This window comes from Haemaphysalis longicornis, unplaced genomic scaffold (assembly GCF_048455015.1).
Source record: "Haemaphysalis longicornis isolate Haplotype H1 unplaced genomic scaffold, Haemaphysalis longicornis Haplotype H1 scaffold_6, whole genome shotgun sequence".
NCBI lineage: Eukaryota > Metazoa > Arthropoda > Arachnida > Ixodida > Ixodidae > Haemaphysalis > Haemaphysalis longicornis.
The window spans coordinates 172,366,665-172,510,843 of record NW_027526407.1 but is presented as its reverse complement, the minus strand read 5'-3'; the positions used below and the strand labels follow the sequence as shown (position 1 = coordinate 172,510,843).

The 144,179-nt window shown below is 46.9% G+C and overlaps 3 protein-coding genes and 1 pseudogene across 3 annotated transcripts; 2 read left to right on the top strand and 2 right to left on the bottom strand.

Annotated features, from left to right (window-relative positions):
- Positions 1-1,710: 1,710 nt before the first annotated feature.
- Positions 1,711-9,556, top strand: LOC144143370 (lipase member K-like). Its single transcript, XM_077675137.1, has 4 exons — positions 1,711-1,815; positions 2,083-2,154; positions 6,792-6,860; positions 9,302-9,556. The coding sequence occupies exons 1-4, from the start codon at positions 1,711-1,713 to the stop codon at positions 9,554-9,556; spliced, it is 501 nt and encodes a 166-aa protein (XP_077531263.1).
- Positions 9,557-79,026: 69,470 nt separating this feature from the next.
- On the top strand, positions 79,027-140,906 carry LOC144141271 (lysosomal acid lipase/cholesteryl ester hydrolase-like). Its single transcript, XM_077672848.1, has 9 exons — positions 79,027-79,335; positions 81,464-81,662; positions 92,812-92,926; positions 98,670-98,820; positions 106,404-106,496; positions 108,035-108,187; positions 123,962-124,033; positions 138,071-138,139; positions 140,591-140,906. Exons 1-9 carry the CDS (start codon positions 79,222-79,224, stop codon positions 140,843-140,845), a joined length of 1,221 nt encoding a protein of 406 aa, XP_077528974.1. The 5' UTR covers positions 79,027-79,221; the 3' UTR covers positions 140,846-140,906.
- Positions 132,482-133,427, bottom strand: LOC144141694 (uncharacterized; annotated as a pseudogene).
- LOC144141692 (uncharacterized) lies at positions 134,478-136,435 on the bottom strand. Its single transcript, XM_077673211.1, has 2 exons — positions 135,794-136,435; positions 134,478-134,765 (listed from the first exon to the last, which is right to left on the bottom strand). The coding sequence occupies exons 1-2, from the start codon at positions 136,433-136,435 to the stop codon at positions 134,478-134,480; spliced, it is 930 nt and encodes a 309-aa protein (XP_077529337.1).
- Positions 140,907-144,179: the final 3,273 nt, after the last annotated feature.

Sequence of the window (144,179 nt, the reverse complement as noted above, 5' to 3'; positions counted from 1 at the left end):
GAAACGTCGATTCACATCGAGAACATAGTAGATCCAAGAAAATTATTCTGGGCTGTTCACGTTAGATCGGAATGCTCTCCCTATCACGACAGATAACACATGCGGCACAGAAAGAAAGAATGGAACACCCGCTTCCCTTGGCGCAGAGATAACACAGACCGGCGCAGCCGGGCGGTAAAAGCAAAACACAAATAAACAAACCCAATGTATGGTTCGCGGCAATATATATATATGTATATATATATATATATATATATATATATATATATATATATATATATATATATATATATATACATACATGCAGTGCAACCCCGCTTGATACGTCCCCCGGACGTACGACGACCGGCTTCGTACGATGGAACTTTCCACCGATGAATAGGCATTTTTCTCGCATTTTACACCACTTCGCCGCCTGACCCCGGCCTTTCTTTATTCGTTATCCCGGTTTGATGCGCTTGATGTGCAAAGGTCCGCATGCAGGCCACAGCACTTGCTCAACAGACGCAAGCAAGCAGGCGGGTACTCGCGAGCGGGAGTTAATCGCGACGGGCCCACGAGGCAGCAGTACACCAACACGCCAACCGCGAGAAGTCGAATTTCAGTTGGCAGGTGGACCGTGAAGTTGAAGCTCCTGTCGAGGCGCCGACGAACACGAAAACAAATACTACGCAAACCGACGGCCATGACCGAACACCCACTTCCCACGCCTGCTGGATTCAACTTTCTTCCTTTCACGGTGCTCTCTCTCCCTATATCTATGCTGTCTGCTTATCAGGGTCTTTCAACGCCGCTTTGTCACTGCGCTCCTCTCTTTGTTAAAGGGACACTGAGGTGAATTTGTCAAGCTCCCGTTTTTGCTCGCACTGCACAAGCTGGCTCAAATTAGCACACTTTTCATCGTTTATCCGGTTAATAAGTCAGCAGTTATTTCATAAAGCCTGAAAGAAGAAAAACTACGATGCGTGGTCTGCGGCGGCCGCACCAACTAAAGGCTGTGACGTCGGGAGGAGGTGCGCCGTGATTGGACGATGCCTAAGATTAGCATTGAAGCAAGCTTCGGTTTGGGTTCTGTAAAACAAAATGCTTGACATCCGACGTTCTCGTTGGACGGCCAATCTTTTATACTTGAATAATCGCCATACCGCACTTCTGCCATGTTTTCGGCTGTAAAATGCTAAAGATACGTCTTTCAGGACAGTTGGAATAGTAGCAATCACTACCCGGGGCCTACGCAGTGTATGGACGCCCTCCGCGTCACCACAGACGCTCAAATGCCATGCGCTTTTCCCCCATTATTTGAGCTTGCCAAACGCATGCCTGTACCGTAAAAAGCGTGTTGGCACCAGGCCAAGGGTCTGCTGATTCTGGCCTGTGCCCACTGGCCGCAAGCAGTCGGTACTCATGGCAACAGCACGCCAGCGAGAACTCACTAGCATGTCAGTGTCAGTCTGCGCGCGTTCAGTGAACTCGCTCGTGGAGCCGTGAACGTTACGTCCCGAAAATGGTGAACTCAGTGTAGAAAACAGACCGAAAACGAAAAAAATCAACTTACAAAAAAAAGAGTGCACCCTCGGGGATTCAAACTTGCTACCTGCAAAATAACACACCTCCGCTCTGCTGATCGACAGCCGACCAAAGCCGCAGCCTCGCACGCATGCGCTGCTGGGGCGTATCGGGCGATGTGACTCATCTTGTTGCCCGTTCGCCATGAAAGAGGAACGCCGCGTTCGCCTAGAAAGAAAGCGAGGCCGGGACTCCTTCTGTGAGTGCTGCACGGGACCGAACGGCTTTGAGCCATGGTCGGCAAAACAGGTACATTAGAGGTTAACCAATTGAAGCCAAGACTCAACCGTGACTAAGCCAAGCGTTTGCTTTGCATATGCGAGGTTAGCTGAGCTAATCCGCAACCATTTTACACCGCTTAGGGTGAGAGTTCATCAAGTACTACATGCGTGAAATCAAACTTGCAGGAGAGAACACCTTTCTTTTGCAATGATGACATTTAAAGCAATACGGCCAATAATCTTCAGATTTTATTCGAATACAAATACTTGAAGTACGCATCTTCTTTCAACACAGACTCGAATTCCGGTATATGTCGCCAACGCTCCCGTGGGCACATCAAGCCAGAACGCCCTTCATTTCGCCCAGGTGAGAACCAGTGACTTTTTACAACCGTGCAGGGTTATTAGCTTTATTACTCGAAACGATTGTATCGCTTGAAAAAAAAAATATTGACGTCAACAGCAAAATAAAGGCCTCGTGGTCGTCAACACTACTTAGGTCGGTCAATTTTATTTGGTATCGTAAAGTGCTTTTACGTTCGAGGCTATCGATGGCTTAACTGGCTAAACAAATACTATTCTACAAATGAAACTAACCAGTGCCGAAAACTTTTGTTGAACGAAGCATCATAAGTTTTCGAAAAAAAAAACAACTAAGAGGCATCCTTTGGAAATGAATTATGCGGAATGCAGGTGATCAACTATTTAAATTTTAAAGATCATTGTCTTGGTTGTGGAGCAACATTCAACTTGTTCAGCTTGTAGAGCTGTAAAAATCTGTACATGGGAAGAAATGTAGAGAAACACCTCTTAAAGATGGTTTGATCTCAGGAAAATATAATTAGGAATTTACGATACCATACGTTGGAGCGGGCAAATCAGCCTTTCATTCCACCTTAGGGCACAAGTACTCGTTTATATTGGTGCTGAGAATAGACGAATTACTCGTTCCGAAGCCAATGCTTTCCAGCATCTTACACCCGAACTTTATCGCGAAGCAAACAACATACATCGAGATCTGTATTATTAAAATGCTTTATGATGTATGTGCAACACCGTAATATTTTGGTGGTGAACCAGAGAATTTTCAAAAAATTGGCGCAGCGAGCACTAGTGGTGCTAGGATAGAGAAAAAGGAAAATTTGGGGCCTTCCTAGCTTCTCCACAAACTAACAGCGGTTCTAGGAGCGGTTCCACCAGTGCAACTGACAGCGGTTCCACCAGTGCAAAGCCGTTTTAGACGGCCGCGTAAAGCAAAGACCATTAAAATATGTACAGTCCTGACGGATTGAAACGGGACACTGCGAGCGCGTGGCCTGCGGTACATGCAGCGCCGCCCGTGGACGCCCGTGGAAGCTAGGTGTTGCATTGTGGTATACCACGAGGATGAGAGCGTTTTGACCGTAGGCTTGCTGCTTCCGGTTGCCAATAAGCGGGGCTGTGGTTTCCCGCAGCGACAGCAGTGCGCTACCAGCCTGGAGCGCAGGAGCGCGTTTGTGCGCCGGTGGTAGCCGACCGGCGGTCCACGCAGCCAATTTCGCGACATCGTCCGCTCGCACGCTCTGGTTACGCGTGTCCCTTCGATGTGACACAGATAATGTCCTAATAAGGCACGGTCACGCTTATCTGAATAAAACGAGCATCTGCACGAACGAACAGCAAATTTATTCCATGATATAAACTAACAAAATAGGAGAGCCAACGAAGTACTAATGCACCGCACCACACGCGAACGTGCCTGCAAAGGCGTCTTCCCTTTTTTTAGTTTACATCCTAGAATAATGTTTGCTGCTTCTTCGTGCAGACGCTCGTTTTATTCAGATGAGGGTCACCGTGCATTACATGAACATTACTGTGTCGCATCGGAAGGGCACGAGTAACAAGAGCGCGTGCACACGATGTCGCGAAATCGGCCGGGCTAGTACCGTCGGCGCACAAAAGGCGTTCCAGTGCTCCAGGCTCGCAGCGCCCCGTTGTCGCTGCGGGGAACCACAGCCCCGCTTATTGGCAACCGGAAGCGGTAAGCACACGCTCTCATCCTCGCGGTATACCACAATGCAACACCTAGCTTCCACGCGCGCCCATGGGTGGCGCTGCATGTACGGGCGGCCAGGCGCTCGCAGTGTCGCGTTTCAATCCGTGAGCACTGTACAATGTTTGATTCAGCAGAAATCGTCGTAATCCCTTTTGTCGTCGTCTGTGTACGGCACAGCCACGTAGGGCAAATTCTTTTGTAGAGCATCCTCGCGCCGGTGGACCTCCACTTCATCAGCTGATCCGGTAGCCGTCTGCACGTGTGGATTGTGATGATGATGACGATGCCTTCAGAGGTTTTGGCGTCGTAACCGCCAGGGGGATTGGCCAGGGCTGACTCGGTTGTTGAAATACGTGAGGACATCAAAATGCTTATTTATTTCCGAAGAGTAGCCTTAAAAGGAAACTTCGTCATGAAAAACACCCGAATTACCCATTATTAACTCCCGGTAGCAATTAAGGGGATGGCTTGACAGATTCATCGCCGTTGTCTTCATCACGGCGGACCCTTGGCGCGCCGACGATGACGACGACGAAGGCGGGAGCACTTCAGCACAGTTTCTTTCTCACAGTTAGCGCCCATTTCCTGGCCAGTTCCCCTGAGTGGCTGAGTAGATATGAACCATCCTTCTGGCACCAACCAACCTTGTGGCCTAAGCCCCCGCGAAAGCCTGGACGACGCCGGGTGGTCTCCGCGAGGCACGCGCTCACGTGCGGTCGGTGTTTTCTCTCCGATGGACGGATTTGTGTCGGCGTAAACAGCTGTGCTGTTAAAAGTGCTGCACTGGAGCAATGGGGCAACATAGGTTATCGGGTAGATCATAGGCCAATGATAAAGGCTAACATTATTTGTAGCAGGACGACCCAAAAAGACAACATGACAAAATACTTTTGACCTGTTTACCAAAGATATGGTAGCCGACGTTTTAAGGATCATTCAAAGCAGTTTACTTCACACTAGAGGGCCAACACTAATTGGGAAGGGTATACGTTAAGGAGCAGCAATATACTGTCGCATTGTGCTACCCTCGTTTTTTTTCCACACGCGCCTGTACTTGGTTGTTGATTCTAGCAGAGTATGCGGCTTTCTAAACGGGAGATTTATAGGAACCTCTTGGAAGCGACAGACAGGAACATTACTGAGCAACTGGCATTTAGGAGTAGGCAAGAAAACGAGCTGCTGAGCATCAACCGCAGCCGTAAGTCAACCGCAAGTTGCTTAGAACGTTGGCTCACACTTTTTGCGACAATCACCGGCCACTAGATGTCAAGTAGAAGCGGCAACGTATGCAAAGTTATTATTCAGACATAAAGGCGTGTGTTTTCAATCAAATTCATCCGGCATCCTAATTGTTGGGCACTGGATGGCAGTAAAGCGGCAGCCATTTTAGAGCTCCGCGAAGCAGGTCCATAGACGTGTGCTCCCGGTAGACAGCGCTGGTGTCAGCAAACCGTCTACAGCAAACCTCTCTGCTTAAACCATAGTTAAGAAATACACAGGCCATGAGAGAAACCGAACGTTGGGTATGGTAAGCTTTGTTCCAATCTATGAATCGCAACTATGCAGCACCCGCCGCGGTGGCTCAGTGGCGAAGGCGTTGCGCTGCTGAGCACGAGGTCGCGGGTTCGATTCCCGGCCGCGGCGGCTGCTTTTCTGATGGAGGCGAAAAGCAAAAACGCCCGTGTGTACGAGATTTCGGCGCACGTTAAAGATCCCCAGGTGGTCAAAATTAATCCGGCGCCCTCCACTACGGCGCGCCTCATCGCCTGCGCTGCGTCGGTGCGTTAAACCCTACAATAAATCAATCAAAGCAACTATGCGGCGAAAATACGCGCCCTCTGCCGCTGACACTGTCATATTTTAACTACCGAAGCAATGGACCGGAATTTTCACTTACTGTTTCAGATAATTTAGCATACGATGCTGCTAGTTACATAATGTTTACGAACATCAAACCTTACGATTTAAAATAGTGGTTGTATCTTACGGAAGTTGTCATCTTCAGCGGAATTTATTCAAGTAAAAGAAATTCTTGCAGAAGTGAGTCATCTTTCATGGTAGGAAAGGAATACCCGAAATTCGCCCAGAGTACGCTGAAGAAACCGGAAAAGTCTCTAATTGCCTACGAAATGGTTTACTATACGGCTTTGGCTACTTTAAGAAAGCTAGGTGCTTGTTTTTGGTAAATGGTACAAAATAAAACTGAGTAAAGAAAACGTATTGCTCAAGGATACAGTAAAAATAGCCAAGAAAAAATGCGAATGCGGCAGAACTGCGCTAGAACAGGAGCACAACACCAATAAAGGGAGCGAGGAAAGACGATAAGGGCACAACACAGCGAGACAAAAAACACACCTTAGGTATGTGAAACGTCGTAACAACGAGCAAGATATGAAAACAGTGATGAAACAGCCCGCGATAAAGCAGGATGGGAAAATAGCGGAGCAGGGGAACAGCGTAGTGGATAACGCCGGTTACGTCACAGATTTTATTGGCTAGCGTACAATAATATACATGAAGAATCTTCAAGCCACTCTTTAAATTACATGATATAGAGCCACCGGCACAATCAATGTGCTCGTACTTTCCAGTTTTCATATCTACGAAAACTGTAGATAATGGCTGCCTTAGAGAGTTTCAGATAAGCGCGGTGCCTTTTTGCTGTGATGTTTCGTTCTTCGCTCGTTTTTTGCTGTTGTGTACGGACCTGCGCTTTTTTGATATCTCCGATTTTTTTCGCTATGCTTTCTAGACACGTGATGTTATCACGGTGCTATTTTGTCGCCTGGGGTTTTCTATTTCGCGGTTTTTCTGCAGCCCCACTAAATTTGTGTACACGAAGTGAACTATACGTGAAATTCCATAATTTTTGAGAGTGTTTCTTTTGTGTTACTATCAGTAAAACACTGCATTCTTAGTGATACTGACAATGATTTCTGCGGAACGTTAAGTTTTTGTTTTTGTTTTAGCTGGTCAGAGCAAAAAATTTCGTCAGATATGACTTCGGCGTAGTCAAGAACCTCCGAGTCTACTCCCAGGTATGTCTAAGAGCTAAATCTTGTTAAAACTAGATTTAAGACTGTCGTTTATTTGAAGTGCTGCTATTATTGAAATGCATGTAACCCTTTTAGTGGTTTTTTTTTCGGAACTTTGTCACCCGCGTGAATCAACCAAGACATTTGCACGCGGTATTTTCGATTAAGAGAGCGTGCATGCGTACGTCCTGGACTTTCGGCATTCAGGAAACCCACCTTAAAATACATGGTCTGTGTTCTTAGCACCTTATTTGAATGATCACATTGCAAAAATACGACTTATCGTTGAGCTGGCTGAGTGAGAAAAAATGTTTATTTCAACTGCGGCATCTATTACTGCCCAAGATCGACCCCCGAAGTCAGTAGCCAGGGAGTTGTGGTACCCTGCACAAAAATGTGTGTTTGGCCCTGGCCCAGGGGGCCGTCTTTTTGATGAATGCGAAAAGCAGAAACCACCCGTGTGTTCAGATATCAGAGCACGTGGAAAATGTCCACGCAGATAAGAAAGGTATTTATTCTTTAACTTGGGCCGCCTAATAGCCCATTTTTAGCCTTTATTGCGTAAAACTTTAAAATATATATTTCAGGCGACGAAATGTGCTTAGAAGAGCATTACAAATAATCTCCTCTGCAATTGAGTGCAATTTAACCGACTTTCCGCGACTAAAAAACTACTGTAGAAATTGGCGCGCCGAACTACAGTGTGACGGCAGGAGATACCTGGAGCGTATTGGTCTCCTAATGTGCTCGTGTCCCCAAATGGCATATTCGGGGAGAGGGTTAATAACCATACTTCAGGAGCAGTAAAAAATTGAAAAAAACTTCGTATCACCGCAGCACACGGGGGTTAGAGCAAACAATATTTTTGAACTGATGAATAAAAAACTGGAGGAAAGTGGGGTTGGTGTAGAGGTCCATTCTGTTGGCACGTCCACAGAACAGAGCAGGTATGCTACCATGCTCCTTTCTTTTTTTTTCTTCTGAAATATACTATGTACCTCCAGACAGGTCGTCCCTCACAGCCTAAAAAATGTATCTGAAATTCTTCTTCATGCCTTATGAAACAGTTTTAAAGAGGCTGGTGAGAAGAAACCATTCTATAGCAAGAGTTTCTGAAACAATTTTGTTGCTTCTCTGCTGATAAGAAACTGTTATTAAGGCTAATGACACCACTGTCCCAAGATATGCGTAACGTTAGCAGTATTGGCGCGGGTTAAAAGTTGTACTGTGATAGGCAACTCTGATTGACTAAGAGGACAAGAAGAAGTGTTGCTTTTGCGCAGCTACTGTTCTTGTCAAACAATAAACAGTAGATTAGGCAATAGATGTCGTACAAAGTCTCAATGCCTATCTGTACGCGCATCGTTAGGTCACCTAAAGTACTATAAGAACTTGCTCCGTTAGGGAGGTTCCAAAAGTATCTGATCGGAAAGACGTTTCTAACTTAAAAGCAAATAGCGAAAATACCCCTTCTTTATTCTACTTTCAAATATTACGCGAGGATGAGCGCCTAGCAAATTATTGAAAGGAGAAAAATCCACACGAGGCAAAAAAATAACATCTGATGAATACAGCGAAGAAACGTGTATTGGGCTAGGAAATATACGCAAATAATGCTCAGTGTAACTTAACGCCTCCATGATTTTCCCCCCAAAAAAGTTGCAGGTAATGACAGGCAAACCTGGCTCACTTCGCAAAATTTGATGTTGTAAGAGAAAATTTTGCTATTATGTTTTTACAATGGCAAAGTGGTTACAGGGTGCCCTTACTCTCTAAAAACGGCCACATAATTTCCATAAAAACGACACTAATCCACAAGAGCATGACGATTACACTCACCAGCCTGCTCTGCTTTTGTACACGTAAAATAAGGTAATAGTGAACCGCTATAGCGACACCATAGATTGACATCCGTAGAATTGCGTGGTGTTTAGAAGTAACTGCATTACCGTGGGTCGCATCCATGAAATTTCTTGAGTCATACAAACCCTATTACACGACATGTACGGAGAATGATGATGAAAGTCTGTTTTTTTGGCACAGCAACCGTTCGGTTATAATGCCCCAAACATAGACATTTATGTATTGCGAAAGAAAGTGTTTCGATAGACATCGTGGCGATAGTCTCTCGGAAGACAGCTGCCAAGGACGCATGGCAACGATATTCTCATAAAAAGAGAGGAAAGCCCTATATCCAGATGGGTACCATAGAAGGGGACACAACCTCCTAGAAACTGCAGCCAAATCACCTGTGCATATATTTTTTGTTGGAAACCAGAAGCAACTTTTCGGAAAATCTCTTTAGTGCTACGAAGTACGTAAAACAGACCAACATATTTCCTTAAAAACGTTTCCAAGAAAGGTTATCTGTGGAGACGTTAACTCGTTAGCTTCTCCTAACGTGGACTGAACAGAAAGTACCTGTGATTTTTTTGTCTGCTTAGATAACGCCACCTGCGTACCCGCTGGAGAAGATTCGAGCACCAGTGGCACTGTTTAGAGGCCTGGCCGATGTTACCACAGAAATTAGAGACTACGACGATCTCAAGCGGCGGCTGCAACATGTACTCGTGTCTGACTACACCATCTCTGACCCCGGCTTTGTACATCTGGACTTCGCCTTCGGATTCAATGCGACAGACATACTGCACATTCCTATGATTAACCTCATGCGGAACTACACATCCATGAATCCGTGAAGTGGACTGGGATACAGTTTTAATAAAACGAGATTATCACGAAAATATGCAGTGCGACAATAAACTTGAAATATAAGAAGAATTAGCAACCCGAGCGCTATTTTCAGCTTGTATTATCCGGCACTGGCACGGAATTCAAGAGTAACACGGAGCATTTGCAGAGGCACTGCTCTCACAGTCAAAAAACAGTTGCCGAAAAATAAAACTAAATACGTGATGCACTTTTATATGCAGTGCAGCAAAAGTGCGGTTGACTCGTGATTTGTTTATCGTAGAACGGTTCTACTATTTCATGAGTCCTTTTTGGATACAGTGTCTTTGCCTGTCTGAAACAAGACGCAGTGGTGGAATGCATGGAGGTTGATAACGATCACTAGCCCTAAGGAAACGAAAAAAAATCAGTCTAGAAAGGAAATGCCAGAAATAGGTAATTGCGTAACTGTGTGTATAGATGGTATTCACATAAAAATATAGCTGGGAATTAATTTTCTTAGGATCATTGAAAACCACCATGACAATCCCCTCATGTCTGGGCATGGTTCCGCATCTCACAGAAGAAGAAAAAACACACCCTGGCGTCCATCGTCTGCATCATTAGCACATAAGTTTCGGCCGTGGCGTAAGCATGGTGATGCTGTATTTGCCCTCGAGAACTCCACGTCAGCCCTGGAGAATGGAGGCGCGGTTGCGAAAGAAAGCGGCACGACGCAGGACAGGAGATGACTACTCAGCAGAGCAGTTGCCTGCGAACACAGATATCGACACAGATGCACCCGCGCATTGCCCACGGCATAGTCGTTCAGTAGAAAAGCCAAATATAGCCCGCGACCAATTGCACCCGTTCACGCAAATGGCCATTGAGATACAACGGTAAGGTAGCAGTGATTGCAATATTAGCTGGGACACTAGCGGCATCTATGGCCAAGTGGCCCAACATACGACGAGGCGTTAGCAATTGGAACGAGCAGGCACCAGCATGGCGGCGAAAACACATTACCAGGAGGACAACGGCATACGGGGTGAACAACTCCACAGCACTAACTACTACTGATGTGCATGTGCCGTCATCAGTAATTGGAATAAGCATTTGTGAAGAACACAAAACATTTGTCTTACTGGCATTATGACAGCCATTACACGTTTACAGGAAGCTTTTTCATTAAAGAGGACTCTTTTAAACACACACCAGTTCATTTAGACAGTGTTCGGAAGTAGAAATTTCAGTATATTTACAACACCCCGTCCCCAATTATTGTGACGGCCGCTGTACATAAGGAATGTAAAGAAAAAGTATAGGTTCCAAAATGGCAAGTCCCATAATAAGAGAAAAATTTAGTGACGATTCGATAGGCAACCAGTAGAAACAATTCGCGAAATTTTTCCCTGCAGTCGCTTGTGACTGGCTAAGAAGGCTACCTAGACCATCCTCGCGACAAACTCTTTGCGACAACTCGCGCCGCTGGCTGCTTCCGTTGAGGTGTACTATTGTAGAAATTTTAAAGCGGAAACTCTACAGTTCGAATTCCGAAAAGTGTAACATTTTTGCCTCTTTTTGAAAGTGTGACAAGTTTTCGTTCTTCCATCTTTTGGTGGTACATTGTTCCACCGTATGTTTATTTCTACAAATATCACAATATTATTTTGGGTTAGGCTAGATTAGGTTGGGTTGAGAGAGGTTGTATTCGGTGTAGTGTGACTGGATTTAGGTTATTTATTTATTTATTTATTTCATATTACCCCTAAAGGCCCTCAATGAGGGTATTACATAGGGGGGGGGGGCATACACGCACTGAAACAACATGTTCAAGCAGTATTAGACAAAATAGAAAAAAGTAGAAAAGAACAAGAAAACCTGGGTTCAAAAAAAGAAGATAGAAATGAACGAGAAGAAAAAAAGAAAAAAAAGAAATGGAAAAGCAAATTTATTTCTACAAAATATGGCAGGAATACAATGTGTTAAAAATAATTTGAACGAATAAACGGATTGCGCTTGCGCAAGACGGTGACAAGGAAATTGCTCTACGGAATTAGTTAAGTACAGTTGAATACAGAAAAACGATGAAGGGCAAAAAAGAGAACAGCGGTGGGGGCACAATAATGCATATAAAAAACAGTACAATTCAAATCATCAAGGTTGGCGAAGCAGTTCTTAAAATTTAGTAATGTCAGTTTGAGTTGCTATATGTGAGGGTAAATCGTTCCAGTCAGATATGGTGTGGGGTAGGAATGAGTGTGCATACAAGGACGAGTGACACAGTGGGTGCTTAACTTTGTTGGGATGATCCCTGCGTGGAAAAATGGCTGATGGAGGCTGAAAGAAATCGCTGTGAAGTGTTGGGTGGAAGTAGATTTTATGGAAAAGGGACAGACGAGCACGAGTGCGACGAACGCATAACTTCTCAAGTTCAGCTCGCTGTTTTAATGTTGTGACGCTTGAAAATGTAGAATAATCAGAAAAGATGAAGCGAGCAGCACGGTTCTGTAATGACTCGAGGTTATTTGTAAGATATGATTGATGAGGATCCCAGATTGCAAAGGCATATTCTATTTTTGGACGAATAAGGGTGACAAATGCAAGTCTTTTTACATGAGATGGGGCTTGTTTTAGATTACGCCTGAGTAGTCCTAAAGAGCGGTTTGCTGAGGCAAGGATAACGTTAATATGGTGGTGCCATGTTAAACCATTGCTGAAGTGAAGACCAAGATATTTATACGTGTTCGTTACTTCTATTGCATTTTGACTTATAGTATAAGAAGTTGCAAAATGGGGGGTTCCACCTGAAAACGACATTTGCTTTGTTTTGGATAAATTAAGGGGCATCAACCATCTTAAGCACCAAGAGTTAATAGTATCTAGGTCAGATTGGAGACTGCAACGGTCGGAATCAGAAGAAATGGTACGGTAAATTACAAGGTCATCAGCAAATAGGCGAACACGGGATGATAAACACGAGGGAAGGTCGTTAATGTAAACTAGAAAAAGTAATGGGCCTAATACGCTACCTTGAGGGACCCCTGATGTTACATGAGCGAGAGCAGATGAGTGATTGTTGACAAATGTAAACTGAAGTCTAGAAGTGAGGAAATCTTTAATCCAAGCCAGAACTCGGGATGTAGGTTAAATTTAGATAGCTTGAGGAGTAGTCTATGGTGAGGAACGCGATCAAAGGCTTTAGAAAAATCTAAGAAGACTGCATCGACTTGCAACCCGGAGTCTGCTGAAGTATATAAATCGTTAGTAAATCCGGCCAATTGTGTCTCGCACGAGTAACCTTTGCGGAAACCGTGTTGGAATTTAAAAATGGTATTCTGATCCTCCAGGTACTTAATAACTTGAGAATGTATGATATGCTCGATAATTTTACAAATGGTGCTAGTCAGAGAGATGGGTCGGTAGTTTAGTGGTGAAGAACGATCTCCGGATTTGAAGAAGGGTGCAATTTTCCCTATATGCCAGTCATACGGGACTGAACCCTCGGATAATAGAGAGTTTTAGCAGAGCGGGCCAGCGGGCAGCGGAACGGAGCGGACGAGCGGAGGCGCCACTGCGCATGCGTCAGTACGCTGATGCGGCCAGCGGCTTTAAGACGCTGCGAGCTCGCCCGCTCGTTCGGTCATCCCAGCGCAGCGCGCCAGCGGCCCGGCGAGCGAGCGTCGGCATCCAAAATGGCTGCCTGTAGCGCGAGCGGCGGTGCGTCGTCATCGCGCACGGACGCAACCGAAATGCGGCAAGTCAAGAAGCCCCGCAATGCTTCACGGCGTACGAAGACCTGTGCATTTTGCGGGAGGCGGCCGCGACGAGGCCTTTTGGCGACGACCACAAATGGGTTCGCGTGGTCGCCACGGTGAATCGGGCGGTGGGCCGAGAATTGACACTCCGCGGAGTTCAATATTCCTATGAGATTAGTTCAATTTTTAACGGACAGATGGCGCAGTACAACGCTTCGCTGGAGGCGGCAGCCGATCGCTCAGCTAAAACTCTTTTTTTTCGCCCGTCGTTCCGCTGGTGCTGCGCTCGTCCGCTCCGTTCCGCTGGCCGCTGGCCCGCTCTGCTAAAACTCTCTAATGACTGAGTGAAAAGTGCTGCTAGTACTGGAGCAATGCTTAAGGAAGTATTTTTTAGTACTGTATTGTTAATGCCCATATGATCACATGTTGATGAAAGTTTAAGTTTATTGAGTAAAGCTAAGATTCCCCCCTCAGTAATGACGATTTCAGACATCGTGACCTCCATGAAAGCAGTTGTGATCGGTAATGAAGTAACGTCTTCGCAAGTAAAAACCGACGAAAAAAGAGTTGTTGAGTATCTGCGCGCATTCAGATTCCGGAACAGTTTGGCCGTTATGATCTACAATTATTATGTCAGGGTAGCTTTTAGGATTAATTACGCGCCAGAATTTCCGAGGGTTGTTAGTTATCATAGATGTTAGGTCGTGAGAGTAGAAATTGCGACGAGTAGATTTAAGAAGTGATTGGTACTGCTTGTCACACTCTTTATAGCGCAGCCAAGAACCCGAGTGTCTGTTTTTATCTGCTTGCCTGAAAGGCGCTTTTTCTTATTGCTTAAGCGGCGCAGTGCGCGGGTGAACCAAGGCACTGCGCAACTGTTTTTAATGGTTAAGAACGGAATGCAGGACTCAGTCACATTGATAAAGGTTTTGTTAAAAATGAGCCAGTTTTCTTCAGTGGAGCGCGAGTGGTAAGTGTTCAAGAACTGGTCGGAGAAATTAGACAGTTGAGTATTCATGGCATCAAAATCGGCTCTGGCGTAGCACCTGATTTTTTTGCTGGTGGTTTTTCTGGAATTCAAGGGACGAGTAATGCTACCAGTTATAATGGAATGACCCGAGAGGCCGTCTAAGATAGCAATATTGGAACAAAGATCGGGATGGTTGGTAAGTATTAAGTCAAGGATATTTGCAGACGTTGCTGTACAACGAGTTGGGGAGTTAATTAATTGAGTTAACGAGAAGTCAAGGCAGGTCTGAAGAAAAGCGTTTGCCTCGATTTCATTGGATGCTACGGATAGTGAAGGCCAGTTAATGCTCGGGAAATTGAAATCGCCAAAAATTAATAACACTGAATTAGGAAAACGCATGGTAGTTTCATCGAGGATTTTACGAAATTCAGCTGTGAATGAGGGTGACATATCAGGAGGGCGGTAAAAAACTGCAATTATTACACGAAACGCCTCACAATTCATGGAAACAAAAACACATTCAAGAAACGAATTGAATATTGCCACGAACCATACATTGGGTTTGTTTATTTGTGTTTTGCTTTTACCGCCCGGCTGCGCCGGTCTGTGTTATCTCTGCGCCAAGGGAAGCGCGTGTTCCATTCTTTCTTTCTGTGCCGCATGTGTTATCTGTCGTGATAGGGAGAGCATTCCGATCTAACGTGAACAGCCCAGAATAATCTTCTTGGATCTACTATGTTCTCGATGCGAATCGACGTTTCGAGAACCACGCGCGCCGAAAGATAAAAAGCCTGCAGTGCGGACGCCGGGGCATTCGATTCGACGACACTCGCCTGTGCAAGTCACTTTGTTGACCGCCGCCTCTGTATTATTTTGAGTTGTTAGGGGAGCACAAGTTCGCTCCAATAAAAGTGTTTCTCATTCAAGACAACTGCATCGTCCTTGTCTTCGCGACATCTGGTGGAGGTGCGGGGTACTAAGCCTTTATGCCCTCTACAACATCTCGAAGCCGCCAAGCCAGTCCAACCAGAGAAAGCCCCCGACTGCAAGGATTGCTACCCGAGTTCGGTCTTCTGCCAGAAGGGCCCAAGAGAAGGAACGCTGCAACCAACACCATGGTGCAAGAAACAACGTCGCCAATCATCCTGCAGCAGCCCCGAGAACCGCCATCGTTCCGGGGAGCCCCCGCTGAAGACCCCGAAGAATGGTTGGAGAAGCTGGAGCGCGTCCGCATCTTCAACAGGTGGGACGACGAAGAAACTTTCCGGCATGTCTTCTTTTACTTAGAAGATGCTGCTCGAACTTGGTTCGAGAACCATGAGAGCTCTTTGACCGACTGGACTCAATTCAAGAGGGAGTTCCTTAAGACCTTCACTACCGTGGTGAGAAAAGAGCGAGCTGCGCTTTTGCTTGAAACTCGAACGCAGCACCCCAACGAAGGAGTCGTGATTTTCGTTGAGGAGATGAAGCGACTTTTTCGTCGTGCGGACCCTGAAATGACCGAGGAAAAGAAGCTCAGGTTTCTAATGCGAGGAGTGAAGCAAGAGCTTTTTGCTTGTCTAGTCCGTAACCCTCCGAAGACAGTGGCGGAATTCGCGTCTGAGGCGGCCGCGATGGAGAAGACGCTAGAAATTCGAACGAGGCAGTACGACCGCCCTGTCAACGCGCTGTTCTCGGAGACCATCGGTGCCGCAAATGGAAGCTCCGATACATTGCGAGAGACCATCCGAGCAGTGGTCAGGGAGGAGCTTCGGAAGCTTTTTCCAATGACGCCGCAACCTCAAGTGGCTTCCCTGACCGACGTAATCCGAGAAGAAGTCCAAAACACACTGGGAACTTCTACGCCGTCGGAAGCACCCCGCGAACCACAAGCCATGACATACTCCTCGGCTGTTCGTCAACCCCGCCCTGCTCCAACCCGTCGTCAAGAGGCCGAGCCATACCGCCGTCCTACGCCGCCCGCCCGACGCCCTGTAGACCAATACCAGACGCCAAGGAAGACCGACGTGTGGCGAACGCCCGATAATCGCCCGCTGTGCTACCACTGCGGAGAGGCCGACCACATCTACCGTCGCTGTCCCTACAAGAGGCTCGGTTTGCGAGGGTTCTCCGTCGACGCCCCACGCCCCCGATACGGCCAGCGCCCTGCTGAGATCGAAGAATACCTCTCCAACACCAACCGAGGACCAGCCCGCTTCAACCGTTCACCGTCGCCCTACCCGTCTCAGTCACCGAACCGCCGCAGCACTGCTGACTTCTCACGTGGAAGGTCCCCCAGCCCACGCGGGGGAAACTAAAAGCAGCAACTTCGGGAGGTAAAGTTGCACAACGGCGGAAAAATGAAAACCCTCCAACGACGCAGCGACTCGCTGAAGACCATCATTCACGAAATGCCCTAATCCCGACGACCCGACCTAGCCCTAACGAGACTCCTGAACACGACGACAGCTACACGGCGCGACGCGTACCTTACCTGACCGAGGCGTCCGTTGAGAAGACGACGACAACGGCGATGCACACTGCCCGACCGTCAACACGTACAAGCAGAGATACGACGCCCCGACGAACCCGGAACTCGAGGAAGACTGCATCTGACGTCAAGGTGTCCATCGACGGCTTTGACGTAGTCGCCCTCGTAGACACGGGAGCTGACTATTCGGTAATGAGCGGACCATTTGCGTCTAAACTGAAGAAAGTTATGACCAGATGGAATGGTCCGCACATACGCACAGCAGGAGGCCACCTCGTGACGCCAAGTGGAACGTGCACATCGCGCGTCACCATAGACGGCACAACGTACCCTGCGGCGTTCGTCATTCTGCCTAACTGCTCCCGCGACGTAATTCTTGGAATGGACTTTTTGATGGACAACGGTGCAATAATCGATCTGCAGACCAAGTCAATAAATTTTTCCCCCAATCACTCCATGACGCCGGAACCGAACCCCGAACGACGGGCTGCTGTAAGGATTGCCGATGATCATGTCACCCTGCCACCCCGCGCAAGCTTGATGGTCGCAGTCTACTGTGAAGATGCTGCTCCTGACGTCGACGCTATCGTAGACACTGATCAAAGGGTGCTTCTCGACCGTGGTGTGTCCGTCGCAAGAGGCATTGCGCGCTTCAAGGAACACCAATCCCACATTCTGGTCACTAATTTCACCGAGGAGTACCAGCATTTAAACAAGGGCGCGGCAATTGCATTCCTCGAAGAAGCGCAAGAAGCAAGTGACGTGATCGCGGTCGCCGACTTTGAACGCACACCCGTAGAAACCTTCAAGCTCCCGCAGCCCTTCGACGTGAATCCGGCGCTACCGCAAGAACAACGGAACAAATTATTCGCTTTGCTGCGTCGCTATAGCGAATGTTTTTCGTCGAGCGCAAAACTACGTCAGACCCCTCTAGCGAAGCACCGAATAATAACCGAAGATGGAGCCCGACCTACCCGGCAGTCACCGTACCGCGTCTCTTCACACGAACGGGAAGCCATCCGGACTCAAGTCAACGACATGCTCAGCGACGACATTATACAGCCATCGAAAAGCCCCTGGGCTGCGCCCGTCGTACTCGTAAAGAAAAAAGACGGCACATTAAGGTTTTGTGTTGACTACCGGCGACTGAACAAAATCACGAAAAAGGACGTGTACCCCCTCCCCCGAATCGACGACGCCCTCGACCACCTCTGCCACGCGAAGTACTTCTCATCGATGGACCTGAAGACCGGCTACTGGCAAATTGAAGTGGACGAGAGAGACCGAGAGAAGACTGCATTTATAACCCCAGACGGCCTATACGAGTTCAAGGTGATGCCGTTTGGGCTGTGCACAGCACCAGCGACGTTTCAAAGAGTCATGGACACTGTGCTAGCTGGCCTTAAGTGGCACACCTGCCTCGTATACCTCGACGACGTAGTGGTATTCGCCCGGACTTTCCACGAACACCTTGCAAGGTTGGAGTCTGTACTCGAGGCCATTCGTACGTCGGGGTTGACGCTGAAGCCTGAAAAGTGCCGTTTCGCATACGGGGAACTCAAGTTCTTGGGCCACGTCGTCAACGCCGCGGGAGTCCTACCTGACCCGGCAAAAACTTCAGCCATTGCGAACTTCCCAAGGCCGAAAGACAAGAAGGGCGTGCGAAGATTTCTCGGGCTGTGCGCATACTACCGGCGCTTCGTCGCAAACTTCGCACGCATTGCAGAGCCACTCACGCGCTTGACGAAAGATAGCACCCCTTTCAGCTGGGAAAATGACCAAGAAAAAGCATTCTGCGAGCTGCAAAAACGCCTGCAAAGCCCGCCCGTGCTCGCTCATTTCGACGAAAATGCCGAAACGGAAATGCACACGGACGCCAGTGATATAGGCTTGGGTGCCGTCCTTGTCCAAAAGCAAAGCGGCTGCGAAAGGGTAATCGCCTATGCCAGCCGTGGTCTGTCGAAGGAGGAGAAAAACTATTCTGCCTCTGAGAAAGAGTGCCTGGCTATTATATGGGCGATTTCAAAATTTCGCCCATACGTGTATGGAAGGCCATTCAAGGTTGTAACAGACCACCATGCGCTGTGTTGGCTCGCCAATTTGAAGGACCCCTCTGGCCGTCTTGGGCGGTGGAGCTTGCACCTGCAGGAGTTCGACGTTACAGTCGTTTATAAATCCGGCAGGAAACACTCCGACGCCGACTGCCTGTCCCGCGCACCCGTCGACCCACCACCACAAGACGCTGATGAAGACAGCGCGTTCTTCGGGATCGTGACGGAGAGCGACCTAGCCGCCCAGCAGCGTGCCGACCCCGAATTACGCGTCATAATCGAGTACCTCGAGGGATGCAACGTTACCGTTCCTAGGGCCTTCAAACGCAGCTTACCAGCATTCAGCCTCAGAAACTCCGTCCTCGTGAAGAAGAATTTCAGCCCCGGAACAAGAGCGAATTACCTTCTCGTCATCCCCGCGGACCTTCGTGACGAAATTTTGGAAGCGTGCCACGACGACCCGTCTTCCGGACATCTCGGCACAGCCCGCACTATTGGAAAAATCAAGGCGAGGTACTACTGGCCAGGCCTTACCTCTGACGTCACCCACTACGTCCGGAGCTGCCGTGACTGCCAGCGACGAAAAACGCCGCCGACAAGACCCGCCGGACTTCTGCAACCGATCGCCGTCCCTTCGAGACCATTTCAACAGATTGGAATGGACCTTTTAGGCCCGTTCCCTACGTCACGATCACAGAACAAGTGGATTGTCGTAGCGACAGACTACATGACGCGCTACGCAGAGACCGCCGCTCTTCCGAGGGGGACTGCACAAGAAGTGGCAAAGTTCTTTATAAGCCAAGTTGTGCTGCGACATGGAGCCCCGGAAGTCCTAATCACCGACCGCGGAACGGCATTTACTGCGGAGCTGATGCAAGGAGTATTACGCTACAGCAACACGGATCACCGAAGAACGACGGCGTACCACCCCCAAACGAACGGACTAACAGAACGTCTGAACAAGACAATCGCAGATATGCTGTCAATGTACGTTGACGTTGAACATAAGACTTGGGACGAAGTGCTCCCGTATGTCACGTTTGCGTACAACACGGCTATCCAGGAGACGACGCAGCTGACGCCGTTCGAGCTTGTCTACGGTAGAAGGCCGACTACGATGCTCGACGCCATGCTTCCGCATGTAGAAGACGACGACCTCAACGCCGACGTCCACGGATATCTTCAACGTGCGGAAGAGGCCCGCCAGCTCGCTCGAGTTCGTATAACGGACCAGCAGCTGGTGGATGCGGGCCGCTACAACCTCCGACGCCGAGACGCCGAGTGCCAACCAGGGGATCGTGTGTGGGTTTGGACTCCCATCCGACGACGCGGACTCAGTGAGAAGCTCCTGCGACGGTATTTTGGACCCTACCAGATTCTACGACGTGTCGGCCAACTTACCTACGAGGTGATCCCCGACGGTGATTCCGGAACATCACGACGACGCACGCGGCCCGAAGTCGTCCACGTGGTTCGCTTAAAACCTTTCTACGGTCGATAACGAATTTTATATTTATTTTCGGACTGTCGCTTATGTTAGCATCGGGTCGATGCACTCTTAGAGGGGGGGTAATGCCACGAACCATACATTGGGTTTGTTTATTTGTGTTTTGCTTTTACCGCCCGGCTGCGCCGGTCTGTGTTATCTCTGCGCCAAGGGAAGCGCGTGTTCCATTCTTTCTTTCTGTGCCGCATGTGTTATCTGTCGTGATAGGGAGAGCATTCCGATCTAACGTGAACAGCCCAGAATAATCTTCTTGGATCTACTATGTTCTCGATGCGAATCGACGTTTCGAGAACCACGCGCGCCGAAAGATAAAAAGCCTGCAGTGCGGACGCCGGGGCATTCGATTCGACGACACTCGCCTGTGCAAGTCACTTTGTTGACCGCCGCCTCTGTATTATTTTGAGTTGTTAGGGGAGCACAAGTTCGCTCCAATAAAAGTGTTTCTCATTCAAGACAACTGCATCGTCCTTGTCTTCGCGACAATATGATAGGAGCGGCAAAGAATTCTCTTTTAACCGCTATAAGAACACCCGCTCCCCTTCGGTTTAGTCTGTCGCAGCGAAAAAAGCTGAAGTCCGATCCACTGACCAGAATGCTGCTATCAGGAATCGTGTCGTTCAACCAAGTTTCTGTTAATACCAGTATAGCTGCGCAACATGAATCAAGAAGAGAAGAAAGGGCGACATTTTTTGATGAGACACTCCTAATGTTAGTGTACAGAAAACAAACACCGGTACTAAAAGACAGGCGATTTTGTGTTGATAACTGCTGTGAACGATTCGGAATGGGACTACACAAACTGTCACGTCATTCGCTCGTGGGGGGAGATGCTTCAGAGTTAACTTCGCGCCTTTCGTTGTGGTTTAAACGAACAGCCTGGCCTTTACCAGCATCCCAAACATAGGCGTCGTCGTTAATCAAGAGTTTGGTGAATACGAGCCGAACACGGTCACCGTGCTTTTTAACTGTTTTTGAAAATTGAAGAAGCTTACGGCAAACGTCACGAACGGTTGCAGAATAGTCACGCGAGATTCCAAAAGTTGTGTCCTTTAACTTAATGCCACGGCTTAAAACAGTTTCTACGTCTTTCTCGTTGAAAAATTTTGCTATAATCGGACGCTTTTTGTCCGCAGAAAACTTGCCCAACCTGTGCGCTCTGACGATCGATGTTACGGTGACCTCCAGTTTGTCGGCACAAACATTTTTAACGAGTTCTTCAGACACATCCCAAGATTCAGCTTTGTCAGTGTCGTCGATGCCGAAGAATAACACATTAGAGCACCGTGACCGGTTCTCCAGATCGTCAATTTTACACGGCATAAAAGAAAGGTTTTGGTCATAGTTTTGAGTTTGATGGGGGGACGCATCTGAACCAGTTCTTGACTCGAGCACTAGAACCCGTTTGCTTAGTAATTCTATGTCATTCCTCATAGTGATATGATTCTGCAAGATCTGATTAAGAGATTCAAGGAGGGCTGTATGGTGTGATTCGAGTCGTGTAACTACATCAGACACGAAGTTTAACTTGTCTTCTTGGGCCTTGGTCATAGGTCCCGGGTTCTCTTCTATGTCGCCGCTAAGGAGCGGGATACCACAAAGGTACAACGCGAGACCACAAGCGCGCTTCAAACGGTCAATACAACCAGAACAACCAGTGGGCCACGACATTGCCACAAGGCAAACATTATCGCTACGGTAACAATGACACTTGTAATAACTAACCTAGAAATACATCGCTTGTGAGCGCACTGAAGCGGCAGCAGTGCCGTGGCCCGAAGCGTCGATGAAGTGGGCGTGCTTTTCAACAGTTGGCTGGGTAGATAGCGCTGATGTCACACCAGGTTGCCAGATGCCGAATTTGGAAGGGTCCAGCTTTGACGGGAAATCATCCGGTGCATCCGAAAATTCCGAAGACCAGCGGGAAGAACCCGCGAACTCGAAGTGGATGGCGCTCCATTCCGTGAGAAGAGGCAGCACCACCGGCACCGACGTAGTTGAAGAAGGTCGAACAAGAAGGGTAAGCAACAGCACCTGGAAATACATCGCTTGTGAGCGCACTGAAGCGGCAGCAGTGCCGTGGCCCCTTGAATGCTTGAATGGGTTTCGTAAGGTTAGGTTGCCTAAGGTATTTTTTTTCTCAGGTAAGGTTACGTTACATTAGACCACGTTCGGTTACTTTGGCCGTCAATTTTGTTACGGCTGGAGCTGCGTCGTGAGAACAAAACACTTATTTTCAAAGGAAATATCCTGTGGCTTTATTAGCCAATTAGAGGTGAGTGTCCGCAGAGATTTGGATAGACGATTCTTCAGGCGGCCGGCAGAATGCACACTACCGAGAAATATAGCAGGTAAAAGAAGAACCATTACCGAAAAAACTAGAGTCTGAAAGTAAATGTCAAATAACTCAAACGACAAATTTCGCTATTTGAAGTGTCGTACGACGACGTGCAGGCCGGATGAGTTCATGAAGGTTCTTTGGGCAATAAAGAGTCAGCTCTAAGGGGCGTGAGAGATTTACAGTCAGGGCGTCTTCCTCACAGCACATGCAGAGACAGCAACCTGGCAGGGCATGCATGGAGTCGGGCTCGCGTGATGGTTCCCCTAGCTGTCCTGGTGACCATTGCTCGAGAACCACGTCTGCGCACCAGATGTAGCAACTTCCTCACAAATGCAAATTGCAGATGTTGGTGCGCAGTGGGGATCGCAGGATCGGGTGGGCGACCTTACTCCTCCTGCTGTTCGTGCAGACGGCCACCGCAGAGGAACCGATTGCGTGATACCGTTATCCAGAAGACCACATCCGACCACCACAGGGCGGAAATGTTTTGGTAAAATGTTCTGTTGTGCTAGTCGAGCTATTTTATGGCCGGAAATCCTAATGTCTGCCTTTTTAATGCGTGTATGACATACCCATCTGGAGGGGATAGGCAGTCGTCTTTGTTAAGGCTTCTCAATTGTAAACTTCGTCAAAGTCTCTCCCGTATAATCACGTTCCCTGGTATCTCTTCTTGGACTCACATTTGCATCCCCTGCCATGATAAGCCGATAAACGGCAGAGGTTTTGTAGGCAAATAATAGGCCCATAAACGCACGTTAACAGCGCGCCCCATTTGCAGGTGGAATGCATTTTCGCATGCAAGCAGCATTTTGCACACCACACTAATCGCGGAAGTAACATACAGCTGGGCATAAATCTCCTGCTACTTGTACTCTTAACGAATGATCCCCTTTCGAATTCACCATAGGAAGAAATTTGGCCCCTTGTGAATTGTACAACAGAGCACCTTCCCACTGTTGCCTCCAAACACAGCATTCAATTAATTCCGATTTAATATAAATAACTTTTCTGGGAATAATGTTCCTAAGGAATACACCAGGGAGTCGACGCGAGCCGTAGTAAACTCCGGATTCTATGTGAGCACCAGGCGATACTTACCATGAACGGAAATCTTGGTACACGAGCGTTTTTCCTTTCCCAATCCACCTGGAACTCATTTGCTAGTTTTAAAGCAAAGCTTTGTGTGGCAACGCGAAAACATCCAGTGGTCCCATGTACGCAGAAGACTCCTTCGGCGCAACCCCACGCGCATGCCCGAAAACTAAACAGGTTGTAGAGGTAAATTTAAGGGTATTGGTCTTGGCTGGGTTTATAGGTGACGTAGGTAGTCTCGCACCTCACCGACATTGTTATGTAGGAGCGGCTCCTCTAAGGCTGCGGAAAAGAGTCTCTCTCGCAACAGAGTGCGTGCGGAGTGTGGCACTGCGTGAAGCACAGTTCAAATGACAACCGCGGGAATGGAAGGGCGCGGTGCGGGCGTAGCAGCGTCAAACGTGGCAAACGTGGGGCGCACATTAGTTCGAAATGCGTACGCCACGCGTTCAACGTAAAGCACCAGGCACACGTTACAGCCTCGCTGGTCAACTTTTTGTACATAGTGCATGACCACAATTTTGCACCTATAACAAATCGCAGTGCATATTTAGTACATTTTTTCTGCAAGTTTGAGTTGTCACTCTTCATCTGTAGGTCTTCTAAAAGACCTTAGACAGTCCAGAAATAAATGAAGCTGACAAGCCCACATCCAAGTCGTAGTAGACTAAGGTGAAATGCGCAATATGAAGATAGAAAAGGAGAGCATGAAAAGAGGTGGGGATAAATTTTGTTGTTCGTCGACATACATACACAATTGCGCATACCTTCTAGGACGCGTGGGTAGGATATGTGACGGTGTATTCTTTTCTGCACGGACAAAAGTGGGAAAATTGGGCCTTCTATCGAAGTTTTGAGGCTATAAAGGAAGGTAAAAAATTGGCCGCGTATCTGCTCCTTTCTTTGTAATGTCGACGAAAGACGACAGTCGACCGGCGCCCATGGAAAGTACATGCCCATTTTCCTTTCCCGCTCATCTCTCATGTTGTTCCTTTCCCGTCTCGTTCCTCCCAAGATAACAAACTAGAGGTTTGCCCAAGTTCACTAAAATTTACCGCGTTCCACGGTTCCAAGTTGGGTGCTTCGATGCAAGCGCTGGCGTACGGAGGGGACGCGCGTAAATCGAGGCATCCTACTACAATATTTATAGAACCACGTTGCCCTACTCCACCAGCGTTCCCAGGGGAACGCGGGACCTATCGAGCGGAACCTTTTGTTGCTGCTGCCGTTTGACTTTTTTAAATGCCGCCAGACAGCGCGGGCAACAGCAGGCGACGGTTTCTGCAGTTGATATAGAATTTCACTTGCTATCTCAAAAACCAGGCATCCGTGCATTTTTTAATAAAGGAACACTGCAAATATCAGTTACGTATTGATTTTCAGCCTTATATTTGCGTAATGCCTTGTTCTTGTTAAACAATGTTGACAAGTTTAAACATTATCACCGAAATTAAACGCTTAATTATGGCTGTGAGCATAAATGAGTATTGCGCAGTTCCTGCTTCACTTTGGCCGGGTGGCTGAATCGAGTCACAGACAGAATTTTCTTTCTTAAACTTGTGTGATGTTCACTTCGTTTCCTCTGTAGCACATTGCGTATATCCTTTGCCGTTTCGACCCGTGTAGCAGCTAACTAGAGCGGGTCCTAGCTGTAACTACTTTAATTAATTCTCTTTTTGGCAGACAGACAGACAGACTAAACTTTTTGCGTTTAAGAAACCCAAAGACTGTCGGTTTTAAAAGTGCGGGATGAAATATTCCTAGGTGTACTTTCCTGGGCTAAATAGCCCACTGCGCATAGTAGTCTCGTCATGCGAAACTGTTAGCGTGAAAAAAATAGGGAGCTGTCTTAACGTACGTTGAAAAAAAACTCCCCATCTTAAAGAGCCCTGCCGGTTTCAATCAGTCTGCCCAAAGCAGACGTGCAGACAATGCGTCTTTATTCACCATGGACACAGTGTTGGGACATAAGGACCAGGCGATTTATGAACCAGAAGAAGCATTTTACAATTCGAAAGAAAACGGACGTTGCATGCCCAAAATATGCGCCGTGCTTTTGGAAAAGAAATGTCACTTTCGGAAGCAGTAAAGTGCTGAAACATAAAAATCAATAACTATTCTTCCGATGAGTGTTCCTCACCACATTGAGCAGGGCAGACTGTGACAACGCTGCCAGTATATTTAGAGATGCAAGAAAAAATACCAAATTGGTGGTTTCAACCCGCCAGAACTGTATCAGCGTTGTAAGCCACGCCGAAGTGAAATGCTACAAAACAATGTTGGCCCCTAAGCGGTAATTTAACGCACAGTAGAAGTCTGCACACGAGCCGCTTTCACTCTTGCCTTTCATGAAGAAAACGACCGCCGCCGCTTTAGGCTCAGCAGCACAAAGTTGGTTCTCTGTTTTATTGCGATAGTGCATAAATGTATCGTTGCGTTGCAATGAGCATTCACACGAGAGCTGTAATCGAGTAATCGTTTCTACCTTTTACTCTACTCTGTATGTACGCTGTAGTTTTTATGCACAACTGCCTCCCTAGTTCCTGATATGCTTCAAACTGTTCTGTCTGCCAGGGTTGAAGTGTAAAAAGGTAAAATGAAATAATATATAAAATAGCCGGGTGTTGCTTTTTACGCTTTCTTTTTGTTTATCTGCAAAAACGAATTGAATTACAAGTCTCGAGAACGCGAAGAATGCATGTCATTTAGCAAGTGTGTACTCGCTGAGTTATTAAAGCCTAACCGCAACGAAATGTTAAGCCCCTCAACGCAGTTGTTTCTTGTAGTATTAATTTAAAAGGTGCTACGTTGAATATCTAGAGGCCCTATTTTGCGTCACTGCATTGAAAAAGATCATAAATTGCTGTTTTAAAACAGAAACTGAAACTAAACCACGATTTCCGAGTGTTCTCCCCGAATACAGGAAAATAAACGGGTATCATGTAAATTGGAATTCGTGCGGCTCATTGGAATTCGTGCGGCTCATTGGAATTCTTAAGGCACATTGACTGGTCTGATCAAATTACCCTGCCTTTATTAGAGAAGAAAAAGCAAAAAAGCTACCGTGACAAAAAGCGCCAAAAAGTCCGTCCGGGGTATACAAATTCAGTTCAGCGTACATTATTAAAGTTCAAATTCCTGAGTTATTTTGTTATTTGTATACACCAGCTGTTATGTTCTTCTAAGAAGATTAGCCGGGCCAAATTATTACATGAATATTGGGGCCGGCTTATATAAAAAGACATGCAGTGACGAAAGCTCTGTAGTGTCGATTTGATTGATTGTAGGGTTTAACGCGCCGGCGCAACGCAGGCGATGAGGCGCGCCGTAGTGGAGGGCTCCGGATTAATTTTGACCACTTGGGGATCTTTAACGTGCGCCGAAATCTCGAACACACGGGTGTTTTTGCTTTTCGCCTCCATCAGAAAAGCGGCCGCCGCGGCCGGGAATCGAACCCGCGACCTCGTGCTCAGCAGCGCAACGCCTTAGCCACTGAGCCACCGCGGCGGGTCAGCTCTGTAGTGTCAGGGTGGGGTCGTGAATTAGGTAAAATAGCCGCCCTGCACGAGGCTTGATGTTTCCAATCTTCTTTCTACCTATTCGGCCAAATTTAACCTACCCCATTCTTTTTCGTGTTTTTTTACCGGTGAGCGAAATGTTGCCAACAACTGCTAGTTTTTGTTTATTTTGTGACTAAGTGACTGAAACTGTATGATTACGTGCAGTGCGCCGTGTGGCTGCCGTAGTCGTTCGCGCCGTGGCTGACCACGACAACAATAGCGTATCATTTCGCGTCACTCGAACACCCGTATCGCCTACTCGTAGAGTCGACCGGCCGCGAGCACGCACAGGTGTCGTACTCGTTCGTGCGGTGACCGGCCGCGCCAACAACACCGTATCGTCTCGCGGGGCTGTACTTACGTCTCGCGTACTCTAATAGTGGGCCAAAATCTTACTGCCGCAGTCACGACCACAAAATCAGCCGTTTTGCTGCTGCCGTACTCGCTTGCCGATGGTGTATCGCCTCGTGTCGAACGTCCCGGCTCTCTTCGAATTTGCTCTCTTCGTCTCACCCAGAGCTTGTTGAGCTTACCGCAAGACAGAAATACGCTAAGCTAATTATTCATTAAAAAGGTCCGAATTACTCTGACCCCTCACGTGTGGCCGCAAGTAAAAGGGCTACGAGGAGAAACGATGGCAGCACAGGAGTCCTGACTTTAACGTCTCATCCGGATATTCGCCGCAGTGGCGCGCAGTTGTCGCGACACTCGGCTAGGTGCTGCGTCGGGTGTTGCGGCACTTTTTTAAAAGGTTTTAACAAAAATACTACGCACACATGAAGTTTAAAATTAGTTCACAAGAGAATTTAGTGGTGTATACCGCGATTTTAAAGATAATTTGGGGCAGGTAAATTTTGTTGCAGTTATCCTGCACGTAAAGAAAGTGGTTGCTGCCCATGCAGAGAAGGGTGACACCCCTTGTGGTGTTCAAAATCCAAGAAAACAATGTGACCACGCAGTTCGCAATACTTGACTAAGGAATTGAATTTAGTATTCGTACTACTAACCCACTACCTTTATTTAGGCATCTCATTTCTCTGAAAACCTTCCGAGATAGCGTTTCGACACGTGACCCTTAACCCTTTCACGGCTTACTGTGAATGTGCGTGCCACAAAGGGACGCATTTCATAAGCGGTTTCAAGAATGCAAGGTAGTGTGTGCGCTAGAACAAGCCTCAAGTCATGGTTAAATCGTCCCTTGGCGGAAGCTATAATAAAGCTGCCGTCCCACTCCAGTAGTTTTGGACAATCTTTGTGTGGCCGCTGTAAGGTGGCAGTTTGAAACTCTCAAACGTCTCAGGACAATCACTAAGCTGATCAATAGTTTGCATGATACTACACGAAGTGTTTGTCAGTTTGTCAGCTGTTATTAGAGCGAACCGTACTTTTAGTATCACTGATTAAAGCGTAAAAACGCAGTGCAGGAAAGCCCACTCTGTAGAATGGGCACGGGTGTTACGATGATGATGACACAACAACAACAATAACAGCAACAAAAATATATGGTCTGAACCGCACTTCCGTCGCGCGCGATATGTAGCCGGCGTCTATTCGATTTCCCCTTTACTACACGGTCGACAATCGGTGGGTGGTCAGGCTGGTTGCTGTTGAGAGATTCGTTTGCTGCTCTCTGAGTTTCGACTCCAAGCCGCTTTGCACATTGATCGTTAACGTTTCCGCCTTGGCAATTCGCCATTTGATTTTCTTACGCAAGAAAGCGTCACAGTTAGACGGAGAGATTTTGATTTTTTTTCGGAAGAGATGGCAATATTTTTTTTTTCACGGCCGTCTACAGTCGAGATGTTAAGAAACTACGTGGTGTCATTAGATGCAGTGTGTTATGTGTCATAATATATGTGAATATAGGTGCGAAAGGCACTAATTTGTTTTTCATGCGAATTGATTTCATTATGTGCCAGGCAAAGATTATCAAAAAGGATTAATTCATTTGCAGAAAACCTTTACATGACCGAATTGAAGGCAATAAATCTTGGCATACGCTGCCTAGAATACTTGTTTTTGCAATAAGAATTTATTACTGTGTTTGTTTGAACAGGTTTTCGAGGTATTGAGCTTTTAATATACCAATTCACACAAACACATCGGCTCGTAGCTCTAGATTGGTTCATTCGTGTAGGTGACGCCACGTCAACATTTAGATGAATTAACTGGAGGAACTCTTTCAGTTGATTTCGTCAAGATTATTGTGCTGGGTTAGGGGAACTCCCCTGATGATATTGCTACGAGTCTTACTGATTCATGATACATGGTCTTGAAAAGCATCGTGTACCAAAATGAAAAATCTTACAAATTCAAGGAAATGTTTCTAACAGCCTAGTTTGCTTCTTTGATAAATATATTATGGCTTGACTGAGGTAAAAAATAAACAACAGACGCATGTTGGGTTACCCTGTTTTAGTTTTATCCATTTTATGCAGTTTCAGTACTATCCAGTTTTATCCAGCTTTAACAAGCAAGAGTTTGATATTTTTATTTCCGTACTTAAGTGAGATATCTCTAAAAAAAGTTAACCAAGTCAAATAAGTCAAGTTACACGCCCGTTTTGACCTTAAAAAGTGTTTGATGGCGAGACAAGGACAGAAAATTGATCGCTTCCAGCTGCATTGTACCCCACATTCACGCGTCGCCAGATTATTGTCAAATATCATTGGCTATTCGCTGAATTTTTTCTCTTTGCATTCAAAGCCCCCGTGCCCCTCCCACCTGATTTGACATCCAGCCTTCCACCGTGTCGACTGCATGCAACTCGGCACTACAACTGAATACGTTGGTGACCCTTATTCTCGTCTGTTAAGTGGGCACTGGGGGTATATGATACAAGAACGTAATTGAATAAATGGAGAGCACACACCGAACGAGAATGGCCACTCAGTTCACCCGACCACATTGTTTTACGGCCACTAATTTTGGAATCGCAAAACAGTTTTCACGCTTCTGACGCTCGCTGCATTTTGTGACTGAGCCACGGAAAAGACGGCAAGCTAACGCTGCAATATGTATTCGTAACAATGACGCAAACCAGCCTGCGTCCGCGAGACTCGCTTGCTTTTACGCACGATAATCGCCGATTGCGCTACTTTTTTTTGATAGCCCGCTGTTGAAACGTCGTTGTCACCAAGTGTATTTGGAGGCTCACTAAGAGAGTTCAACTTAAATTGAGAACGACTCAGAGGGCAACGGTGCGTAAAATGATAGGTGTAACATTAAGGGACAAGAAGAGAGCGGAGTGGGTCAGGGAACAAACACGTGTTAAGGACATATTAGTAGAGATTAAGAAGAAGAAATGGACGTGGGCAGGGCATGTGATGCGAAGGCAAGATAGCCGCTGGTCATTAAGGGTAACAGAGTGGATCCCTAGAGAAGGCAAGCGTTACAGGGGGCGGCAGAAAGTTAGATGGGCAGATGAGATTAAGAAGTTTGCGGGGATAAATTGGTCACAGTTTGCACAGGACCGAGGTAATTGGAGAATAATGGGAGAGGCCTTTGCCCTGCAGTGGCGTAGATAGGCTGGTGATGAGGATGATGATGATGATGAATGTTTGCGGAAGCCATGTTGTGGTCTGTGAATTAAGGAATGACCGCTCAAGTGTGGGGCAATTTGAGATAATATAGTGTATTGGAGGATTTTACATGAGATGCAAGTTAGAGAAATAGGTCGATAGCTATTGATGTGTTGCTTAGAACCGGATATATGAACCGCAATCACGTTTTCGATTTTCCAATCTCTTCGAAGAATGCCACATTCGAGTGATTGTTGAAAACTTTTAGACAAGATAATTGATGAACACATCTTGGTGTTTTCCAGGAACTTTGAATTGATATTATAGACACCGGAAGCGGAAGACAGCTTTAGGGTATCAATCACTCTAGAAACACCAACTGGGTCAATAACAATAGAGAGTCACTGAACCAAACTCAGAATCACTAACATTTGCATCAGCAACAAAATCGCTCACGGAGGAGGACTTCGAAAAAAATTCCTTAAAAGCTGAACAAAATTGTAAAGCAGGCAAGGTTTCGCAATTGATAGGACTGATACTGATATCGTCCTCCTTTCCGCCTCCGATAACTAGCCAAAATTGGCGCGGATTAGAGCGAGTATCAACGGTAATGTTCGTTTAAAGAAGAAATATTTAGCTTCTCGCACATCACGAATGTAACTGGAGTTGGCGCGGCGATATGCTCGTCATCGTTCCGGCTCGTGTGTACGCTTGGAAGGGCGAAACATTCGTTTTCTCGTGTTGGCGAGTTTAGATAGTGTCCTATTTTACCAAGGTGCTAAATTATTTTTTAACGCACGCATGTGAACAGGCTTATCTGCTAATTCAAGTAGTTTTGTTTTCAAATGATTCTAATTTTCCTCTACAGAGCGATTTGTGAAGTGTTCCAAGAATCCGTCAAAAAGTAGAATAATTCCGCATTAATCGAGGCGTAGTTTCCTTTAGCGCAATCGCGGATGTACTTATACGCTTTTGTAAACGTGACACTGGGAAAGTTAAACTAAACTGGATCAGTGAGTGATCACTGATTCCTGTTAAACTCACATAGAGGTGACCGCGTCAGGAGAACGATGGCACAACGAGATCGAGAGTGTTAACGCAATGTGTAGTACACCTGTTGGGTAGTGTGACAATTTGGGTGAAGTAGGCATCATAACAAAAATCAACAAATAGCTGTGGTTCGGAAGCTCTAACACCGGAAATGGGGCCATCATCCGTCAAAGTTGTGCTGGGATAATTAAAGTCGCCTAAGAGCAAAATCAGGGACTCAGGGAAGCGGACGGAAATGACGTTTACATTATTCAGGTTGTTAACAAAGAAATGGTCACTGGATGGGGGTCTATAGCATGCTCCGATAACGATTTCACGATCGTGGTTTTAATATTGCTGGGTATCTGAATCGATGATGACGTTATGCTGGAGTCGGCTGCTATTAAAACACCGCCTCCCGATCAAACGTCGCGGTCATAGCGGTAAATCACATATTTCTTCTTGCATTCAAGGATCTCGCTGTCCCGTGTTTTATTAGACAACCATGTTTCTGTTAATACAATAACATCAGCTGAGCACGAATCAATTACTGCGCTTAGGGATTCGCGATTTTTAGCATACTGCAAATGTTTGTAAACACAACCGATAGTTGGACGTCTGCACCACTACCACCCTGTCTTGCCTATGCTGAAGATTGAGGCGTGCTGGAACGATGAAAAGATGGTTCTTCAGCACCGGTTCCGGACTCGATTTCACAGACATTGTTAGATGCTGGGTGGTGCATACAAGATTTATTTTTGATTAGTAGTTTGTTACAACGCACAAAAAAATGTTCACCGCTAGCTTTCCCGAACTCGATAAGTTTCCTGCGTGCAGTGCGAGTAGAAATGCACAAGTCTTCACTTACAGCGATACCTGCTGTTTTCAGTTGAGATTTTGAGACAAAAACTTCGCTGTTTGCTTTAAAACTGTTAAACTTCGCTATTATTGTACGGCCTTTATTTGGAAAAAACTTTCGTTGCCTGTGGGCACGAGATATGGCTTCGTCCGACCGTTCCATTTTGAGCCCAGGGTAAATTATGGCGCGAGCTTTTTTTTCAAAACCATCCCACGTTTCCGTCTGCTGGTCCACAAACCCGTAAAATATCAAGTTATCGCGTCTTGATCGATCTTCAAATTCCGCCTTCGAAGACTAGAATGACTTTCCCTTTTTTTCCTGTCGTCGGGTAGTTGGCCTATTGCGAGTGACTGCGAAAACAATATATCTAAATACTCGGCACAGTCATCTCCAGTGTTTTTTAGAAACTTGAAGTTATATTAGTACACCGGCGGAGGACGACAGCCCTAAGTTGTTTACCGATAGTGTTCAAGATACGCAAAATGCGACTGATGGCACAAAACAAACCGGCCATCTCATCTAACGTGAAACATGGGGGGGGGGGGGGGAGAGGAGGACAGGGGGGGGGGATGCGAGCATGTAGGGTATAAATCCTTCGCGCCTTGCCGCTTTTGCCCTAGGAGATGAAACTGTTAGTGGATAGAGGTATACAGCTTTGCTGTAAAAGTCTGGTGCCTTTGAAGCTGGAAACGCTCTAGTGCGAGATGTTGGAAATCTAGTGTCTCTTTGTGTTCGTTTGGTCCGCATTTTCGCCCACGGAAATGAAACACTCTAGCGTGAGGCCTTGGAGTGTCCTGGTACGTTGGTATACCGAGACTACATGAAACGACGGTGACGACAGGATACGCCGACGGCCCGAGCCTCTCAGAGGCTTTGCCCCTAAAACTTCGATTGTTGAAGTCTGGTAAAAAATGAAGGGTCCGTTTATTTTTTGACCACTGATCCGAATGACTTAACACAGGTATTTGTACCGTCAACCTCGCCGACTGGTTTGCCAGTATCATCGGTGAAGTTGCTAGACCTCATGTCATGAGGGTTGATTATTAAAAAGAAATGCGTGGATTCCTTTTTAGAATGTTCAGCAAGTTAGAATTATAGAAAGAGTGGCTTGGGTAGCGTAATGTTTTAGCATTTGTATTCACCTACATAGTGTTTTTCCTATGCGCACGGGCTTTAATTGGTTTGGCTGTAAGAAAGAGGCCTTTCTTTTCTGTTTTTAGGGCGCTTTAAAGTCTTCATGAACCACGGATTTCGAATGTCGGCATGGAAAATAAATTGAGGTATATTGTCACCAAGCCAATGACGACGCAGTTGTCTTCAAGGAAAACAAGTTTATTGGAGCGAACTTGTACTCCCCTAACAACTCGAAGAGTACGTATGCGGCGAAACAACAGTCAACAATGTGACGTGCGGAGAATGGTGTCGGCGAATCGAATACAGCGGCGTCTGCTCTGCAGGCTTTTATCCTTCGCCGCTAGTGTTTCTCGAACGGTCGATTTACATACAGAGCATCGTAGATCGAAGAAGATTATTATAGGCTGTTGACGTTAGTTCAAAACGCTCTCCTTATCAGAGTGAGATAACCAGTGTGGCATAAAAAAAAATGAAACACGCGCTTCGCTTGGGACACAGATAAGGCAGCCAGGTGCGGCCGGGCAGTAAAAACAAAACATAAACAAACCCCATGCATGGTTCGCGGCATTACCACTGGTCGGCGACTTTGGCTAGTTTCGGTTACCGAAATTGTGGCGATCCTAGCGGCACGGTGCTGCGGCGTGGCCCTTCCCTTCCTCTCAGCGTTTTTTTCTTTCCACACCGTCAACGCTTCAGCGCCTCCTCACGCAAGCGCAACAGCTCACCGGCGCCAATACTTTTTTCTTTCTCTCGGCGCGCATGGCGGGACAGTTCGGTACGTGCTTGAGCGAGCCGGCGTGCGAAGGGTTGCACGGGTTGCCTAGACGCCTCCACGGGCTCAAAGTTTCGCTGCAATATAAAATACATTCGAATGTATTCTAAATATGGGGCCGCAGAGGAAGAAGCGTCAACAGTCCTGCGGAGCTCTGTGGTGCAGCAACACAGGGCGGTACAATTAGCTTTGTAAAGGTTATAGTGAATTCCTTTAAAGCCGACCGATTGCACTCATCTATTTTCAAAATAATTCGCGCATGTAACGTGAAGTTAATGAGACATATCACTCGTCTTAGAGTGGACCAGGTGGCTGTGCCACAATAGCGTCCACTAACCCGCTGACCTTTGCAATGCAGGTTAGTAAACCATGCAAACTTTTTGCTAAAAGATCTAGAAAATATTCTCTGGTACAGCTTCCTAGCCTGCATTGTTGCAGTGTTATTGTTGTTGATTGCTTCCATGTCTGTCTCTCCGTTTTACTGCTGCTCTCTGGTGATATCGAGACAAATCCCGGCCCCGACCTAGATGAAAGTTTCGCCGAATTAGTGAAGATCTCCGCAGGTCAATCCAAACTTATAACAGATGTCCAAGAAATTAAGAAAGAACTGTTTTCTACGAACAACATCTCCCAGTTAAGCGATTGAGTAAGCGATCTCGAAAAACTTTATGAGAACCTTCTGCCACTAACAGCCGAACTAGAAGCGTTAAAAAGTGAGAATACTAGGTCTGCACATTTATTCATTTATTTATTTATTAACATACCTACATTGCCAAAGCGCATTGTTGTAGGGGGGTGTGATACAGGAAAATGAACCACAAAGAATCACACGCACGGCATAATGGTAACAAGGGAAAAAAATTCAAAGAAAAACCAGCGCAAACAACAGACGACACTGACACACAAAAAAAAACACGTTTTGGATTATTTGACCATGCTAAAGTGCTGCCAGGGCCTCGCATACAGAGTTCATACCGGACACAATGGATAAATGCAGATAACAGCAGTGCGCTACAAAAGAGCAAAAAACAAAATACCCATTCAAATCATGTTGTGCTCGTGCGCAAGTGCTGCCAGAGTGCAGCGGAAAACAGTTCAGTGGGGGCGGCAACAACAGTGTCGGGTAGGGCGTTCCACTCTTTAATCGACCGGGGGAAAAATAACGCTTGGATTGTAGATGTACGGCAATAATATTCGGCAATTTTTTTACTGTTGCCCCTTCGCCTAGACACATACGTGGGCGGATCAAGGTACAGATGTCGATCTATTGCCACCTCCTCACAGACAATCGGTTTCAAAAATAAACACCTAGAAAAGGTTCGTCGCAGTTGTAGAGTGTCCCATGAAATAGATCGTTTGAGGTCTGTAACGCTAATTCTGTAACTGTAAGAGTTAGTAACAAATCGTGCTCAACATGTGATCAACAAACTTGAACTACGTTTGAACGATGCAGAAAATCGATCGCGCCGGAATAGCCTAATCTTTTATGGCCTTGCAGACCCATCTGCGAAAGAAACGTACGAGTAATCGGAAAAACTTGTTACCGGTCACTGTCGTGATAACCTTGAGATGGCCGTTGACCCAAAAGAAATAGAACGTGCGCACTGACTCGGCCGCCACAATCCCAACCACCCCCGCCCCATAATAGTAAAGGTTTCAAGCTTCAAAACCAAAGACGCAGTTCTTTCACAAGGTCCTAAACTTAAAGGAACCGATTATAGCGCAGGCGAAGATTTCTCCCGCCGCGTTCAATACGCCCGCAAACAACTTGTAGCTTTCGCCAAAGCTAAAGATGTGCCGCTCTTTTTACGCTATAAAACATTGTTCATAGATTCAAAGCGATATCTTTTGATGAAGTTTCTCAGGAAGTGAAAGCACTGTCGTAGCAACCACATCCCAATAAAAAAAGATGCCGCCCCCAAACTTCCCAGAACTTCCCGCTCCAGCAAAACTCAGTTATCCCTTTCCGCAGTCTTCACCAATATACGGCGTTTTCTCCCCAAGCGGGAACTCGTATCTCACCTTGTCTTGTCATCACAGAGCAACCTATTGATCCTTACGGAAACCTGGCTCTCTAATGACATATCAGATGAAGAACTACTGAATGACTTGCCAAACTTCCATGTGTACCGGAAGGATCGCTCTGGGTCACGCGGTGGCGGTGTCTTAATCGCTATAAGTGATCAGCTAATTTGTTCTGTCGTGAATATTACCCCCAGTCTCGAGATACTATGGCTACTTGTGCATGCCTCACCTCAGTCCGTCCTTCTAGGAGTTTGCTATAGACCACCGCATAGCAACCCAAACTTCTCCCAGGAACTTAATAACATGCTAAATCTGCTTACTTCCGAACACCCTAATGCTCATGTTCTGATATTCGGTGATTTTAATTTCCCTAGTATCGATTGGACCAGCGAAAATCTTTCAGTTGTTTCTCCCACGGATGCAAAGGAATTTGTAGAATTATGTCTGAATTATAATCTCACCCAACTAGTCTCTGAACCAACACGCATTGAACGCAATTCCGCCAATATCTTAGATTTGATCATAACTAACCAGCCTCAGAGCTTGCCATCAATTACTTACCTGCGCTAAATAAGCGACCATAAAGTCATACATGCAGATTTTGCCTCTACGCTACCCTCCCGCGCTATCCGCAAGAAAACCATCACGTTATACGATAAGGGTAACTATCAGGCTATTAATGACGGACTTGCTGCTTCTTTTCCGGACTTTGAATTGAATCCGATCAGCTAGCCCTACAACAAGAGCTTCTTCATATTCAAGAATGGTGCGATGTGTGGCTGATGACACTCAATCCTTCCAAATGTAAAGTTATATCGTTTACCCGCCGGCATAATCCTTTAACTATTCCGTACAGCATTGTTAACGTTCCAATAAACCTAGTACCTTCGTTCAAATACCTCGGTGTTATCCTGTCCAATGATCTTTCATGGAAGGCTCACGTAACCAACATTATCGCCTCAGCCAATAGAACGCTTAGTTTTCTCAAACGTCATCTGCGCCATGCTCCGCCACATGTCAAGCAACTCGCATACAAATCTCTTTTTCTTTCCAAACTTCAATACGCATGCGCCATCTGGAAGCCACACCAAATATATCTCATCAACGCACTTGAATCTGTTCAAAACCGTGCTACCAGGTTCATTCATTCCGCATACTCCAAAGATATCAGCATTTCATCTTTAAAATCACAAATGGGACTGGAGGCTCTTTCTTTTCCACGTCGCATCGCCACCCTTTCTCGGTTTCATAGATTCTTTTATTCTTTGCTCAACTGTACACCTTACATCACCCCACCGGCGTATACATCTCATCGCACCGGTCATACACTTCAAGTTTCAGGCCACCGTACCCGTACCACCACCTTCGCTGCATCCTTCCCCCCCCCCCGCGCGGCTAAGGACTGCAACGGCCTTCCCCACCATATCGCCGCCATCACCAGCCCGTCTTCTTTCAGTGCCGAAGTAACGGCTCACCTGTCCTGCTAAATTTTTTTGTGGCTACAAATTACTATTTCTGTGCTTACACCACCCCTTATGTATTATGCCCACTTGGGGGTCTTTAAGGAAAATAAAATGAAATGAAATTAAACTAATGTGCAAATATATCCAGCTGTGCAGGTACGCAAAGTTTTAGTAGGAGTAAACGCTTCTTTGGCACGCACACTCTTGCTCACAGGATCAATTTGCGGTGGCATTGCCGTTTTTTGATGGCCTTAGTAACTGCTGGAACGTCGATTCAGTATGCTTATCAAGGTATTTCTTGTTGTTTCGTGCAGCAGGTATGAGTCTATGTTTGGGCCCCAAGTCGAGGACGGTATGCGACTTTTTGGACGTTTCCTCCGGTGACTCTCCTCAATCCATTCAGTGTCACCACGACGCACCTGTTCACAAAGAAGGCAAGCTCAACTGTACGCGCTTCTTGCCTTTCACTGCGTACCTACTACCGCAGCGATTGGTGGCGTAGAGGTGCTGCGCCCTAAGCATTTTTTCCTCCGCCGTCTTGCTCCAAAACGTATATTTACGGCAAAACTACTGCCAAGCGTTGCTTCAGCGCTCCGAAAAATCTGACGTAACACCACAGTGTTCAATGCAAGTCGATTTTCACATGAAGCAGTGGAAGGCCAAACCCAAATACATGCGTTGTCTGCAGCCGCAATTGCAAGCGTTTCGCTCATTAAAAATAAACAAATAAAACCATGTGGCATTGCCGGCTTTGCAGTTCAATCTAAACTGCGCGCGCGCACCTTGTCATCTTATCGCGAGTGGGTTTGATGTTCTATAGTTCTGAAGTTAGAATGGTCATGCCTTATCGGACAGGATGAGATAAGAGGCGCTGGGGCTTACAATACCGGAAAGCCTTTTTTTTTTGAAGGGGGGGGGGGGTGTCTTCTCCCACCCCTCCACCCCGCCTTCCCTCCCACCCCCGGTAAGCACACTCTTAATTCAAGCGCCATTAAAAGAAAAGACGGGTGCGTTCGATTTGTGTTCTGTGTTCTACGAAGTGCACATGGTTGCGCATTGTTTTTGTACGTAAATATAATCCAGCAATGAGTGTCTACAGTGCGGTAATTGTGTTGCAATAGTTTTTTGTGGCTGCATTTTTTGGTGTGAACATGATTTCTTGGAAGTGTATGCAGGTTGATTGATTGATTGATTGTAGGGTTTGAGGCGCGCCGTTGTGAGGCGCGCCGTAGTGGAGGGCTCCGGATTAATTTTGACCACCTGGAGATCTTTAACGTGCGCCGAAATCTCGTACACACGGGCTTTTTCGCTTTTCGCCTCCATCAGAAAAGCGGCCGCCGCGGCCGGGAATCGAACCCGCGACTTGTGCTCAGCAGCGCAACGGCTTAGCCACTGAGCCACCGCGGCGGGTGTGTATGCAGGTTAATGGGCGGGTCAACGCTTTCTTTCAGAGTTTGCGTTAACTTGTCCGAAAGGCAGGGCTTGAATCATACGTCTGCCTGCTTTCATTTAACGTATAGGTTCCCACTTATTGTGTCTCTGAACTGAAACGAGTTTTTTTAATGTATAAGGAACATTCCTATCTCGAGGTGAGCCAAAGAAATAGGTATACATTGAGTGGAACTTTCAAGTTCTTTTCTACTCCCGCCCAGGTGTGCGCGAAAAAAAACCTGTAATGACCAGAACTTTTGAGGTTCTTCTTTCGTAATCAAGCATTGTGTACCTAAATGTGTATTCATGGCTGTAACTTTTGCGAAACTTTAGACGGAGACAGATACAAAAAGGGACACGAAAACCTGTAGCTGTCTCCATCTAAAGTTGCGCAAAGATTACAGCCATGAATTCAGAATACCAACTAGCCCGCCTAACCATGTTATTGTAAATGTGTATGTAGCACGTTTTTTTCCTATTGTGCAATATTGTATGCCTAAATTTGCATATGTCATATTTTTGCTTTGTCCAATACCGTGTACATAAAATGTATGTGCAATATATGAGTGTAGTACATGTGGTTTCATGACTTCGAATCACAGACGTCGTCATATGAATTTTGAATAAACGAAAAGCAAAAACAATGTTTGTGTAACACTCCAATTATTATCGCCACAAAGACAACACTTCGACCCACAAAACATACTATTACCTACATGTTTTCTTCGTTCTGGTATTAAACACGTTACTGCACACATAACAAACGACGGGCGGCGGCCATTTGGAGTCATCGCTGCGGCTCGTCCAACTTTCGCGCCAGGTGCCATTGCCGAGCGGCCCATGAGGCAGCGACCGGCGGCAGGCGAGAAAGTTGGGCGAGCTTCGGTTTCAGGGGCCGCCGCGGAAAAAATGACGTCAGCAGCGTCCGCGACGTCACCAACCTCCTTTGTCCCCTCGCCACTCGTTGCCATGACGACACGTGCAACGTTTTCAGACGCCACGTACCACTAGGGGAGGATTTGGCGCTGTTGCGAATTACGCGGGACCACAGTGGATGCTACAGAGGCCGCCCCGTGGCATTACTCCCCCTCTCAGTGTGCATTCACCGGTGCTAAACTAGAGTCACAAAAAACTACAAAAAAAAGTCTGTCATCTTTCCCAGTAACGTTTCAGGTGAACCACGTCGGCTACTTCGGGTCACCTGCTTCGTCGTGATGTGCCGGAATCATCATCGGGGATCACCTCGTAGCTAAGTTGGCCAACATATTGTAGAATCCGATAGGATCCGAAATACCGTCGCAGAAGCTTCTCACTGAGTCCGCATCGTCGGATGGGACTCCAAACCCACACACGATCCCCTGGGCGCTACTCGGCGTCTCGGCGTCGGAGGTTGTAGCGGCCGGCACCCACCAGCTGCTGGTCCGTTGTACAACTCGAGCGAGCTGGCGGGCCTCCTCCGCACGCTGAAGGTATCCTTGGACGTCGGCATTTAGGTCGACGTCTCCAACGTGCGAAACATGGCGTCAAGCATCGTAGAAGGCCGTCTTCATTAGACAAGATCGAACGGGGTCATCTGCGTATTTTACTGGATTGCCGTGCTGTACCCAAACGTGAAATACGGGAGGACTACGTCCCAAATCTTATGTTCAACGTCGACGTACATAGACAGCATATCCGCCATCGTTTTGTTCAGACGTTCTATTATTTCGTTCGTTTGGAGGTGGTACGCCGTCGTCCTTCGCTGATCTTTCTTGCTGTAGCGTAAGATTCCTTGCATAATCTCCGTAGTGAAGGCCGTTCCGCGCTCCGGGATTAGGAATGCAGGGGCTGCATGTCGCAGCACAACTTGGTTTATGAAGAACTTCGCGGCTTCTTGTGCAGTCCCCCTCGGAAGAGCGGCCGTCTCTGCATAGCGCGTCATGATGTTGTCTGTCGCTACGACAATCCACTTGTTTCGGATTGTGACGTCTGCAACGGTCTCAGAAGATACATTCAAACCTGTTGAAAGGGCCTTGATCGGACGGCGATTGGCTGAATAAGTCCGGCGAGTCTCGTCGGCGGCGTTTTTCGTCGCTGGCAGTCACGGCAGCTCCGGACGTAGTGGGTGACGTGGGATGTAAGACGGGGCCAGTAGTACACGGCTATCTGTCCGCAACGCGGGATGATAGAGGATTGTATTAGGTAAAACAATTTACAGCAGTTTGACCTCTGTGTGATCGCCAGAAGTGCCAAGTCATGCTCCGTACGAATTCCGTATATACGGAAAACACGAAACACATGGTGTCGCATTTCGCGCTTTATTTAAGGCAGACACACGAAAACTGTGTCAAACGTTTTTATTGTTACAAATCATTCGATTATTTTTGTTTTTGGAATGTTATCTGTGTCAGTTACACCTTGCGTATTGCGCATTCTCATAATTGCGTAGATGCAAAATCTTTCACTAAGGTACAGTAAAATCTTTTCCAGACGATCCAAATTATGATTATGTTTCACCTACCAATCTTCGCACTATTGTCGTATGACACCAAACACAGCTATCTTAGAGGGAAAGAGTGGTGCTGTAACACCTTTCTACGTCACGTTAAGAAGGCAAGGCGAATAAGTGTCACTGTCTTGTATCAGAATCTAACCCGTCATTCCAATGTTTGGCATCCCGACCGGAAAAACAAGTCCGCACTTCACTCGATAGGTTAAAAGGGGACATGGAATGATGGACCGACAGAAGGAACACAAACAAGCGCTTACTCTTAACTGCAAGATTTATTGCCGCACACAAAATTCATGTACAAAAACAAACCAAAGGTTACGTTCTTTTCATAACATGACACAACATAACCTAACCTAACATAACCTTTCATGACATAACTTAACATAACATAACAAAACATAACATAACCTTTCATAGCATAACATAACATACAACAACATAACATAACATTTCATAACATGACATAACCTTTCATAACATAACATAACATTACCTTTCATAACATAACACAACATAACATAACATTACCTTTCATTTACATAACATAACCTCAGCGCTATCTTCCTCGAACGAATGGTTTGAGGAACATAGCGCTGAGTAGCGCAAGTTCTTTCTTATGCAAAGTGTAATTGTCGCCGATCCTATTTTCACGCCTTCTTCTTTGCCTACTACACTTGTTGGTGCGCCTGATGTCAGCTTCGAGCGAGTGCTCGCTTCTGGTCATAGTCAAGCCTCTTTAATATGGACCCCGTTATAATGGACACCCTGCGATATGAACGAACATTTTGGCCACCGGTCTTTGGCCATGCATTTCTGCCCGATTAATATACAACCCTGCAGTCCGCGCTACGGTGGGCTATTTTGGGGATGAGACGGTTAAGTACCGGCATTTTTGTCTTACTATGATCAACACGTACGGGTCCACAAAGGGGAAAAAAATGGACTGGTGACACGCTGAGGCCAAAGCACGCGCCGAGAATTCTCTGTTGGCCAATGCACGCTGTTCCTTCCAGTACAATCGAATTAGATCGAGAACATTCGTGATCAGCGAACAACACTCAATTGTAGAGACGGCAGGGCGACACCCTTTCCCTATCAAACGAGATTGCCCGGCGCGGCATACGCCGGATAAAGAAAGTACTGAGCTTCACGACGAGACAAGAGGACGATAATAGTTCGTGCCAATATTCACCACGCATAAAAGCAGGACTGTGCGCTTTTCTGGCCAGTTCGGCTGAAGTCATAGCTGGTGTTAAAGGGGCCCTGAAAGGCGTTTTGAGCACACTAAATTGACTAGCGCAATCGTTAGATTGGGTCGTCAACATCATCTGTGCCAAGTATTACTCTTTTACGCGCAGCGGAAAGCTCACACTTTTGTTGCAAAGTTTGTCGCTTTTTTCTCACCCTTCCCTTCGTGTTTTTGGATGCCGCCATCTTCACATGTCTACGTCAGCGATTCCCAGATGTTCGTCATGAGCTAGACATCCTGCTATTGGGCGGCTTTTTCACGCACTTCCGGCAAAGAGATGAGTCGTCTGCTCAGCGTCGGCTCGCCGGCTGATCTGCCAGCGGAGTGCAGGAGTGCTTGGACATTTTACGAAAAACGAAACAAGTATAAACAAACGCTTAACCGTTTGTATTGAATGCAACAGGGCCATAACACGACATGGATATTCTCTTACCTAAATACGTTCCATAAAGAAAACGTTGAAGCCCCGTGGCACCTCTTTCTTGCAATCTTAGAGAACGCCCTGAGCCGAATGCCCGGGTTTGACGCATACATTTTATTCAACTTCCAAACAATCCAGAGATGCGTTTCGAACGAACACAACGTCACAACATGCGTTGCAAGTCCGAACCACGATTGACAGACGATGGAGTGCCTCCTCCTGCCCCTCGTAAATTCGCCACTCACCTCGCGCGCGGTTTGCGGGGACGAACAGCAAGTCACTTAACTCTGGCGCACAAACCGAGATGGCTTTTAGCCACGCACACTGCACATACCCCATGCGAGGTTGAGTCGTACGCCGCTCGAGAAAGATAATCCAGACCATGGGAAGCACTATCCACCCGCAGAAGCACAACGTCGCATTTCATCGCGAAACAAAGGCGTCCACAACACACACACCATCGCCTCCTGTAATGCCAAACGCATCCCGCACTTCCAAATGAGAGTGAGTAGTATGCCTGCAGTGCCCATATGCCGCGAGGTGGGGCCCTAAGCTGAACCGGGATCACGCAACCGTAACTGACTTCTAGAGCGGTTTTTGCTTTGTTGCCAGGGCAACCAATGTTTGATATTGTCAAAGAAATGGTGCTCACTCCAGCGCTAGAAAGCTCATAGCCGCGGCAGAGCATGTTTTGCCAACGTTGCCGCTCTCCACCACGCGTCGCCCCAAGCTGAACTGGCGTTTTGTGCACGGATTCTGTATCGGTTTAAAATGTCTTTTTGAAATGCCGCCGGCAGGAATTGCCGCCGGCAGGAATTACCACCGCGACAAAATAAGACCCGGCACCAGCGGGGCCACATCTGATACGGCGCTTTTTGGATAAACAGTGCGCTGTGCATTCAAGGGAGCGAGCGCACAATCCTCCTCGTGCGGCTGCGAGTTCGCCGCCGATAAAAAGTCACGTGCCGCCTATAGCAAAGTTCTGCAGCAACGTACACCGCGAAAGGGCAAAGCCAGGCCGCCGCTCCCATGCGGCCAGATTTTTCGTTCGCTTTTCCAGCCTTGAGCGGAGTGCGTCATGGTGTCAACAAAGCTTGCCCGTAGCAGACGGCAGTGTGAGCATCGCAATAGCGGAAGTACGTCACCGCCGAGGAGCGCAGCATCATGGGAGGGAAGGCCCGCTCGCCGTCAACAGCGGAGAGTAAGTTGAAAGAAGGAGGAAACACGGCGCGACGATAATGCGCTGTTTTTGATTTACGATTTCTCAGCTAATACTCATCGCTTTAACAAAATTCTTGCGGGAGGAGATTGCTAATACATTGCTTTATTTGCTTACATGTACATCCACGCATTGGCGGAAGGTATTTCAGGACCCCTTTAAGCGTAAACGATCCGATATTTCCCCGTAGCTACAAAAGGAAATGCACCAATACAAAAGTGAGACATCTTCAGTATCTGTTCAAGCTCTGCTAAGGAAGAAGGCGATCCTAGGGATACCATTCCACTCGCGGCACTCGTACCTCTTCGAGGAAAAGGTACAAAAAACCCAGATTAACAAGCATTGGCTTTCAACGATTATAACTTGATATTCAGATTTTCTGCATTGTTTCGTTATTTTGGACGACTCACAGTATGGAGAATGTTTGGGGGGTACCGAGGCGTCGATATCAACAAGACATGACTATCGTCATCGTCCCTTCCGGTTGGGGATTATGACGCAATTTTCCGGACACTTGAATATTCTAGGGTGCAAGTTAAGAACGGCAACAGAAGTTGCCGCTGTAACTCATCACCGCAGCCGGATGTTTCTCCGCGCGGAGGAAGTAGTGCGCACTGGGAATATTTTAAACATGGCACGAGCCGTTCCCGTGATTTTTGATACTTAAGATGCTTATAAGCTGCTTCAGCGACGACAAACAAACTACGTGAGAAAAGGAAGACGGTATCACGCGTTCGTAGGTATCTGCTTCCGAAATGCGCACGCCCGTTCACATCCGGATCCGTCGCTTAGGCGGGGCGGTTCCGTACGTAAGATAGTGCTGTTCTGGACTTGTTCCAGAGGATAGCGTGAGAACCGTGGCTGCTGCCGATATCTAGCGCCCGCGAAAAATCGCTCACTGAGCCTTGTACACCCTACACTATGTGTTCCAGGTATATTGTTACGGAGCACTTGCACCGAACAAACATGACACCAAAACATAGTGACAGAGTCCTTCAATGCTTTTCTGGTCATGAAACGTCCGCCTAAGTTTCGTACGTGGACAAAGGCTACCGCGAGGGGCGCCACCGCAGATCGGAGAGCATCGGGCGAGGCCGCTGCTCTGTAGCCAGACCGGCAGGCAGGAACGCAGTAGCAGCATATCTGTTCACACCAACTGTCTTCGTCACAACCAAAATGATAAGTCAATTTCAGCGGCCCACGACACGTAAAGCGAAAGCGCACTGCTGATAAGGCAGCGAGCGTCTGTTTTGTCTTACCCCGCGGTTCGTTCCCTGCCAAACGCGCTCTGACCACGTCCCTGGCTGCCCTCCGATCAACACCAGCGCCGCGGCGCGGCCTTCCTGGGCAGCGAACGAAGCTCTCCCATAGTGTGAGGGCGAAGTTTCATGACCAGAAAAGCATTGAAGGACCCTGGTAGTAATAAAGGCGGTGCTCATTGATCGGCGGGCACTCTCTCCGTTTGCACATTCCACGTTTGTCAGACAAAGGAGACAAGGAGCGCGCATAGCTTCTACGGCAGGGTGAAAGAATAGATCTCTCCGTTGAGGAACGGTTCGAGCTGCATCTACTCTTGTGCCTCCTAGCTGCTGTCACTCTGCTTTATTATTTTTGTAAGTGAATCCTGTAAATCTATACCATATAGGAGTATAAATTGTTCGCCTACTGCCACGTAACATCACTTTTGGTGGTGGTGCGGGGTACATGTAGTACTGTACATTGCGTTCAAACCTATTTTGCACATTTCTGGCATAGCACGAATGGGCGTATCAGTTTGTACGGAACAAAATTTCTGCTCCCACAACTGGACACTTCTATTAAACGGTCTTGGAGAAAGGTATTCAGTAATGCAAAATATAGAAAGTGCCCTAAAACAGCGCTCAAGGCACTTTCAAACATCCACAGTTCTCTACCAGGTCTGGTACGCAGCACAAAACAAAACTGCAGGGAGTTCTTATTTCTGCGGATGTTATTGACGTTTTCGAATTGCGCGGATGATTTATAGTGCTACCAGCTGACTTCCGTGCAGCCTCGTTTGTGAAGCGCACGTGACAAGGACGCACGTGGCAATGCAGAGCAGTTCGATCCCGGTGAAGGATATCGGAAGGCGAAATCGAACTGGCGCCCTAAATATGGCCGCAACGGTAAAAGAGACGAAATATTTAGCGGATGCATAGCGCCACAAAAAAAAAAATAAGAAAAAAACATGCGGTCACAGCCAAGTGATATCAGCGGGAGAGCGAAAGTTCGCTGCTGTGAATATTTAAGAATTGATACGGAAGTCTTTCAAACACGCACGCCCGCACACACACGAACAAACACTCACGCACACACGCACGCACACACGCACGCATACACACGCACACACACTCACGAACACACAGACGCACACGCACACATACACGCACACACACGCACGTGCGCGCGCGGTCTGAAGGGCTAACAAACACGCACATACAAACGTGTTTTTGTGTGGTTCGTTGCACAACTTCGCTTGTTATTTCTTAGTTACAATGCTGGGGACTCCCACTGAAAGAACAACGATGCTGATGTTGCCAAGGCTCCGTACGGCCGCCGTCCATATCCATGTGCTCTTGAAAAAGTGCGTTTAAGCACAAAAGGTCGAGTGACAAAAATTGCGCAAAATTTTATTGTAATTCACTGCGCGCAGAAATATAGAGTGCTAACAAAAATGCAAGACGGAGTTTGTCCTCAGTGTTCGCCTGATCGCTATAAGATTCAGTGCCTTTTCACTTTGTGAATACGGATGACCAGCACAGCTGGCCTCAGTCCAAGGTATTCGAGAGAAAACCAATGTGTAAGGGACGTGCGGCCGGCGTTTTCCATTGCCACTTGATGCAGCGCTGCACGAAACGCCACCACCCCTGTCTGCTGTTGCTACAACCGTAGCGCACTGCTCGCGATTTCTGCTGCACCGTACGATGCACCGTTCCCGCTTACCAATGTCGGTAATTGCGAAAGTGTGGCTACGCAATATATAAATGGAGCAATCTTTTCAACATTACTTTGAACTCCTCTCCAACCTGTTTTTTTTTTTGCGCATGCGCATGATGCTGCACCGGGAGAGTTGTCTGCCTACACGAGGGCACTGGAGTTTTCTTTGGCACAGCTTCGCTTTACTGTTTATTTACCGGTAATTCAGCCGTATGGCTACCAAAAAAAAGCCAGCCTCCTGGTTAGCGCAGTTGGTAGAAAGACTGCCCTAGAGAGGCTGCGGTACTGGGTTCGAATGCCGGCCCAGGACGAAGTTCTGTTCAGCTGCAAAGTTTGTGCGTGAGCGGTTTAGTTTTCCGCACAGATGCATTTCAGGCTGCTGTCAAAGTTTGGCTCGCAAAAACTAACTCACCTTGACTATTGCCAATAGTTTTTTACTCCGAGAGAGAAAAAAAAGAGAGAAAAATGTTTATTGTCAGAGCATTTTCGGTGTTCTTGTAGGAGTGGTTCTCTCTTCACAGCAATCCATGAGCTGCCTTAGCACCGGCCGCCCTCTCGGTGAGCAGGAGGTGGTCCGAGGGGCAGGGGCTGGACAGCAGTGTCTCCTACTGCTCTTGAGGATCTGAAATGCGGGGAAGGCGTGGTGGGTGCTTCTTTTTTCTGCACTCTAGGACAATATGTCTTAGTGTACCAGGTTTCTGGCCGTATTTGCATTCTGCTGGATATTGGGTGGAAATATCCGGTGCAACCTAATTGGATGCGGGGAGGTGTAATTTTTTAAGAGTATAAGTGTTGTTTCTTGAGATTTCGAGAGGTTTGGTTGAGGTAGCGGGAAATTCCGTCGATTGAGCTTGTAATGTTGTATTATTCCGTGGTATGTTGCAAGAGGTACAGGTTTCTCCGCATTCTGCGAAGCCTGGTCGGCAAGTTCTCGGGCCTTTTGGTTTGCAAATTCGTTGCCCTCTATGGGAGCAAGTGCAGGCGTCTACACAATCCTTAATTTTCTGTCAGGGAATTTAGTTGAGAGCATGCGCTGGGTGGCTGGTGCCACCCAACCCTACCTTCGAGTTCGAGTTGGAGTTGTTGATCAACTCGCTCTCGCGCACCAGGTTAATAAGCGGCTAGCCCACAGCGACTGAATTCTGCGGTTCCGGGCTCGAAACCTGGACAAGGAGAAAGTTTTTTCTACTTCGAAGTTTCTAAGAAAGCTGTATAGCTTTCTTATGTAGCCGCATGGCTGTACTTCAGCGAATATTAAATATTCCATTCCGTATTACGGAAGGTGCGCGAAAATGCAATGACATACCAGTGCTTGCGTTTGTTGCATCCCATAAATTCTTGTAGTTTGATCGGAGTGTGTTTCGTTGTTTGAGTACAGTCTGCGTCAGGCTCGTCTGGGGCAAGCGACCACACTGCTCGGGAGCATGCTGGCGACACCTTCACGTGGCTGCTGGGTTGGAGATACGAGCAGATGTCGGACAGGACCCGCAGCGGTGGCTCAGCGGTTAAGGCAGAGTGCCAGAGTCCCAGAAGCGGGTTCGATTCACGGGCGCGGCGACCACTTTTATAATGGAGGCGAAAAGCGATAACACCCGTTAGTTCCATATTCAGGGGGACATTAAAGATCCCTGGGTGGTCAGAATTAATCCGAAATCCTCCACTGCGACGCGCCTCATCGCCTGTGTATCGTCGAGCGTTAAACTTCTCAATCAATCAATCAATCAATCAATCAATCAATCAATCAATCAATCAATCAATCAATCAATCAATCAATCAATCAATCAATCAATCAATCAATCAGTCGATCAGTCAGTCAGTCAGTCAGTCAGTCAATCCATCAATCAATCAATCAATCAATCAATCAATCAATCAATCAATCAATCAATCAATCAATCAACTGATTACTTAGTTAACGAAGCTGCTAGACACGACATTTGGAGTGCTGTCGTCCAATTCCGACCCCAGGGCCGACAGGGTTGACAAGCTTGACGCGCACTGTACGCCATTCGCACGCATGCTACTTTGCCACGCTCCTATTGTACCGACTGTATTTTCCTAGTCGTCGCTCCCTGCACTAAGCGTTCGTAAACCTGCGTCCTTTCCTGTCGTCGTGTGCTCGGAGAGCGTCTGCCGCGCATCCGACTGCAAACAAAAGCAGAAATATTTCCGGCGTACTTAATCGAGAGCATGGGAGCACACCTGTCTCACATTTACGTTATTGAATAGATTACCTTAATTTTTTGTTTAAAATAATTTTTCCAAAGCGTAAAACGTTTGTCATAAAGATGAACTCTCGTTACACCGGATGTACTTTTAACATATTTGTTTTGCGTGCCCTTTAGACGCAAATTCACTACGAGTAACTGCAAACTTTTGAAAGCGCGACACAAATTGGCGATTGAGCGCTTCTTGAGGGGCTCTGTCTGCCTGTAAAATTGTGTTTGGCGTAAAAGAGTTCAGCCAGCCCGAAAACTTTGAATAAACTAATAAAATACTCCAGAGATTACAAAATACTCCAAAGTCAAATTTCGATGTTCCATGAACCGGCAGAATAGTTACATATATAATTATCTAACAAATGATCTTCATTCTGCTGGTAGGTTTTAGCTGGCAACAATATCCCACAATGGTTTCTGAAGGTTTTCTTTTTTGCTATGTCTTCTACGGAAGTACGTGCGTAATGGTTCTCACAAACTTTACATCGATTTCTTTTCGGTAGAGGCCTTCTCCTTCCAGTTGAAGTTTTTTAGGGCTATTTGGCAGGAGTAAAACATTCTGTGCATGGCACTAAAGCATAACTAGTTACTCTAGCTTTTCAGTTTGCAACTCACAGAGGAAACCTGAGATAAATTGGATAAGAGGGATTGGTGATTTGCTAACATCCACTGTACTTGTCATTTCATTCACTTCGTTAAGATTCGCACTGACAACAAGTCTCATCATTTTTCATTCACTCACATGTCACGCCACTTAAAAAAGGTGCCGGAACGCCTCGCTGTGTACAAATATTGTAAATTAAGGTACCTAAATAAGATATTCGGAAAGAATCATACAAACGTAGTCTTACAGAATTGCTGATGCTCTTTTTTCGTCTCCCTTAACTCTGTGAATTCACTCTTAATTCGTAGAAGGTTTTGAAATGCTGCGCAATAACACGGGTCTTTCACGTCTCCGAATGGTTCATTGCAATAAGCATTTTACACTGGCTGAAGGTCGTCTTGGCAGTCAGAAAGCTGAAATGTTTGGAGCCCTTCTTCATCAAGGCCATTTCTGACCGTTATTACGCACGGTAATTCAGTGCATGCATCGCTGGGCTTGTAATCCACCAATGTAGAGCGCCGCGGAAGTATTGATGGTCCTGCTCATATTATGGTTCCATTTTTCTTCCTTTACACGGAATTGAAAAATACCAAAGGCAAATGGGAAATTGCTAAGAAATTTTATTCAACAGTTTGCGGAAAATGTTTTCTTTGATTCAAACGAGGGAATCGATGACCGCTCTTCCCATTGAGGTCCTGGTGCCGTGGAAACGACGCGGCTGACACCATTCCTCTAGAATTGACCCAGCGAGCGCGCACTGAGAGAAACGTTGTGGTACCAGAGTGCGTGCAGCCCTTTCCCTCTTACGCAGACACCACTCACCACTACAGACTATTCTGTCAGAAAGCACAAACTACACTGAGCGCTCTCCAAATACATTCCCCCAGCTTGTCCCGTTCCACATTTTTAACCATCAAAACTTCCCGCCTTGACGATTTTACAAACAACGAGGAATGCTGCGACATACGGTAGGCGGACGTGACCAGTCCACACTGATGCACTCCCACCGGCACCTTTCTGCTACCGAGCTTCGGGAGAGCGCCTTCGCGAGCGCAGACCTGGACGACCAGTTTCGGCTGGCCCAAAGGGCTGTCGATGCTACCCGCCATCAAGGCTTCTTGGACTGAGGAAGCCTCTTTAAAGCTTCAATGCAAGCCCTTCTCATGCTATCAAGAAACGTTTACTGTCTTTCGGTCTCTCCGAAATTGAGGACAACACGAAGTTGTCCTACCACACCGAGAACACAACCAAAGCAGATAGTTTTCTAGGGAAAAAAACCTTAGATGATGCCTCTTTCTCTAGACACCGCCATTCTCGTTGTTTCCGAGCCGTACGTAGCAAAGAATGTTCACCTTGCACTAAAGACAAGGTTGATGAGAGGGTGAGTAAAAGATAGATGTGCTAGTTTGATCACGCATCTGGAAATCAATACTACTTCCAATACCAGCTTTATTTTTTTTTTTAGATTTTGAGTTTACCGAAACTCTGCGAAACTACCAAGTATTTTTTCCCAAATAAAACTTTTAATTCTATAATTAATTTTATAGCCATCCTGTGTGTCAATCGATAATGAATTGCAATACACGTTCAATTTTGGTTTTTAAGGTAATGGGGTCGCTAAGTTTAGGAAACACACAAGAAATAGTTATTACTACGTAAAATCAGTACAGGAAGGTTTAATAGGAACAGAAAAATATTCAGATCTCTGGAACTATGGCACGCGCTGCGCCATTTTACAAGGAAGTGTCCACTCAACAATACGAATATAAGGCTCGAATATAAGATAACCGGTGCGGCAAAACGGGGAGAGAATGAAACATGCGCTTCGCTCGAAACACCGATAGCACAGCCGGGAGTGGCTTGACGGAAACAACAAAAAGCATAAGTAAACAAATACAATGCATGTGTCGCGGCATTACGCCACCTTTGAGAGTGCGTGGACCGGATGCTAATATAAACTGACTCTAATGAGTGTTGGGCCGGACCGCGGAGAAAGTCACGAGCCTGGACTACGCTTTCGCAAAAGCACACACACAGCAAGTATATTAACTCAATAATGTACAAAGCGGGAATGGCCCTGAAACACACAGACGGACTAGACGCGGGAACCCTCAAGTGCGGAAGATAGTGGGCAAAGTCATGAAGGAAGTCGCGCTCACAGCCGATGATTGCCGAGATGGGATGACCTGGATGTGACGACGCGGGGACGGGCTTCTGGCTGGTCACGGAGCTGGTTGCTGTGGTCGTCGAGGTGGTACCTCGCTGACAAGGACGTGACGGTGGCCGATGGCTAGCGGCGGGACGGAAGGGGTTAGGCCGGCGCCACGGCGAGGTTTCGCTGCCTGCGCTCCACGCCGCCGGAACACCGCTCACTGCGACGGGCGCAACAGCGTCTTGTAGTCCCGTTGTCGGCCGTCGTCTCGTTGACAGCCCGAATGGTGGCTCGGACGGAAGAGCCGGCGACGGTCCTCGGGCCTACACCGAGAGGGTGGCCGTATTGCTGCCTTCGAGAACGAACAGCTTCTTCACTCACCTCTTTTTCTTCAGACTTGCGTCTTCCGTTGGCACGCGAGGATAGGATTCCAAAACAATTGACGGAAATTTACGGCATGTTCATATATTTCGAATGTGTATATGGTGTTTGAATATGCGGATTGTAAAGCAGTAAATGTAGTGCAGTATGCAGAGGTATTTCGGCCGCCCATTGTTGTCTGTATTTTACATTTTTTTACATTTGCACATCCACTAACAACTACATAAATGTTTGGGTATAAGCACGTAAAGTACCCGGAACTGATATGCTGGTATTTTATTACAATGTCTGAGAAGGAAATTTTCCGTGAATCTACTCATTACGAGTTATTTAAGTGAGAAATATGAAATATATGCTTTTAGGAAGCCGTCATAAAATCTCGCTCACATCGTATTCGTTCAAGTTTACGCACGCACGTTGAGTATCTAAATAAAAGTGAGCATTACTTTAATGGCAAAAAAGTTCTGTACATTGTTCAAGAAAAAATAACGGCAAAATAGAGCAAGGAAGCAGCAGAGGTGAGGGCTATTTTCAATAGGTTCATGGTATTTCACCCAGATTAGAAAATTCAGGCAGAAACAGAAGGTTCTTGACATTTTTCAGCGCCCTTGAAAATGAGTTTGCTGCGTGAAGCCGGAGGTATAAACCGTGAGAGGGAAAATGGAGCGATTTAGGTGACTGGCACGTGCCTCATATAGTCAATGTTGCTTAGGGTGTCGTTTTATGGTTCCTTAGTTTTGTGATGGTGATTCTATCGGATGATTAGCTCGAAGTATTCCTTTATGAGCTAGCAGTATAAAATTTGAAATCAGTTCCCTCAGTTCTTTACGACAGTGTCAAATGTGCGTAGCAAACCTAGGCCTCACCACCTGGCTGACGCTAGCCTGCGCGCACGTGTCAAGGACCCTAGGCAGCCATATGCAGCTATTTTGATTCATTTAAGCGAGCTGGAAGGCCACCTGAAACATAAGTGCAGGGGAAATGGTCGCGATTGCACAGTGCACGAATGAGCACATTCCAGAGGGTTTAAAATTAGTTGCCGTGGCATTAGAAATGGTACGAAGGGTGAGGCCTTCACGTAAAACATTGTGCAGATTGGTTGCCGGGAGAATGGACTCAAACGCGAAGGTATAAAAATTCCTGCTCACTGCTTCCTGTCTTCTTATATATATATATATATATATATATATATATATATATATATATATATATATATATATATATATATATATATATATATATATATATATATATATATATATATATATATATATATATATATATATAGATGAGGCAGAATTAGGGGTTGCAGTCAAGAAAACCTGGGAAAGCAAAAAAGGAAACGGGAGGATGAGGTAGGTCATTGAAACAGATAAAGAATTTGTAAAGAAAGAAAGTTAAGAAAAAATTCCCACCGGGTGGGATCCGAACCCACGACCTCCAGAATACCGGTCTGGTGCGATGACCACTACTCTACCGGTGGGGCTTATACCCCTCCTTTTTCTGGGGTATTTATGTTAAGGTATTTTTGTTTCCTGCGCTTGGGCGTGGTAGCCAGCGCCCCTCCGACTACACGGGGTGAAGGGGACCTTCTTTTTAACCCGCGGGCCATGACTCGTGTGTCTACGACATATAGAGAGTGGTCGACCAGCTTTAACCCTCTTAAGCTTCCTATGGCACCAAGACTGCCAGAACAGAGGCCCTCGCTAAGCATCTAGCGAAAAAGAATAGGAAATGAGGGGCTTGTGGAAACAAGACAGAAATAAGGGTTGGCAGTCAAAAAATCCGCGGAAAGCAAAGGGGAGGATGTGGTAGATCATTGAAACAGATAAATAATTTGGAATTTTCAATTTTTAACGGCCCAGGGGTTAAAAACAAGGTCCCCTTCACCCCGTGTTGTCCGACTGGCGCTAGCTACCACCCTCAAGCGTCAGATACAGTTATAGTAAATTTAAATACCTTAGAAAGTGAAGGAAGGCACAGTCGCCGAGATAGCCGAATTGGTAAGCCATTGGAGATCGAATCGAAAGGCGTGGGGTCCGTCCCCACTCTGGCCGAGTGTTCTTCTTTTTTTTGTTCTTACGTAAATATAACGATGTTAACTTCTCTAACCATACTAAAAAAAGAGCCTAACCGTGCCCGTATGCCTCCTTTGGCGTTGTAAACTGCCCACCTCTCTTTGTATATATATATATCTATATATATATATATATATGTATATATGTATATATGTAGCAGAACAGAGAGATACGGGACGAGGGACTCGGTAAAGATACATATCAAGGTTGCAGTCGTCATTGCCAGTGCTATTCGGCTTTTTTTTTTCGAAATATTTAATAGGGCCGAATGACGTGTGCTTGTCACGTTTCTTTTGATTCATTAATAAATAAGCGAAAATATAAGTCGAGAAAAAATCCGCCGTTTTCCGGGAGCGGGACTCGAACCCACATCTCCGCATAACCGGTGCGGTGCGTTAGCCATTACGCTATCCCCACAGCGGCTTCTCTCTCGACTTTAAAGCGGGGTTTATATTTACAAGAGCTCTGAGGCCGGTCAACTAGCGCCGCCCCTCGACTACCGCGGGAGACGTAGAACGTCTTCTTTCCCAGCGGCCGCCACGTAGAACGTGGTCGGAGGTCGGGGTTAGCAATTGGCATATTCGAACTGCTGGAGCCAGTGCCTCGTAATGCATGTAGCAGAACAGAGAGATACTGGACGAGGGACTCGGTAAAGATACATATCAAGGTTGCAGTCGTCATTGCCAGTGCTATTCGGCTTTTTTTTTTTTTTCGAAACGCACCGCACCGGTTATGCGGAGATGTGGGTTCGAGTCCCGCTCCGGGAAAACGGCGGATTTTTTCTCGACTTATATTTTCGCTTATTTATCAATGAATCAAAAGAAACGTGACAAGCACACGTGATTCGGCCATATATATATATATATATATATATATATATATATATATATAAGGCTTTATTGCTTATTGTCCCTGTACGAGCGATAGCCCCTAAAATATTTATGCACGGCAATTTCCATGGAGCACCAGTTGATGGTGCCATCCGCCCGTTTGTTACCGCTGCTCCACGCCAACTGGCCTGCATAAATATTTTAGAGGTTCTAGACGGGTGGCGACGTTAGCCGAGGCGGCCGCACATCATCATACTATTTTTGCGTACTGCTCCACAGGAAATGCCGTGCATACATACTTTAGGGGTTCTGGAGAGCAACAAAAACCGATAAGGCCGTGGTGCTTGACGTCGCTTAGAGCCAGAATTGATTGCTCGTATTGGAACTGGGAACATAGGTTCTGGTAGATCAGAGCATTCGGTTGCGCTTTCAGAACAACAGTTGACCTGGCGAGCAACTCTGGAGGCTAACGAGACGTTATATATGCTGCCCCGAAGCTATAGATGGGGCTAGCCTACCAAACCTGTTCACGTAAAATGATAGAAAAGAAATTTCAGTTTGGCAGCGGCTAGTTCTTTTTGGGAGGCGCAATGGACGATTAACAAAAGGCTTAGCACAATTACTTAGATCGCCACTGTAGCACATGGAGGAAACATGGAAATGTAATTTTGAAGGTAAAAGCCTATTCCCGAGTTTATTGTCATAAAAGAACAAATTTCAGAATACTTTTAGAAAAAAAGAAAGAGCGTCTTGTATAGCTGCTATCGCAGAGCTAAAGCTTGTGTCTGATCGAAGTCGGAATAATTGAACAACTACAGGAAAAGATTAAGTGAAAAGAAACAAGCAATGCGTGCGGCCGCGCGGCAAGGGGTATCGACCAAAGGAATTTGATATTGAAGGGACACTGACCAAAGACCAATAAATATACACACTGGATTTAGCCATAGTTTCTTAGTAGGTATACTTGAGAGGAAACTGCTCCTGGGAATGCATGTCTGCACGGGGGTTCATCGCAAGAGTACAGCTGCTGTCTTGATATGCTTATCGGATTTTTGAGTGTCTTCTTGGGTTTGCTCATTTTAATATGCATTTCTTTGTCTACGAGGTAGCCGAAATGGTAGGATTAGTGCTGGTTAGCGACCACCAGTTCATATTTACACAAGTAAAAACCCACAATGTAGATACGTGGTAACGAAAGCTCGCTTTCCGGCTCTTATTCGCAGTTGCAGTACGTATGTTAACAGCGCCAGGACATCTTGACTGAGCTGGTAATACGCAGCCACGAAAGTTGTAGGACACGTTCTGTGCGTCGGTTCAACGCGAAGGCGATGTTTTCATAGGTGTGGGCATACATTCTTTGTGAACTTTTGAAATAGTTTTTTACTTGAAATATTGCTTAAATAAGAACTTGCAATGAATTTCTGCCAAAATTTTACATTACTGTTAACTACCAGACTGGTCTGTGGTAGGCGCAACCGTTTGAGCGGACTCTCAGTAAAAGGAGCACGCTTTATTTTCAGTTTCTTGAGCTTTAAAACAAAGTTTTTTTTTACTTTATACTAATACAATTGGGCCCTATTCTTTGCGTTTTTGTTGCACTGTATATAAACTTACTCCCACCTGAACGTATTATACAAGCCAATGCCGATCCTATGGCCAGCTCTCAACACAGACGGCCTTGATGTGAGCCACATAGACGCCAGCACCAGATAACTCTTACGTGTATAGAGTAAAAAACTCTGGCTGCAGCAGGCCGACTGCGGTCGAGGGCGATGGAGCTGTCCTCTCTTCAAAAAAATGCTACATACTCAACGTCGTTTTTGACTTCACAGACCTGCGTAGACTTGGTCTCTTAACCACGAAGACGATTTAACTGATTAAATATACTTAACTATTCAACTCGGACACATCACCGGCACAACTTGCACACGATGTGAAGCTGCCACAAAATCAGTCAGTGTGTAAAACATCTAGTAGAGAGGTGTACGTCCTACATATAAGATACACGGACCTCTGTCGACGTTGGGACGACAGTGTGCCAGAAAACCTAATACGCTTATTATCTCATTGGCCCCGTTGCTTTTCATGGTCTTACAGTATATAATTATTACCACGTTCAAGACGCGGTTCTAACATCCAAGCAACTCTACGTGACGGCTATATTACATTGAGAGTGTGAAGCTGTAAATTGTGCGCAGGGTCGTGTTTGGATTGACACGTGGGCTGAGTTGTTCTTAATTGTACGTCGGTATTAGAATAAAGTTTGGATGAGGGTCGGTCGTCTCGAAGTACGTGCGAAAAAGATTTATTGCAGAGTGTAGAAAGGGACAAGCACATTTCGTTCGTTTCGCCAACACCGTGTGTATAAACATTGCCTAACGCGTGAGCAAAAAATGGTCAAACAGCCACTCTCCTGTTGCTCTCTCCTACCCTTTCCCGCAACGTAGCCTTGCTGCGTGCTTTCATGTCCGCCAGCCAGTACCGCTTCTCGAAAACTATGCAAAATAGTTTAGTTTGCCTAGCGTTCCCCAGGCGGCGCTCCGACGCATTCGAGGCTAAAGTCCCTTTAATTTTAGGTACCTTATTCGAAGCAAGCTGACAGACACACGCTGTAGAAGTGGGTGCAGTGTTCGCGACTCGCGAGCAGTGAAGTAAGGCGGGGCGTCCGCCAGCTCGCGGCACATAGCGCTGGAGTGGCTGAACTAAGCGTCCCTACCCTTCCCATTGAAAAGCGGGCTACGCGTCAGGCAATGTTTATACCGGCGGCGTTGGTTTCGCCAACAGGTTAGTGACCACCATTGTTACAAAACCACAGAGGTATGTGTTGTTCGTTTTAATAGAATACAGCCATTGGGTGGTTGGCACACTACGACGATAAAACTCTGCCAGAAAACGAGGAAGCAAGTGACTAGACACACAAGTAGACACACAGGGCGCCCTGTGTGTCAAGACACCCTTTTTTCTTCTCGTTTGGTTGCGCAGTTTTTTCTTGTATTTTTGATAGACCAGATTTAGCGGAAATCCCCAAGGTGGAGTGTGTTTCTGCGAAGGAAAATTTGACGTCCATCTAAAATGCAGCCGTAATACTACAAAGGAAAGCTAAAAACATTCTCAAAAACTTGGCCGTTGAAGAAGAATTCGTTCTGGCTTAGGTTCAGAACCAGCGACGATCGCCTATCTAGGGTCGTCGCTCTACCAACGGTATTAAACAGGAGGCTAGTCGTTTGTAGCGCGAGAGCGAATTGATCAACAACTCGGAGTAATGCAGAGGTGTTAATCGACCAGATTTCGGGGAAATCACCAAAGCGGTGTAAGTTTCTCGGAAGTAAAATTTCACGTCATTTTTGAACTGCAGCCGTACGGCTAGAAGCTATGCTGTTCTTTTTGCTGTGAAATGCATGTTCGCGCTATATACAGACTCCAGTGAATGTATAGATATCAAATAGCGACAGAATTGTGAGAGCTCTGACGGATGAGTATACGAACGTAACGATGTCAGTTTTTTTATGTTTCTCGACCGGGATAGGTGATAGTTACCACTTTAGTTCACGGCGCTGTCTAAGATACGGTTGATGGCTGACACGCACGGCGAGATAACAGGACCATCCCTTCTCCATCAAATGCTCCGGCGAAGAGGTTGCGCCTAATTACAGATATAATGCTGTAGCTATTGGCGTGCCGTGCAAAGTGGCAGTCATGTGGCAATCACAGCGTGCAAAGAGAGAGAGAAATGACCTTTATTGATTAGTTCTGCGAGAAAGGTGCGGGTCAGGCCACGCAGGGCTTCGCCGCACCTCATCTAACTACCTGCGCTAGGTAGCGGGAGGAGCCCGAGGCGTCGTGTCCGGCCGGCCGCGCGGGTTACTCGGATCGCCCGCGCCGTCGCCGTGCAAAGTGGCAGTCATGTTCTTTAATGCCCCGTCGTTTTGGCCGCACTGTACCAGTCCCTGTAATATGCCGTGAACAGTTTCCTTAGAATTTTATCGCGATCCTCGCGCCGTTGCAAAAAGGCTGCTATCGTCAGTGCCTCAGTCCTCATATGCCCCGCTCCGCCTGTTGAAAGCTGCGTTTGCGGTAAGTGCTGCCACCAAGTTTTTCATACACGCAGGGATAGGCGAACGGGCCTAGTGATGCAAGGAGGGAACAGTAATTGACGGTGGGCTGCAATATTATATATGAACGAGTAACAGAAAAAGACGGATCCAACTACATTTAAACCAGAACGTAATGAACCCCTATGTAACGAATTCATGGATTTAACGAAGTTTTTTAATTCCCCATGGCCAGCCCCATTCCAGCTCATGTTTTTGCGACCTTTATGTAGCGAAGGTGTTGCGGTGCTTAACGTGGATGTAACGAATACGCTACGCTGATGATTCATTGTTGTTTGCACTTTTTCTAAAACATCGGCTGGAGAAATGCCCTAATGTAGCTAATTTCGCCCGCAGCGCAAACAACCGTGCGTTTCCACGTGTTGACTGCGGTGTCGGTTAGGTACGAGGCCTGCCTGTTGGCGTGTAGTCGAGCATCTGCGCGGGCTTCGGTTCGTCGGTGATGAGTTCTGGTGCCAGAAAACGAAAAGTTTTGACTTCTCAAGACGAGCCCGTAGCTCCCTCTCACCAATTTTGAGTGCAGAAAAGAGCATCAAGTTCGTGAAAAGGCGTCTTTCAGCATAAGTTGGGTCGTTGAAACGCGTTAGGGCACAGAAAAGTGAAAGGTGATACATAAATGAGTTGCGTTTGTGAATACGGGTGTAAGTGACCCTGCTTCTTTGAAGTGCCGTGTAGTGACTAAGCTTGTGGGAAAGCAGCTGGCGTAAATCATGCAGTTTTTACTGGGAACTGAATCCTTAAAGGATGAGTTCACCGTCACTAATGTCTACAATTCTGGTTTCATTTCTGCTTCCCTCACGCCAGCCTTAGCTCGAAACATGCCTGTAACAAAAACCTGCATGTAACGAAAAATTGGGAATTTTTGTCATCCTCGTTATATACAGGTTTAACTGTACGCGGGTTCAATCGCAGCGGCGGAGGATTTTTCTCTGAGGCCGGCTAGAAAAAAAATAATCGTGCTTCGAGATTTCCGTGCACGTCGAACACCCCCGGGTGGTAAAAATTGATCTGGAGCCTTCCCCTACAGAGCGTCTCGAAGCCCAGGCTTTGCTTCAGCGGGCGGAACCCCGAATATTTGAAATTCCAAGAAAATACGGCTGACTGCGCTCAAAGTGCTTTTGTTTGAGCACGCGCAAAGATATGAAAGAACGCAGTTCGAATGTGCACCGATGAGTCTCTAATCAAGAAGGAAAAAGCGGTTAGAGTTAACGTTACGTGTACTCCAAACGTTCTCTAAAAAGAAAAAAGAAACATATGGAAAAAATGACAGCTACGTTAGGGTTCTGTGACAAATTTACGCTTTGCTCTATTTTGACATATTAGAGGCAGAAATAATGACAGACATTTTCTATTTGTAGTGATTTAAAATTCTCCAGTGTCGAGATGTCGGGGCAAGTGAAAGATCACCACCAGGTGGTCAAAATTCATCCGGTGTCTTCCTCTACGTTGCGCTTTATAGCCCAGGTTTAGATTCGGCGCGTTAAACACTACCTCTGTGCGCAGCCGTATTTCTGAAAGGTGCTTTTCTAAAGTTTTGGGAAATGAAATAATGCAGTGCTTTTTAAAACTCCATCTCCTGTGCCTTTTGCCATGTAGAAATTACTAAAAAATGAAGAGACTAATGCCATTCTCCTTAAAACGCCGTATGCCTTTGTATTGCGCCATGTTAGATGTAAGAACACCACTAGGCGCACAGTGCTAGGAGAAATGCGAATGTTCAAAGGCGATATTTACGAAACAAGCTGTTACGCCAAATCCAGTGCCGCAGACTTGCTTGAAAATTGCTCAGACTTGCTCAAACATTTTTTCCGGACCATGGTGTTATATTCAGTTCTCTATTGACTGCAACATGCTACGTCGTCTTCGGCTGCACATAGGAACCGGGCGGCCGTTGTGTGGCACCGCTAAAGGTGTGAGTGGTAGAAAACAAAAACAAAAAAGGATTAGAAAAAAACAGGGTTTTTTTTTCGTTTTTTCAATCATGGTAACGTTGAAAAAAAGACAGACACAGCTTCTCTGGGGAACTTTTTTGTGATGCGACCAATCTGCATTGAGGGAAACGCTTTCAGAAATCAATGATTTGACGTCAAATCATGTGTGCAGACTTTGAGAGCGGATGCTCTGTTGGGACTTTTTTGATGCATTATAAAACAATTATTTTCGTTTCAGTGTAAAGACAAAAAATTCACCTGACACTTCAGACTTTTAAGTGATTTGAAATCGAAAGTTAGGGATTATCAAAGACTTCTTCGCTGATGCATTGTCTTTGCGGCGCCGTCACATTCACCTGTCATGCGGCACGCATCCGGATATTTCTTCTTCCACGCCGTCACGGTAGAAGGTCAGTGTTGTAGTTACGTCACTTGGCTGCGGCTCTTGGCGATCCGGGTTCAAATCCCATTCAGACTATATGTATATTTTGGTTACTTATTTTCTTTTTACAGCGCCCGTAATTTGGATTCCTTCGTGTAATCTGCAGCAACTACGGTCACATTTCGCGTTTCATGAAACACTTAATGAAACACTTTCATGAAACCCTTAAGAAGTATGTCGGATTTTTATTGATCTGTGCGGAATCGTATTTTTCGATTTTCCATATTTTCTGAAAAAAAAACACGAAGAAACCTGTTTTTTTTTTTTGACGCCCTCAAAATTCCATGAAAACTTACGTCTCTAGGCACCACCGCCGCTCAGCGAACAGCGCCGCCCGTGGCGGAGCGCTCGTCAGTGGAGTGTCGGTGGTGGTCAGTGCAGCGTAGTTGTGCATGGCTTTCTGTCGTTCTGCTGCGGTGCGGCTTGCAAATCGTAAATACCCACAAGGAATTTTTCAGATCGGTAAATCTTGAAAGTAGAAGGGACCTTTAGAAGGCACGCCATGTGTATGATTTAAGCCCATACTCATTAATCAGAAATATCAGACGACGCTAAATGCGCCAAGCTGGAATTCGAGCAGGAAATGCTAGTCTGTTCCTTCGTCCACATTTTTCCTGCAGTATTACTGCCTGCGTACAGTATGACGTATCCAGGAATACATTGCAGCTAAATGCTCCTGCAAAGCCGGCATGGACATCCGATCAAAGTATGCGGAGTCGCTGGCCTCCGGCAGTTGATGACAAAACGGCGTCGTGCAGGAGCGAAAGACAAAGTTGGGCGGTGCCTTCGAAGATTTACCCCAAAACAAGAAAGCTGAGAGATGACAGTCGGCAACTTTTTACTTACGATAGAAACGTGCATAATTTATAAGAAATACATTTACAACAGCCATGGGGAATCATTTCCAGAATAAATACCGCATGACAGTAGACAGGTATTGCTCGTCGCGAAAAAGCATTGCTTTAGGCCTGTAATAACACTTTCAATAGTCATTGGCTAGTTAGTTTTTAAAAAAATAATTGCTACGTGGCTGAAGGACGAGAGACAGGAGGATTCCAAAAACCTGTCCTCACTTTCACAACCAAATGCTGCGGTCGTGTGTTACCAGAAGCTGCCACCTACTCTTCAAAGATCATGCTCTCCTCCGTCGAATGGAGACGATGGTTTAACGCGACGCTTTCTCGTGAGGGTTTGCTACCCGGCGCTATACTCCAGCGCATGTAAGCACTGCGGAAACATGGCGGACCTGCAACATATGGTTGGGCCTGCCCCAACAAGGGATACAGAAATCAAAGGAATGAAGGTCAGAAACTAGCGATAAACATTAGAAGCTCTGAGTAGTGGGAGACAACGCTGCTCAGCTCGGCCCCGGGAGAGCATGTCCGTCTTGTGCCCAGATGGCCGAGGCTGCCGCCATGGAAGAAGGGCTTCGGGCTGCCAGCTGAGAGGGGAGGGGGGCTCTCATCAAGTGTTTCCTTCCCTGACTCCCATCTATGGACAAATAAATGTTGTCACTCACTCACTCACTCACTCACTCACTCACTCACTCACTCACTCACTCACTCACTCACTCACTCACTCACTCACTCACTCACTATTCGGTTGCCGACTGGGATTGGACTTCGACTCGCAGACTGTTTGGACTCTGACTAGTTGAGCTTTGAGTTTGACCAGCTCGCAGTTTGGCCTTCTGATCGCAGCGGCTTTCACTTTGACCCTTCCCCATTGTCTTTCTCACGAAGAAAGCTTCGCGTTAAGCCATGGTCACCGTCATTGTCGTCGTTAGACAGGGGCCTTGATTTCTCCACTTAAGTTTGCACGTCCAAGCGCCCCTCTCCAGGTCCAAACGGCTTCCAGCGTGTCGGAAATACGTTTGTGCTGCATGACTCGGGCTGACGCACCTCTATTTGAGGCAACTAGTCGCGCGTTTTTCGTTTCTCTACAAGAAATTACACGGTTTGCGTTGAGGTACTCGGCGAATAATGCTTACGCATTGAAAAAACAGAGGCTGACGTTGTTAACACTCTGCCCCAATTTAATACGACAGTGTTTTATTCCCGGATACACCAAGATTTCGGTGACGTCATATCCGTCACGGTAGTGACGCCATTACAAAGAAGCAAGCGGCCTGTAAAGGGTGCACCCCTGCACAGAGGGTGTTCTTGTGGGGAAAAAACCTTCAGTAGTAAAGAGTACGTTATACTTAGGTTGTTCGCTTTCTGGTTTTATATTTAACACGAAAGTGTTTTATGCCGGAATACACCACGATTTCACTGACGTCATATCCGTCACGGAAATAACGCCAGTACATCTTTGCCGAAGCGACCGCCAGCAGGACGTCGCTCGCCAAGCACACCCACCAGACAGCCGCCGACCCACAAATCATGCTCAGCTGCAGATTTCACTGCAGATTTTACTGTCGTGTTTTATCGATTCCTGACAAAGGAAAAAACCACAGTTTTTTAACACGTTGACCGTCTATCGGTGCCAGCATTTATTCCACAGAGGTGGTAAAATGGGGAGGGAAGCGAGGAGGGTTTGTGGTTTGGGCTGTTCGATGGTTTAATTACTTTGGTTGTCGATAAAATGACCACTACAAACGCGGGAGTTCTGCTTCAGCTCTCAGGCTCCCATTACGCCACCTATCGAAACAGAAGGCAAAAAGCCCATGGTTACAGAAATAAATTGCTAGCTTCCACTCCTTGTCTACAGCCACACGGCAATCGAAGTCGTACGGAAGTGCCTCTCTCTTCACAGCCCACGTGTCGGAGTATCCCAGCGTTAAGGCTGATATGGAAACCGCAGTTATTGAAACTAGTCAAAAAATGGCTGCGGCTTAGCTAGTTATAACCATGGATATGCAATGCCAAAGCTTGGCTTAGTCTGGCTATGTATCGGTTTCGCTTGGTTAACCTTTGATGCAGCTGTATTGCCGACTACGGCTGGTCAATTTGGAACCCACACCACGCGTATCTCATTACTGCACTCGAATCACTTCAAAACCGGGCTACTAGATTCATTCATTCCTCATATGCCTGTCACATTAGCGTGTCACCTTTAAAAGTAGCAATTGGCCTGTCCCCTCTGTCTTCCCGCCGCCGCATTGCTATGCTTTGCTTGTTTCATACAATTTTTCACAGTCCACTTGCAATCGAACCTTACATCTCCCCCCCCCCATTTCGCAGGTCACATCCCATTGGCCATATCTTTCAAGTTACCCGTTAACGTTCCCGCACCGTTACTTTTGCTGCCTCATTTTTTCTTCGTGCAGCAAAGTACTGGAATGACCTCCCCCACCATATTGCAGCAATCACCTATCCATCAACATTTATGCATAGCGTCACAAGCCATTTTTCAAACTAATTCGTGGCTTTTTTGGACGTTTTATTGTAACCCCACCCCTTATGTAATGTCCCTCCGGGGACCTTTGAGGTAATAAAATGAAAACGAAATGAAAGCCGTTCGGTCCCGTGCAAAGCTCACAGGAGGAGGCCCGGCCTCACTTTCTTTCACGGAGAAAGCGGCGTTGCTCTTTGCCGGGCGCAAGACGAGTTACGTAACCCGAGACTTCCCAGCGGCGCATGCGTGGGAGGGGGCGGGATTGGTCGCCTGGCTATCAGCAGATCGGCTGCATCGGCCTTGGAACGACCAAAACAGGCCTTGTGCCCAGCGCCGAAAGTGGGCCCGGTGAGTAACGTTATGCGCTTCAAGAGGTGTGTCCCAGGGTGCGTGTCTGCCGGGACCAAACACAGAAACCAATCATCATCGGCTGCAGGTGTATTTCCAAAAAGTATGCTTCTATGGAACAGAAATGTAAAAAAAACAAGGTTCTTCTGTCATAGGAATCAGTAAAACACGAAAGTGAAATGTGCAGCGAAATCTGCAGCTGAGCATAATTTGAGGGTCAGCGGCTGTCTTGTGGGTGTGCTTGGCGAGCGACGTCCTGCTGGCGGGTCGCTTCGGCAAAGGTGTACTGGCGTCACTTCCGTGGCCGATATGACATCAGCGAAATTTTTGTGTATCCAGGAATGAAACACTTTCGTGTTAAAAAATATTTTCAATGCGTTTTTAAACTCCCTCGGAGTATCAAATGTGCAATGTAGAAATCAGAAACCTCGCTAGGCTTTAACAGAACCTCTACCTCGTGGGTTATCGCCAGCACGTAAAAACAAACAGATGGGTTGTAAAGGGCTGTTTATTCTGCAGTATAAAGCTATGGTGTGAGAGAAAACGTGTGCAAAAGATGTCTTAACATTACTGTGCAGCAGTTTGTATATAGGGCAAAGTCAACTTAATCGCATGTAGTCTACGTTTTTGTGCTTTAGACCACTCTTTTGACAGCAGCCACGTTTGCGATGCTTCAGTTTTGCACCTACAGCGGTCTTTGTCGCCAATCTTCGAGGAGACAGTTTACAATCCGGTTATTTCGAGGCTGCGCGCGTATGAAAGGGGCAAATGCAATATGCGGCACCGGCTGCAAAACACGCGGAGCTGTCTCTTGGAGTGACAAATGGAGCAGACTATCGTGTTTCTGTCACAGCGGTTGATTTATAGCCGCAAGGTAATGTAATATTCCGTTTTTTTTTTTGTTATTCCAAACGGTCAGATGCAGCATGATGTCGGAAGCCGTCTAATTGCAAAAGCAGGGAAATGTGTCTGTACCTACTGTTGAAACGAGATACTGCTACGAGAAACATTAGGGAGGAATAACTTTATCCCTTCCAAAGGGGAGGCCTGTTCAGGCCTATGATGCCCTAGACGACGGCCAAGATGCCTTGGCTCCTGGCGACGCCTTCGGCCCTTTGGACGTGCCACTGCTGAATATCAGGGTTTTCGCTGTGTAGCACAGTTTCCCAATGCTCCTTATCACTGATGATGTGTGTTTGGAAATTTTTAAGTCTTCTCTAGGTATACTGGACCATTCCCAAATCATCTGAATGAAGCGTGCAAGCTCGGAGCAGTGCTTGCGGCCGCTTTGGTGTATTTCCGGAAAAAAGTGCCGTTAGAGGCCTGGGTTTTGGTGACTGCCCGTCTGGAGGCATCTCCACGTGACCCTGCCTTCTTGGTGTGCGAGGGGTCGGCAGCTGGGTAGCTTTGCCTTTCCCCTTTGTAGTGATCCAGCACTTCTCGCTAAGTCGAGAGTTGTCTGGTAAATGTGCGCCGTGTTGCGGGTGCTCTCGGTGAGTAAGGTTTCGAAAAGGCTCGTCGGCCCGTTCGTCTACTCTTGGTGCAGCATGTGCGAGAGTCAATAGTAGGGCGGTTCCGGCGTTTCATTTAGTCTTACGGCGTGTAAAGTAGGGCTTTTAGCGCCACGATTTGAGATTCTTTCTCTTGCAAAGTTGCGAATCACTGGCTGTGAGTCGCTAACGATTCCCCGCGATGACTCGTCACTACGGCTTGCGCAATGGCCAGTCCTTTGCCTTCCTACCGGTATTTGCTTCGGTTGGAGTAGAGAGAAAGCGAGAGAGATATTAAACATTCATTTCTCAACCAATGTCCGGGTCCGTGCTCTGTGAGGTTGAGATCAAACGGCCTTCCCCTGGAAGGTGAACTGGTGGTCAAGAATGTTTGTAGTCGAAGAGATCGTCTTGCCGAGTTGGGCAGGTGAGTAAGTGGAAAAAAGGATATTAATTACAAAGAAAAATGTCGTTTCAAATCGCGCGCCATCAGCCGCAAAGGACTCGCACAACATCCGACAGATGGCGACGAGTGTACTGGCCAGTAGGAAGACGCAGTGAAACATCCCCCTCGCGAGGGGCACGATCAAATGGAGAGCATTTCCGGGGGCGCACGACGTTAAGTAGTTTGCGTTACGTTAATGTTGTTGCCCTTGTGGCAACTGCTGACGAGAGAGCGCTCGTGAGCAGTAATTTGAATGAGTCAAGGATATAAGGCGCGTTAGTAGCGTCCCATTCTGTGTCGGCTTTGTGGCGCAGTGGGTAGATCACCATGTACATTGCGTTCGGCCCGCAGGGTCGAGGGATCGAAAGCTGGTGCCGGATAGTATTTTTTTTTATATAGTAGGGACAACGACGGTGCGGACTACGGACGTCAACGCGGGTGACATCGTGAGTTACTGAAATGCTCTGCATTTAAAACTTCGCCTTAGCAGTAGGTTACAACCGAAACCACAGCTCCACGCTCACTGTAAGTGGGCGCGTCGGCATAAACAACTTCCGGATCTCTTCAAAGTTGTGTTTCGAACGGGTGCGCTCACAGCTCTCTGCGCTTCTCGTTGTATAGTGGGTGCATATTCGTGAGAAAGGGTGGAACGGAAATGCCTTTCCGTATTCCGGTGGGAATAGCGACGCTGTCGCCGAAGGCCTTCTCGTATGGAACGCGCAAGCTATCTGGTAGGTGTCTGCCGGTGGCCGTCATGGTTAGGAACTCGAGGTGTGCAGTTTGTTTCACTTCAATTACTTCTTCGAAGGTGTTTGGCACACCCAACACGTCGAATTCCTCGTTTGCGGAACTCTTGGGCATACGTAGGCCTTGTTTGTGTGCACTCTTGATGAGGCTGTTGATATGGTGCTTCCCGGCCTGTTCTGGTGTAAGAACGAAGCCACATATGTGATTCTGCAAATAGCGAACGCTGAAACGAGTCCTAGAAACATCTTTTCTTTCACGCCCCTGTGTTTGTTGGCAATTCACGTCATTATTCTCATAATCTGGTCAGTTGTTTTTTCTTTAGAATGTATGGTCTTGACGTTGTGCCGTTCGTCTGCAGATGGAGGCTGAAAACTCCCATTTCAGCCACCTCGTAGATTGGTGCTTCTCCCACTGTCAGCGCTATTCTGTGGGCCTGCAGGCCGTCCTTGGGTTTTCTGCCCCTTTACGTGGCCTTGTAGGTGAGCTGCTCCGATGTTTCGGGGGAGCGCGAGATGCTTAGGGTTTTTGCGTGCGTCTAAACAGTGTCATTCATCTCTTGGAGATGGTCTTGCATATCGCCATCCCATTTAACCGCAGTCCACAGCACGATGTCGTTTGCGTAAATGTGGTGGTGTACTGTCGCTACTCCGTTGACTGTTGTAGAGTTCGATCAAAGTGGCGTTGAACAGGAAAGGAGATATCACTACACCCTCCACTACGGCACGCCTGAAAGACGAGATGTAGCTTCGGCGGGTTATAATTAAAGAGAGAAAAAGAGAAAGAGAAAACTAAGCTGTATTTGGAAGGAGATGCGAGGAGGCCTTCAGCAGTTCTTCGTCCTTAAAGGCGGTCAGGAGCCCTTGAGCCCTAGTGGCATCATCGGCCGATTTTAGTTGGCTGAGTTCAGTGGAATCGGCGCGTCGATACTGATCAAGACTGTATCCCACTTTTCTGGAGTACGAACAACAATTGGCTGCGAAATATTGCTATTTTCTATGGGCGCGCCCACAAAGTACGTTGGAGGCTAGCCTTGTGGAGCACCATTTGCACGTGTCGTCACAGAGCTCAGCGTATAAACGACTACACGCAACGGATTCAGGTAAGGTGTAACTCTGCAGCAGGCTTCACGCTACAAATTGCAACTTGTCTAACGTACAATGTGGCACCGTGTATTTGGTGCGGCCCAGTCGGTAATGGGCTGTACTATTACTGTAGGTAATTTGACTTTCCCGCACACTGATGCGAAACAATAGCTGAGGTATGTCAGGGCAGTATCGGTAGCTGAGACCTCTGATTGCCGCATGAGCTTTTTCGTTCCCTGGCAGACCCGAGTGTGCCGGTGGCCGTTGGCCATGTAATTTGTACTCCACTAAGTGTTCAGCTTGCATGACGTTGAAGTATCTTCGGCGCCTGGTGTAAGATTCGACCATTCGCGGAGTTCCTGAGTGCAGTTTTTGAGTCGCTCAATAAAAATGTGCAGTTGTTGAGGCAAGTGTCGTGGAACAATAGCCTCATCCACAACCTCTGAGTGGACCATGCGGGCCCAGCCGGTGGCATACAGGATGTCTGTTTCGATCAACCACTGCCATGGCACCGGTGGCATAGTGGTACTCGGCTGCGTCTACGCAGACCACGTATTCTGAGTGTTGAAAACACATCTCGTTGCAGCGTTGTCGCTATTTTCTCGTCGCTGCAACCTGCCACCTAGAGTGTAATATCGTCCGCTTATAGGCTGTGGTGCATACCTGGTATAGCAACGAGAAGTGGAAGCAGGTTGATCATAGCAAAATTAAACACGAAAGGAGATAAACCTGGACCCTACGGTGTCCCTCGACCACCCATCGTAATATTGTCGCGGCACGTGGCAGCCAATCTTAATGGCGCCATGGCTGACCATTAAATACGATAACGACGTGGAAGAAGCTGTGTGCCGGGTGCAGCAATTGTGGGCTCCATAATGGCCTCCTGTTAATAGATCGTCTCACCTTGTAAATGCAACGGTTCATCATCAACCATGCTTCGTGTCAGGTGTTCTGTCAGAATGTATAAAAATAATATCGAACTCTCAGATTGGCGAGGCAGGTCATTAATGCATCGTGTCGCACGCCATCAAACGCTCTGCTTAAGTCCCCAAAATTTCAAGTTCCAGAGAAAAGACGAATAAGTGTGCAAAGTGTGGTTTTTATTTGAGCTGGTGCCATTATATAAAAGAAAGCAGTTCGAATGCGCAGCGACAAGCGTGTAACCAGGGAGGAAAAATCGGGTGAACTAAACGCTACGAGCGCTACAAACTTCCTCTTAAACGAAAAACACCTGGAAATGTGTCAGCAATGCTCGGAGCTTGTGGCAAATGTGCGCAGCGTTTCCATTTGACATATTTGAGACAGGAATAACTGCGTGCAGGCTCTACTTCTAGCGTTGTGAAATGGCCTTGTTTCGAGATGTAGGCGCACGTGAAAGTTGCCTCAGGTGGCCAAAACTAATCCGAAGAAGGCCTCCACTACGGTACGTTTCATAACGGAGGCGTAGTTTTCGATCCCTTAGCCCCAAAATCAATCACTTTTGACTGAATTCGCATTTCTGAAAGCAGCTGCTACGGTTCTTTAAAAAAAACGAAGAGAAATATGCCTTCGCTTTGATACTCTACCTTCCTTTGCGTTGTCATGTAGAACCTACGAATACCGCTAGGTATAAAGGGCCGAGGATAAATGCTATTGTGTCAAGGTGACACCTAAGAAACAAGCTGTTGTGCGAACTGGAGACGCAGACGTACTAGAGAAAAGCGCGCATTCCAACATTTTTTGCACTGTGGTGTTATTTACAGTTCCTTATCATCCATGGGAAGTTGCTACGTCTTTTGTGACTGCGCTGTCACCGACGCGACATTGCAGAGGTCCCAAAAATATAGTCGCCTTGTCTATATAGTATTGAGACTGAATGCGCGAGTTGAGAATACAGAGTTGAGCTGGGTAGTGATAACTATTAAGGTTAAGTTATTGTTAGTACGCCTAAACAAACTTCTAGGTTTTAGAGGGCTCTTCCTCCCACATAAGATTGCTGCGTAAAAGGGATTGTTGGCAAAAAATATCATAACTGTACATTGCCGCCGTTTTTTTGTCCGCCATAGTTTACCTAATTGTATACAGTCTATGTGTGGTTGCTTTAGTACGTCTATTTTGAAAGCATCCCGCCATGCGATGCTCGGGTTTTGGACCGGCACCCTCGTCTTCATTGTGACTGCGTGTGCGGGGTATTCACGAACCGGCGTTATTTCGAGGCTGTGCACGTGCGCAGGTGAGGAGTACAATCTGCGGTACCGGGTGGAAAACGGGCCGAGTTCTCGTGTGCAGTTACTAATGGCGCAGTCTGTCGTGTATCTGTCACCGCTGTTGATTTATAGCCGCAGGGTAATGTACCATTTCGTTCTTTTGTTTTGGCCCAACAGTGAAACATCCGGCATGATGTCGAAGGGAGGTTACACCAAAGTAGCAGAAAAATGTGTTGCTGCCTGTTGTTGAAGCAAAATGCAGCTGCGGGAGGAACCAGCCAATTACGAAAAGTAGCGTGCACAGTTTGAAGTTCCATTTTGAAGAAAATGCCCATGTATAGCGTTTCGTACACATGGAAACAAAGTGTGATTTACAGTACTGTAAAAAGACCGACATTTGGGCGAGTTGGTAGCATGTATCTTGAACGGTAGCGTAATAGACAGCATCGTCCTGTCGTCTTCTGTTCCTCCTGTGTTTGTCTATACGCTGCCGTTCGAAAAATAACCGAGTTACAGTAACCTTTTGGATTAACTGAAGTGCAGTTACTGTTTTCACCCTATCTTTTCTATGCAATCAACAGAACACCAGTCTCCCTTTCTGTGGCACCACCTAAGCTGCATTATTTTTGAGGAACCCCGACACCAGATACACCAATGCATCTGCATACCATAACCGCCAAGCTCACGCCCTTGTATCCCTCAACACCCACGAAAGCCTGCTGACGTCCGTCACGCTACCCACCACCACCGCAACGACAGCAGAAGAAATGGCCATAGCTTTAGCTGCAGCCACAGCCACGACCGATTACATTATCATCATCACGGACTGCCAGGAAGCATGCCGTCACTATCAAAAGGGATGTATCTCGCCTGAAGCCCTCAACATACTACGACGCATACAGTAGCTGCCCTCCATCTACATTTTGTGCGCACCAGGCCGCGCCAACCTACCTGGGATTGAGGCGGCACGTGCCGCTGCCTGCAAATGAACTATCCGCGCATTTGCTGAAACCAGACAAGACTCACCAAAATCCCGCAATCGCCTCCCAGTCCCGAGTCATTACACTGGAATCTTATACCACTACCGTCAACACCGTTTCATCCACCCCTCCCCTCATCCGTCTCTCAAAACTAACGGCGCACGCCTTTGGCGACGACTACAAGCCCAGATCTACTAGAACACAATTCTACACAATACATCACCAACCATGTACACCTGCGAATGCCCATCCCGTAAAATCCCCTGCACACATAGCACCTAGTCCGGGCTTGCCCCTACCACCTGAGCGCCACCCCTTTCCCCTCAGTGGATCAGTGGGAGTGCGAGCTGACCAGCTGCCTGCTGAGTCGCAGGTGAACCTTGTGTCTCGGCAAGAGCGGCTGCCCCGACTCGCGGTATCCGGACTAGGAAGTCCACCAAGAACAACATTTTCCGCTCTAATGAACGTTTCCCTCTTCTTCCTTCGTTCACACCACGCGCCTCCACCTCACCGAACCTCCGGTAGACGGCCATCAGGGCATCGGACGCAGAGGATCAGCGCCAGCTGATAACCTTAGCGAATGAGGCCTGCAAAACCAATGGGACCCCGGACATAGGGCTTCATCATCGTCATCATCATCATCATAATCATCATCATCATCATCATCATTATCATCATCATCATCATCATCATCATGAGGCTTTCGTCCACTGCAGGACGAAAGCCTCTTGAAAAGATTTCCAGTCACACCAATCGAGGGCTCGCTGAGTCTAGGCTGTCAACCCCAAATTTTCCTAGATTATCGCTCGTCGAGTTCTCGGCTGACGTAGGGGTTAGCTGAGGATAAACGTCTGAAGTTATCGCTTGTGGCTTCACTAAAGTATTATACTCGCTCTAATCCCCTTGACAGATGCCATCTAGAAGGCATCTAGAGAAGGCTACAGCAAATTTCCCCAAACTAATGCCGTTCCCAGAATGAACAACTCAGAGAAGCGTGAAGTAATCATATAGCACTCAGTTTGTCGGGACGCACGGCCCCGCAATGACTGGCCCTTGCTCTATAACGACATTGTTTGCAAAATCTTTTTTGTCACTGCAGCAACCTGGGAGGCAGGAACACCTCCCCCTTTTTCTACGCGGTCGTCTGTGGACCATACATAATCGTACCGACGACGAGAACCGACGCACCTGCTGCGCTGCCACGCACGCGCCGTTAAACGCCGATGACAAATTGCAAAGGGCAGCCTACGGGTACCCCAAGAGTCTAGCCCCTGTAATCTAAAGCGGCTGTGCCCGTAAATTATGTTCGAAAGATTAACGGTGTTGTCGTTACTTTGCGACAGACGGACGAATGAACACAGCGTCGAAGCTTTAACGCCCGCAGTTTGGCTTTTGATCGCAGTGGCTTCGAACAAAACCCTTCGCCATTTGATTTCGCACGAAGAGAGCTTTGCATTGAACTATCGTCGTCGTGAGGCGAAGGCGTGCGTGACTTTTTTTGATTTTGCACATCCATGCACCCATTACCAAATCAAAACTTTTCCTACCGTGTGGAAATGGCGCTGTGGTGTTGACGCCGGCTTCATATCCCGAGTGACCAAGGTTCTCCTCCTACCACGCGGAGCGTAATTTTTAATGTCACCCACGATAACCACCGTCAGACAAAGTTGGCTTTCCTGCAGTGCGTTTGCGAAGCGACGTACGCAGTCAGTGAGACATCGAAAGTTTCTTTTTAACAATAGATGCAATGTAGTTGGAGTATCGGGGGCAAGGCAGTTGAAGGATGTGCTTGCTCCCTCTTTGAGCTGCACGACTAAGTTGAATGGCGGAGCTGAGTTACGGCGGAGTGGCTCTCGTACCAGAGCGACGGCATTCACCAACGCCGGGATTTCGAATAAACTGCCTTAACCCACAATTTCTAAGAAGAGTATGAAGGGTGGAGGCGGGTTTAAGTCTAGTTCTTGCGGGTGTTCTTCTCCGAAGCTGACGATACCGAATTCCCATTTTTTTTATCGCTCAGACTGTTACTTTATGTTGTAACGGCACATTGTTCATATGGTGTATCGGGGAGTTTATAAATTGAAATTGTTGTGTTGCATGTAGGCGCTTTCAGAAGGTTGTTTTTGGTGATTGACCTCTTACTACTCCGAAGCAATCATAATCGCAACACGTAACGGAGACGACTTGCTGTTTTCCGTGTTATTTTTGGGGTATTGGGCGGTCGTTCTTTACGCAGACCGCAACTACTGAGATATAACTAAGAGCAATGACGAGGATTGCGGTGCTTCCCGCTAGACTTTTTATCATTCCGATGTTGTTTTTGCGCTGGTTTTTGACAGGCCTCAATTTTCACGGCAAAAGCTATTTATACCAGTGTGTCGAACCGAAAAAAAGACATACTGGTTCGGTTACGGGTCTGCTTCAGGCGAAATCATGTCGTTCCGGTTCAGTTCCGGTTCGACAAAATCACATACCGAAATGGTTTGCAAAGCGGTTTGATGAGTTGAGTTAAACCTGAAATTAGAAAAAAAAAAACATTTCGTAGTTTCAAACGACAGTCAAATCAAATGCAAACAAAAAAGTGAAACTGCTGCTGTTCTCCAAGGGCAGTGGCGCAATTGCAAAGCAAACATTAAACAATTACGAGATATATAAGAAAAACAGATGAAGTGGCGACGATTTACCATCTACTTACTCGCCCAGACTTTATGTTGTCCTGTCGACTATTCATAAAGCCACCGCCAAGAGATATGACGGTGGGATATATTTTCTGCCCTTTCCTTTTTGTTGAAATTGCCATCGTAGCTATGGAATCGCCCATCACGCTAACCTCGAAGCCTTAAATTAGGCCTGCGTACTGGCGCGTTAAAACACCAGCACTTAATACCAATGGCGTACATTCTTTATATTTGTAACAAAACAGAAAAGTTCTACAGCAGACACATAAATACTACCAATAAATTAGAATATTTGGTCACACTGAATAATTTGTTAGCTGTCACCTTATCGAATGTGTTAGCCACACTTTTGTTAAAAGTAAGCTTTAGTTAACGCTCAGTAGATGTGTGAATTACAATCATGCGGTATGTAAGATTTCGCAATCTTCGGTAATCTGTAGAAACTAGGTGCGGAACGGCTCCGCACCTAGTTTCTACGGATTACCGAAGATCCACAAACCTGGCGTCCCCCTTCAACCGATCGTGTACTTCACATCACCCCAGTACCGAGCCCTTTCACATTTCCCTGTGCCGAGCCCTTTCACTTTTACGTGCAGCAGCGAAGGGCTTTGTGTGGGGCCAGCAAAACTTAAAGAGCATAAGACTCCAGCGTGGCTCCAGTCACCCCTGAAGAGGAAGCCGAGCCGGCTTCGAAACGTCGGGTTTTGGTGTATGTATTGGTTGGAACATAATTAAATATCAGTTCAGTCTACGACCTCTTCGATGCATATGACGACGATTGCTAGCACCGCAACTGCGAATAAACAATGATATTGAAACTTAACTGTGGGCTAGGCCATGCTCACCTACAGCAGCTTCGCCATTCAATCCTTGCGCATGCGTGCAGGCTTCCATGATTTTTTTCTTTGCATGCTCGCTTGCTTACAGGCGGTTGCTGCCGAATGAGGAGTGATTCGGTGCAGAAACCAGCCCTGCCGTTCGAGCACGTGACATCGGCGCCGCAAAGATGGCGTTATTGTCGCTTTCAATTTTCACAGTAGTACAGCTCACGTGCTATAATAAAGTCTGGGGTCATTCGACAAACGCAACGTAAGTAGCAGGACAAAGGTATCGTCACGCCGAGTTCGTACCGACGTTTGCACTTGGCGTTACCTCAGCCTCGCCGGTCATCAACATTCACCGAGTGGAATAGCCCTTGCTCATTTTGCAGAGGCTCTGCTTTGCACGGCTAAGTTGCTCAACTAGACCTTATCTTAGGGAGTCAGTGCTGCGCGCTATACTCACCTAACTCATTCCGCCATTTCATGTACACATCAATAATGAAAGGCATCTAAGCGTAAAGCTGCAAGCGGCCCGTGGAAAAAAATTACGGGCGGGACTTTTCGAAGCATTTACATCATTTGTGACTCAGCAGTTGCTGAGAACGCGGATAAAATTGCCTGCAGCTTTTAATTTACAGCCTCATTCAGCATTTAAATAGTATCCTACAAAAACAAAAACGCATGCAGCGCTGACAATTTACCAAGTGGGGCTGTGCTCAGGACTTGGAAACCGCTCTCTTTCCGTGGCCCGAGCGTCGAAATAGTGCAAGTAATTAAGCCAGCAGGGAGACGCACTGAACTTTCAATAGCAATGTAAATTTCATCAAAGAGCTGCACGGTATCTACATGCTTCTTACGGGGCTGCCCAATAAAATGTGTTCGCAATGCAGTGCCCCTGGAAGAAAGACTACAGTACAAAGGTGACATTGTTGTTTGTGTACAACTGAATTTAGATGTCAGGAATAAAACTTGTCAGAGAGTGTATCAAACTAGGACAACTTGCATTACTTAACCGTGTGTTTCAAACTGCGTCCGAAAGATGATTTCATCTCTACTAGCCTATCGAGTAAAAAAATAACCAAAAGAAAACTGGGCGGCGGCAGGCTAATAATGGACATTTCGTTTTATTTGCACAAATGTACTCTCGTTCAGGGTTAGAATTAGAGCCCGCAATGACGGACGCTGAAGCGATGAAAGCTGTAGTGCAGAGATCCCTGTGCAGATCCCAAAAGTTGGAGACGATACTGCAGGTTGGTGCCATGGCATTTCACATGCGATTCTGACGCTGTGCTTTTTTATAGTGGTGCGGCTCTGATATTCAACTGTTGTGTGGCTGGGCGTTTTGATGTCGTGCTGCGGTGTCGTGTGCTAATTGGATATCATGGTGGTGGCCTTCTTAAGGATTCTACACCGTTTTTTCTGTCGGGCCTGTTCTGGCTCCATGCCCTTAACCCTCGGCGCCAATCGTGTGGTCTCGAGATTAGAAGAAAGGTTATGCCTGAATAAAGGTCCTGTGAGCTTTGCGTGATTGCTGGCAAAAGTGGACTTTGCTTAGGGTATGAATGCTCCCACACGCAGTGCGGGGAGAGGTAAATACTGAAGTTAGCCTAAAAAAATGTACGGCCGCAACAGATCGACACTCATGTACGTTAGCGGTTTTTCGGCAGCTATAGCAAATGCCCTGCAGCGAAAATTGGCCTTAATTCTGCTTGAAAACGTTTTTGATAGATATTGCGTTATGTCGCGTGCTTGCTTCCTTTGCACAAGTGTACCGGTATTGGTGAAAACGAAGAAAACTTTGAAAAAGGCCAAAAAACAAAAAAATATATACCACGTTCTTTTTTCGATTTTTTTGTGCAACTGTGAGCGGAATGCTACAGCCGATGCGCCAAAAATCTGGCGACTTCATCAGAAGACATCCCTAAAACACTGGCCACGCGCACAAGCATGCGACGTCAAGACTACGAGCCAAGCTAATCTCGGCTGGCGTAATACCAGTGGTCGAATATGGTTTACTGCTTTCATTTTTCTTCGAGTGTAGTTGTAAATAACCTTCTCTGGCACGTGGCAAAGAAAACGAACAAAATAAAGTTTCTAACTAAAGTCAGAGACAAAATCCCGCTATTTTACTTCCAGAGTGGGTGACTTCATGCGCCACTTCTAACATGACACGTACGAACGTCGACGCACCTGGTCGCGCTGCTGTTTGGATTACCCGTGCATGTTCGGCTGTGGAGGTGACTGCACAACGGCAAGCACCTGTGCTGACAGCAGAGGGCGCTGTTTTGCTAAGCTCTCAGCCCCTGTTTAACATCAATCGATGATAAATGACCTACATTTGTCGCAGTGCGGGGTTCATACAGGTGTTTACGGTCGCACGGTCAGAGAGCACAAAAAAAGAGCGCCTCCCACCGCACCGGGTATTGGGCTGTTTATCCGTGAGTAAGCAGCCAGAGCGTACTGGAAAACGTTCGGGGTTTCGTTGCGTTGCTGTGAGAAGTCACTCGGGCCGAGATAATGGTCAGGATGGTATTCACAATGTTCTTCATCGCAAGTCTTTCGATTATCACATCGTTGCAAGGAATCGCCGCTGAAGATTCGGAGGTTACCGCAGACGCTAAGCGAGCTCCGGTATATTCAGACAATTTCCTTACTCCTTTATTTTTGAAGTGTTTATTTTAAAATTGCTGCTTGAGGATTGCATATTGATTGATTGATTGTAGTGTTTAACGCGCCGACGCAACGCAGGCGATGAGGCGCGCCGTAGTGGAGGGCTCCGGATTAATTTTGACCACCTGGGGATCTTTAACGTGCGCCGAAATCTCGTACACACGGGCGTTTTTGCTTTTCGCCTCCATCAGAAAAGCGGCCGCCGCGGCCGGGAATCGAACCCGCGACCTCGTGCTCGGCAGCGCGACGCCTTAGCGACCATACCTGTCGCCTTTCGACCATGAACCGCTGCATGGTGCCTTACGGTTGAGCAAATAAGTACGTTATTGCGGTCAAAGAATAATTATTGAAGTCGTAAAGGGTTTTCGCTTGATGTTAATGTAACTTAGCTCGGCGAGGATACGTAACTACGTAACATGTTGGATCAGGTTGCAGTGATTATAATTGAGTTGTGTTATTTCGTGCGATATCACGACTCTGTACCAATGAAGAACAGCAAATGAATAATTTTGTATAATTACTTTCGGACAATGTTTTGTGCTAAGTATCTGTCAGGATTTAACGAAATTGTACATAGACTAAGACGCTCACTTCCTCCCTGTTCTTGCTTCGCACGGAACCCTACTTTTTTCTCCCAGCGGGGGCAAGAGCATGATTCTTGCAATAAATACTGCCGTCTTTTACTATACGGAACGTAACTAGTGAAAGGGTATTTTAAGTATTTATTTAATACGGAGAGCAGTAGTAATTTATTTTTTTAACTTGGGGAAATCTTTTCAAGTCTTTGAAATATTTTTTTGAAAAACGACTCATTATAAGCAGTGAATGCCCCATAGAGGTATTGCATGCCTTTACAGAAAATAACGTTCATTTATTAGTCCTACGAGAGCTTCACAGTCACGGGACCTTCGCACGGCTGACAGATGAAAAGAAACCCATTTGATAGGCATGCGGAGTGCGCCGGCCATTATCATAAAGTATAGAAAGGCTCTTGACCGCGTTCGATTCTCAACATGGCTGTCATTCATAGGAACACGGCATTGAAAAGCGCACACTCACCTTCCCTTGTCGTGACAAAAGTTTTAAACGCAGCTTACAGTCGCCGACTGGGTGGAACGGCTAACGTTAACGAATTGAATTTTTCTGTTACGAAATGAACTGTAGGCGTGACAAAAGTGAAAATAATTTTAGGAACGTTTACCCATACAGATGCACGGACGCACGTGAGATGGCTATTAACTTCAAATTTTAACATTTGATCCATCCTTTCTCGGCATCCCTGAAGCATTGTATTTCGTTGGGGAGTTGTTGGGCTGAAGAAATTCGTTTCGAACCTGGCTTGCTCACATGACATAAAACCAAATTGAGTCAAATGTTTAGTTGGAGATGTATGCCAACGAGGCAAGGCAAAATGAGATACAAACGTGTTCTGACGGGGCCTACGCCTCCCGTTTCCGCATAGTATAGCTGTGCATATACGTATATTGCGAATAAACACGATAAATTAAGTCTTAACAGCAATGCTAGTGAATACACAGACACGTATGCAGTACATCTCTCGGTAGGTGAACAATATTGGAAAATTAGGGCCATGCACAGAAGAAATAAATCACATCATCAGTAGTAACAGTAAGATTTCGTTGAGTCAACGGCATTCGCAGTAATTTTAATAAACAGTTTTCATTTAACTTTCTCTAATGGTGCACCATTTTGCCTAAGTGGGCTGGTTCCGACACAGAGGGACATGTGCTAATGAAGAATGTTTTGATTTGCTAATGTCTCAATGCTATGGTTTATTCAGGATCTAGGTCCCACTGAGGTATAGTTCGCAGACTGTAGGTCACCCCTCGGTTGAAATATTTTTAAGTAAACAGCGCTAAGCCAGACTTAAAGTTACGATATATCAATGTCCCTTTGGTGTGCGAAGAAATTTATTTTAAAACACGACAAATACGCGTGTCTCCTAGGCAACATTTCGGCCTACTTAGGCAGATCACAATGCGTTGGTTGGGATATTCCCTATAAATAAAAAACGAACAATTTTTACAGGAAAGGTGAATAATGACATCTCGGACATGTCTTCCCGCAGGCTTCTCTGATGGGCAGATTTGGCCACAAGGTAGAGACCTATAAGATAACCACCCAGGATGGCTATATTCTGGAACTGGACAGGATAGCAGGATCGAAAGATTCAAACACGACTGGCAGGCGCCCGCCGGTGCTCGTGGTACACGGCATCGCTATGAACGCCGGATGCTGGGTCGCCAACTATCCTTCGCAGAGTCCAGGTAAGAGGACAGAACTTTGTGTTTGAGCCTATGGACGTGCGAGACAATTGCACTTAAGCAAAGCGTGCTTCACATCTCTATGATTATCGACAACTGTAATGTTGCATGCGATAAGGTTCTTAAAAAGCCCTAAAGACAGTCGAGTCTGGTTCATTAAGCAGGCTGGTTTGTCCCGATAACAATGAAACACATTTTAGCGCAAAATTAAAAATAATGTGGTTGATCCCTCTTTCATAGGAATCGGTAAAACACGAAAGTGAAATGTACGTCCACATCATCAGTTCAATGTTTATTCTGCATTGATATGAACTTGCACATCGCTATTTATATTTCGTCAGTAACACACCGTCAGACGCATAAACATCAGACACTAGATTGCACGCGCCCGTACACAGCGTACACCCCTAGGAAACCACACGCTGCTCGCAAACAATGCGAACGAAACCAAACGGGTTGCCAGCGAATTGTTTGGTGAACTCATGGTCCGCTGCAGCGAAAGATAATGATTCGCGGGACTGTCTTGTCGGTGTGCTTGGCGAGCGACGACCTGTTGGTTCCTGTTCCGTGGACTGTACGGCAGACGGTTGATTTGCGAGCTCAGCTGGCGCCTACTGTCGGTGCCCATTAGTATCGTGATGCCCTACTTCGTCCCCCCACCCCCTTTAGACGGCACCACTACCTAGATGGAGCACGTTACAAAAAGGCTATATGGCGCGTTCATATAACTGCCTGCGTTTCAGCTCAAGGCGCAGTCGGTAAAGCGTCCATCACCTCCCGTTACGGCGATGGAGTCCCCGGCTCGAATCCTGGCGCCGCCGTGTCAGTAACACATGTTCTGGTGATTTCATATTCGTGACGGATATCACGTCAGTGAGATCTTGGTGGATCCCAGAATAAAACACAGTCGTGTAAAAAAAATAACCTGGGTAGAAAAGAAAGCAAATGTCGCGTTGCGACACCCCAGTCAGTTTGGTGCCATGACTCTAGCGTCAACTATCTTCTCTGTGCAACTAGCAGCTGTCGAATAAAGCCATGGCCATCTAGCGTAGCTGGGTGATTGTACTGAGACATATCGTGTCATTTGGATGCTAACGTGCAGCTGGGACATTGATAACCACTTTTTCTGGTTTGCTTAATTGCAGTACTCCTGATATTATGGAGCGCAAAATGTCAGTCGTTTTTTGTAGTTATTGCGTTTTCCGGATAGAAACCTCTACGAATCGGGTCTACGGGTGAGTAAGTCACAAAAAACAAGTTTTTTCAAAGTGAAGAAGGTTTTATTCCTTTTTCGTGGCCACTTTAGGCAGAGGGCACCTGACGCGTTCACTCTTCCCGACAATTGTATAGGTGCACGTAGCAACGTTCTAAACAAACACTTTATACTTGATTGAAACCGATGTAGAAATGAAGTAAGCCAGTTCTGCCCGACTGGAAAGCGTGAAATCTATTTAAATATATAACTATAACGAGTAGTGCTCAGCGGGTGGTTCACACTATAGGGCTGATGCCGGTGGGAAAGTCAATGGCGCTCCAGCTTCGTGAGCCGGGGGTTTTCAGCGAGTGACAACATATACAGCCGTATTTTAATGCGGCAGCCTTTACAGCGTATTGTAAGGCACATACCGTTTAATGCCTTGTATTTCCGGAAAACGGGTATCAGTAAAGTTGACAGATTTGCTGGTTCTAATAGCGTACATAAATTTATTTGTAAGAAACCCCTCAGAACACCGAAGAAAGAAGTAAAAATGAACAAACGAGAATAAATGTAATATGTACCGCCCTCGCGCGATTAGGACAAAAATAAGGAACCCATGTCAAGTAATTTGGATTGTAAAAAAAACAATAATACACAGCAAACTGGAAATGCCTCGTATCTGCACAAATTGCCTTTTTGGCGAGGTTAATATGTAGTAGTCATAACTGCAAAATAGAGACTAATTTTTGAAGAAAACGACATGAGGAGAAGTAAAAACTACACAAAATAAAACAGAAATCCTAATAGCAAAAAGTGAAGAGGTGCGACATTATGTTTTAAATGTAATACTTGAAATGCCACTTTTCTAGATCACCGGTTGTGCCTCTAGCCTGCATGCCTAAAAGGTTTATAGAAGTTTTCACAAAATTTAACTTTAAAATCCCTTTATAGCAAAAACATTGGAAGCTGATCATGGACGTGATGACGAACCACAGCGGAGATTCGGTTGAGGAAAGATTTAACAACGGAAATTAGCCGCGCTTTTGAAGGGGAGCACTATTACGACTGGTAAAGAGCTGGCAATACTTAGGCCACCTGATTTTGAAATGCACACATGGCGAAGTTGCGCTACTTCGTGAGAACATAGCGCTGGGTCTGTCGGTAATGCCGTTTCTCCATAGCAAAAACTCTTCTTGTGTTGCGGCTGATTTGTCGACGCCTTTTGGCACCACTACTGCGTCGGCGTTCTCGGCATTTTTGCTTGGACGTTCTCTTCGCTGGGAAAATTTCGTTAGGGAGGCGAAATACGCGGAGCTCTAAATCGATGCGTCACTAGGCGAATACCTGCCACCACTGGGCCGAGCGCTCTTAACCGAGGGAGAACCGACGAGGGCTTCAGAGAGTTTGCGGAGTCACCATGAGGGATCACGTTCCTAACAGCCGGCCGCTGGCGTAGTGGTGGGCCCATTGCGATGCTCCCCCACCCACGGAAGAGAAGCGAAAGGGCATAGATTTACGCTCAACTCGTAAGCAAAAAGCCCGCTTCTGCGCGACGAGATATCAATCCCACCATCGCGGTCAAGCCGAACCACGGCTTCGCAGCTCCTGAAAAAAGAGCACTGGTATGCTGTATGCCTGAAATTCCAATGGCTGCCAAAACATATACCATGTCAAAGGAATGACAGACAGAATGAATGACAGAAAGGAAAGGAATGACAAAGGAAACCACAAAGCAGTTGGTGACACATTTAAAGATCAACTAGCCGTTGATTACCCCGTAGCGGGTATATTTGAAGGCGCAGTAGTCAAGCGCTATATGCACATGCTTTTCCTTCCCACTCACAATTTGTAGCCGCTTTAAGAGCTCTAGCTGGATATAGGGAAACCAGAAGTAACGCCGGGGTTAGGCGTTCTTTGCGGCCTTCCAGGACAGGCACACAGGCCACTCCCACAGCAATGTACGGCCAGGCAGCAATGTGGTAGCTAAGAGCCGTGCACCAAATGAAAATGCTATTCTCATTTTACAGTAGAGTAAAAACCGGGAAATACTTCCAGTTAAGCGAATTTTCGAGTTAGGCAAAGTTGCGCGAATTACCATCAAATCTGGATTTTTTTTTTTTTTGCAAAAGAGGTGCTACTACTTACCAGCTCTTCAACAGCAGCTTCCAGTCTTGCTTTTCATAAAGGTTTGAAAGTAAAATAGACATACAAGACACGTTCACCGGCTGGGACCCGCGCTCTTCATTGGGTTTTTCCCCGCACGACACACCTCTGTCTTCTAGCACACACTACCTCTGTGAATATATCTACGGGCACATGGCGTGCCACAGGGTTGCTTGACGAAATTGATATGCCTCTAGGCTCAGATGTTAGGTTCGGGGAAAACATCGGCTTTGTGGTAGGTGCGGTTAAACGAGTCAAAAATGGAAGGACTTAGGCGCAGCAGCATCGCGCGAATCTTGTGAAACGGTCTGCGGTGGCGAAATTTTCGTTCCACTCTCACTCAAGATTTCAAGATGTCCGCAGTTTGGCCCAAGAATACTTAGAAATAAAGGGTAAGAAATACATGGGACGTATACGAAATAGTTCGGTGCCGCGGAAAGTTTCGAGTGAGCCGATTTTTCGAGACATGCGAGGAGATCGAATTAACGAGGAATTACTGTATTTTGGTACATCGTGTCCGGACACCGTGTTGGAACTCCTGGCACTAGTTGATCATCGCGTGACATGAGAAGCGAATGCGAGGAGTTGGCATCACTTCTGGCGGACTTAGCCTAAAAGAAGATCCCAGGAAGTACCATATCTTTTTGTCATGTTATACAGATGCGATGGGATGGGACAGCTTAATGTAACTGAAAGGGCTCGCAGGGGGACTGTTTACCGCAACGGAAACAGTAGCCGAAGCCGTTGCGACTTGGGAGAGCACTCAGGTTTAATGATATGTTATCAAGTATAATCTCGTTTCTCGTTCTTGCCTATAGAGGGAGAGGCTGAACTGTAGTTGTACGAGCATGTGGCCCGGATGAAGCTACAGAACCGCCGCTCTTCAGCGCGTTGTCTCTCATTCATGCGAGCAGGCCCCAGACCGCTGGCGAAGAGCGTTCGTTTGAAAGTCTCATGACTTATCATAAACCTCTCTGCAGCTGGTGATGGAAGTTTCGCTTCAAGTTCTCATTTACGTGTAAGCCTTGATGTTGTGTGCAAGGATGCTGGTAGCGCGCAACGCTTGGAGGCAGTATGTGATTTGTAGCTGCTTAATCTACAAGGAAGCGGGCACCGAAACGAAGAAAGCAATGAGCGTAAAAACAGTAAGATTAACATCACATTAGGTAGCGCTTGGTCTCTGCCCGACATTTATAGACGGGCAGATAAATGTTGTGAAAGCACAGCTGTGGTGCACTATAAACTACGCAAAATGAAAATTACAACATCCAAACTTCTGCCAACTTTTCTTGATATGCAAATATTTTCTGCGCCATTAAAGTCGACCAAGCACAATTATGAAGGGCAGCTTGGAGATCTCAACCAAGAAACATACCTTAATGCCGAACTAATTTTCTGCACAAAAAAATAAGGTAGCACTCTGCGATTATGCTTTTGGTTTATATTCACTGACTGAAAACGTTCGGTGAGTTGAAAAAACTTTTCAACAGGACTCTAAATGACTGGCAAGCAAGTCATTCAAGTTGGTAAGGAATTGAGGAGATGAACGTGACATTTCAAGTGGTCCGGATAACAAACAGTGCCGTTAGGGGTAATCTTTTCTATAACCAGTTGAACCTGTATTACTTTTAAGTGCGAATGCACTTTATAAGCGACCCTGCATTCCGTCGACCACCGTCCGTCCGCAGCACAGGTGTTATCGCGCGCCTCCTCGCCCCTAGCAACGGCGCGGAGCGGAGGGGAGCATGTGCATAGCAACGGCGCGCGCGTGTAGTAACGGAGTGCGCCACGTGATGGCGCGCGCATCGACGGCGCTCCGGCGGTGAGCGCGGGCCGGCGCGCGGGCAGCCGCGGCGGCCTCGCGGCGGTGCGCTCCTCCTCTCCCCTCTCTCCTCGCCGTAAACTGCGGGCGCTGCTCTCCTCCTCCTCTCTCCTCGCAGTGACTGCTAGCGTTGGCGCGCTTCGTATACTGTACATACTCTTTCTACTCCTCGACTCTTTAATCCACAAATTAACAACCGTGCATTCGCACTTACACACTCACCCCCTCGGGGAAGTGCGGGGGAGTTTTTATTCACACTCTCCCTGGTCACGAGCTAGGTTAGTTCATTTGAGGCATCATTTGCATGCGATGTTGTATTGATTTTAGTCAGTGACCCACGCACACTGCCATGAGGACTTCCCAGGGGGGCCAAATTCCTGGCACACAAAATAAGAGCCAAGGCTGGTTTTACGGAGGACGTGCTCGCACAGTGGCGGGCATACGTTTCCTGAGGCTCAAGACACTTCACAGAACCTTCAGAGAACACCAGGGAGACGACGTTCGTGACCTGCTCCTCGTGTTACGCGCCAACGAGGCCGACAATGCAGCACATGCTGTGGGAGTGCTCGCGGTTCGCGGGGGAGAGACAGGGTCATCCTCCACCGAACATCGAGACCCTCCAGGAGTGGGCATCACATCCTCTAGGCCAGACTCGCCCAAAAGAGATTGTCATGTCCCTGTGGACTTTCGCAAGTACCACAGGGATACACAAGATGATGTAGACGCCCTAACCTTTTTTTACCGCCTTCCGCATACCTGACTAGACCTTGAGTCCCCACTTCCGAATAAAGGATTATTATAATAATATTCACTGTCAAAGAATCTAGAAAGATTGCCTCAATTTTTATGCTGGGCTCGTATCCTGAATTGCGGCAAAAGAACGCTCTATACGAGTGCACTCGTATAGCCGTTCTCGTTAATAGCCGTCAAACAAGGTGTTTCCTGGTTGTAGCTGTGCGGCGGACGCACACGGGCACCACAGCGTTGGCTGATAAGAACGGATGCTTCATGTCAGGAGGGCTGCCGATATTACTGGAAGAAAGACGATTATTTCGGCTACTGTTTTGGAAAGGGGGGAAAATTTTCAGAATAGAAAAAATTTAAAGAGGTTTGAGGGCACTGTGTGCCTTTCAGTTTTCGTGTTCAAAGAATAGAGCAAATTGTAAATACCGGTTTTCCTAACCACGGTGAGGAAACACTATTTAATGTGTGATAGCCTCTATAAAGACGATTTTTAAATCGTGGCGACTTCGACACACTATCCCAATTTGAATATAGCACAGCAGTCCTTGCATTTGCACAGTTCGACTACTGCAGCATCATCAACTGAACATAGCATGTGCTGAACTGCTCCATCGCCCTGCCGCATAAAAAGTACGTACTCTGCTAGAAACGGCCACCCGCGAATTACAGTAAAATAACGTAAAGTGGTGTAAAGCACTTAAATTTGAAAAAAAAAAACAGGGAGATTGGCGAGTGGAGCGTAGGAATTTGACGGATTTGTCTGAAGGAAGTATTTTACGTGTTTATAAACACAATTATTTTTGTTTTAGTCCTTTCCTTTCCTACGTCCGGTATGAAAGCAGACTTTTTTGGAAACGTTGTTGTGGTTCAAAACGGCGAGCCACTTACTTCAGCTGCACAAAATTTCAGATGCAACGCATCTCATGCTCGCCCCTCTGTCCTTCCTGCGTTTGCCCGGCGTTGTCCGCACAGCTGCGCCTCTCCTCCTCTCCTCTCTCCTATAGCGAACACTCTCTCCCAAACAGCTGCGGGTTGGCGCAGCGCACTCTCACTCCGTTGCTAGGCGCCGGTGGACGGCGCTGCGCGCGCTGCGCATGTGCAGTACTCTCTCTCTCCGCGCTCTCCTCTCCTTCGGGCGCTGTGAATATAAAGCGGCATGCCGCGCTCCGACGGTCTCAGTCGACGGTCGTCCGCGTCACGCTTGCACTCTCTCGCAGCCCCTAACTGTGCACTTTACGGACCACAAGGCACTCATTCTCGTCTGCAATAAAGACCGTACTTGATCATACGTGTACTGCATGTGCATTGTATGGTGAAAATAGAAAATTACGCCCACCTCCCCTTCGCGTGAGAATCCCAGCTATAAGCGTAATCAATACGATGGAAAACGCCAATGGAACCCCCCATGAGATGCGTTGCATCACACGAGGGTTCCCGCGAGGGGAGGTGGGCGTAACGTTTTATAATTTAAACATATCTTGCGTAGGACAACGTAATACCAATCAGATTTCGCTACTGCGTGTTGAACCCTTGGCATTTAAAATTTGCGTAAACCAGAATTCTCTTAATTACGTGTTGTAATGAGTGTTTTCATGGAAGGCAGCGCGTGGCAGAGACCACAGAATCCTTTCGCTGCTGCCAAGTACCAAGATAAACTTTAAATACAGATCGGCGCTGTACTGCTCAACAGTCCCCAATTATTAACGGTTACGTGGTTGGTTGGCAAAGACAAATAATTGCACGAAACAAGTTCATTGAACCGGACTCAGTACAAAGGAGCGCAGAAAATGAAACACGTTTGTTTGTGACCTGCGATTAAGCGCGGTGATCGCGCAGTTGGACACACGTCGGCTTAGTATCGCGCAGTACCCCGGTGCAATGCCGACCACGGCAACCGTTTTTTATGGACGATAGTCTTTCTTGGGCTACTTCAACCCAGAAATTTTGCTCTGTCTGTCTGTCTGTCTGTCTGTCTGTCTGTCTGTCTATCTGTAACTCGATTCAGCCACCAGGCCAAATTAAAATGCTTACTCCGCAATAGTCTTATATTCTCACAGCCAAATGTGAACGTCTAAGCCCGGTTTATATGTTCATACTTGTCAACTTTGTTGAACAAGAACAAGACATTACGCAAATATAAGACAGAAAATTAGTACACAAGGGATATTTACAGTGTTCCTTTAATAAAAATTCCCCGGTGCTTGCTTTTTAAATAGCAAATGATGTTCTACATCTACTGCAGAACAACGCGTACCGCCTGCTGTTGCCCGCGTCACCTCCGGGCGGCATATGAGAAATCACGTGGCAACAGAAAAGAAAGGATCCACTAGCTAAGTTTCACGTTCTGCTTGGCACGCACGGGGAGAAAGGCAACGCGTTTCCCTAAACCTTGAAGTCGGCCGCCAAGATTCACGCGCGTCTCCATCGTACTGCAGCGCTCGCATCGAGGAACCCCGTTTGTAGCAATGGAACGCGGTGAATTCAAATCGCCTTGAGCAAACCTTTAGTGTGTGTACCTTGGGATGAGCGCGGTGGTGCAGGAACACCATGAAGGTGAGCGGGAAAGCAAAGGGGGGCACTTTCTTGGCAAATGTCTACAAAGACTATCGTCTTTTGACGACATTTGCAACGAAAGGAGCCGATATGCGGCCAATTTGTATCCCCATAATTATGTGCCCTCCCACTGTGCAGTATTGCCTTGTCTGCTTCGCGTTTCGGGTAAAATACCGCAATCAGTGACACCAAGAAACTTCCGGTGTAACAACAGCGAGTTTGAAGAACACACTGGTAATCGTAGTTATGTTCGTGAACCAGCTCTTTGCTTTGCGTCAGCTGTAAGTTCTGTGAATAATATCTAATTTTTAAACTGCCTGCACAAAGTCCTACGATGACGCATATGACCTGGACACTGAAGTGAACAACGCCCCTATGTCCCATTTGGCAGCCTTACTGAGGAAAAAGGATGCCCTTTGGGGGCCCAACACTATTGTGAACAAGTGTTTTGCACAACTCTGACACGCGTACAACTAAAGTAGCTATAGAAACGAACCGATGTGCACATAAGACAGGTGAAAAACATGAGGCCTAGCTTGACATTTCCCATATCTGCCCTGTTTTATAATCCCAGCCTTTAAAATCGCACTGCAGCCAACGCCAACTTTAAACTTTCCAATACCCGTAAACTTCTGCAGATGTTGCCAAGAATTCAGTCGAGCTTTACTTCAGAGATGGCGTGTGGAAAATTGGCGGTCTTAAAAGCATTTAATACAGCAAAGCATTACTTCAGTTTTCTGCGACCTAACGTAATGCTCAACAGCCTCGGGAGATCACAGCGGTTTGAGATAGGCGGTGAGGCAGTGGAAGTGGTAAGCCAATATATCTACTTAGGCCAAGTAGTGACGCCGGATCCTGACCATGAGGTAAAGATAAGCAGAAGGATAAGAATGAGGTGGGGTGCATTCGGCAGGCATTCTCTGATAATTATTGGCAGCCTACCATTGTCGCTGAAGAAGAAAGTGTATGACAGCTGCATCTTACCAGTACTCACCTGCGGGGCAGAAATTTGGAGGCTCACTAAGAGGGTTCAACTCAAATTGAGGACGCCTCAGCGACCAATGGAACAGAAGATGATAGGTGTAACATTAAGGGACAAAATATAGCGGAGTGGGACAGGAAACAAAGGCGTGTTAAGGACATATTAGTAGAAATTAGGAAGAAGGAATGGGAGGGGGAGCGCATGTATTGAGAAGGCGAGACAACCGCTGGTCATTGAGGGTAGCAGAGTGGATCCCTAGAGAAGGCAAGCGTTGCGGGGGGCGGCAGAAAGTTAGATGGGCAGATGAGATCAAGGAGTTTGCGCGGATAAATTGGTCGCAGTTGGCACAGGACCGGGATGATCGGAGATCTGTGGGAGAGGGCTTTGTCCTGCAGTGGGCTTAGACAGGATGATGAAAGCTTTCCTAATCTCGTCGAACGGTTTCACCGTCGCAGTAAATTTGACCTTCATTTGACCGCAGCTGCGCCGTATTCTTGGCAACGCACCGTGTGAGTCGCGGGCCGAGCTCCGCCGACGGCCGCGTTCACGCTGCCTCCGCCGCGGCCGGCTTGGCGCATGCGCTCTCGGCAGCTAGTTCGCAGCACTTGGCTACGTGAGTGGCTGCGTGCATGAGAGCTCTGCCATGAGTGAGGGCGAGGCCGCGTCGTCTTCTGTGAGCTTTGCGCAGGAGCCGGAGGCTTTGAGCCGTTTTCGGAAAGCGGCGCCACACCACCTCGCGGAGATCACCCAGAGAGACGTTGCGAAAGCCGGACAACAAACGTACACAAAGCCAGGCTTTGGATGAATAGTGTTGCAATTACATTGCTCAGCACTGCCACTCAACATTGGAATGTTGAGTGGCAACAAGAAGGAAATGAAAGCTACACATCCCAATGGATGAAGAATATTCCGAAAATTCTAGACCACTTTCACACAAACTATTACACGTCACAGTTTCTCACTGGACACGGTAGATTTCCGTTTTATTTTCATAGGTTTACCGTTACAAATAATAACATATGTAAATGTAACCTACCAGCAGGCAGTTTCGACCAGTATTTGCAGGATTGCCCAATAACAAGCAAACACAGAGAACAACGTCTTAATATCCACAGAAATTATCTCCTAAAAAGGAAACCAGAGCTAATAAAACGTAAAAATATTAAACATTTTAGAAGAAATGACAATACTAATTAACGCTAATAGTCAACAATACTAACCCTTCAAATATTTAGTCACAATTTCACACACACGCAGAAACAAAGTTAGCGGCAAATAACGCGATAATAACTTCTAGATCTTTTTATCTTGTTTAAATACCTTTTTACCTTTTTTTATTATAAATTCAAACATCCATTTTCAATGTATTTAATTTACCCGTTATACCTCGCAGGAACGGGAAGGGTTTCAGTTCATGAGCCCGTGTAATAAAGAAGTGTAGCAATTACAGCTAAACGAAAGGTTAACAAAGTGAAACCAGGACTCAACCAGGCTAAGCGAAGCTCTCGCTTGGCATGTCAAGCGCTAGCCGAGCTAAGCCGAAGTATTTTCTATTAAAACGTTTGGCTAGAGTCTTGAGCGCAAGTTGGTATTGCAACGAACTGCATATATTTGTCCGACTCAGTTCTTCAGAATTCACGATTGCACAGTCCCATTTAATTACCTCACTTTACGCTCTCTTTCGTTTTAGGTTTTCTTTTAGCCGACGCTGGTTTCGACGTGTGGCTAATAAACAACAGAGGCGCACCCGAGTCTAACTTTCACAAGACGCTGTCAACGAACGACCCCAAGTTCTGGGATTGGAGGCAAGTTTTCTCTCGGAAAGATAGTTTTACTGGAAACCTTGATACCTCTTTCCCATGTTTGGCGTCACGGATGCTTAAAATGTGTATTTAAAATTTGGAGGACTCTAAACTTTACGTCCAAGCGTGTAACTCACAAGGATTATCAGGACCCGTTCTCATCGCACCATCATGCGCCTGTCATGTTATTTAATGCACACGGCGCTCACAAGCGGTGAAAACTGTCCACACCTGCTGACATCAGTTACGGCAGCGCCTTACGATCCAGGGGTTTCAGTGAACGCCGCAAAGTGATGCTATGGGATGTTTTGCTCGGTATGTTGAAGAGACCCTGCAGCGCTTCCGATAGCCCTTTCACTCTTTCTTTTACGTCTGGAGTCACTGCGAAAGCTATAGTTATCGCTAGCACGGAGCGGCACTGCGTGATTTGCTCGTCGCACCAGATATGCCTTCCATTTCTGCTTTGTTTTTGTGGCTTTTAGATGCAAAGCATCTCTTGCTCGGGGCGGTGTCCGTCGGCGTCCATTCGCCTCTCTATCCCTCTCCCCACCAGCTGTGCGATAACGCCGCTCTCCTCCACTCCCTCTCTCCACGCCAGCTGTGCGATAGCGCGCTCGCTGCTCGTTCTCTACCCCTCTCCCCGCCAGCTGTGCAATAGCGCGCGGTGCTCCTTCTCGCCTCCTCTCCTCGCGCCGCTCCCTCAGATGCTGTTTGTCCGATGAACTGAATGGACGCCAACAATTCTGTCAGCGAACTGGCTGGCACACCGTCAACCAGCGCCAGCCAGCTCATTCCCAGAACCGCGAGCACCTGTGAAGACGAGGCGCAGAGGAGAGCTCGAGATTCAGAACGCAAACGTCGACGCCGAGCAGCGGATCCAGATGGCGTTCGGCAACGCGATGCCGCTTCGAAACGTCGACGTCGAGCAGCGGATCCCACACTGCGAGAAAGCGAAGCTGCTTCGGCACGCCAACGTCGCCAAGCGGATCCGGATGCCGCTCGTCAACGTGCTATGCATCACCACATAGTTCCCTTCGGGGAGATGGTGTAATTTTTTTTAAGTTGCTATCGAAAAGCTTTCATTGCTGCAACTGAAGGAAAACCGGCCAAAAGCTGGTACATGGCCTGTGTGACGTAATTCGAGCCGTCGAAGAACGGAAACCGGGAAAGAGAGAAAACTCTTCTCAGTGAGTTTACAAGTGATCTGATGGACATACAGCAGTAATTTTTGGCTGAGGTACTTGGCGACCCCCTAATCTAAGTACTGGGTGTGTTGGATGACTACGTTCTCCAAGGTTGTAATATATTAAAAAAAGTTGAAAATAGTGTTGCAGGGTCCTTTTACAGTGGGGTATACAGAACAGTGCGGTGTGCACAAACGGGGTATTCACAACAGTCGGTAGGGGGAAGTGGGGTATAGATATTTTCATCTGTTAATCTTAAATAAGATCAGAGCATGTTCTGGGCTGTGTTGGGCATGCGCAGTTACATCTGTCCATTGCGCCAATTATAGGGCCGCTTGCACAGCCCACTGATAAAATGGAAGCCCCCAGGACCAAGAAAATAAAATGGTCTTTACACAACAGGTAAAAAGCAGGTAAAGGCAGCAGAGACGGTGAAGTGGGCAGAGAAAATGAAAGCAAAAAAAAAAACCCTGCAGCTTACAGGGCAGAGAAAATAGAAATCAGGAAGCAAGTTTTAATGGCAGTACGCCAGACAGTGCATTTCTGTTTGAAGCACGGGTGGGGTGCCTGAGAATCCGGGCACTCACGTGTATCTACAGGCAGCAGGATGAAACATGTGTATGCTGCGGCAGATCAGGAAACTTTAGTTCGCATTGTCAGGGACAGCACAGAGATACGACCGCCGTAGGGCGATGGGGAAGCGACGTTGGCGGGGTTTGGCATTTGGCGTGAGGGGGAGCCTCAGATTTAGGCCATAGAGGTGACGACGAGGCGGCTGGAATGGTGGTGGAGGAAAAGCAGGGAACAGGCTAGTACGCGGGGAAGCTGTCATACGGATGAGAATTTAGAGCAGCGGGGGGAAGAAAAAAATTACGCCCACCTCCCCTCGCGGGAACCGTGGTGTGATGCGACGCTGAAGGGGGTTCCGTTGGGTGTTTCCGTTGGGTCGATTAGTCGAATTGCGTGAAACGCGTAGTGAACGTGAATTGCGTTTCAATCACATCGTTGGGTTCCACGCGAGGGAATGCAGGGCGTAATTTTGAGCATAATGAGAGACGTTGTTGTTGTCGTTTAGACGGAGGCTTTATTAAAGGAACCGTCGCTTCAAGCAATCGTCGGTACTGCGAGAGAGCAAGCGCAAGCGCAAGCGCGGGCGACCGTCGACTGAGAGACCACTCCGCTTATATGCGCAGCGCACCCGAAGGAGAGGAGACCGCGGAGAGAGAGAGTACTGCACATGCGCACCGCACGCAGCGCCGCCCACCGGCGGAGTGAGAGTGCGCTGCGCCATGCGCCTGCAGATGTTGGGCGAGAGTGTTCGCTATCGGAGAGAGGCGAGGGGGTGAGCGGAGGAGAGACGCAGCTGTGCGGACGCGGACGACGACGACGGACGCAGGACAGGGCAGCCGGCAAGAGATGCTCTTCTCAGCATCGCATCTAAAAGGGGAGAGGGAGCGATGAGAGTTTAAAACATGGGTAAGGGGGAGATGGCGGTGGCAAATCTATTAGGGTAGCTAAGAGTGGGGCAAGCAAGTGGTATCAAACACGCAAGTCGGTTACTGAGAACCGACATCCCGATTTAAAGGGAGATCCACTAATCATCATCATCATCATCTCATGGTTAACGCCGAAGTTGACGGGGTCCGTAACTCTACGTGTTCATACACAAAACTGTCGTGTCCTCGAAAACAGAGATGGACACCTGTGATCCTGTGGACGCGGCCTGACAAGGAAAAGACTGACAATAAGAACAATAGCTCTAGAAGGCTGGCTTCGAGGCACGCATTACTTATCAGAAATATCTTAGCTCTGCTGTGGATAAGCGCCCCGCGGAAGAGAAGGAGTACATGCTAGATAAATGTGACCCTGAGGTGTTATTTCTTCTAGTGGAGCAGTATAGTGAGAACTTCTTCGCCTGGTAATAAATGCGATGGTTAAGTTATTGGCGTTAAGCTACATAGATGGTATGGTGAAAATGACCAGAATAATCGCTCCTCACACTGAAACAAATAGCTAATTGATTGTCTGTGGGTTCTTAAAGCATGATTGCGCATTGATAGTCATAATAGACCGAAAACGCGTTTTGGGGTTTCTACAAAATATCTACGGTATTTTATGAGGAACTTTGCTATCTTGCATGATTTCCCATTAAATTTGCTCGCAATATTAAACCAAAAATATGATGTGCCCCATTAATTTTAGGTAAGTGCTAATTATTGAATAGCTGGCATAAGTGTTAGCGGCGCTTGAAAAGTGCCACTTCAAGTTAGAGCTAGCTTAATCCCTCGAAAAGTTCATTTTTAGCCTTGTCCACACTCAATGGAGGTGCGATATGTGTGGGCACTAGGAAGCACAAGTATTTTTCGTTAGTACACATAATCAACATACGCACAAGGACATATTAGAAGGGCATCTTAGAAGGACATAAGATTATGGGTCACTACATATAATCAACAAACAAACAAGAAAATATTAGAAGTAAAAAAATTGGGCCCATCTCCCCGCGAGGGGGACTCGAGTAAATGCGTCGCATAGGGGGTGGGTGTATTGCGTTAACGTTTAGTGTTTGGGGAGTTGGTGGTAGTGAATGCGTTGTATCAGCAGCTTCTTGACGTAGTTTGAATGAGTCAAGGATATAAGACGCGTTCGTAGCCTCCCATTCTGTGTCGGCTATGTGGCGCAGTGGGTAGAGCACCATGTACATTGCGTTCCGCCCGCAGGGTCGAGGGATCGAAACCAGGCACCGGATAGTATTTTTTTTATATAGTGTAGGGGGAGGGGTGCGGACTACGACTATGGACGTCAACGCGGGTGACATCGTAAGTTACTGAAATGCTCTGCATTTAAAAGAAATGAACGTGGGCAAGGCAAGCTAACAGTTGGTCGTTAAGGGTAACAGAGTGGATCCCTAAAGAAGGCAAGCGTGGCAGGCGGCGGCAGAAAGTTAGGTGGGCAGGTGATATCAAGACGTTTGCTGGGATAAATTGGTCGCAGTGAGCGCAAGACCGGGGTAGTTGGCGAGTAATGGAAGAGGCCTTTGCCGTGCAGTGGGCGTAGGCAGGCTGGTAATGGGGATGATGATGCTGAAACATAATTATGCGGAACCACCTTCTGCCTCTATATTCGATTCATCCGGCGTCGCTATTGTCGAATGGAGTGGAAACCGTAAAAGCCGGAACGAATCAAAACAGGTCGGAAAAAATTTCTATTGACAATCTCTGCACAGTCGTTCATGTAACAAAGCAAGGGCTGGCTTTTAAGAGTAAATTAGGTCCAAATTGGTGTGGGTGGAACGCCGAGGCGGGTCTCTGGGATGCGAGATGAACATGCTACACGGATGTCACGGCTTCACCACGGCTCGGGCTGAAATAAAAATTGCTTCAGTGGCTAAGACGCTATGCTGTTGATCTGAAGGGCAGGGGCGTTATCCCTGCCATGGTGGCTGCTCTTCAGTTGAAGGTGAAAAGCGAAAACACCCACCTGTTGACACTTCGGCACACGTTAAAGATTCCCAGGTTGGGAAAATTAATTCTGAGATCTCCACACAAGAGAAACCACACAATCAATGAATTCACAAAACTACAAACCCCTTCTTAAGAGAACGCTGGGTAAAACGCGAAACTTTCTTCCATGTAAACTCAATCAAAGTAAATGTCGGAAATCCAAACTGCTTCCAGAATGTCGCGATGGCGCAATCTTATATACGGCTGTTTCATGACGTGACGAGCTCGGGTTCAATTCCGACAACGGAAAGAGCTTCTTTCTTGAATTGTTCGACGTTCCTTTGGTCACCACCACCACCATCATCATCATCATCATCATACACCGCCACCATCATCATCATCGTTTTGTGAAACCCATTGTGTAAAGTTGGCTTTTTCTGCAGGGCGTTTCGGCGAAAGGACGGCACCTGTGATGACTAGAAATCGTCGCTTCAAAAGTGTGCCTAGCGCGTGCATTTTTTTGGGAACGTGACGGGGCAGCCAGTAGGGATGCGGCGTCACGGCACGTCAGAAAAGCATGTCTATCTCAGCCACGCAGATTGGTGATTCTGGAGGAGCAGTGGCGGGAAGTGTGGTCAATCGGCCGGTCGAAGTCATTCGCGCTGCGTCTTTTGATGGCTAGTGTTTGTAGGTGAAAAAGTACTCCAGCTTTCTGTGAGGACTAACTGCGGTTTAGCATGCCACTGTGCGAAAAATCCAAAGAAGATGCCCAAAAATGCAGTCAGGAGAGCCATAAGACGAATAATAAAGCGAACAAGCAGACCAAAACACGGTATAACAGCAAATAATTCTTATATGTGTCGTCAGGGGGAGACGTAAAGGTTTCTTTCTTAAATCCCATCTGCAGACCTAATTGCCCCAAGCAATGTTTTGGCACGGCCTAAGCGGATAGCCATTTTAATTTAAAGGTTTATTCATGACGTTTGTATTTTGGTGCGTGTTATGTACAATGTGTCTTTTTAATGCGCGTTTTGTTATTCAAATTTTCCGGGCACAAGTGTCGCGGGTGCGGCTACAATGAGCAGAAATTATTCACGCTCTCACCAATCTTTTTTACAGTTTCGATGAAATGGGAAGGTTCGACATGCCGGCTTCTGTGGATTATATCCTTAACAAGACTGGCTTCAGCAAGCTGGGCTTGGTCGGGTTTTCAGAAGGATTTACAGTTTCTCTCGTCTTCCTTTCCATGTGCACGGAGTACAACGATAAGGCAAGTGGAAAATTATAATCTGTACAATTTTCGATAAAATGTAATATTTTTACATAAAACAGTAAGCGAAACCTGTTTGCGAACGTCCACTGACAACGCTAGAAAATATTGAGAAAAGTCTTAGTTTTCAACACTTATTATAATGGCTTTGTATGAGGCAGAACGAGGGTTTAGTCTAAAATACTTAGTTATTTTTCTGAATTGCAATTATTTCCAGAAACGAGATGCTTTGCGTTTTTTGTATGTAGTTTTTCGTCGTTGAGTGCGTTTTTCTCAACTAACGAGAACAAGACATTTCTGATCGGATTCGTTTATTCTAGTGTTACGTAATGTAATTTTAAGGGAAGTGGAAGTTTTGTGCGAAGTGATTTATGTATTTCAATTTGCACGTTAAAAAATAGATGCTTTCGCTTCTAAAATCGCGTTCGCCTTTCAGGCTACGATGTCAATTGTCGATGTGAACATTGGGATTCATGTTCCCATCACATAAGAAAGGAGTAGAGTTCATATTGAGGCATCGGCAACTATTTTGCTCCTTTTCGGAATGCAGAAAACGAGCATTTGAGTCAATGCGGACGACACAACTTAGGTAAAACTAAAAACGTCTTTGTCAGGAGCTCCAAGTTACGGACAGTTTGGCGCACGAAACAATCTCAAAAACCATCGTTAGGCATCACGCTGATGGCAGCAAGTACAGTTTTTAGATGAATATTCAATTGTTACACGAGGGATGAGTATAAACTGGTCATAGCAAAATTATTTGGCGCGTTAGGAACTGTTCAATGACAACACTCATAAGTATTTACAGAGTAAGATTTCCACCGAAGTTTTTAGAAGGAAAGTAGATTTGAAAAGGTAATTGTGGGCTCAGCCGTCTTGGATACAGCCCTGAGTCACTGAGTCATGCCGTGACTCAGTCACGCTGTCACTCAGTCACGCAGTCACTCAGAATCTCAGAAAAGAATCCCTCTTTTTATGAAATATTTATCTTTCAGACATAACTCCTTCATGCTGCCTTAACTAGCGTGGAAACATCAATATTCATCCGGAAGATTTTGATCTTGTCAAAATGGCTTATGCCGCACACACATTCGAAATCGAAACAATTACTCACAAAAGCCATAATTTTTGGAGGTTTGAAAATTTCACTCCTCGCGTGGAGGGGATTCTTTTCAGTCGAAAAGAATATTATTTTTTTCAGGCAGCGCAACAAAACAAGCTTAGGTAAGAAGCGTACCAATCATACTTTCCCGTAAATCGCGTTTTGGTATGCAGACCATTTCTGTCATATGTTAAGCAAACAGGAGCTTTATGCTGCTATCAAAAGAAGGGAGAAGCATTGAGCAGTAAAAATAATCAAAATACCGTAGAATATGCCATAGCAAAAATGGCACTGCCGGTTCCATTTCATCAAGGAACATCGCAGAAATCAGGAACATGATGTCATGTGATTTGGAGTGCATCTGTAGACAAGGAAAGCTTTGTGGAAGATTTCATCAGCGCACTTACAGCGCACTTACACTGAAACAGAGAATTAAAATGTGACGCTGTTTCGAGTACCTTCGAAGACTTTCGGCTATGCTCTTGAGTCCTCTCTTGCAAGGCACGACCTGAGCAGTGCATTGTTTCTTGCCCAAGCTGTAAATGTTCAACTTATCCACTCGAAGGGAACGTGCCACACTTCCCTCCCAGAATGAAAGCCTAGAAAGACGTAGACACATTTACGGTGTCTGAAATAACGATGTGATTGTTCCCCTGGCAGGCTACAGAGTATCTGAATAGTTTCTTGGCTGTTTATTAGTTGCTTATAAGGGGTCCAAACTAACGTAGCGTGCGGTTTTATTCGTTACAGGATCCACGATATGTGTATAGCTACCTTGTGTCTCTGTCGATTCGGTTCATCGGGTGCGTTTCAAATATATGAAGATTTAAATGGTGCTCAAAGGTAGCCGCTCATTTTTTGGATGCAAAGCATCTCTTGCTCTCGGCTCTATCGTTCATCATCCATCCATCCGCCGGCCCAGGAAGACACAGGTAACACTGCCGCTCCAGGAGCCCTTTAAGGGAAGCGTGCTCGTCTCGTGCCGGCCCAGGAAGACACCGGCAACGTTGTCGCTCCAGCATCTCATGGTCGGGGCTATGTCCCTCCCTTGTTGTGGCGCCGTCCACATCCCCACTGCGCATGCTCGGCTCATCTCGGGCCGGCCCCGGATAACACGGGTAACACTGTCGGCCCAGGAGCCATTACAGGGTAAGACACCACCAGGCGTACAGCAAGCCGAGCATGCGGAGTGGGGTTGTGGACGGCGCAACAACGACAAGGGAGGGACATAGCCCCGATGTCCCCGTCGCATCTATTAAAATTACACCATCTTCCCGTAGGGGAACCCTGAGTATTATGCGAAACAGGCATGGGCTCAACGCAATTTCCCATTTCGTTGTTCCGGTAAGTGTAAAGTGTGGTAGTTACCATGGAAACCAAACTACAAATATAACGGTAGCTACGTACCTCAACCCAACGAAAACGACGAACTGAAAAGTAATGAAAACTAATGGGCACTTGAATCGACCCCATGGCTGCTTTGCATACTACTCAGGGTTCCCCTACGGGAAGATGGTGTAATTTTCTGGTTGAAAGGCAAGGATGGTTGAAGAGGAGATATTGCAACGTGCATTCCATCACACGTATTTTGCTAGGGAGTAAACTAAATCACAAAAAATACATTACACGCGCCTTTGTTTCGAACAAGTGCAATCCACCAAGCTTATTTCATCTTGTCCTACAATAGCACACCAATCACCAACTGGTCAATTTAGTGCTGAGAAAGGTTGTCGCTTTTTATAAACCAAAATTGGGAGTGTTATTTTAAAAAAATGTCTCACTTCCTTCTTTAATCGACTTAACATCCGCAACAATAATAGCACTAACTGAAACCTAATTAAACGAAACTTGGTTAATGAATACACATTTTTTGTGAATCGGGTTTTAACATATTTTGTTGTGATTGGCAAAATCGTCGGGGTGGCGGCGTTCTCCTTGCAATTAAAGCACATTATCTTGTAATGCCAGTGGTTATTAACACTTTCCTTGAATGCGTAGCAACTTGTATCCAATTCCCATCACGTAACGTCATTGTTGGTGTATTTTATCGCCCACGTGACTTGACTCATGAGTTCACACCAGAATTCCAGCACACTTTTTCTGAACCTGCGCTAAATTTCCACATTCTAGTGTAGTCGTTTTTGGTGACTTTATTTTCCAGACATAACATGGGCCACACTATCAACCCACAGTGCGCAGTCTGAGTCCAATTCGTTCGTCCATTGTTGCCATGATTTCAGCCTGACCCAATTATTATCATGCCCAACAAGAAGGTCTACACATTCTTCAAATATTTTTGACTTGATCCCAACTAACAATCCAGATATATGCACCAAAATAACTCATATCGATGGTTTATCCTATCATGATGTGCTAACCGGTCGCCTTATTCCTAAATGCAAATTATCAGCAAGCAGATAGGGTGCTACAAAAGAGCTAACTTTGATCGCTTTAAGAATTAACTAACGCCTTTCGGAGGAGAATTTCTGAGCGCCAATTTATTGCGCAAAGTAGAAGAAAACTGGCTGTTACTTAAACGCACACTTGCTAATCTCATAGATAAATAAATCCCGGTGATTTCCATATCATCCGATAGCACTGCTCCGTGGTATTCACAGAAACTTCGCTGCCTAAATAACGAGAAAAAAGATTGTTCAGGGAAGCTAACAAAAATAAACCATCTCGATCCTGGAAACGCTACAAAGCATTTGACAACGAATACCAAAGATTACTCAAAAGCACCCACAGACAATTCTATAAACATGACCTATCATCTATGTTCACGACAAACTCTCTGGGCTTCTGGCATGTCATTAATCCAAAACATATTCCTGACATCGTCCTTACTTATCAGAACGGCACAGCAGTAACTGAATCAGATTGTTCCAAACATCTCAACGAAACATATTGTGGTTTTCACGCGTGAATCTTCTGAACCCTTGGCCACCATCACCACTCGTATTGCCTCTTCTATGTCAGAAATAATAATTACTGATTCTAGAATTCATTCTCTCCTTACTAATCTCAAGATTTGTTCTTCAGCAAACAATACTGCCCTAAATAAAACAATTCTAAAAAGTTTGGCACCAAGTATTTTCCCACTGCTGTCGGCACTGTTTTCGCAGTCACTATCAAAAGGCGTAATACCCCGAGATTGGAAAGTGGCCAAGGTGTTACCATTCTTCAAGTCAGGTGTTCGTTCCTCGCCCCTTACCTATTGACCCATTTCTTTAACAAGTACCATTTGTGAATTGTTTGAACACGTCATACAATCACAAGTCATTAAATACGCCGAAGAGAATAACTTCCTATTTAAGCATGAGCACGGTTTTCGCAGAACCTATTCCGTTGACACACAGCTCGCTGGCTTAATTCACGACATACATTCAGCTATAAATGCAGGAGTCAAAGTAGATGCCATCTTCCTAGATTTTTCAAAAGCATTTGACCGTGTCCCTCATCGTCGGCTCATTCACAAGCTCACTAAACTGAACATTGACTCTACTGTTGTCTCATGGATAAAAGAAATTCTATCAGGTTGCAATTTACATCAGTTAACTATCACAATTCATCTCTAGTCCCCGTAAAATTTCATGTACCGCAGGGAAGCGTACTTGGGCGTCTGCGTTTTCTAATTTATTTTAATGACCTACCAGACGGCGTAAATCTAATATGAGACTATTTGCAGACGACTGCGTAATATATCGTAATATTCATTCTAACTGTGATCATGACATTCTTCAATTCTACCTAAATACCGTACATGCATGGTGTTCCACCTGGCTAATGCCTCTAAACCTTGCTAAAACAAAATTAATGTCCTTTACTAATCACGCACCCAGCCCATCAATATCGTACATCTTAAACAACAATCGTGTGGAAAACGTTTCCTCCTACAAATATCTTGGCGTTCACCTAACCCCTAACCTGACGTGGAATGATCACATTATCTACATTCTGGCATCTGCAAACCGTTATCTAGGCTTTCTGAAACACAACCTCAAATATGCTTCTGCACACTTACGTAAATTGCCATACACAACACTAATACGTCCTAAAATAGGTTATGCTGCAGCAGATATATGATCCTCATCAAGCATATCTAATAGCTGATTTGGAAGCCCTACAAAACCTTGCTGCACGCTTCATATGTTCGGATTATTCACGTCACACCGGCGTAACAGAATTAAAAAATCGCGCAGAGCTTGAAGCCTTATCTTATCGTCATTGTGTATCTCGTTTAACACTATTCCACAAAATTTGCTATCATGTGTCTCTTCATATTGATTTCATGAGTGAACCTTCAGCCATCTTCCCGCGCCCTGATCTTCCACACAAAGTCAGACGCTTCACGTGTCGTTCCCTCGCATTTGCTCAATCATTCATACCCCAAACCACGATTGAATGGGATAATCTGCCATCCCACGTTGTCGTCGAATCAAATGTCTCGAAATTTACAAATAGTCTAAACAGAAATATGCAAACCTAACACCATTTTATTGCCTCATTTGTAAATTTGTTTTCCATTTCTTTTTCTTGCTTATCTTTCTTTCCGCACGCTAGTAAACGTCCCTGGGACGACGTATAAATTTCGCATAGTGCTTTCACGACATTTTTTCTGTGTGTCTTCTCTGCGAGTGTTTCCTTTTTTACGTCATGCACTGTCATTTATTTTGCCCTTTTTGCTTTTTGCTTTTGTGTTTTGTTTTAATTACATTATGATTTATCGTTTTACCATTGTGATAGTAGTGAACACCCTATGTAATACCCTCCAGCAAAAGACCTTGAGGGTTATTTTGAAATAAATAAATAAATAAAGCCAAAAACTATCCACTTGTTACAAATATCTGCGAATCGTCTCGTACTAAACCACCTGATTACAAAAGGGGAACAGCGCAAACTCAGACAAAACACTTTTTGTGTTTTGTCTGAGTTTGCGCTGTTCCCCTTTTGTAATCATGCACCAACTCGCCCAAGCCTTAACCCTTGTAAACCACCTGAGGTGGCTCAGTGGCTAAGGCGTTGTGCTGCTGAGCCCAAGGGTGCGGGTTAAATCCGACTGCAGTGACTGCTTTTCTGTGATGTCGAAGGACAAAAACCCCCGTCTGTTCAGGTTTCGGTGCACGTTAAAAATCCCCAGATGGCAAAAATTATTCCAGAGCCCTGCAATACGGCGCCGTTCATAGCCCAACGGCAGCGCCAGCGCGGTAATCCCAACAATCAATCCATCTGTCTAACTGAACACATTACAGATTAGTTTTTGGTAACAGCAGCCTCTTGGGCAGGTCCCGAATGGTTTATGAAAGGTATATATTGCTCGCGCCCGGTTTCAAACTTTCGGGGGTTTATGCTCCGAACCTATACCTGGCTAAGAGGCGCGCCCAGGCGGATAACTCCGGATTTTATTTTGAGCACTTGATGATTTTCACCTGGCGTCGAAATCTCAGCACATGGGCGTTCTTGCTTTTTGCCTTCATTTGGAAAGCAGCCGCAGTGGCCGGGAATTAAACATGCGTTTAAGGGGCAGCACCAGATCAAGCACCCGTTTTACTTGTTTCGAAGCTGTTGCGTCTCTTTAAATAAAACAAAAAAAGGCATTTGAGCTACAAAGGCTATTTCGGCGATCTGAGTGGTTGTTCATTAAAGCTCTTGTATAGGCTTGCACTGCCTTTAAAAAGCCCTTGCACTGCATCACGTACCGTCAAAATTTTACGACCGTCGATATAATACCCCGACTCGCACTTGGAGTTTTTGAAATTAGGTGTTAGGCTCACAAAGAAGAATAAATGACAAATAAAAAAACTGAAGCAGCTTGCACTAGTGGTGCGAGACTGGAGAAACAGCAGAGCCGGTAGCCCCTCTCCCTTCTTCGGAGCCCCGCGGTTTCACCTCACATGTATTTCCTGACTTGCCACTGCAAGTTCCTTATGACTGGCAGGCCAGGATCGTCTCGTCCGCAGGCTTTCACATCTCTCCCAAAGTGGATCATGTTAGCACAACGCTAGAACTCGCCTCGGCGTCCAAAGCCAACGCCCTTGCTAGGAACTCAAATGAAATTCTGTGCGCCCAGAATGGGATGATAGTTCAATCGAATAGACGCCGGTTTCATAACGCGGGAACCCAAGTTTGATTGCGACCACGGGGAGCGTTTTTTTTTTCGTTTCGAATTTTCTTCAGATGTTATTCTGCGCAGCCGCTAACTCCGTACTCCTCTGTACTTTGGGGTGGCACAGTGGTTAGGTTGCCGGTTTCACGGCATAGAGGTCCCCGTTTCGATTCCCGGGATATCCCTAACCACGTTTTCTTGAGGCTTCGATGTTTTTTGCACGGAAGACGGAAAAGGCTCAGCCTGTACTAGCTACGGTGCTAAAATGAGCAATGAAGTGCGCGGAATGTATGAATGTAAGTTTTGCGATAATATCTTCCGGTATTCTGCTCGCGCGCACATGTCCATATTCTTAGAAGTACTTCACAATTGTAGGTAAGCCTTTTCGTTGGATACGCTGCCGTGGCAAACCTTACGCACTTCACATCACCCGTCCGCCTCGCTGTTCCCATCGCCGAAGTGATAACGGTAAGTCAACTACGAAAGCAATACGTTATATGAAACACATTGCATTGTATGAAATGCACTGTTGCACGCCACGGGAAGATTGTAGCTCAGGCAACAAACAGACTGTCAGTTGTGCCAATGGCAATCCCGGTTACCTCGGTAGGACATTCATAATTCAAATGTACATGTACGGAAATGTATATGTACATGTACCATGCCCAAGTAAAGCAGAAAAAAACCAACATAACAAAAGTCTCAGTTGTGTTACTCAATTTTTTTTATTAACCAAGGTCAGACTTAGAAACAGCTCTATACACTCCCATGGTAACCCATATGGCAAAAAAACAGAAGAAAGAGAAGTTGATACCAGATTAAATAAAAAAAAGATCTGCGGGAAAAAGTATGTTCGGATGACACATTTTTGGACCAGTGATCGAGAAATCGCCCCCCAGTGATAGTGAAATACTGCGGCTTTTGGTGCTGATAGTGGTTAGTATGAACAGGCCGCACAAATCACCGCATTTGGACTTGCTGCATTTTTATTGCTAGTGCACGAACGTAGGGTAATAGGCAATGAGGAAGACACTATTTGGTTTGTCTTAGACGAAGTGTTGGAATATCATTGCTGGCATAAAACTACTGTACATGTTTTAATGCGGTATTTCACGGTGGCAAATGCTATTGAATTCCACGCTCACCACTCACGCATTTTGCCTTATTCAGCAACTGCTGTAAGGTTTCGGGAGAGAAGCCGAAATCAATTCTGAAATAGCAATATGTGGGAAACGTCAGAAGGTGCATCGAAAAACTGGGGCTGAAACTCTGGCACTAATAGTCTGGTATTTGTTTCCTAGGGAAAGCCTGACTTTGTACGTTGAACACTTTGAAAAGTGGGCAGTGATATTGGTGGCGAAAGACATGTGGGCGGATATATTATTGCTTGAGAAACTGATGCTGGCGTCCAAAAATCTCATTATCGATTCGAAGAGAGACAGCGAGTGACAGAACAAGAGACCAACAAACCGCATGCGGAGATTGTGACATCAGCCCAGCCGGGGGCGACATTGGCAATGTTATTTCATAGCATGGCGGCATTGGCTAATGCTAATGCAAATGCAAATGGTGCATGAGGGTCAAGGCTGTACGCTATGCAGCGCAATGTCATCGAGTCGATTTTAGGCAGGGGAACAGAGTCTTGCAAATGAGACAAAAAGGAAACGGTGCAGTGTAGGGTGCGCTGTGCAGCTGAGACATTACAAGGTAGGCTTCTGCAGCTTGCAATGTAGTGAAACTGCATTTTCCACGCATTAAAAACAAATTTTAAGCTTAGGCGTTTCATCCGTTGATTCAGCGTAATGCTTTGTCTTGACTTTTGTTGCTCACGATTGAAATATTACGGTATTTGATGCGGAGTTGCTACCTTCATTTAGAATTTAGGTTTGCATAGTATATACTGTTGCTTGGTATTTACATCGGCTTCAGAGCGTCTATTATGTGAAGTAATATAAGCAGTGTATTCCTCTTCATGCCTGTATTACTCGAAACTGTGTTTAATGCAGACTGCGAACGACATTTTTACCCACGGAGCACTACTTGTGTCCAGTCCTCTTCAAAGGGACCTGATTGCCACTGTGTGCAACTCACCATTACGTACCGTCTGCTACTTACCTTTAGGAATTGTATTTGGATACAATGCTAACCAGCTGAACACGGTAAGTGTTACCTTCATGCTGTGTCTTTTAATAATATTTGGAGTCGGAGGTTATGTTGGCCCCCAGGCTCAATTACGGAGCTAAATGCTCAGCATCCCAAAGTACAAAGTAAATGAAAAGATCTGTGTCATCCGTATCACCTCAACCGAACTTTTTACGATTCAGTTTGCAAGCTGGGGATATTACTACGAGCGGCTGTTATAGAAAGGCTACAAGGCTTCGTGTTTGGTCAATGTTGAATGAACGACAGATGGTGGGATTCTGCCCACTGCGGAGGCTTGGGAAAGGGCGTCAAAGTTGAACGCCTTAACAAGTGTAGGAAGTTCACGTAAAAAGAAAAAAATGGTGATTAGGCATGCCCAACACCTACTATAGCGCTGGACGTCACCGCTAAGGCATGTGGTTCGCGCGAAGGATTGATGAATCTACCGGCACTAGAAAAAATTCACAAGACACTTTAAACTCCCTACGAGTGTTAATGGCTAAAGTGTTTTATGTTTTCTGACCCTTGAGAAGTTCAGCTTCCGGCTCCCGTTGTCTTAACTCTACATCCTGTTCACGATTGAGGCGTCTAGATGATGTTCACTTTACTTTATTTTCTTAGATACCCGACTGCGGATGTTACGTGTGGGGTGGGTTGTAGAAAGACGGGCAAAAGTTTTACAAATTGTCAACATAGCTGGGACATCAATACACTTTGAATAAATAGTGATGCACAGGTCATTGATACAATGCCGTTTCCAAGGTCAGCCCAATCTGAGAGAAAGCGGCAAAAAAATGGTGCAGAAATGGTTGTGGTGACACAACGAGGACGCCAGACGAAGTGGGTGGCTTGTAAGGGGGCCATGCGAGCGAAGGGAGTTATATAAGATGTTTGGCGAAGTGAACTGTGGCAAAATTGCGCGCAAAGGTTTAGTGTAGCAATTCTGTGTTAGAGGGAAGTACTTTACCGACCACCTTCATTTTTTAAAAAGGACACACTGATATTATATGAATTAGAGGAATGAACGAAGCCAGCAGCATAATTTCGCACTTCTTTGGTAGTGCTAGCCAAATAAACTTGGGGAGGGCTCCAGATAAGTGATGCAATTCAAGAGTAAACGGTATGAGTGGTTGGTGACGCAGAAGTCTCACGTGGTGCGGTGAGTGAAGTAGGTGACTTTTAGAAATCCTGATGATAAGTGAGACAGTAAAATAAAATGACTGACACGGTTGGGGCAGGACAGATAAGTTGTTAGTGTTCCACCAAGGTATCTATAAACTTGTTTCCACTGGTACCCGCCGCGGTGGCTCAGTGGCTAAGGTGTTGCGCTGCTGAGCACGAGGTCGCGGGTTCGATTCCCGCCGCGGCGGCCGCTTTTCTGATGGAGGCGAAAAGCAAAAACGCCCGTGTGTACGAGATTTCGGCCCACGATAAAGATCCCCAGGTGGTCAAAATTAGTCCGGAGCCCTCCACTACGGCGCGCCTCATCGCCTGCGTTGCGTCGGCGCGTTAAACCCCACAATCAATCAAAATCAGTTTCCACTGGTATACGCACCGATTTATTAGAAATATTTCAGCAGTTTTTTTGAGCGCTAAAAGAAAAGTATTTATCATGATTCAGGGTCATAAGGCAGCGGCTAAACCAGTTTTATAGTTTTTCGAGGTCATTCCTAGACCTATTTGTTGAGATATGTTAGTTTTATTTTGAAGTGAGCTAAAAAAACGCCTGCGAAGTTGAGAATGATGCATGATAAATTAGGGGGGTCTTTGGCATGTGTCAGTAATAAAATCGGGCTGAGCACAGATCCCGATGGCACCCCGGACGTTACCGGAGGCCAGTTAGTTTCCACATTCCTAATGCTAGCAAACTGAAACCGGTTACGGAGAAATTAGGCGATCAAGTTTAAGACATCAGGTGGCAGACGTAGCGCACAAAATGTAATTAGTAGGTGCTCGTGTGGTATTCTATTGAATGACTTACCGTTATGCTTCGTGTTGTTGTTATTCTTCTTCTGTCATCGCACATGAGGGAAATTTTCCTCATGGTCCTTTAGCGTCGGTCTAGTGGTTGAGGGTGTGTGAGTATATCTGACGCACTCCCGCCCTCGTCATGAGCATCCCTATGTTCCCTAACTCCATCCGAGGCATATTTACATAGGCTTTCATATGTCTATGGTCGCTAAGAGGTGGACACTAAGAACTTCATTGCACAAAACGGCTCATTGAAACGCGGGAGTCATTGAGCCTTTTTAATGTTCATGGGTTGGTGACCCACAGTTGAATTTTCACTGATCAGCCGGACACTAGCTTGTTACGGCGGATGGGCGCACTGACGAATCTCCTTGAGGTACAATTTTGTAGACACAGTATTCGCCGATAGACTGTTAGAGCGGCTACGTTGGCGCTTTTGATACATTCGTGGACGTGCTAGATGCTGCATGTTAGCAGAACGAGCTGCATGAGGCGTTCGACTAAGTTTACTTCTGAATGCCACTGTACTTTCATTGCAGCCATAAGATAGCTTTTCCGCATGAATCTTCGGACAGCTTATGAAGGATTTTATGAAATCAAGAGTGAATTCTGTTTACTTATAAAGCTGTTCAGGTAGGACCCAACAGAGTTTTATGTCTTAACAGAATTGACTTCTGAGAGAAACTAGACAATATATACTTTTTTGTCATGGCAACCACCGCCCGCACACAGTAACAAAAATGCAGCAGTTCGCCATGTAAAAATCGCATCCTCCAAATGCGCTTACTGGAAACAAAGGTCACCATCAAGCGTCAGCGAAATGACATATTCTAGGATGAGGCCACCTGGCACACAGAGCTGTCAGTAGTCGATTTGCTGGCTTGTTGCTCCTCCCCTTGTAAGTGCTTGGAGTTTTCAGCCGCGAACATTGAGCCAAGGACATGTTTGTATCGTTGTCTTGATTAAAAGTTGAAGAAGAACAATTAAAAATGCAATCTAACGTTTATCTCACCTGTCGCCGCTTATCGGCAGCTAGAGAGCTTCTTTTGAAGCTGTCGGATTGGCTGGACGCTATCCGTTCGCTTATCTGATCTGCTGGGGGAGACAACAAATCTGTTTTACGCAAAAAGGATATATATATATATATAGGAAATGAGGGGCTCGTTGAAAATAACACAGAAATAAGGGTTGGCAGTCGAGAAAACCTCGGAAAGCAAAGGGGAGGATGTGGTAGATTATTGAAACAGATTAAGAATTTGGAAAGAAAGAAAGAAAGTGAAGAAAAAATGCCCGCCAGGTGGGATCCGAACCCACGACCTCCAGAATACCGGTCTGGTGCGATAACCACTACGCTACCGGCGGGGCGATTTTCCCGTTCACTTTCTGGGGTATTTATGTTAGGTAGATTTGTTTCCTGTGCTTGGGGGTGGTAGCCAGCGCCATTCGGACTAATCAGGGTGAAGGGGACCTTCTTTCTAACCCCCGGGTCGTGACTCGAGTGTCTACGACATGTCCAGAGTGGTCGACCAGCTTTGAACCCTCTTAAGCTCCCTTTGGCAACAAGACTGCCAGAACAGAGGCCCTCGCTATGCATGTAGCGAATCAGAATAGGAAATGAGGGGCTCGTTGAAAATAACACAGAAATAAGGGTTGGCAGTCGAGAAAACCACGGAAAGCAAAGGGGAGGATGTGGTAGATTATTGAAACAGATTAAGAAGATTCCCAAAAGAAATTCCCAAGCACAGGAAACAAATCTACCTAACATAAATACCCCAGAAAGTGAACGGGAAAATCGCCCCGGCGGTAGCGTAGTGGTTATCGCACCAGACCGGTATTCTAGAGGTCGTGGGTTCGGATCCCACCTGGCGGGCATTTTTTCTTCACTTTCTTTCTTTCTTTCCAAATTCTTAATCTGTTTCAATAATCTACCACATCCTCCCCTTTGCTTTCCGAGGTTTTCTCGACTGCCAACCCTTATTTCTGTATATATATATATATATATATATATATATATATATATATATATATATATATATATATATATATATATATATATATATATATATATATATATATATATAGCGAATCAGAAACTGGGAAATGAGGGGCTCCGTGACATAAGACAGAAAATAAGGGTTGGCAGTCAAGAAAACCTTGGAAAGCAAAGGGGATGATGTGGTAGGTCATTGAAACAGATAAAGAATTTGGAAAGAAAGACAAAAAGTGAAGAAAAAATGCCCGCCACGTGGGATCCGAACCGACGACCTCCAGAATACCGGTCTGGTGCGATAACCACTACGGTACCGGCGGGGCAATTTTCCTCTTCACTTTCTGGGGTATTTATATTTAGGTATTTTTGTTTCCTGTGCTTGGGGGTGGTAGCCAGCGCCACTCGGACTACACGGGGTGAAGGGGACCTTCTTTTTACCCCCGGGCCGCCACTCGAGTGTCTACGACATGTCGAGAGTGGTCGACCAGCGTTGAACCCTCTTAAGCTTCCTATGGCACCAAGACTGCCAGAACAGAGGCCCTCGCTATGCACGTAGCGAATCAGAATAGCAAATGAGAGGCGCGTTGAAAATAACAGAGAAAATAAGAGTTGGCAGTCAAGAAAACCCCGGAAAGCAAAGGGGAGAATGTGGCAGGTCATTGAAACAGATAAAGAATATGGACAGAAAGAAAGTGAAGAAAAAATGCCTGCCAGGTGGGATCCGAGCCCACGACCTCCAGAATACCGGTCTAGTGCGATAACCACTACGCTACGGGCGGGGCGATTTTCCCCTTCACTTTCTGGGGTATTTATGTCAATGTAATTTTTTTCCTGTGCTTGGGGGTGGTAGCCAGCGCCACTATGACTTCTCGGGGTGAAGTGGACCTTCTTTTTAACCCCCGGGCCGTGACTCGAGTATCTACGACATGTCGAGAGTGGTCGACCAGCGTTGAACCCTCTTGAGCTTCCTATGGCACCAAGACTGCCAGAACAACGGCCCTCGCTATGCATGTAGCGAATCAGAATAGGAAATGAGAGGCTCGTTGAAAATAACACAGAAAATACGGGTTGGCAGTCAAGAAAACCTCGGAAAACAAAGGGGAGGATTTGGTAGGTCAGTGAAACAGATAAAGAATTTGCAAAGAAAGAAAGAAAGTGAAGAAAAAATGCCCGCCAGGTGGGATCCGAACCCACGACCTCCAGAATACCGGTCTTGTGCGATAACCACTACGCTACCGGTGGCCGATTTTCCCCTTCACTTTCTGGGGTATTTATGTTTAGGTATTTTTGTTTCCTGTGCTGGGGATGGTAGCGAGCGCCACTCCGACGAGTGGTGCTCGAGTGGCGGTGGCTACAACCCCCAAGCAAAGGAAACGAAAATACCTAAACATGAATACCCCAGAAAGTGAAGGGGAAAATCGCCCACCGGTAGCCTAGTGGTTATCGCACCAGACCGGTATTCTGGAGGTCGTGGGTTCGGATCCCACCTGGCAGGCATTTTTTCTTCACTTTCTTTCCCAATTCTTTATCTGTTTCAATTACATACCACATCCTCCCCTTTGCTTTCCGAGGTTTTCTTGACTCCGAACTCTTATTTTCTGTACATATATATATATATATATATATCCTAACTTCTGCATCTCTAGAATTAACCAGTATTGTTTTAGATCACTACAAATCGGAAGTTAAATCTGTGCATGAGCAAGAATCGACTTTGGTGCCTCTTCTCACCAAACATGAATCTGATTCTCTAGCTGTCTTTGAACTCAAGAAAAAGTCTTCAATGGCCACGATGAAGTCTAAAAAAATGTCTCGCGACATGGTCGCTCCTCCGAAGCAATTTGAATTACCCCCTCCTATGCCATCATCCTCTAAAATGACCGAGAAGAGTGACTTCCCCACCAGTAATTTAGTGAACTTGTCCAGTGTTGTGCTGACAGAGATCGAAGTTCGCACACTATCCAAAGGGTTAAGTTTTTGTCCAGCAACGGGAGGTTTCAGCGAATTCCAGCTTCTTAAAGATTTAGACAATTTCGCTCGCAACATGAGATTGCGTGAATTCTTTCACGGGCGCCCTAACACGGACAATGCCGGCTCTTTACCCAGCTCCAAGCACTGGACGCCACCGACTCAGCGCGATAAATGTCTAGATCTAGAGCAGTACAACATGACGTGCTTGAAGCCTATAAAAAGCAGACGCCTTTTAGACCCAACCTTTCAATTAAAGAGAAAGAATCACTTGAGAAGTTGGCATGTCGCCACGAAATTGTAATCAAGCCCGCTGATAAAGGTGGAGCAATAGTGATAATGAATCGAGATGATTACATCAAAGAAGCAGACCGACAATTATCCGACACATTCTTTTACAAAATTCTTCAATCTGATCCAACTTTTGAATAGAAAGAAATTGTCAAGGAAAACCTCGAAGCACTACTGGAGGCCAAAGAAATAGACAAAACGACGGTGCGTTCTCTGATACCACTCAGCCCAATAGCAGGCAGGTTCTACCTTTTGCCCAAAATTCACAAGGCACATGTCCCTGGTCGCCCAATCGTATCTGGCATAGGCACGGCTACCGAAAATATTTCCCTCTATGTCGACAACTTAATCAACAAAATTCCCCCTAACTTTCCTTCATACATACGAGATACCAACCACTTTCTCTCTGAAATATTAGACCTTGAGATTCCCAGTGGCTGTCTGCTTGTCACCATGGACGTCACGTCACTATATACCAATATTCCCCACTCTGATGGAATACAAGCGGTGATCCACGCTTACAGTGAATCACGGGAGCCTTAACCCGTCGAGAATTCCACATTGGCCTTATTACTGAGATTGATTCTTGAGCTAAACAATTTCGAGTTCAATGGTAAACACTATGTTCAAGTCAGTGGTACATCCATGGGCACAAGGATAGGGCCAAATTATGCAAATATTTTCATGGCAGTCCTCGAGGAGGAGTTTCTTGCAAGCATCGACTTGAAGCCATTTTTTACAAGCGCTTCATCGATGATGTCTTTCTGATTTGGCCACACGGAGAATCCAATCTCCTAAGATTTATAGCCGAGTTTAACGCGGTCCACCCTAACATTTCTTTCTCACACCAGTTTTCCGCTACCAGCATCAACTTCCTCGACGTGACGGTATCTGTCTCGCAGAACAAATTAGAGACCACCCTTTACCGAAAACCGACGGACTCCCATCAATATTTGCATTTTCAAAGTAGTCACATTAAGCACTGGAAAACGGGCATACCCTACAGTCAAGCGCACCGCTTCCGCCCGATATGCTCCAAGGAAACAGATTTTCTTTCCAACTGTGAGGGACTAAAAAACGATCTGCTCAAACAAAAGTACCCGCTCCAATTAATTGACGATTCCATTCACCGAGCAGGAGCGCTGAGCCGCAATGAACTCCTTAACTCCAGGAAGCCAGCCGACCGACGCCCTTCAAGTAACCTAGTTCTCACTCACTCCGCATCTGTGCCGAATGTTTCTGGCATACTTCGAAAGCATCACAACATATTAAATCAAAGTCCTCGACTAGCATCTATATTTTCCGAACCACCACGTGTTGTCTATAGGCGAAACAAAAACCTGCGTGACATTCTGACATCTTCGAGGCTCAGCCATTCACCAGTGACCGGTTGTGGGCCCTGCAACAAGCCTCGTTGTCAGGTATGCCCCCACATGACGAAAACAAAAAGCGCCTCTAGCACCGCCTCGCACTTCTCTGTAAAACTGAAGGGAAATTTTAACTGTGACAGCGCCAACGTAGTTTACCTGCTCGAGTGCAATACCTGCCACCTGCAATATATTGGCCAGACGGCGAACGCTTTTAGATTAAGGTTCAACAATCATAGGGCACACGCCAAGTCTCTTCCTAACCTTCCTCTGTCCCGTCACGTCGGAATCCCGGGTCATTCATTTAATAATTTGAAGGTAACAATAATTGAATCCAATTTCAACAGCAACCACGCACGCGAAGTTCGCGAATCATATCTCATATTTAAGTTCAAAACCGCATCCTCTGGGCTGAACGAAGGCGTAGGCGCGTTGACGTGTTTGCCACAATAATTACTCGCCTTTCTTCCGTTCGCTTCTTGCGTGACCAATCCTCTTTTTAGGCATACCAGCGCCGGCTTTATCCCTCCAGGTTCACTCAATTAGCCTCTTAGCGCCGGCTTAGCCACATAGCGCCGGCTTCACGTGACACATTCCTAAGACGAAAAGCGAAGGCGCGCTGACGCGTGCTCCCCAGTTCCTTATCTCGTTCTGCCGCTTTCACCCCGCTTCTTCTGTTGACACATTCCTAAGACGAAAAGCGATGACGTGCTGACGCGCGTTCCCCACTTCCTTATCTCGTTCTGCCGCCTTTACTCCTTTCTCTTCCCCGCCCCCGCTTCTTCTGTTAATTCCTATGAGGAGAGGCGCCAATTTACCTCCTTCCTAGACGCCCCTTGGCATTTTTCTTTTCTCTTTGTTGTACCACTTGCCAAAAACTACTTTTAAACAGGGCGCATTGTAGCGCACCTTTTCTCCCAAAAAAGAGGGAGGGCAGTGCATTCCCTCTCATGTGTATGTCTTGCGTTTTTTCTTGTTTTGCTGAATGATGACGTATGATTCCTTTCAAAGAGGGCGCACTGTAGCGCAACTTCCTCCTCTCTCCACACGCACCTATAAAAGCGTTCTGCAGTGTACTGTAAATGTTACTCCGATGAAGACTGGACCACCAGTCGAAACGTTAGTAAACATGTTTGTTTTTGTTTTTTGAGACTTGCGTCGGACTCTACTTTTTGATATATATATATATATATATATATATATATAACACAGAAATAAGAGTTGGCAGTTAAGAAAATAAATATATATATATATATATATATATATATATATATATATATATATATTTATATATATATAACAGAGAAATAAGAGTTGGCCGTTAAGAAAAACCACGGAAAGCAAAGGGTTAGATGTGGTGGGTCATTGAAACGGATAAATAATTTGAAAAGAAAGACAGAAAGTGGAGAAAAAATGCTCGCCAGGTGGGATCCGAACCGCATTTTTTTCCCATCTGAACCGCAGGGGATCCGCATTTTTTCTCCGCTTTCTTTCTTTCTTTCCAAATTCTTTATCTGTTTCAATGACCTACCACATCTCCCCCTTTTTTCTGTGGTTTTTCTTGATTGGCAACTGTTATTTCTGTAGTATTTTCAACGAGCCCTTCATTTCCTATTCTGATTCGCTATACATATATATATATACATATATATATATATATATATATATATATTGGTACGCGGTGGCAGGACATGGATGAGACGAACGATGTAATGGGGTGGAACGATCTATTTACAGTATTTACAAGCGGCCATGGCCGAGTCCGCTGAGTCTGCACGCGCCCTCTTCTACGTCCTCTTCGATGCCGAGCTATGCCGGAATGGGGCATTGTCCACTGGTCCCGTGACACTACCACCCCGGGCAAAGACGACCGTCCCGGTCGAGGCCATAGGGATACGACTCGAAGGCGGTGCCGTTGATTCCTTTCACCTGCGAGGGTCCGGGTCGGCTGCTCGACCTTATCTTAGCAGTGCTCGAGTGCCTGCCGCAGTAGCGCACGCGGTTGCTGATAGGTTGAGCGCAATTGCAGAAGACGGGGCTGTATGGTTATATGTGCATGTACGACGATCACCTTTGTTATTGGGGCTTCTCAACCGGGTAGCTCCACGCAGCTTTTGGTCCACAAGCTGTTGCACCAGTATCTCAATTTTTCTTCGGGGCAAGGCCTTTCCTGTCGCGGAGAATCCTTCGGTAGCAACCAGTGCGAGTTCGATAATGTCGTCGCACAGCCCTAAAGTTTTGACGTCGATAGCTGCGGTGAGGACGCTATGGGATGAGTATATACAGTGAATCCTGGTCGCCGCATATGATGGTGATGGTCGTGGTAAGCACCGGCCCCGGAACAGCTGTGACCACCGCCGACCCCACGAGGCAGCATCCAAAGCCCTCGGAGAAGCGCCGGAGATCTGGGCGGGGGAACTTCGTCGGCTCTACGTCTGGTCGTGGCTGGTCAGTTCGTCTGGTCTCGGCGGGGCATGGGCTGGGGACACGGGACTGGGGAATGGTCGCGCCCATGGCTCACCAAGGCTGGGGCGGGCCGACGCTTTCCAAAAGCCAGGGTGAGACGGCTGCATGAGTCGAGGCGAGGTGAAGCTCGGGGCCGGGATGGGACTGTACCCCGCACGCTCCACCAAAATGTTACGCGGCGGCAGGACATGGATGAGACGAACGATGTAATGGGGTGGAACGATCTATGTACAGTATTTACAAGCGGCCATGGCCGAGTCCGCTGAGTCTGCACGCGACCTCTTCCACGTCCTCTTCGATGCCGAGCTATGCCGCCATGGGGCATTGTCCACTGGTCCCGTGACAATATATATATTTATATATATATATATGAGGGGCTCGTTAGGAAATACAGAAAGAAATGCCGGCAGTCTACAAGGCCAAAGAAGGCATAGGGGAATGGTTAGACAAGTTTTTACCGTTAGTGACGTTACATTATTTTTTTATTAATACGTGAGAAAGAAAGAAAGAAAAACACGCGCCCAGAGTGGGGTCCGAACCCACGCCTTTCGATTAGATCTCGAATGCCTTACCAATTCGGCTATCTGGGCGACTGTGTTCTCCTTCACTTTCTGGGGTATTTATATTTACCACAACTGTATCTGACGCTCGAGGGTGGTAGCCAGCGCCACTCAGACTACACGGGGAGAACCTTCTTTTCAACCCCCGGGGCGTGACTCAAACGTCTACAGCCTGTCATGAGCGGGTCAACTGGTGGGGAACCCTCTTATGCTACCTTGGCATCAAGGCTGCCAGAACCGAGGCCCTCGCTAAGCTTTCGCACGATAATAAGGTTTGGAAATGAGGGGCTCGATAGGAAATACAGAAAGAAATGCCGGCAGTCTACAAGGCCAAAGAAGGCATAGGGGAATGGTTAGACAAGTTTTTACCGTTAGTGACGTTACATTATTTTTTTATTTATACGTGAGAAAGAAAGAAAGAAAAACACGCGCCCAGAGTGGGGACCGAACCCACGCCTTTCGATTAGATCTCGAATGCCTTACCAATTCGGCTATCTGGGCGACCCGCTCATGACAGGCTGTAGACGTTTGAGTCACGCCCCGGGGGTTGAAAAAAAGGTCCCCTTCTCCCCGTGTAGTCTGAGTGGCGCTGGCTACCACCCTCGAGCGTCAGATACAGTTGTGGTAAATATAAATACCCCAGAAAGTGAAGGAGAACACAGTCGCCCAGATAGCCGAATTGGTAAGGCATTCGAGATCTAATCGAAAGGCGTGAGTTCGGTCCCCCCTCTGGGCGCGTGTTTTTCTTTCTTTCTTTCTCACGTATTAATAAAAAAATAATGTAACGTCACTAACGGTAAAAACTTGCCTAACCATTCCCCTATGCCTTCTTTGGCCTTGTAGACTGCCGGCATTTCTTTCTGTATTTCCTAACGAGCCCCTCATTTCCAAACCTTATTATCGTGCGAAAGCTTAGCGAGGGCCTCGGTTTTGGCAGCCTTGATGCCAAGGTAGCATAAGAGGGTTCCCCGCCAGTTGACCCGCTCATGACAGGCTGTAGACGTTTGAGTCACGCCCCTGGGGTTGAAAATAAGGTCCCCTTCTCCCCGTGTAGTCTGAGTGGCACTGGCTACCACCCTCGAGCGTCAGATACAGTTGTGGTAAATATAAATACCCCAGAAAGTGAAGGAGAACACAGTCGCCCAGATAGCCGAATTGGTAAGGCATTCGAGATCTAATCGAAAGGCGTGGGTTCGGTCCCCACTCTGGGCGCGTGTTTTTCTTTCTTTCTCTCTCACGTATTAATAAAAAAATAATGTAACATCACTAACGGTAAACACTTGTCTAACCATTCCCCTATGCCTTCTTTGGCCTTGTAGACTGCCGGCATTTCTTTCTGTATTTCCGAACGAGCCCCTCATTTCCAAACCTTATTATTGTGCGAAAGCTTAGCGAGGGCCTCGGTTCTGGCAGCCTTGATGCCAAGGTAGCATAAGAGGGTTCCCCGCCAGTTGACCCGCTCATGACAGGCTGTAGACGTTTGAGTCACGCCCCGGGGGTTGAAAAGAAGGTCCCCTTCTCCCCGTGTAGTCTGAGTGGCGCTGGCTACCACCCTCGAGCGTCAGATAGAGTTGTGGTAAATATAAATACCCCAGAAAGTGAAGGAGAACACAGTCGCCCAGACAGCCGAATTGGTAAGGCATTCGAGATCTAATCGAAAGGCGTGGGTTCGGTCCCCACTCTGGGTGCGTGTTTTTCTTTCTTTCTTTCTCACGTATTAATAAAAAAATAATGTAACGTCACTAACGGTAAAAACTTGTCTAACCATTCCCCTATGCCTTCTTTGGCCTTGTAGACTGCCGGCATTTCTTTCTGTATTTCCTAAGGAGCCCCTCATTTCCAAACCTTATTATCGTGCGTAAGCTTTGCGAGGGCCTCGGTTCTGGCAGCCTTGATGCCAAGGTAGCATAAGAGGGTTCCCCGCCAGTTGACCCGCTCATGACAGGCTGTAGACGTTTGAGTCACGCCCCGGGGGTTGAAAAGAAGGTCCCCTTCTCCCCGTGTAGTCTGAGTGGCGCTGGCTACCACCCTCGAGCGTCAGATACAGTTGTGGTAAATATAAATACCCCAGAAAGTGAAGGAGAACACAGTTGCCCAGATAGCCGAATTGGTAAGGCATTCGAGATCTAATGGAAAGGCGTGGATTCGGTCCCCACTCTGGGCGCGTGTTTTTCTTTCTTTCTTTCTCACGTATTAATAAAAAAATAATGTAACGTCACTAACGGTAAAAACTTGTCTAACCATTCCCCTATGCCTTCTTTGGCCTTGTAGACTGCCGGCATTTCTTTCTGTATTTCCTAACGAGCCCCTCATTTCCAAACCTTATTATCGTGCGAAAGCTTAGCGAGGGCCTCGGTTCTGGCAGCCTTGATGCCAAGGTAGCATAAGAGGGTTCCCCGCCAGTTGACCCACTCATGACAGGCTGTAGACGTTTGAGTCACGCCCCGGGGGTTGAAAAGAAGGTCCCCTTCTCCCCGTGTAGTCTGAGTGGCGCTGGCTACCACCCTCGAGCGTCAGATACAGTTGTGGTAAATATAAATACCCCAGAAAGTGAAGGAGAACACAGTCGCCCAGATAGCCGAATTGGTAAGTCATTCGAGATCTAATCGAAAGGCGTGGGTTCGGTCCCCACTCTGGGCGCGTGTTTTTCTTTCTTTCTTTCTCACGTATTAATAAAAAAATAATGTAACGTCACTAACGGTAAAAACTTGTCTAACCATTCCCCTATGACTTCTTTGGCCTTGTAGACTGCCGGCATTTCTTTCTGTATATCCTAACGAGCCCCTCATTTCCAAACCTTATTATTGTGCGAAAGCTTAGCGAGGGCCTCGGTTCTGGCAGCCTTGATGCCAAGGTAGCATAAGAGGGTTCCCCGCCAGTTGACCCGCTCATGACAGGCTGTAGACGTTTGAGTCACGCCCCGGGGGTTGAAAAGAAGGTCCCCTTCTCCCCGTGTAGTCTGAGTGGCGCTGGCTACCACCCTCGAGCGTCAGATACAGTTGTGGTAAATATAAATACCCCAGAAAGTGAAGGAGAACACAGTCGCCCAGATAGCCGAATTGGTAAGTCATTCGAGATCTAATCGAAAGGCGTGGGTTCGGTCCCCACTCTGGGCGCGTGTTTTTCTTTCTTTCTTTCTCACGTATTAATAAAAAAATAATGTAACGTCACTAACGGTAAAAACTTGTCTAACCATTCCCCTATGCCTTCTTTGGCCTTGTAGACTGCCTGCATTTCTTTCTGTATATATATATATATATATATATATATATATATATATATATATATATATATATATATATATATATATATATACAGTGAATGATACGACCCCCGTACCCGGACGTACTTTGACCCGCTTCTTACGACAGATCACGGCAGTCCCGACAAACTCCTCATAGAAACAATGTATTAAAAATCCCGATGATATGACGCTTGGGTGGACGCTGTCTGCTTCCTACGACGGATCTTTCCGCTGATGACTAGGCATTTTTCTCGTATTTTACAGCGCTTCGCCGCCTCACCCCAGCCTTTCTTTATTCGTTATCCCCGTTTGACGCGCTTGTTGTGCAAAGTTCCGCATGCAGGCCAGCCCACTTGCTCAAAAGACACAAGCAAGCACGCGGGCACTCGTGAGCCGGAGTTAATCGTGATGGGAAAACGCGGCAGCAGTACGCCAACACGCCATCCCCAAGAAGTCGAATTTCAGGTGGCAGGTGGACCATGAAGTTCAAGCTCCTGTCGAGCCGCCGACGAACACAAAAACAATTACGACGCAAACCTACGGCCCTGACCGAACATCCATTTTCCACGCCAGCTGGATCCAAGTTGCTTCTTTACCGATGCTCTTTCATCCTATAACCATGCTGTCTGCTTATCAGTGTCTTTAAAAGCCGCTTGTCACTGCGCTCCTCTCTTTGTTAAAGGGACACTGAAGTGATTTTTTCAAGCAACCGTTTTTGCTTGCGCTGCACAGGCTGGCTCAAACTAGCACACTTTTATCGTTTATCCTTTTGATAAGTCAGCAGTTATTTCATAAAGCCCGATAGAAGAAAAACTACTATGCGCGGTCTGCGGCGGCCACGCCAACGAAAGGCTGTGACGTCGGAAGGAGCTGCGCCGTGATTGGACGATGTCCAAGATTAGCATTCAAGCAAGTTTAGGTTCGTTTTTGTAAAACAAAATGCTTGACATCCGACGTTATCGTTGAACGGGCATTCTTTTAAACCGGAGGAATCGCCAAACCACACTTCTGCCATGTTTTTGGTCGTAAAATGCATAAGATATGCCTCTCAAGAGGGCTTGGAATAGTAGCAATCACTACCCGGGACCTACGCAGTGGATGAACGCCCTCCGCGTCACCGCAGACGCTCAAATGCCATGCGCTTTCACCTCATATTTGGAGCTTGCCTCACTCATGTATGTATCGTAAAAAGCGTGTTCGCAACAGGCCAAGGGTCTGCTTATTCTGGCCTGTGCCCTCTGCCCGCAAGCAGTCGGTGCTCATGACAACAGCACGTCAACTTGAACTCGCTAGCGCGTCAGTGTCAATCTGCGCGCGTTCTGCGAACTCGCTCGTGGAGCAGTGAACGTTACTGCCCGAAAATGGTGAACTCTGTGTAGAAACCAGGTGGAAAACGAAAAATATCAACTTACAAAAAAAGAATGCACCCTCAGGAAATCGAACTTGCGACTTGCAAAATTACACACCTGAGCTCAGCTGATCGACAGCCGACCAAAGCCGCAGCCTCCCACGCATGCGCCGCTGGGGCGTATTGGGCGATGTGACTCATTTTGCTGCCAGTTCGCCGTGAAAGAGGAACGCCGCGTTCGCCTAGAATGAAAGCGAGGCCGTGACTCCTTCTGTGAGTGGTACACGGGACCGAACGGTTTTGACCCGTGGTCGGCAATACAGGTACATTAAAGGTTAACCAAGCGAAGCCAAGACTCAACCGTGACTAAGCCAAGCGTTTGCTTTGCATATTCAAAGTTAGCTGAGGTAAGCCGCAACCATTTTACACCGCTTAGGGCGAGAGTTCATCAAGTACTACATGCGTGAATTCAAACTTGCCTTAGAGAACACCTTTTACAATGATGACATTTTAAGCGATACGGCCAAGAATCTTTAGACTTAATTCGAATAAAAATACTTGAAATACGCATCTTCTTTCAACACAGACTCGCATTCCGGTATATGTCGCCAACATTCCCGTGGGCACGTCAAGCCAGAACGCCCTTCATTTCACCCAGGTGAGAACCAGTCGATTTTTATAAACGTGCTTGGCTATTAGCTTTATTACTCGAAACGATTGTATTGCTTGAAAAAAGTATCGACGTAAAGAGCAAACAAAATGCCTCGTGGTCAATAACACTTCTTAGGTCTGTCTATTTTATTTTGTAATCTAATATGCTTTTACCTTCGAGGCTATCGATGGCTTAACTTGATAAACAAATACCATTCTCGAAATCAAACTAACCACTGCCGCAAACGCTCGGTGAACGAAGCATCGCGTAAGCTGTCGTAAAAAACAACTAAGAGGCATCCTTTGAAAAAGACATGTGAAATGCAGGCGATGAACTATTTAAATTTTAAAGCTCATTGTCATTGTTGTGGAGCAAAATTCCGCTTGTTGAGTTTGTAGAGCTCCACAAAATCTGTACGTGAGAAGAAATGCAGAGAAACGTATAAATTTGGTTAGATCTGAGGAAAGTATAATTAAGAATTTACGATACTATACGTTGGAGCTGCCAAATCAGCATTTCATTCCGCGTTAGGGTGCAAGTACTCGTCTATATTGGGGCTGTGAATAGAGGAATTACTCGTTTCAAAGCACCTTCTTCCCAACATCGTACACCAGAAATTTATCGCGAAGCAAACAACATACATCGATATTGCCGCGAACCATGTATGGGCTTCCTTATTTATTGTTTGTTTTTACTGCCGGGCCACGCCCGGCTGTGTTATCTGCGTTCCAAGCAAAGCGCGTCTTCCATTCTTTATTTTTATGTCGCACGGGCTATCACATTCAGATAAGCAAACTGTTTCGCCCTAACGTCGCTAGCCCAAACTAATCTTCTGTGATCTACAATGTTCTGGATGTGAATCGACGGTTCTAGAAACACTCGCGCCGAAAGATAAAAAGGCTGCAGAGCAGACGCCTCGGCATTCGATTCTGCGACGCTCGCCGACGCAAGTCACTTTGTTGACCGCTGCTTCGCCCCCTCTGTATTCTTTTGAGTTGTTAGGGGAGCACAAGTTCGCTCCAATAAACTTGTTTCTCCTTCGAGACAACTGCGTCGTCATTGGCTTCGTGACATCTGGTGGAGGTGCGGGGTACTCACCCTTTGTGCTCTCTACGACGTCTGGAAGCCGCCAAGCCAGCCTAACCAGAGAAAGCCGCCGACTGCAAGGAGTGCTACCCGAGTTCGGTCTCATGCCAGAAGGGCCCATGAGAAGGAACGCTGCAACCAACGCCATGGTGCAAGAACAAACGTCGCCAATCGTCCTGCAGCAGCCCCGGGAACCCCCATCGTTCCGGGGAGCCCCCGCTGAAGGCCCCGAAGAATGAAGAATGGTTGGAGAAGCTGGAGCGCGTCCGCATCTTCAACAGGTGGGACGACGAAGAAACTTTCCGACATGTCTTCTTTTACTTAGAAGATGCTGCTCGAACTTGGTTCGAGAACAATGAGAGTTCTTTGACCGACTGGAGTCAATTCAAAAGGGAGTTCCTTAAGACCTTCAATACCGTTGTGAGAAAAGAGCGAGCTGCGCTTTTGCTTGAAACTCGAACGCAGCACCCCAACAAAGGTGTCGTGATCTTCGTTGAGGAAATGAAGCGACTTTTTCGCCGTGCGGACCCCGAAATGACCGAAGAAAATAAGCTCAGGTTTCTAATGCGAGGAGTGAAGCAAGAGCGTTTTGCTTGTCTAGTCCGTAACCCGCCGAAGACGGTGGCTGAATTCGCGTCTGAGGCGGCCGCGATGGAGAAGACGCTAGAAATTCGAACGAGGCAGTAAGACCGCCCGGTCAACGCGCTGTTCTCGGACACCATCGGTGCCGCAACTGGAAGCTCCGATACATTGCGCGAGACCATTCGAGCAGTGGTCAAGGAGGAGCTTCAGAAGCTTTTTCCAACAACGCCGCAACCTCAAGTGGCTTCTCCGACTGACGTCATCCGTGAAGAGGTTCAACAGGCGCTGGTAACTTCTACGCCTTCAGAAGCACCCCGTCAGCCCAAGCGATGACCTACTCCGCAGCTCTTCGTCAACCCCGCCCTGCTCCAACCCGTCGTCAAGAGGCCCCGCCATACCACCGTCCAATGCCGCCCGCCCGACGCCATGTAGACCAATACCAGACGCCAAGGAAGACCGACGTGTGGCGAACGCCCGATAATCGCCCGCTGTGCTACCACTGCGAAGAGGCCGACCACATCTACCGTCGCTGCCCTTACAAGAGGCTCGGTCTGCGAGGATTCTCCGTCGACGCACCACGCCCCCGACCCGGCCAGCGCCCTACTGAGATCGACGAATACCTGTCCAACACGAACCGAGGACCTGCCCGCTTCAAACGTTCGCCGTCGCCCTACCGGTACCAGTCGCCAAACCGCCATAACACAGCTGACTTCTCACGTGGAAGGTCCCCCAGCCCACGCGGGGGAACTAAAAGCAGCAACTTTTGGAGGTTAAGTTGCACAACAGCAAAAAAATGAAAACCCTCCAACGACGCAAGGCCGCACCGAACACCGTACCTGCAGCCCAACGACTCGATCTAACCCGGACGTGACTCCCGAACCCGACGACGACACGACGCGACGCGTACACGAAACGACAGAGCCTGCCGCTGAGAATCTAACGAGAATGACGACGCATGGTGCCCGACCGTCAGCACGCACAAGCCGAGATACATCGCCCCGACGCACCAGAAACTCGAGGAAAGCGGCGTCCGACGTCCAGTTGTCCATCGACGGCTTTGACGCAGTCGCACTCATCGACACGGGAGCCGACTACTTGGTAATGAGCGGCTCATTCGCGTCGAAGCTGAAGAAAGTTACGACAACATGGGATGGTCCGCATATGCGCACAGCAGGAGGCCATCTCGTAACGCCAAGTGGAACGTGAACATCACGCGTCACCATTTGCGGCACCACGTACCCTGCTGAGTTCATTATTTTGCCTAACTGCTCCCGCGACGTAATTCTCGGAATGAACTTTTTGATGGACAACGGCGCAATAATTGATCTGCAGACCAAGTCGATAACTTTTTCCTCCGATCACTCCACGACGCCGCAGCCGAACCCCGATCACAGTGCTGCTGTCAGGATCGCCGACGATCACATCACCCTGCCACTCCGCGCAAGCTTGATGATCGCCGTCTACTGTGAGGATGCTGCTTCTGACATCGAGGCTATCGTAGAGAGTGATCGAAGGTTGCTTCTCGACCGCGGTGTCTCCGTCGCAAGAGGCACTGCGCACTTTAAGCAACACCAATCTCACGTTTTGGTCACTAATTTCACCGAAGAGTACCAGCATTTAAACAAGGGAGCTGCAATTGCGTTCCTCGAAGAAACGCAAGAAGCAAGTAACGTGATCGCGGTCGCCGACTTGGAACGCACACCCGACGACACCTTCAAGCTTCCGCAGCCCTTCGACGTATATCCGGCGCTACTGCAAGAACAACGGAACAAATTATTGGCTTTGCTGCGTCGCTACAGGGAGTGTTTTTCGTCGAGTTCAAAATTACGTCAGACAACCCTAGCGAAGCACCGTATTATAACTGAAGATGGAGCCCGACCTACCCGACAGTCACCATACCGCGTCTCTTCCCACGAACGAGAAGCCATCCGGACTCAAGTCGACGACATGCTCAGCGACGACATTATACAGCCATCGAAAAGCCCCTGGGCTGCGCCGGTCGTACTCGTAAAAAAAAAAGACGGCACATTAATGTTCTGCGTTGAGTACCGGCGACTAAACAAAATAACCAAAAAGGACGTGTATCCCCTGCCACAAATCGTTGACGTCCTTGACCATCTCTGCCATGCCAAGTACTTCTCATCGATGGATTTGAACACCGGCTACAGGGAAATTGAATTGGACGAGAGATACCGAGAGAAGACTGCGTTTATAACCCCAGACGGCCTATACGAGCTCAAGGTGATGCCTTTTGGGCTGTGCACGGCGCCAGCAACGTTTCAAGGAGTCATGGACACTGTGCTAGTTGGCCTGAAGTGGCACACTTGCCTCGTATACCTCGACGACGTTGTGGTATCCGCCCGGACTTCCGACGAACACCTTGCAAGGTTGGACTATGTTCTCGAAGCCATTCGCACGTCGGGGTTAACGCTGAAGCCCGAAAAGTGCCGTTTTGCGTACGAGGAGCTCAAGTTTCTGTGCCACGTCGTCAACGCCGCAGGAGTACTACCTGACCCGGAAAAAACTACGGCCATTGCGGACTTTCCAAGGCCGAAAGACAAGAAGGGTGTGCGAAGATTTCTCGGACTGTGCGCATACTACCGGTGCTTCGTCGCAAACTTCGCCCGCATTGCAGAGCCAGTCACACGGTTGACGAAAGATAGCACGCCTTTTAGCTGGGAAAACGACCAAGAAAAGGCATTCTGCGAGCTGCAAAAACGCCTGCAAAGCCCTCCCCTGCTCGCTCATTTCGACGAAAACGCCGAAACAGAAATGCACACCGACGGCAGTGATATAGGCTTGGGGGCCGTTCTCGTCCAAAGGAATAGCGGTAGCGAAAAAGTAATCGCCTTTGCCAGCCGTGGTCTCTCGAAGGAGGAGAAAAATTACTCAGCCTCTGAAAAAGAGTGCGTCGCAATTATATGGGCCATTTCAAAATTTCGCCCATACGTATATGGTAGACCATTCAAGGTTGTCACAGACCACCATGCGCTGTGTTGGCTCGCCGATTTTAAGGACCCCTCTGGCCGTCTTGGGCGGTGGAGCTTGCGCCTGCAAGAGTTCGACGTTACAATCGTCTAGAAATCCAGCAGGAAGCACTCCGACGCCGACTGCCTGTCCCGCGCCCCGTCGAACCGCCACCACTGGACTCCGATGAAGACAGCGCGTTCTTCGGAGTCGTTACGGAGAGCGACGTAGGCGCCCAGCAGCGATCCGACCCCGACTTACGCGTCATGATCGACTACCTCGAAGGACGAAATGTCGCCGTGCCTAGGGCGTTCAAAAGGAACTTGCCAGCATTCAGCCTCAAAAACTCCGTCCTCGTGAAGAAGAATTTCAGCCCCGGAACGAGAACGCATTGCCTACTTGTCATCCCTGCAGAGCTGCGTGACGAAATTTTGGAAGCGTGCCACGACGACCCGTCTTCCAGACATCTAGGCACAGCCCGCACTATTGGAAAAATCAAGGCGGGGTACTACTGGCCCGGCCTTACCTCTGACGTCACCCACTACGTTCGGAGTTGCCGTGACTGCCAGCGACGAAAAACGCCGCCGACAAGACCCGCCTCCTTTCTGCAACCGATCGCCGTCCCGTCGATTCCTTTTCAACAGATTGGAATGGACCTTTTAGGCCCGTTCCCTACGTCACGATCACAGAACAAGTGGATTGTCGTGGCGACAGACTACATGACGCGCTACGCAGAGACCGCCACTCTTCCGAGGGGCACTGCACAGGAAGGCGCAAAGTTCTTCATAAGCGAAGTTGTGCTGCGACATGGAGCCCCGGAAGTCCTAATCACGGACCGCGGAACGGCCTTTACTGCGGAGCTGATGCAAGGAATATTACGCTACAGCAACACGGATCACAGAAGAACGACGGCGTACCACCCCCAAACGCACGGACTAACAGAACGTCTGAACAAGACAATCGCAGATATGCTGTCAATGTACGTTGATGTTGAACATAAGACTTGGGACGAAGTGCTCCCGTATGTCACGTTTGCGTACAACACGGCTATCCAGGAGACGACGCAGCTGACGCCGTTCGAGCTTGTCTACGGAAGACGGCCAACTCCGATGCTCGATGCCATGCTTCCGCAAGCAGAAGACAACGACCTCAACACCGACGTCCAAGGATACCTTCAGCGTGCGGAGGAGGCCCGCCAGCTGGATCGAGTTCGTACAACGCGCCAGCAGCTCGTGGATGCCGGGCGCTACCACCTCCGACGCCGAGACGACGAGTACCACCCCGGGGACCGTGTTTTGGGTTTGGACTCCCATCCGACGACGCGGACTCAGTGAAAAGCTTCTGCGGCGATATTTCGGACCCTACCAAATTCTACGACGTGCCGGCCAACTTACCTACGAGGTGATCCCCGATGGTGATTCCGGAACGTCACGACGACGCACGCGGCCCGAAGTCGTCCACGTGGTTCGCTTGAAACCTTACTATGCAAGATGACGGACTTTTGTTGTTGTTGTTGTTGTAGTTTTTTCGGACTGTCTTTTATTTTACCATCGGGTCGATGCACTCTTAGAGGGGGGGTAATGCCGCGAACAATGTATGGGGTTGCTTAATTAGTGTTTCTTTTTACTGCCGGGCCACGCCCGGCTGTGTTATCTGCGTTTCAAGCAAAGCGCGTCTTCCATTCTTTATTTTTTATGTCGCACGGGCTATCACATTCAGATAAGCAAACTGTTTCGCCCTAACGTCGCTAGCCCAGAATAGTCTTCTGTGACCTACAATGTTCTGGATGTGAATCGACGGTTCCAGAAACACTCCCGCCGAAAGATAAAAAGCCTGCAGAGCAGACGCCTCGGCATTCGATTCTGCGACGCTCGCCGACGCAAGTTACTTTGTTGACCGCTGCTTCGCCCCCTCTGTATTCTTTTGAGTTGTTAGAGGAGCATAAGTTCGCTCCAATAAACTTGTTTCTCCTTCAAGACAACTGCGTCGTCATTGGCTTCGTGAAAATATCTATATATTATAATGCTTTATTATGTGTGTGCAATACCGCGATGTTTTGGGGTGAACCACAGAATTTCCAAAAAAATTGGCGCAGCGAGCTTTAGTGGTGCAAGGATAGAGGAAAAGCGAAATTGGGGGCCGACTTAGCTTCTCCACAAACAGACAGCGGTTCTAGGAGAGAGGGAGCAGCCGGACACCACCAGAGCAAAGCCCTTTTAGAATGCAGCATAAAGCAAAGATCATTAAAATATGTACAATAATTGATTCAGAAGCAATCGTCGTAATCCGTTTTGTCGTCGACTTTCGACGGCACAGCCGCGTAGGGCAAATTTTTTTTAGCGTGTCCTTGCGCCGGTGGACCTAGACTTCAGTTGGTGCGGTGGCCGTCTGCACGTGTGGATTGTGATGATGATGACGGTGCCCTGAGTGGTTTTGGCGTCGTACCCACAAGAGGGATTGGCCAGGGCTAACTCGGTTGTTGAAATACGTGAGGACATCAAAATGCTAATTTATTTCCGGAGAGTGGCCGTAAAAGAATACTTCATTATGAAAAAAAACGAATTACCCATTAATTAGCTCCCTTCAGCAATTAAGGGGATGGCTTGACAGATTTATGGCCGTCGTCTTCGTCGCGGCGGACCCTTGGCGCGCCGGTCACTGCACGACGACGACGACGATGAAGGCGGTAGCTCCTCAGCACAGTTTCTTTCTCACAGTTAGCGCCCATTTCCTGGCCAATCCCCCTGAGTGGGTATGAACCATCTTTCTCGCACCAATCAACGTTGTGGCCTAAGCCCCCGCGAAAGCCTGGACGACGCCGGGAGGTCGCAGCGAGGCACGCGCTTACTTGCGCTCGGTGTTTTCTCTCCGACGGACGGATTTCTGTCGGCGTAAACAGCTCTGCTGTTAAAAGTGCTGCACTGGAGCAGTGGAGCACCATAGGTTATCGGGTAGATCATAGGAATATGATAAAGGATAACATTATTTTACTTATTTATTTATTTAATAATACTGTTAGCCCCAGCGGGGCCGTTACAGGGTGGTAGACAACAAAAGAAATAACACTAACAAAGCTTCTCAGCCCGATACAAAGACGCATTTTCATACACAAAATCAAAACCAAATTTGAGCACAGATACCATTTGCACGCAGTGGCAGGCTATAGCGACAATGAAGACAAGCAACACGTGTTCAACAACGGGGTCTCATCGGCCAAGCAACATCCCCATTTGTAGCAGGGGTATGTGTAGCAGGACGACCCAAAAAGACAACATGACAAAATACTTTTGACCTATTTACCAAAGGTATGGTTGCAGACGTTTTAAGGACCATTCAAAGCTGTTTACTTCACCCTTGAGGGGCAGCACTGCTTGGGGAGGGAACGTTAAGGAACAGCAATATACTGTCGCATTGTGCTACCCTTGTTATTTTTTTCCACATATGCTTGTACTTTGTTGTTCACTCCAGCACAGTAAGGGGCTTTCTAAACGGGTGATTTATAAGAACCTCTTGAAAGCGACAGCCAGGAACATTACTGAGCAACTGGCATTTATGGGTAGGAAATAAAACGAGCTGTTGAAACGCAAGTTGCTTAGAGCGTTGGCTTCCATTGTTGCGACAATCACCGGTCACTAAACGCCAAGCAGAAGCGGCAACGTCTGCAAAGTTATTATTCCGACATAAATGTTGTGTTTTATGTTGACCCCGACGCTGTTTTCGTCGGGGCCAGAGCAGACAACACCGCAGCCGTCAACGTCACAACACGAAGTACTTTATTCAAGCACGCCCCCCCCCCCTGTGTCCCTTGACACGGGCGGCGCCACCAGACAGCTGGCTGAAACCAGGTGACACCACAACACCTCCTTCCTTCAAGAACTTGTGTAGCTTTACAAGTTCAGACGGGCTGGTGGAACTACACGGCGACCACTACGCGTTCTCACAACACCATCGTCTCGATGGTCACTGCCGACGTCTGTTGCTACGTTCGGTGCAGCGTTCGGTATCTCCACCGTTGGATTTGCAGAAGCACCCTGCGTTGTGTCCATAGGAATTCCAGGGTCTGTTTGATGCGGCTGTGAGAACCCGGACAGGTGTCGCCGATTACGCTGCAGGACTGCACCTTGATCAGTCTCTACAATATAATAGCGAGGTCGTTGGCCCTCACTTAACACCGTAGCTCGAACTCCTTCAGGTCGAACCCACACTCGTTCTCCCGCCTCCAGCAGAGGCAGTGGCCTGGCTTGATGGTGCTGGTTGAAGTTGCACTCACTTTTCATCTTGTAAGATGCATCCCTTCTGGCCACTGTGTCTCTAGGAGGCCAGGACGGTTGCAGCAACTGTTTCATCTTCGGTAAGCGAGTTCTGAGTTGCCTTCCCATTACGAGTTGAGCTGGGCTGAAGCCATTCACGCCCGGAAATCTCTGTAGCTGAGTAAATCTGGATGTGGGTCACTCGATTTGACAAGCAGTTCTTTCATCGTGCGGACCATCCTTTCAGCCTCTTCGTTTGACTGAGGAAAGTGCGGGCTGCTGGTCACAACGGTGAACCCATAGGAGTCGGCAAACCTCTTGAGCTCATGGGAAGAAAAGGGTGGCCCGTTATCCGATCTCACAACTTCTGGGATACCATGTCGCGCAAATATGCTCTTGAGCACCTCGACGACTGCAGAAGCTGTGGACGACCGTAAGGTAATAACCTCAGGGTAGCGGAAGTAATAATCCACGAGGAGCAAAAACGTTTGTCCTTTGCTGTGGAAGAGATCCATGCCCAGGACATCCCATGGGAGGCTCGGTAAGGGTGTGGAAATAAGTGGCTCCGCTGGATTAATTCGAGTGTGTGCACACTGTTCGCATCGGGCTACCATGGACTCGATGTCTTTAGCAATCCCCGGCCACCACACCGAGTCTCTGGCTTTCGCTTTGCACCGGTTTATACCTTGATGTCCTTCATGCAACAGATGCAGGACTGCTGGTCTCAAGGAAGTAGGAACTACAATGCAGGGGCCTTTGAGCAGAAGCCCATCACAGACTGTGATCTCATTAGCTACCGCAGCATACTTCGTCAAATGTAAGGGCAGCTTCTTCTTATGAGGCCAGTCACGTTGGGCAAAAGAAATAAGGGATGTGCACTCGCCATCCGTGCTCTGGGCTCTCTTGACGTCATCCGAATTCAATGGCAAAGTTGAGGACGCGTTGCTAACAACTTCTGTTGCGAACAACTCCACTGAGTCAAGGGGAGAAGAAACCTTCGGTGGTATCCTTGAGAGAGCATCAGCAGTTGCTAGTAGTTTGCCTGGGACATACTCCATGGTGAACTGGTAGTGCATGAGCTTGAGGCGCAGTCTTTGAACACGAGGAGGGAGCGTATCCAGTTCCATTTCGCTAAACAGAGTGACTAGTGGTTGATGATCCGTTTCCTCGGCAAAGTTTTTGACCCGTACGAACTCATCGAACCTGCGCATTGCCCATGTCGCCGCCAGAGCTTCCTTCTCTGTCTGACTATACCTCTGTTCCGTGACCGTCATGGAGCGAGAAGCAAAAGCCACTGGTCAAAGTTCTCCTGAAGGCTGCGTTTGAAGTAAGAGTGCTCCGAGTCCAAAAGAACTGGCATCCGCCGAAATCGTGGTGGCGTAGGATGGGTGATATTCAGCCATGCACCTATCTGATACCAGCAGTTGCTTGATCTTGCTGAAGGCTGACTCTTGTTCGTGGTGCCAGGACCAGGCCGTTTTTTTGCTCAGAAGCGCACGCAGGGGTGCTGTAATCTCGAATATGTTAGGGAGGAACCTAGCTAGGTGGTTCACCATCCCGAGAAGTCAGCGAAGTTCGGCGATGTCCTTGGGCGCTTCAAGAGTCTTGATAGCCTCCAACTTTTCTGGATCGGGTCTGATGCCATCGGCTGAGACAACCACACCTAGGAAAGGCACTTCGGACACACCAAAGCAGCACTTGTCTCGATTTAGAGTTATTCCGGCTTTGGAGAGACGACAGAGGACTTGCTCCAAACGGGCATCGTGCTCTTCCTTGTCGTGACCGAAGACTAGGATGTCGTCAATCATATTTGCAACACCTTCTTGACCTTCGAGGATCCTTGCCACCTGTTTCTGAAAATATTCAGGAGCCGACGTGATACCGAACGGCCGGCGACAAAAACAGTATCGACCAAAAGGCGTTACAAATGTCAACTCTTGAGACTCTGGAGCAAGCTTGACCTGGTGAAACCCTGCTGTAGCGTCCAGCTTAGAAAAAAATTTTGCGTCTCCTATCAGACCAAGAACTTGCTCGACGGTTGGCAATATGTGGCGTTCTCGAAGCACGAACTCATTCAGACGAGTCAGGTGAACACAAAGTCGGTAACCACCCGAGGCTTTTGGAACTGCCACGAGTCCCGCACAACAAGGTGTTGGCTTATCTATCTGACGAATGACCCCGTCGGCCTCCATTCTGTCGAGTTCTTGTCGAACCACCCCTTGCAGTGGGTGGGGGCACGTCTAGGTGCACTGAGTGAAAATAGTACCGCATCAGGTTTCAGTTTGATTTGGTACTCTTCTTTCAGCGTGCCGAGGCCCTTAAACAGTTCCGCATAATGCTTCGCAGGAGGAGTCACTACGTCTCCAAGAAATTTAACGACCTCCAGTGCCTGCAGCGCGGGGAAACCCAGCAGTGGAGTTGTGAGTGACTGTACCACATAGAGTCGCTGTTCACATCCCTTCCCTTGCCACAAGAGCTGGGCGACGTACGATCCCAGTACATAAAGCGGTTGCCCTCCTGGACCAGTCAACAAGTTGTCCACTTTGTCGAGCTGAAGGGGTACTGCAGGGAAATCAGCTGGCACAGCCGAAACTTCCGCACCGGAGTCCACCTTGAAAGAGGCCGTGTAATTGTCTATCGTGACATTCACGTACTTGGCGTGCTTGGGTGCGACGACCGTATGCGAGTGGATAGTGGCGAGCTTGGTCGCTTTTGCTTTGCGGGAACGACGTACCTCAGCAAAATGTCCTTTCTTTCGGCAATGATTGCAGAGGGACGCGCGGGCTGGGCATTCCGAGCGCGGATGCGGCAAACGTCCGCAGAAAGAACAGGTAGCGGCGCCGGAGAGTTCTGTCTTGAGCGGCGCATACCGCTGCCTGACCTCCGGATGTCGCGGCGCTTTGTGAGCTTTGGCTGCGTCTCGTTCGACTGGCGAAAATCCTCCAACGGTTCCTTTTGCCGTTTTTTCTTTCTCGGCGTCTTCCCACTGCCGCGCCTGAGTCCAAGCTTCCTTTAGCGACAACTTGGAATTACGGCACAACTGCTCCGATAGGCGAGCATCTCTGAGGCCGACCACGAACCTATCCCACACGAGGCGCTCTTCGCCTTGAACAGACGGGTAGTTGCAGCGCTTCACAAGTCTGCATAATTCTGCGTAATAGGCGTCAACACTTTCGCCAGGTTCCTGAGCGCGCTTATGAAAGCGAGGTGACTCATAGAGCTCGTTAGCCGGGTGCACGAAGTGTTCGGTAAAACGCCTGACGACGGTCTCGTAGGAGAGCAGCTCGTCCGCAGAAAGCAAGAAAGTGATGAGCAGGGGTCGACTTTTGGGGCCCATACAGTACAAAAGTGAGCGTACGTGCACTTCAATAGAGGCGTGGCATACTCCGGAGACCGCTGCGTAGTCCTCGTAACGTGTTTTCCACGTTGACCAAGAGGCAGCGTTGTTGAAGTCGAACGCGTCGGGTTGCTGAAGCGAAATCCCGAGCCACTTGCATTCAGGAGTCTGTTGCTCGTCGGCCATAATTTCTTCTTCTGCCACAGTAAGGATACGTGAAGGCGTCTATTCGACCACTTCTGACACCATGTTGTGTTTTATGTTGACCCCGACGCTGTTTTCGTCGGGGCCAGAGCAGACAACACCGCAGCCGCAGCGTCACAACAAGAAGTACTTTATTAAAGCACGCCCCCCTGTGTCCCTTGTCACGGGCAGTGCCACTAGACAGCTGGCTGAAACCAGGTGACACCACAACAATAAAGGCTTGTATTCTCAATCAAATTCACCCGGCATCCTAATTATTAGGCGTTGGATAGTAGTAAAGCTGCACCCCCTTGAGAGCTTCGCAAAGCAGGTCCTAGAGGCGTGCCCCTATTAGACGGCGCTGGTTTCAGCAAACTGTCTACAGCACACCTCGCTCCTTAGTCATAGTTAAGGAATAGACAGGCCATTCGAGAAATCTTTGGGTGCTTACGGTAAGCTTTGGTCCAATCTCTGCGTCGGCGAAAATACGCGTCTTCTACCGCTGACAATGTCACCTTTTAAATATATACCGAAGCAATGAACCACAATTTTCCCTCTGAGTTTCAGACAGCTCCGCGTACCATGCTGGTATTTACATAATGTTTACGTACATCAAACCTTCAGTTTCAAAATTGTGGTTGGATCTTACGGAAGTTGTCACCTTCAGCGGAATTTATTTATGAAGAAGAAATTGTTCCACAACTGAGTAATCTTTCATGGCCGGAAAGGAATACCCGAAATTTGCGCAGAGCGCTTAAGAAGCAGAAAAAATCTTCTATTGTCTACGACATGGTTTACTATACGGCTTTGGCTACTTTAGGAAAACTAGATGCTTGTTTTTGGTTAGTGTAAAAAAATAAAACTGAATGACGAAAACGTATTCCGAAAAGGGTACAGTAAAAATAGCCAAGGAAAAAGGCGAAGGCGACAGAACAGCGCTGGCACAACTGCACAACACCAATAGAGAGAGAGAGGAAAGACGATAAGGACAAAAGAGCGCGAGACAAAAAAGTGCACCTTGGGTAAGGTGAAACGTCGTAACAACGAGCAAGATATGAAAACAGTGATGAAACAGCCCGCGATAAAACAGGGTGGGAAAATAGCAGAGCGCAAAAACACCGTAGTGGATAATGCCGGTTACGTCACAGGTTTTATTGGCTAGCGTACAATAATATACGTGCCGAATCTTCAAGCCACACTTTAAATTACATGATATAGACTGAGCCACCGGCACAATCAATGTGCTCATGCTTTCCAGTTTTCATATCTACAAAAACTGTAGATAATTGCTGCCTTAGAGAGTTTCAGATAAGCGCGGTGTCTTTTTGCTCTGATGTTTCGTTCTTCGCTCGGTTTTTGCTGTTGTGTACGGACCTGCGCTTTTTTTGATATGTCCAATTTTTTTCGCTATGCTTTCTAGACACGTCATGTTATAACGGTGCTATTTTGTCACCTGGGGTTTTCTATTTCGCGGTTTTTCTGTGAGCCCCACTAAATTTGTGTACACAAAGTGAACTCTACGTGAATTTTCATAATTCTTGAGAGTGTTTCCTTTGAGTTACTATCAGTAAAACACTGCATTCTTAGTGATACTGAGAATGGTTTCTGCGGAGCGTAATGTTTTTGTTTTTGTTTTAGCTTGTCAGAGCAAAAAATTTCGTCAGATATGACTTCGGCGCAGTCAAGAACCTCCGAGTCTACTCCCAGGTATGTCGAAGAGCTAAATCTTGTTAAAACTAGATTTAAGACTGTCGTTTATTTGAAGTGCTGCTATTATTAAAATGCATGTAACCCTTTTAGTGGTTTTTTTTCGGCGCCTTGTGACCCACATGAATAAAGCAAGATATTTGCACGCGGTATTTTAGATTTAGAGAGCGTGCATGCGTACGTCTTGGACTTTCGGCATTCAGGAAACCCACCTTAAATAAGGTCTTTATACATGGTACGTGTTCTTAACACCTTATTTGAATGATCACATTGCAAAAATACGACTTATCGTTGAGCTGGCTGAGTGAGAAAAAACGTTTATTTCAACTGCGGCATCTATTACTGCCCAAGATTGACCCCCCGAGGTCAGTAGCCAGGGCATTGTGGAACCGTGCACAAAAATGCGTGTTTCGCCCTGGCCCAGGGGGCCGTCTTTCTGATGAATGCGAAAAGCAGAAACCACCCGCGTGTTCAGATATCAGAGCACGTGGAATATGTCCACGCAGATGAGAAAGGTATTTAGTCTTTAATTTGGGCCGCCTAATAGCCCATTTCTAGCTTTTAGTGCGTAAAACTTTAAAATATATGTTTGAGCCGACGAAATTAGCTTAGAAGAGCATTACAAATAGTCTCTTCTGCGATTGAGTGCACTTTAACCGACTTTCCGCGACTAAAAAACTGCTATAGAAATTGGCGCGCCGAACTACGGTGTGACGGCAGGGGATACCTGGAGCGTATTGGTCTCCTAATGTGCTCGTGTCCCCAAATGGCATATTCGGGGAGAGGGTGTAACAACCACGCTTCAGGAGCAGTAAGAAATAAAAAAAAATTCTTATCACCGCAGCACACGGGGGTTAGAGCAAACAATATTTTTGAACTGATCAATAAAAAAACTGGAGGAAAATGGGGTTGGTTTAGAGGTCAATTCTGTTGGCACGTCTAAAGACCGAAGCGAGTATGCTACCATGCTCCTTTGATTTTTTCTTTCTGAGATATACTACGTACCTCTAGACAGGTTGTCCCTCACAGCCTATAAAATGTGTCTGAAATTCTTCTTCATGCCTTATGAAGCAGTTTTAAAGAGGCTGTTGAGAAGACATCATCTTATAGCAAGAGTTTTTGAAACAATTTTATTGCTTCTCTGCTGACAAATAACTGTTAGTAAGGCTAGTGACACCACTGTCCCAAGATACGCGTAACGTTAGCAGTAATGGCGCGGGTTAAAAGTTGTACTGTGATAGGCAACTCTGATTGACTAAGAAGGCAAGAAGAAGTGAAGCTTTTCCGCAACAACTGTTCTTATAAACAATAAACAGTAGATTAGACAATAAATGTCGTAGAACGTTTTAGTGCCTATTTGTACGCGCGCATCCTTAGGTCAGCAAAAAGTACTACAAAGACTTGGTTTGTTAGGGAGGTTTCAAAAGTCTCTGACCGGAAAAACGTTTCTACTTTAGAAGCAAATAGCGAAAATAGGCTTCTTTATTCTAATGCCAAATGTTACGCGAAGATCACCGCCTAGCAAATTATTGAAAGGAGAAAAATCCACCGGAGACAAAAAATAACCTCTGATGTATACAGCGAAGAAATGTGTATTGGGCTAGGCAATAAACGAGAATGGTGCTCAGGATAACCTAATGCCGCCATGACTTCGCCAAGAAAAAGGTGCAGGTAATGATGGGTAAACCTGGCTCACATCGCTAAATTTTAGGTTGTAACCGAAAATTTTGCTATTCTATTTTTACAATGCCAAAGTGGTTTTAGGGTGCCCTTACCCTTGAAAAACGGCCATATAATTTAAATTAAAAAGAACACTAATATACAAGAGCACAAGAGTTGCACTCATCTGCCTGCTCACTTTTTGTAGACGTATAATAAGGTAATAGTGAACCGCTATTGCGACGCCATAGATTTACAGCCGAAGAATTACTCGGTCTTTAAAAGTGACTACCTTACCGTGGGTCGCATCCATGAAATTTCTGCACTCATGCAAACCCTATTACATGACATTTACGGAAGAAGAGATGAAGTTGTGGTTTTTTGGAACAGAAACCTTCGGTTATAATGCGCCAAACATAGCCATTTATGGATTACCAAAGAAAGTGGTTCGATAAACACCGTTCCAATAGTCTCTCGGAAGACAGCTACAAAGGATGCATGGCAACGATATTATCATAAAGAGAGGGAAGCCCTATATCAAGATGGGTACCATGAAGGGGACACAACCTCCTAGAAACTGCAGCCAAATCGCCTGTGCATATATCTTTTTTGTGGAGAAAACCAGATGCAACCTTTCCGAATATTTTTTTTTGTGCTACAAAGTAGGTAAAACAGAACAACATATTTCCATAAAAACATTTCTAAGAAAGGTTATCTGTGGAGACGTTAACTCGTTAGCTTGTCCTAAAGCGGACTGAATAGAAAGTACGTGTGATTTTTTTGTCTGCTTAGATAACGCCACCTGCGTACCCGCTGGAGAAGATTCGAGCACCAGTGGCACTGTTTAGAGGCCTGAGCGATATTGCCACAGAAATTAGAGACTACGACGACCTCAAGCGGCGGCTGCAACATGTACTCGTGTCTGACTACACCATCTCTGACCCCGGCTTTGCACATCTGGACTTCGTCTTCGGCTTCAATGCGACAGACATACTGCACATTCCTATGATTAACCTCATGCGGAACTACACATCCATGAATCCGTGAAGTGGACTGGGATACAGTTTTAATAAAACGAGATTGTCCCGAAAATATGCAGTGCGAGATTAAACTAGAAATATAAGAAGAATTAGCAACCCGAGCGCTATTTCCAGCTTGTGTTATCCGGCACTGGCACGGAATTCAAGAGTAACACGCAGCATTTGCAGAGCCATCATTGTTCTCACAGTCAAAAAACAGTTACCAAAAAATGAAACTAAATACGTGATGCACGTTTATATGCAGTGCAGAAAAAGTGCGGTTGACTCGTGATTTGTTTATCGTAGAACGGTTCCACTATTTCATAAGCCCGATTTGGATACAGTGTCTTTGCCTGTCTGAATGAAGACGCAGTGGTGGAATGCATGCAGGTTGATAACGATTACTAGCCCTAAGGAAACGCAAAAAAATGAGTCTGGAAAGGAAATGCCTGAAATAAGTAATTGCGTAGCTTTGTGTATAGATGGTATTCACATAAAACATTTGTGGGGAATTTATTTTCTTAGCGACATTGAAAACCGCCATGACATTCCCCCTATGTCTGGGCATGGTTCCGCACAGGGCCGTAGCCAGAAATTTTTTTCGGAGGGGGTTATAGGTTTCGGGAAGGGGGTAGTTTTGCCGAGAGCAACAGTAATTATTGCTAACGCGCTGCCTGGAAAAGATTTCGGGAGTGGTTCGAACCCCCAAACCCCCCCTCTGGGTACGGCCCTGGTTCCGCATCTCGCAGAAGAAAAAAAAACAGACCCTGTTGGTCCATCGTCTGCGCCGTTGCACATAATTTTCGGCCATGGCGTAAGCTTGGTGATGCTCTGTTTCCTTTTGAGAACTCCACATCAACACCGGAGAATGGAGCTGCGGTTGCGAAAGAAAGCGGCACTACACAGGAGATGGCTACTCTGCAGAGCAGTTGCCTGCGAACAAGGATATCGACACAGAGGCACCCTCACATTTCCCACGGCATCGTCGTTCAGTCGAAAAGCCAACTATAGCTCCCGACCAATTGCAGCCGTTCACGTGCATGGCCATTGAGATACAACGGTAAGGTAGCAGTGATTGCATTATTAGCTGGGACACTAGCGGCATCTATGGCCAAATAGCCCAGCATACGACGCCGCGTCAGCAATTTCAAGGTGCCGGCACCAGCATGGCGGCGAAAACACATTACCAGGAGGACAAGGGCATAGAACGTGAACAATTGTATAGCACTAACTACCACTGATGTGCAGGTGCCGTCATCAGTAATTGGAATAAGCATTTGTGAACATCACAAAACATTTGTCTTATTGGCATTATGACAGCCATTACAGGTTTACAGGAAGCTTTTTCATTAAAGAGGGCTCCTTTAAACGTACACCAGTGCATTTAGACAGTTTCCCGAAGAAGAAATTTCAGTAAATTTACAACACCCTATCTCAATTACTTGTGACGGCCGCTGTACATAAGGAATGTAAAGAAAAAGTATACGTCCCAAAATGGCAGGCCCAATACAAAGAGAAAAATTATAGTGACGATTCGGCAGGCAAGCGGTAGAAACAACTCACTGAATTTTCCCCTGCAGTCGCGTGTGACTGGCTAAGCAGGCCACCTAGGGCATCCTCGGGACATATTCTTTGCGACAACTCGCGGCGCTGGCTTCTCCCGTAGCGGTGTGGTATTGTACGCATTTTAAAACGGAAACTCTACAGTTCGAATCCCGAAAACTGTAAAATTTTTGTCTCTTTTTTAAAGTGTGACAAGTTTTCGTGCATACGTCTTTTGATAGTACGTTGTTCCACCGTATGTTTATTTTTACTAATATCACAACATTATTTTGGGTTAGGCTAGATTGGGTTGGGTTGAGGGAGGTTGTGTTCGTTGCAGTGTGACTGGATTGAGATTATACTTGAATGGGTTTCGTTAGGTTATGTTGCCTAAGGTATTTTTTCTCAGGTAAGGTTACGTTACAGTAAACAACGTTAGGTTACTTTCGCCGTCAATTTTGTTACTGCTGGCGCTGCGTCGTGAGCACAAAACTCTTATTTTCAAAGGAAATATCCCCTGGCATTATTAGCGAATTAGAGATCAGTGTCTGCAGAGTCTTGGATAGACGGTTCTTCAGGATGCCGGCAGAATGGACATAACCGAGAAATATTGCAGTTAGAAGAAGTGCAATTACCAAAAAAAAAACAAGAGTTGAAAGGAAAGGTAAAATAACTCAGACGAAAAATTTTGCTATTTGGAGTGGCGTACGACGACGTGCAGGCCGGGCGAGTTCATGAAGGCTCTTTAGGCAATGAAGAGTCGGCGCTCAGGGGCGTCAGTGATTTCCAGTCGGGCCGTCTTCCCGACAGCACCCGCAGAGACAGCAACCTGGCAGGGCAAGCATGGCGTCGGGCTCGTGTGATGGTTCCCCTAGCTGCCCTGGGGACCATTGCTCGAGAACCACGGCTGCGCACCAGATGTAGCGACTTCCTCACAAATGCAAATTGCAGATGTTGGTGCGCAGTGGGGATCGCAGAATCGGCCTGGCGACCTTACCACTCCAGCTGTTCGTGCAGACGACCACCGCAGAGGAACCGATTGCGTGAGCCCGTTATCCAGCAAACCGCATCCGACCTCCACCCGGCCGAAATTCTTTGGTAAAACGTGCTCTTGTGCTAGTTCAGCAATTTTGTGGGTGGAAATCCTCATGTCTGCCTTTTTTTATGCGTGTAAGACATACCCATTTGGAGGTGATAGACCGTCAACTTTGTTAAGACTTCTTAATTGTATACTTCGTCAAAGCCTCTCCCGTATAATCCCGTTTCCTGTATCTCTTCTTCGACCCACATTTGCATGCCCGGCAGTGAAAAGCCCATAACCGGTAGAGGTTTTGTAGGCAAATAATAGGCCCATAAACCTAGGTTAACAGCGCAGACCATTTGCCGGTGTAGTGCATTTTTGCATGGAAACAGCATTTTGCACACCACACTATTCGCGGAAGTAACATACACCTGTGCATAGATCTCCTGGGACTTGTACTCTCAACGAATGATCCCCTTTAGAATTCACCAAAGGGAAAAATTAGGCCACTTGAGCCTTGTACACAAAGCATTTTCCCACTGTTGCTTTCAGACACAGCATACAATTAAGTCAGATTTAGGATAATTAACATTTCTGTGACTAATGTTCCTAAGGACTACACCAGGGAGTCGACGCGCCCCATAGTGAACTCCGGATTATATTTGAGCACCTGGTGATATAATGCACGGAAATCTTGATACACGAGCGTTTTTTGTTTATCAATCCAACTGGAACTCATTTGCTAGTGTCGAAGCAAAGCTTTCTGTGGCAACGCAAAAAAATTCGGTGGTCCCGTATC

Bases quoted from the DNA above. Each gene is read 5' to 3' on its own strand.
- LOC144143370 (XM_077675137.1), top strand. From the start codon at position 1,711: ATGAAAGAGGAACGCCGCGTTCGCCTAGAAAGAAAGCGAGGCCGGGAC. The intron at 2,155-6,791 runs GTGAGAACCAGT...TTTTTGTTTTAG, and splicing joins ACGCCCTTCATTTCGCCCAG to CTGGTCAGAGCAAAAAATTT. The intron at 6,861-9,301 runs GTATGTCTAAGA...TTGTCTGCTTAG, and splicing joins ACCTCCGAGTCTACTCCCAG to ATAACGCCACCTGCGTACCC.
- LOC144141271 (XM_077672848.1), top strand. From the start codon at position 79,222: ATGGTCAGGATGGTATTCACAATGTTCTTCATCGCAAGTCTTTCGATT. The intron at 92,927-98,669 runs GCAAGTTTTCTC...TCTTTTTTACAG, and splicing joins CCCAAGTTCTGGGATTGGAG to TTTCGATGAAATGGGAAGGT. The intron at 98,821-106,403 runs GCAAGTGGAAAA...TCACAATTGTAG, and splicing joins GCACGGAGTACAACGATAAG to GTAAGCCTTTTCGTTGGATA.
- LOC144141692 (XM_077673211.1), bottom strand. From the start codon at position 136,435: ATGGCCGACGAGCAACAGACTCCTGAATGCAAGTGGCTCGGGATTTCG. The intron at 134,766-135,793 runs GTCAGGCAGCGG...GAATATTTTCAG, and splicing joins AAGCGCCGCGACATCCGGAG to AAACAGGTGGCAAGGATCCT.